At 31.3% G+C, this 129,290-nt stretch overlaps 11 protein-coding genes, 1 long non-coding RNA gene and 1 pseudogene across 17 annotated transcripts; 11 read left to right on the top strand and 2 right to left on the bottom strand.

Annotated features, from left to right (window-relative positions):
* The first annotated feature begins 13,091 nt into the window (after positions 1–13,091).
* LOC114382190 (zinc-finger homeodomain protein 6-like) lies at positions 13,092–15,216 on the top strand. The gene has a single exon (XM_028341450.1). It carries the CDS (start codon positions 13,976–13,978, stop codon positions 14,975–14,977), a length of 1,002 nt encoding a protein of 333 aa, XP_028197251.1. The 5' UTR covers positions 13,092–13,975; the 3' UTR covers positions 14,978–15,216.
* An 8,979-nt stretch (positions 15,217–24,195) lies between these two features.
* LOC114382184 lies at positions 24,196–26,818 on the bottom strand. Its single transcript, XR_003660205.1, has 2 exons — positions 26,329–26,818; positions 24,196–24,459 (listed from the first exon to the last, which is right to left on the bottom strand). It is a non-coding gene; the product is annotated as an uncharacterized LOC114382184 (long non-coding RNA).
* A 20,994-nt stretch (positions 26,819–47,812) lies between these two features.
* Positions 47,813–53,486, top strand: LOC114382172 (U-box domain-containing protein 5-like). Its single transcript, XM_028341409.1, has 8 exons — positions 47,813–48,051; positions 48,222–48,476; positions 48,547–48,640; positions 49,253–49,327; positions 49,804–49,980; positions 50,315–50,422; positions 50,668–51,842; positions 52,241–53,486. The coding sequence occupies exons 4-8, from the start codon at positions 49,271–49,273 to the stop codon at positions 53,004–53,006; spliced, it is 2,283 nt and encodes a 760-aa protein (XP_028197210.1). The 5' UTR covers positions 47,813–48,051; positions 48,222–48,476; positions 48,547–48,640; positions 49,253–49,270; the 3' UTR covers positions 53,007–53,486.
* A 676-nt stretch (positions 53,487–54,162) lies between these two features.
* On the top strand, positions 54,163–57,042 carry LOC114382176 (anaphase-promoting complex subunit 10-like). Of its 2 annotated transcripts, XM_028341427.1 has the most exons (7): positions 54,163–54,326; positions 54,616–54,860; positions 55,128–55,188; positions 55,261–55,353; positions 55,436–55,506; positions 56,371–56,475; positions 56,563–57,042. In XM_028341427.1, the coding sequence occupies exons 2-7, from the start codon at positions 54,682–54,684 to the stop codon at positions 56,630–56,632; spliced, it is 579 nt and encodes a 192-aa protein (XP_028197228.1). In that variant the 5' UTR covers positions 54,163–54,326; positions 54,616–54,681; the 3' UTR covers positions 56,633–57,042. The 2 variants fall into 2 exon arrangements, with proteins under 2 accessions (XP_028197228.1, XP_028197221.1); XM_028341420.1 differs by lacking the exons at positions 56,371–56,475; positions 56,563–57,042 and adding an exon at positions 55,804–56,319 and having other exon boundaries at positions 54,179–54,326.
* Positions 57,043–58,081: 1,039 nt separating this feature from the next.
* On the bottom strand, positions 58,082–61,527 carry LOC114382164 (tubby-like F-box protein 2). The gene is made up of 5 exons (XM_028341399.1): positions 61,383–61,527; positions 59,949–60,339; positions 59,758–59,845; positions 59,136–59,265; positions 58,082–59,041 (listed from the first exon to the last, which is right to left on the bottom strand). The coding sequence occupies exons 2-5, from the start codon at positions 60,300–60,302 to the stop codon at positions 58,369–58,371; spliced, it is 1,245 nt and encodes a 414-aa protein (XP_028197200.1). The 5' UTR covers positions 60,303–60,339; positions 61,383–61,527; the 3' UTR covers positions 58,082–58,368.
* A 299-nt stretch (positions 61,528–61,826) lies between these two features.
* On the top strand, positions 61,827–64,420 carry LOC114382154 (annotated as a pseudogene).
* Positions 64,421–74,585: 10,165 nt separating this feature from the next.
* LOC114382144 (auxilin-like protein 1) lies at positions 74,586–81,064 on the top strand. The gene is made up of 8 exons (XM_028341382.1): positions 74,586–75,209; positions 75,849–79,233; positions 79,315–79,390; positions 79,497–79,591; positions 79,681–79,746; positions 79,837–79,926; positions 80,168–80,344; positions 80,722–81,064. Exons 1-8 carry the CDS (start codon positions 74,815–74,817, stop codon positions 80,755–80,757), a joined length of 4,320 nt encoding a protein of 1,439 aa, XP_028197183.1. The 5' UTR covers positions 74,586–74,814; the 3' UTR covers positions 80,758–81,064.
* Positions 81,065–83,327: 2,263 nt separating this feature from the next.
* Positions 83,328–83,975, top strand: LOC114382132. The gene has a single exon (XM_028341372.1). It carries the CDS (start codon positions 83,330–83,332, stop codon positions 83,804–83,806), a length of 477 nt encoding a protein of 158 aa, XP_028197173.1. The 5' UTR covers positions 83,328–83,329; the 3' UTR covers positions 83,807–83,975.
* A 4,023-nt stretch (positions 83,976–87,998) lies between these two features.
* LOC114382122 lies at positions 87,999–88,769 on the top strand. Its single transcript, XM_028341362.1, has one exon. It carries the CDS (start codon positions 88,141–88,143, stop codon positions 88,495–88,497), a length of 357 nt encoding a protein of 118 aa, XP_028197163.1. The 5' UTR covers positions 87,999–88,140; the 3' UTR covers positions 88,498–88,769.
* Positions 88,770–92,977: 4,208 nt separating this feature from the next.
* LOC114382107 lies at positions 92,978–97,165 on the top strand. 2 transcript variants are annotated; one of them, XM_028341348.1, is made up of 4 exons: positions 92,978–93,109; positions 93,698–94,408; positions 94,766–95,194; positions 96,555–97,165. In XM_028341348.1, exons 2-4 carry the CDS (start codon positions 93,700–93,702, stop codon positions 96,731–96,733), a joined length of 1,317 nt encoding a protein of 438 aa, XP_028197149.1. In that variant the 5' UTR covers positions 92,978–93,109; positions 93,698–93,699; the 3' UTR covers positions 96,734–97,165. The 2 variants fall into 2 exon arrangements, with proteins under 2 accessions (XP_028197149.1, XP_028197155.1); XM_028341354.1 differs by lacking the exon at positions 92,978–93,109 and adding an exon at positions 93,392–93,488.
* Positions 97,166–98,208: 1,043 nt separating this feature from the next.
* On the top strand, positions 98,209–101,764 carry LOC114382097 (1-(5-phosphoribosyl)-5-[(5-phosphoribosylamino)methylideneamino] imidazole-4-carboxamide isomerase, chloroplastic-like). Its single transcript, XM_028341337.1, has 6 exons — positions 98,209–98,730; positions 98,852–98,937; positions 99,297–99,398; positions 99,855–99,988; positions 101,025–101,073; positions 101,360–101,764. Exons 1-6 carry the CDS (start codon positions 98,376–98,378, stop codon positions 101,534–101,536), a joined length of 903 nt encoding a protein of 300 aa, XP_028197138.1. The 5' UTR covers positions 98,209–98,375; the 3' UTR covers positions 101,537–101,764.
* A 3,032-nt stretch (positions 101,765–104,796) lies between these two features.
* Positions 104,797–111,795, top strand: LOC114382073 (GTPase ERA-like, chloroplastic). 4 transcript variants are annotated; one of them, XM_028341321.1, is made up of 10 exons: positions 104,797–106,887; positions 107,139–107,284; positions 107,656–107,796; positions 107,876–107,989; positions 108,098–108,223; positions 109,310–109,408; positions 109,531–109,632; positions 110,020–110,100; positions 110,246–110,383; positions 111,410–111,795. In XM_028341321.1, the coding sequence occupies exons 1-9, from the start codon at positions 106,518–106,520 to the stop codon at positions 110,330–110,332; spliced, it is 1,266 nt and encodes a 421-aa protein (XP_028197122.1). In that variant the 5' UTR covers positions 104,797–106,517; the 3' UTR covers positions 110,333–110,383; positions 111,410–111,795. The 4 variants fall into 4 exon arrangements, with proteins under 4 accessions (XP_028197122.1, XP_028197108.1, XP_028197116.1 ...); XM_028341307.1 differs by having other exon boundaries at positions 111,405–111,795; XM_028341315.1 differs by having other exon boundaries at positions 111,393–111,795.
* Positions 111,796–122,116: 10,321 nt separating this feature from the next.
* Positions 122,117–123,233, top strand: LOC114382062. Its single transcript, XM_028341299.1, has 2 exons — positions 122,117–122,237; positions 122,336–123,233. The coding sequence occupies exons 1-2, from the start codon at positions 122,204–122,206 to the stop codon at positions 123,001–123,003; spliced, it is 702 nt and encodes a 233-aa protein (XP_028197100.1). The 5' UTR covers positions 122,117–122,203; the 3' UTR covers positions 123,004–123,233.
* The last annotated feature ends 6,057 nt before the right edge of the window (positions 123,234–129,290 follow it).

The following is a 129,290-nucleotide window of genomic DNA, read 5'->3' as shown; positions in this document are numbered from 1 at the left end:
TAATCCATTTACATCCACATGCGTAAAACAGCAAGACCTACACCAAAGACGGAAACAACTGCTTATGACATTGTAGTTGGATGCTTCCAGCTTAATTTGCTCTTACAGAATGGATATCCGGGATATGAATAGCAAAGAGGTTCAGAATGCAAATTTCCATGGGATGAAATAACAACTTTTAAATGTCACGTAAGGCTTGTTTAGTAAGCTTATCTACCAGTAGAAGAAAATAAGAAATAAAAAATAAAATGAATTTCTCCATAAATTAAAGTTTGATTATACATAAGTTAATTTGTAGAAGTTGTCTCGTATAATTTTTCTATGAGCTTATGGAAAAGGTCTTTTTTTTATTTCTTATTTTCTTTTCTTAGGAAGAAGTGTTTTTGGATAAGCTTACCCAAACAATTTCATAATTGCTTACTCTATCAAGTTTGCTTATCTTGTTAGATTCATCCGTGTTAGACAATTCCTCCTTTATTAACAACCTGCATCACATAAAAATCGTAACAGAACAATCCAATATAGCTATTAGTTGATCAAGACCAATTGTTAAAACTGATAAAGTATATATCTCAACTTACTACCGATCTTCTCCATAATCATTTCTAAGCTTGCGAGACTCACGTTGTATATCATTCCTAAGCTTCTCAGACTCAAATTGTATATCATTCATAAGCTTTTCAGTCTTATGTTCTATATCATTCCTAAGCTTCTCAGTCTCATGTTGTAAGAAAGAAAAATGGTGTTCGTAAATTCCAAGTTTTCAGCATATTACAGAATCAGACAAACAAAACCAACCTCGTCAATATCAATAAAACAAATTGAGGTAAATAAAATATAAAGGATAAAGAAAAAGTGAAATTAAGACCAAGACCAAAAAAAACTAAGCAGTTCCTAATGTAAAATTGATATCCTCTCGGCGTAAATGTCTCAACATAGTAGCAACAGAAACAATCATACATACTACGTATGTATTTGCCACCACATGAATTACTACCCAACCATTTGAATCACTCTCCTAACTCCTAAGCAAATGTTTAAACAGGTATGCAAAAGGCATTCTCCACATATCTATTATGTATTAACAAAGAATCGTTGATTTAAGGTGCAAGTGTTGGACCTTTCCATTTGGGAAAAAAACTAGTGGCCATAAGGTTTTCTGTTTTCACTTGTAATCACAAAAATCTCACGTTTCAATTTGAGAACAATGTTTTCTTTGTTTCCTATACAAATATTTCAAAAACAATAAATAAAATTAAAATAAGGAAGCACTTTGTAATTAAAAGTGAAAACAGAAAATGAAGAAAATATTTTGGCAAACCATTCAATTTCTAAATAAATCTTATGTTACCCCATTATTACATGAGATAAAAAAAAACCTTGAGGAGGATTGCAATTATTTTTCCAAGACATTTTACCATTGTTGTCAAATTCAAATTCTTGAATTAACTCGTAAACTTTATGAGTTTATGATTCTAAGTAAAGAAAATGAGTTAATTTACCATCAAACTTTCTAGAATAAACTCATGAAAACTTGCATAAACTTGAGCCAAAAAGCAAGTGGATGAGTTCAAAATCAAATACAATTTTTGCCCAATAGTTACACTGTTCTATGCTACTTATGCATTGTTTTTGAAGCCAACATAAATGTAACAATTTACAAGGGCTCAAATGATTTCAAGAAATTGGCTCTTTTTTATAAATATTTTCACTTTAGAAACTTATGTTTTCATGAATTTATGTATAATGTGACTATTAAGTAGTTTTATCTTATGTAGTAGTACTAATTTACTGGCACATATTATTGTGGTTCAGTACTTTGCTTATTGCAGAGTTGAAGTGGTGAATGTGTTAAGAGTATTATGTTATGCATATATGCTATTAATAGGGTTTTTTAATATTAATTTTGATTCATAATAAGTAAACTCTTATGAGTTTACTACTGGAGTCTACAAAAGCTCCACCAATTTAGGTAGTGTCTTAAGTTTGACAACCTTGCATCCTACCATTTCTAGAAACACATGAATAATTTCATGACAACATAGAGCCATTTAATTTAAAGATCTTGAAATTTATCCTTACCATATGCAGTTTGAAAAACAAATGTCTAAACATCAGATATGACCATTTTAATTAACCATACATAATTAGTATATTGAATTTTTTTCTGCCTCTAAATTAAAATTTGTGATTGCTTTCTTCCTTTGCCTTTTCCACACTATCTGTTTTTACAAAAATCATACGTTAGCAAGCTTTCCCAGAGGTTTGAACATGTCATTAACTACCTTATGCAGCACAAAGTTAACAACTAAAATGAATATAACAATTAAGAAATGTGACGATAAAAGTTGAAGAGTTATCAGATCATGAGCTTCTACCAAGTCTCAAAATTGAATTGTTTCAAGAAATCCAACATTGAATAATTTAGTATAGTCACACTAATTTCAAAAGGGACTATGGATGATAGAGACAACTGAGAAGATCTAGAAGAGAAGCATTGAGTGGAAAGAAGGAGAAGTAAAGAAAAGAAAGAGATGGGGAAAACAGTGAAGAAACAATGTGATCAACTTCAATTTTGTATTTGATTTTGTCATAATCACAATCAATTTATTAACGTTTAATTAAAAAGAATATTTTATTGTGTTTTTGTTAATTTTTATTTTAAGATAACACATGCTTAACAATCAATTGTAAATATTCTATTAGGATAGCAAAATAATCATAAATTTCAAGTTAATTTGCATAATCTGTTGAGATATGAAAATAATGATTATTTAGTTGTTGACTTATTCCTGCTTAGTAAATACTTAATAATCAATTTTATATTGATTTTTCCGTAATCATGGTCAATTTGTTCATGTTTAATTAAGAATGTTCGTTATAAGGTTACAGAAAGTCGACATCTTTGTGTGACCTTATTTTAAAATTTAAAATAATCATTCAATTATTTAAATATATTTAATTTTATAATTTGAAAAACACTTGAATTAAAGATCATTTTAAATATATTCAAATAATTATATTATTATTTTAAATGCTTTAGATAATATGAGTCACCAATATGAATATTTTAAATATGAATGATTTTGTAACTTTTCAATCAAATGAATAACTAAAATAAATTATTTAAAAAAGATAAATAGTCAGATTAAAAAGAAATCAAATTCATCATTTATCCTTGTAATCAGCCCTTTGATCACCTCTATCTCTACATTTTATGTTTAATGTCTCTATAAAATTAAAACTCAGATCATGCAAGATTTTAAAATTTCAAATTTTGATTTGAATTATGATATCATTAACTTTAATATATAATACTTTAATTGATATCATTAATTTATTTATTCGATTATTAACATGTAATCAATTAATATTTATTTAATTTATTCAATGTTGGTGCTAATAGTAATAGTAAACATATTATTTTGATTGAATTTTTAATAATTATTTTAATTGTTATTGAATCAAATCATGGTAACATACAACTATTTACTATTCAGCATCTTAGAAATAATGAGTTTCATTACATTGATTAGCATATAATGATTGATTGCTATATATATCAATTCATTAAATATTAATATACACGTAATTAATTAATGAATCATTATATAATATTTTTGTCATTATTATATTTGATTTATTATATAATCCAATTCAATATAATGATATCTTACTATGAATACGAAAAAATTAATTGTATTTATTATTTATTATTTAGAATCAATCAAAATTAAAACATGTGGTTATCACATGTCATCTTCCCTTTTAAAAATTATTTCAATTAATTATGAAATTATCGGGAAACAATCAAATTGTTTGAAACAATCAAGATTGAATCACAACATAATTTTAAATCAATCATATCCATATTTTCAAGTATATATATTTTATACAACTACAAATCAAACACAAAGTTAGAAATTTTATAAAAAACATTAACAGGTTCTTAACAATCATTTTTAAATATTTTGTTCAGATATGGGAATAATCATAATCTTCAAATTAATTTTAAATTTATAAAAATAAGACTTCGGTTGCTTTTCTAAAAAGTTAGACGTAAGTTTAAGAACTTTAATAGAAATATATACAAACACTAAACAAACAGACTCTTCATCCTCTAATTAAAAGCAAATACTATTATTAATCCATGTATACTCTCTAAATTAATTTTAATAATTTTAGTTGCAAATGACATTTTTTAAAATATTTTTGTTTAAAACATTTACATTAATCCTAATATTTTAGGAGACTTTATACCAATTTTAAAATATAAAAAACTACTCTTTTTAATATAAAAAGGCTCAACATTAATCCTAATATTTACCTTAAAATCATACTTTATTCCTTATTCCTTACATGCAACTCAATATTAATTTTACCTGTTTTTCCAATTATCGATTTTTCTTGTTGCGACCATTTCAATTTATGGCATGTCCATTTCCTTCTTTTGCTTACTTTTCCTGTTTGTGGCTTTTTTGGGGGGTATGTCTTTTTGAGGTGTGCTAGAGGGATGGATCCATCAGGATTTATGGGACTTGAACACCCAATTTCTGCTTTGACAAAGCCACGCTGGGCTATTGAACTACAATCCTAAGAAAAGTTAGTTATAAAAAATAATTTGGTTCTGTTTCAGATTCTACAGAAACATAATCTATGGGGGGATTTGAATTTTACTACATGTGGTTTTCTTTATTTAAATTCTGTTTCTATTTTTACTTTTGTCCATAGAAGAAAATTTGATGAAGGAGATCAAACGAAGAAAAAAATTAACTATCGATTGGAGGTTTTTTAAGTTGCAAATAATAAATTGAATTATTCAAGTTCGGATTGGTTGATATGAAACTTGCGATATTTTCGTTTATAATTATTGAACATTTTAGTTTTTTTCAAGCAACGGAAAAAACATTTTTTTCCCTTACCTTTCTGTTTTGCATTTTCGTTCCCCAGAAAATGACTCTTCTTCACTGAATAAAAAAGTCAGTGGTAACATAAGCAATGGATTCCCTCATTCCTGTCTCACATTTGGAAAACAACATCACAAAACATTGTCTTTGATTCCAGTGGAATGAGAGAGAATGAAGAACATGTAGTAAATAAAAGAAGGAGAATGAGACATAGTATGAGAATAAAATATGACCATTCGTGGGAAACATTATGGTTCATATTTCGATCAACCTGGTACAAGAGGTAACATGTTAACAGGCAATGCATTTTTTAATTACATTTGGTTCATATTTCGATCAAGCTAGTTAGTGTAAATGAGACTAAAATATGTTTGTTGTTAGAATTAAAAACATTATGTCTTGAAAATAATAATTAGATAAAAAGGAAACAAATCTCAATTAAGTAACTAATATGACCATTCGTGACCAACAATTATATCGCAACTAACTTTAAATCCAAATAAGTGCATTAGTCACCAGGTAATTATCCCGAGCAAGGAAACCCATTTGGAGCCAAATCTCTCTAGCGTGTGAACAATCAAGCAAATAGTGAAGAGTATCCTCGAAGTGATGTGAGACACGAAGCTATGCCAGATAAATGGCGATGCATTCTCAATGCATTGTTAGGAAGAGCATCTCTACAAATGAAACCTTGATGGTCCTCTTCCAACCACAACCATATTTTAAATCGAGTTCCGTCAATTCGAATTGTTCATAAATATTTGTGACTAATTTGATATAATGTAACTAGATTTAAAATGTAAACAAAAAAAAAATAGAGTTTGAAAGGAATGAAAATTGACAAAAATAAAATTAAACACCCAATATAAGAAAATTTACAAAGGATAATTTCTAAAAATACTCTTACTCAAGAATGGTAAATTAAATTTGCAGTATTATTGTAAAAAAAATAATATTTGGAAAGAATAAAAAATTAATACAAAATAAAATTAATACTCATGTAAAAGATTAAGAAAAGTTACGTCATTGAATGAGAATGAGAATAATTTCTAAAAATATTATTTTTCAAATGACAATTAAAATTTATAGTATTGACTATTGAATGATGATGAGCCACCACCTGAGTTTAGAACTTGGGATGAAATTGTTCATGAAAGTTGAGTGCTGACCCTGTGATTTATGAAGTTCGTTAGTATTAGAAAAAAAGAGAGAGAGAGAGAGAGAGAAAAGAGTAAGGGTTTGTTCGCCCACAATTGCCACAAATGATTCAAAGAGTAATCGTTGCTCCAGAAATTTGAGATTTTTGCCAAGTTTTTGGTCCAGTAGATTTTTGTTTATTTAGCATATAGCTTCTGCAAATAGACACCATGCTATGATAAGCAAAAAGTAAATTATAAATTGAAAAATCAAGGATCTCAAAATATGAATAAAAATAACTTTATCCAAATTGTACAGTGATCAAGAACAATTCCAACTGAACAAGCATATCACAAAATATTTTGAATTCAGTTAATATTTCATTCACAGATTCTCTTGAACTCGTAGATAGCAAATGATACATGAGTGGTCTTTTCTAGGCAAAGCAAAACAGCAAAATTGAAAGGCTTAATATCAAAGTAATTAATAAAATATTAAAGCTTAATCACTATGTAAAATGCGGTGCTGCCATGCAACTTTCTTAAGCGGTGCAGCTATAGATGAATTAGGCGGTGAAGAAATGTTTGATCGGTGCAATTAGATGGTGAACTTAGCATTGAAGTAAATGGTGCAGTGAAACAACAAAACATGTTATGTAATTAAAATATAGTCGTCTTTCAATCTGTTAATGGCTAAGCAAATTATGATGACGGCGTAAAATTTTCAATCTGAATTAAATTTTACTGACAACATACCACCCCGATCACAGCATCATATATAAAAGGATCCCATCACTATTGTTCGACACATAACAAACAACCTTCCCCCTCCCTGTATGAGTTTAATTTATTTCCATATAATACCAAAACACATAACTGATTCATGCTCCCTGCTGTCTAGTTTCCTTCCAGCGCCATTATGACAATAGCTTCGAGCATTTCGGGGGCGGGGAATAGAATAAGCAAAAAAAACTGAGAGATCTTGAAGATGAACAAAAAATTCACGCACTAAATAACCAAAAATCATAAGAAATTCCTATCACAAGTGAATAAATGAGAAATCAAAAACAAATTGAACAAGGTCCAATTCAAGCAAGCGTATGAACCTAAGAATAGTCTTTCGGAAAGTAGGTTCTGGAAAGATGGGATGTATAAATAGTTTCCGGGATGAGAGTATTTTGGGAAAACAATTTTGAAAGGGGAGTGTATTAGCAAGAAAAGGAAGTGAAAATAACAATTGCATAATATTTTTCCAAGCCCTCTTGGGTTGGCTCTGTACCTGAATTACATGGGCCTTTAGGCTTTTGGTGGACATTTACTTGGGTGTTGCTTGGTGCACCCAGATTTATTGCTGGTGCATCCAGCATTTTTTTTAAAATACCAAAATTACCCCTGCACTTTTTTCACATTTGTGATGGATGTGTGTGAGGGTGGTCCGTAAATCGTATGAATCAAGTTGATCCTTAAGGTTGATACGGATTAACTTGATCCGTAAGTCTTTTATAGAACAATATGGATCAACTTGATCCATAAAAGTCTTACGGATCAAGTTGATCTATAAGGCTTCTACGGATCAAGTTGATCCATAAAAAGCTTACGGACCAAGTTGATCCATAAGGCTTTTATGGATCAACTTAAATGACTTACGAATCAAGGATATTTTTATCATTTCACCTTAAGTGCTGGGTGCACCTAGCAACACCATATTTAATTTCTGCTTTTTTTAACCTGCTTCGTGTACTTCTCCATTTTTTAAATATCTCTAAATTATCGTTTTCAAATATTTTTTCTTTATTTTTCATTTCACACAACCAAACATTCTTTTAATGATCTACCGAAGTTTATTTAGTAAGCTAAGTCCCGTAAGTGACACATTTTTAAATACCGTTTGGCAACTATTTTTCTTCTCGGAATTATTCTTATAGTAAATAAAATGGATTTTAGAAGAAAAAACATTTTAATTTTTATAAAATTAATTTTAAATACGAAACTTATACATTATACCTATATTTTGTTTAATTTGATTTATTTCCTATTTTTTGTCTCTCGACCTTATTATGACTTTATTTAAGCCTTAATTTTATTAAAATCTAGACTATGAAAGGGGTGATTTTACAGGGAGATTCGGGAAGAGTGATAGCTGACAGTGTTGACTGATGGATTGGATGTGTTGCATTGCACCAACTAAACTCGTAGTGAGAATCCACGCTCACGCTGCGTCAAGATTCAACAGTGCAAATTCCACCCATTCATCTACTTTGCATTGCATTACGTAACCCGCGTGCGATACGTGATGTGACCCTACATATTAGATTTCCTTTTTTTTTTTTAATTATATTATTAATATGAAAAATTTATAGTTAACTATTAGTTTCTTGACCAAAAAATCTCACTTATCCTCTTTAATTTTTAATGACACTTTTCTTTTTTAATTTCCAAATCAATCATTTCCACCAATAACTTATTAATCTTCTCCTTTTGTCTAATTCATTATCTAATAAAATTTAGTTTTTTATATAACTAAGTTTTAAGAAGTCTTATAACATGTTTAATTTACAATGAAAAATGTGACATGTTTCAATGTAAGCTTAACAAATAAGCATAAAAGTAACTGCTTCTTTGACAATTTCTTTTTTCTTGTCAAATGTAATTTTGTAACCAATTTCCAAATATGTTCTTAGTTGCCCAACTTTTAATTATTTGTTTAGTGATAATTGTTTTAACTTTATTTATTTTATATCACATCCTTAAAAGGTATCAAACGCCCGTCGGGTTAGGTTAGAATTCCTTATTGGATTCGGTGACAAAGGAAACGCCCTGAGTCTCTGTGGGGCACCCAAAAGAGCCAAAACAAAAGTCGTCATTCCAAATAACTTGTACCGTGGTACGTATTACGAGGAAAAGTAAAGTTTTGCACTTCTTAAATATACATTTTAAAAAAATTAAAAAATGAAATAATAAGCGAAGTTTTTAGTATAAAAAAAATAGTAAGCAAATGACTTTAATTTTCATGTATTTTGTACGAGAGTTAATCAATAAAAATAATATTTCACATTTAAATTTTCATTATAACAGAATAAATTTATCATGATAATATTTAATTGAATGATAAAAAAATATATTTAAATTAAATTTCAATAATAAATATATATAATTAAATAAAATGCACCCCGCGCGCGCACTCTGCATGTATAATATGTTCATGTATTACATACTTTATAAAAATGATATGTGAATCTGGAAAAAAATAATAGTACTGTACTATTATGACCAAAAAAACATATATGTTCGTAGGCCATAGCAAGAAGATTTCCAGTATGAAAAAGGAGAGATAACCAGAATTTTTTCGTTTTGTTTTGTTTTATCAATATAACTATTTGGAGACATTAAGTAATACAATTAATTCTCCAATGATCATTTTATCTTTATGAGAATATCAGACAAAGGAAGCTCAAAGATAGTCACAACAAACATATTCGAAGCCTTTCTATACATACTAGAGATGCCAAACACAAGATATGGGAATTGTTGAAGCTTTAACGTTACTTTTTGATTTCATTCTTGTAATCAAACCTGTGTGAATTGTGAAAAATCTCTTGAGTGTAAATGTTGTTCTTAATAATTGTACATTTATATCTGACCATGAAGATTGTGAGAGCTTTACCCTTATTTTTCTTATCCCTGTTAGTTGCAGAGAAATTGGAGGGAGGGAAAGAATGATATTTTTTTTTGGTTGTTTAGTAGGAGGGAGAAAGAAAGAAGATGACTTTAAAAAAAATGATAGGACTCATTGTATTATTATTATTTTTTTACCTATTTTTACTGGTCTCTCTCCTTATTCCTTTAGTATTTCTTTTGAACAAAACACATTTAATTTACACTTTATTTCTCACATATATCTATTCATGCCTTTTTATTTTCATTCATACTATTTTTCTTCTTTTTATCAATCAAGGCAATTATTAATTTTAGTTTAAACCTAAAGAGGTTTTGTAGCAAATAATACTTGGAATTATTTATTTAGAACAAGGGAAATACTAGTTGAATTGAGTCTAAAGAGAATAATTTAAATAATACTTATAACATTGATAAATTATAATAAAACTTAAGTGGTTTATCAATAATTTAACTTAATTTGGGTGAGATGAACTAATATAAAAATTTGTGTAATTTTATTATATAACTCTTATCTTGTTTCTATCTAACCTTATGTTTCAAATATCCTTTTAAAGTTATTTTTTACAAAAGGTTTAGATAAGAATTTTTAAATCACAATTTGTCATAATGCTTTTACATCATTTTAAGAACAAGCAATATAAGGTCTTTTAAAAAGATTTGCAAAAATTGATTGAAACAAAATTCAACCTTAATTTCTTCATGTGTATTGGTTGCAATTCTTAAGAAGAAACAACTATTCATATGTTAAGGGACTGGATGTCCTAGGATTGCAAATATTTGAAAGTCTCTCAAGGTTGAAACTGAGTTTTTTTTTTTTTTGAAAAATCCCTCAAGGAATGGATTATTTCTAATATTACTAAGAATGACCAGCATAACATTTTGAATTGGCCTTAATTTTTTGCTACTTTATTGTATGAAATATGGACTACGAGGAATGTGCTACATTTGGAGATAATAATTTTTGTTTCTGATATAGTGTCTCCTAAAAGGCAGCATGCAACTAATATAATTATATGGTCGAGCAAGGACTAATTCTCAGTATTTTCGGAATGCAAAGCCTGAGTATTCAATCATTTATACCAAATGGAAGGGACCTCCTTCGGAATGGGTCAAGTATAACATAGATGGTTCAGTGTACTCTAATGACAAGACAACCACTTGTGCAGAAGTTTTTAGGGACAATCATATTCATATGGCATTTGGCTTTATGGATTTCACAATAATCTTGGCCAAACTCTGGTTCTCATTTGGGGAATTTATATTGCTCTACAAACAACTTGGAATATGGATGTTAAATGAGTGACTCCCTCATTGCTATTCAATTGTTTATGAATGGATGCCCTGTAACTCATCAACTAATGGAAGGATAGACCTTGGAATATCATGCACTCCCACACTTTTTGAGAGGAAAATTCGTAGATGAAATAGTCAAACATCCTTACTTTGAAGAGCCCACAAAAGATTAATTAATGTGAATCTATTTTTGAGTTCTTGGAAGACTTGAAAATGATAAATGTCATTTGTTTCCGTAGAAAGTGCAATACTCTTCCTCTATCCTTACTCTAAAAATTATAGTACGAAGAAAAAATGCGATCTAATAAAATTAGATGGACAGATAATATTGAAACATATATAAAAGACATTTAAGTGCATGTAACTCAAAGTTGTTGGTATAACCACAAAAGGAACCAAGAGGTTTGATTTTCAATTTAGGCATGAAATCTCAAATAGAGATACTATTTTATTTTAAAATAAGCCAATTCAATAAGTAAGAAAGATTAGTGGGCGTTAAATAAAAAATATATATCAATCATTTTCCACTTAATTAATTTATAGGAAGAGAAAGTCAAAAGCTGCGGTTTCTATAAGGCGTTTCTCATTGTATAGTGGAGTTTAACGTGGCACCCCCAGCCGAATCCCAGAAAACATAACCAAAACAGCACAAGCACAAAGTTGAAGCGTGAAAGAGAAATGTAAACCAAATAACATCAATTGTTTGGTAACGTGAAAGAAGGAAGGTGGTAAAGTAAGTCAATTGTCCAACAAAAGAATGGGTAGCAGATATTACTGCAGCATCGATCAGGCGCACAAAGTTAGTCACGAACACAACACAAAACAGCCTCGAGTAGAGAGAGAGAGAGGGTGAAGAGATTCTGGCACACTCTGGCAACAAGACAAAAACTGTGCAATGGCCCAGCAAGCTCTTCATTCACTTTGCCACTTTACTTAGCCCTCACCACACCTGATGAAAAAGAAAACAATGGATGCTATTCTACTTCCCTCTGATAGTCAGATATGTTTTATTTTTCGGGTTAATTGTACTTTTATTTTCTCAATTTTTATAATTTTAATTGTAACAACTAGGTTTTTTACTATCGCAATGTGTCATTTAGTCGCAGGTTCTAATTATGTCAATTAGTTCTCACATGTGTCACAGTTATTTCATATATATTAACAAGAAGAATAATGTTAGTTTATTAAAATAAAGCACTAAATTATATAATTATTGAAAGTTGGAAGATTCAATTGATGCAATTTAAGCTGAGGAATAAAATTACAATAGAAGACTCAATTAACACAATTATAATATAAAAGATTAATAATTTTAATACTTAAAGGATTAGAAGTGCATTTAGTCTTTATTTTTTTAAGAATGTTATAGGATTAAAAAACAATATATAATTTAATTTTATGTAAAATTAAACATTTTAAATATTTTTACCTTTCTTCTATAAAATCGGTTTACTCAGTGATATCAAAAGTTCAAATTATAAATAATTTGATGTTATTTTAATTATTCTTTAGTTTTATTATTTTAAAATTATTTTACTAATAACGGTTGATATAAGTAATTGATAATAATTTATGATTTTTAATTAAGTAATTTATGGTTTGAATCTTGATTGATTTTTAATATAAAATAAATCGTGTTAACAAGAAAATATTTTTCTTATATACTCATGCAGAACTCCAATAAAAATTAATCACCACTTCTCATGAAATTATTTCATATCAATATTATTTTTAGCAAAACAAAAGATCTGAAAAAAAAATTATCAAAAAATTTACAATATTCGGATAGGCTGCTCGTTGGTCATTTGTGTTCAAGATATTTGTAAGAATAACTTTTTCATCTATTACCTTTAATTTGCATGAATGAAACAGCTTAATTCTAATGCAAAAATTTTGGTTACACGAAAATTCCTGGCAAGTGAGCCATTTCTCTAATTCTCTCTAGCATTTTCCCTTTTGCGCTATGGTGGTTTAGAGCACAAATTCATCTCATTTGAAGGGGTTTATTTGGCTTAACTAGGGTTTTGAAATTAAGAGTGGCTGAGAAAAGGCAATAATTAGGAACTGGACCAGCGTGCCGGGTGTGCGAGAGATTGAGAACCAACATGACCTCTTGTCGGTTGTTCTGCAAGACAAAACTTGCAGTGTAGTCATCACTCTCCGTGAGTGCAAAACAACCCTACACTGTTCCTTTTTTATGCGGCTTGATGCATTGCTAGGAAACAAAACTCTTCATTCTATTTCTTTGCCCTCATAAATTAACATTCAGAATTCCCACTTGTCTCTCTCTTATTCTATGTCCAAACTTGTTACTAGTCTTTAATTTCCAGGTCTCCCTCTCTCAATCTCCTTGAAGGTTTTGCCGTGCAATTAGGCTTCATGCTCTTCAAATCTTAGTGTCTAATTTAGCTGCCAGGGTGTGTCTTAATTGAAGCTCCCTAGGGACCCAGTTGATAGGCACATCTCAAATTTTTCTTCAATTTCCAATAGTTTTGCTGTTTTTGTCCTCTATCTCTCTCCCTCTCTTAAGATTTTTCTTTTTCATACAAATTGTACAACTATAAATTGTTTCCACTTTTCCAGTGCTACTAGTGCTACAATATACGTACATTTTATTCTCCTCCGATAATAATAGTATTATTAGTATTGACTATAGTGAAATTTAATTGGTAGGTTTAGCACCCAGAACGTCAATGTCAAGATAAGCACAGGAAAAAGAACAGTTGTTGGTGTGCAAGTAACCCTTTGATTAAGCCTGTTCTTCAATTAGAGGGGATGAATTAGGGTTGAACACGTTACAGGACGATCCACAATCACAAATTAAAGAAAATCCATTAGTGAGATGATGATTGTTTAAGGAAAAAATTATCAGATTAAAAAAAAAAAAGGAATTAGCTAGGGGAATGAGATTAAGTTTTAGATCTTGGCCTTCTTTATATTAAAAGTTGATAATCAGATTTGATGGACATGAGAGAGCAAGATAAGGTTATAGAGATGCCTAGCACTTTGGGTTATAATAACTCCTCTTCTGGTTCCAAGCTATCATCACCAATAGGTGAAAGAAGTAGTGACCAATTACCTCCTCATCAATCTCACACATTAGTTTTCACTGATCCACCCCAAACTTCTTCACATCATCATAATCTCTATCCCCCTTCACTCCCACCAAACCCTCTTCAACTTCCACAACCTCATCACAGACCCAGAAGAGATCCAGATCCAAGTTCTATTATTTCTCCTCCTATCATAAGCACCACCCCAACAACAGCACCACCACAACCACACACAACAACATTATTCAGATACCGAGAATGTCTGAAGAATCATGCTGCAAGCATGGGAGGTCATGTCACAGATGGGTGTGGAGAGTTCATGCCAAATGGAGAAGAGGGCACCCCAGAATCCTTAAAGTGTGCAGCTTGTGAGTGCCACCGCAATTTCCACAGAAAAGAACCTCATCAAGGAGTACTAGTAGAGTCACAACTACAACATGTTCTTCTCAACAAAAACAATAGGAACATAAACACTATTATTCATTCTCCAGACTCTCATCACCACCTTCAGTTTCCTACACCACACTCTCATCTTCATGGTGGGCCGCCTGTTGTTCAGCCCGTGATGTTGGGCTTTGGGGGATCAGGCCCAGCTGAGTCCTCAAGCGAAGATCTCAACATGTTTCAGACCAATGATCATGGAGGAGGAGGGAACAACTTGTTATTATCATCAGTGCAGCAGCAGCCACCACTACTCTCATCATCATCTTCAAAGAAGAGGTTCAGGACCAAGTTCACACAGCAACAGAAAGATAGGATGATGGAGTTTGCTGAGAAACTTGGGTGGAAGATCCAGAAACAAGATGAACAGGAACTGCATCAGTTTTGCTCCCAGGTTGGTGTAAGAAGACAGGTTTTCAAGGTTTGGATGCACAACAGCAAGCAAGCCTTGAAGAAGAAGCAAATGTAATGTAAGCCTAGATTAATCAATTAATTAATTCCATCTCTTTAATTTAGATTGTTGATTTTTTCTTTTATATTTTTCTGTTCAATAAAAATACTCCAGCCAGGCTTTAAACTCTTAGAGATGTGAATATTATACAGATAAGGAAATAGGTAGCTAGCTAGATACATTAGTTGAAAGCTGCTATTATGTATTCTCATCTGTATGTTATTAATCAAATTAAACCATTCAATTTAAATTTGCAATATAATCTTCTATGATGTGTCCTTTGATTTATAATAAACACAGGCATATCAAAGAAAAATATCACCAATTATTATTTCAATTCTCACCCTCTAATTGCTTTTTGGTAGACGAAAATTTTCTCTGAAAGAAATTAATTAAGACTTAAGTCTAAAACATAAGAATTTAAAAAGTGAACTAATAGATGATATATAGAAAATTAAAACCTTTGTTGTAGTGATGATCTTGGATATATATGTATTAGGTTATAAGCAATAACTTAAGATGGCTAGCTAGCTAGGTCATGCATTATCCTGGGAAGTACTACTTTGTTGATGTTTTGATAATAATAATCAAGGGGGTGCCTTGCCTCGGTTCGTGAATCCATTCACTTTTCTTGCAAAATCAAATAGTTGAAGGCTTTGGAGAAAATAGGATCCCACCACCACATCCACCCAACCACACAAATTTGTCAAATTTGTCCTGTAATAGGACACCGACAGATGAATTAGGAGACAGTACCCGCTCTTTTCTCAAAATGCCTTTCTAGGTATTCAATGTGTGTATGGTCTACCAGAATAAAATCATGACATAACCAAAGTGAAAAGAAAAAAGAAAAAAGAAAAGGAAAAAGGAGCTGCAGGGAGAGAGGAAGAGCTGAAGAGGGAAGGACAGAGATTTCAGGCTTTTTAGATATATATGTATAAACTATGTATTTCGATAAGTGCAATACGATTTTTCTACAGGTCATGATATGCACTATGACACCATGCATGCGTTATTATTTGGTTCTTAAAATATGTCACACTTAACGTCGAGTGGTCATGAAATACTGAGTTATGTGTCTATGATGATAAGTATTTATTATTCGATAAGTTATTTTTTATTTGACATTCTTTATTTTATTATTATATTGTTATGAACACTGAGTTATGTGTCTAAGATGATTCTAGTAACATGTCCTTTATATTTTTGCATTCATCTATATTTATTAAGTTTTTTTTTTAAAATTTCAAGTAGTTTTAGAAATTATTTTAATTAATTTTCTTTAAAAACAAAACAAATACCAAATTACACATTTCAATATTTTCCCAATTACAAAATGAAATCATTTTTGTTCATTGTGTATGTTAACTTTTCTACATAGCAGAAACTTATTTCTGTTGGGATTCTTAGACAAAGACACATTAGAAAAAAAGTTTCGGTAGAATAAAAAGGGATGTGAATTTATAATATACAACGCAAACATGTTTTTATTGTGTACGTCTACCCTATTACTTAGCAAAAACAAGTTTCTGTAGTGTCTTTCTCTGAAAATTGCAATGGAAACAAGTTTTTATTGTGAAAGACATTTTCGTCAAATAAATATCAATGCCATGGAGGGTTTATGTAGCAATGAGGGGTGCCAATAGCAATCCCTTCATGGACTCAAGAACCACAACAATCCACGTACGTGTCCTTCTCATAAAATATACAACATAATGAAGACATTCACCAAGCTTAATATGGATTTGACAATATTTGATCTAATATTTGAGCAACATAAATCAGCTCAAGAAGTTAAAAAAAAAACAGCCTAAGAGGATTGGCAAACTATTAAGAGAAAAAAGATTGCACCTGATATTGTAAAAAGTTTTACACAGTTATCCGATCACAATCCATCATGTATGATAAGTTTATTGACTTTTAAAACTGTTTTACACTATTACTATACAAACATTAAACTCAACTATTAATCAGGTCTTACTTGCAACACAACCAAAAAATTAAGTAAATGTAAAGTAGGAAAGATAAAACTCAGTCTTGTTTCACCAATAAATTAATTATGTCTACAAGAAAAAGAAAAAAAAGATTAGGCGTACATCATATGAATAGCCCATAGAATCAGCACAAATTGCTATAAATTACGCCCAAACAAAACAAAGAAGAAATTATGAAAATTGAGGAATGAATTCTCATACGACATACAACAGCAAAAAAAAAAGCTCATCACTTTGTGAGAATCAAAATACAAATTCACTCCTCTTGTATGTATTATTTCTCTCATTTTGTTTAACAAAAAGCCCATTCATAAACTAACAATACTAACGCTGATAAAAAAAAAATCACAAACTAAAATCAAATAATTACAAGAAGATATAACTTAGGTTACATGATTAAGAGAAAAGGAAGAAGGAGAAAAGATTGTTGGTTCGATTCTCTTTGTCAACAAAGTTAATATTTATCAATAAAAAATCAAATAATTACCAATTAACCAAAACACTTGCAGCACAAGGTCTATCCGGGACAAGCAAGGAATGAGCAATGGCTTTTACTAAGAAGGGACAAGTGTTGGTTTTGAACCTGCTTGATGGGTAGGCAATGCCGGGGCTTTCATTAAGTATAACAATTAACAATTAGAGTGTTGGCTCATGAGCTATATGCTCATAGACATAGTAGCTAGGTTATTGGAGTGAGAACAATCAGAGTTTTGGTGCTGAGCTTGGTCGAAATTTTACAGCAACAATGGTTGTACAACATTTGAGCAATGGAGGCTGGTAATAGGGTTAATTATTCAAATTCAGACCGTCTTATAGTTGTTATCTTTTGAACCACAATTAAAGGCTCAATTTTAGAACGCAGTTTAAGTTTTGTTTGGATAAAATTCTTCATAAAAACTATTAAAGAAAAAAAATTCCCTAAGCTGTTAAAACTAACTTGTATATAAGTTATAATTAATTTTCGTAGAAACTATATATTATGAAATGATTTTAGAATAATTTTAACTTAGGATACAAATTTATGTTTTTTCTTATAAATATTTATGGAGAAGTTTTTTTTTTATAAAAAAAATCTAACTACATATATACAAAATTAACATTTAACATCAGTTTTGAATCAATGATAAAACAACAATCATATTTAAAAGTAGATCATTTTTAATATCAGTTATAAAAATTAATATTGAAATTTATTATACAACATTAATTTTCTCCAAAATCAATATGATATAATAGCAAATAGCAACAAAAAAACAAAAATGACATCAATTCTAAAAAAATAATATTATAATGCATAATTTAATATTAATTCTGTCAAAATCAATATTATATAATACTTACAACATCAATTTTGATCAAAATCGATGCTAATTTGGTGCATTACAACATCACTTTAGATATAATTGATATTCTTTTTATATTTTTTTAATATTTTATTTATTTGTTAAATGAACCAATTTTGACATTATAATATTTTGTTTATTGTTGTGGTTATACGGTGATCACTTATATTTTACTAATTTTATATTTTTTATGAACTTTTTTTTTATCAACAATTAACAATATATTGAATGCATCACAGGTGCTAGAAAGAAATTAACAAATACAAATAACCAAGGTGGCTATACAATCCGAAACATAACCCATGACAAATTGCTATATCCTAGCTCACGAACCTTGGTCTATAAAAAAATATTTAGCATAACAAAAGATACACTTCCTAACACTACAAATATTTAAATAAATCATCCCTCAATTTAGATATTGAACAATGGAATCATGTTTGAATATTCATTAAAAAAAAAAAAGTCATCTTTGAATATTTGATCAACTTTAGTGTTACGGTGAATTCAATTTTTTCAAGGCTCATACACACAGACACACTCACACCAAGATAGCTTCTGCTACAAACTAAAAAAACTAAAACCTAAATTGACTTGTAGTAGACTCCAGTTATCAAACTTTTTTCAGTTCCTTACAAGTATCTAAATAGTTACAATATTCAATTGATTAGATACTCCAAGTATATTCAATTGCAAAACTCCACTCTTCTTTTATACTCTATGTTTTACTTTGTCAGTCGAATTTTGATTTTGGCTTTGACATAGTATCATTGCATAAATTCAATGCATTCATAGGAACTAGATTTATATTTGCAATAGAAGCACATTTGCATTGACTACATTCATGCAGCAAACAAACACATTTTCACGTCACAAAAATTAAAAAACCTGAAATAGCAGGATAAATGGCAAAAGATAGAACATGGAATGGCAGCACCAGCGACGAGGCGAGGGATTCATGTTTCTACTTCCTTCACCCACAAAGACTTTCATACCAGATGGGCACAACAACGCCAGACACGACAGCAACGAGACCCACAAACACGTTCACACATGAATCAAAGCTAGCTGAGGTGGCAGTGGCCAAGCTCGCGTTTAACAGAGGGCCAAACAGGAGAATAGGGGTTCGTTGAAGAAATTAAGCCAGGGTTTCAAACTGAGCTCGAGAACGTGTAGGGTGCACCATAGTTATTATTATTAAACTGATGTTAAAATTGTACAAAATGATTCTGCAAACAATTTAATATCGATTACAAGAAAAATTGATGTTAAATTAACGATGTGTATATTTTGTAGTAGTGTTAGATTCTAAATTTTTGTTTTAGATACAATTTTAATAGCAGTTATTTATAAAAGGAATTACAATTAAAGGAATGATCCGTTAGTAATGGTTCTAATTTTAACTACTATTAAAATGTATTCGTTCATTTAATAAGTAATAGCAATTTAGAAAATAATCACTTTTATTTTAATTAAAGACTAAATATAGAGTAGTACTGTTAAAGTGTTATGATGGAGAAAATCAAATGAAGAACAAGCTAAAAAGGGAGTAGATGAAAGATAAATAAGACGTGGAAGAGAAAATGTGAATGTAAAAAAAAAAAAAAGGTTTTATTAGGCTTCACGTAGCCCGAGTCAAAAGAACCTCAGCAACTGGGGAATTCAGCCACAGTCGTGGGAACAAAAGAAAAAAAGAAAACAGACTCGTTAAACCGTTACTGATATAACGGTCAAAACATTGCTAAAACATATCCAATTAGCAACATATTAGGAGTCCCTTAATAATCCATTGAACTTGGAGTCCTCTCTTACTTAGTCTTGGTCTCCCGATTTGAACCCCAAGCCACTATCATCACAACAACAAAATTGTAAGCTAATGAGTGAAAAAAGATATATTACTCAAGGTTTGGCCTTATATGAACAAGAAAACTAGAAATGTAACAATTAATAATATTTATACTAACCATAACATGTGTTATTATGATATATCATATTATCATAGTAATCATAAAAAAAAATATTATCAGCATAGATAATTACTAAATTTGCATTCCTCATACTAATAATTTAATTTCCATTAAAAAGAAAATATTAGTTAAACGACAAATCATTAGTAAATATTTCCACTGGTCTTTTTTTTTATAAAAAAAAATAATTTTAGTATAACATAAACTAAAATTTATTTCTTATCCGGCAATAATATTTTATTTTAATTATTCTAGATACTATAGCATGTGTGAGAAAGAGAAAGAGGATTACTGGGAAATTTTGCCATAAGCCCATGAAGCAAAAGACCCAGACTTCTGCGCGGCAGCATCAATGGTCGGTGCGGGGGCATCGACGGTCGGTGCTGCGGCATCAATGACGGAGTTAACCGTTGGTGCGGCAGCGTCAACGGCGGTGTCCTTGGCCTGCCCTGCTTTGGTTTTGGCGTCATCAATGAAATCATGGCCCCAGGAAGTGCCCACGCACACGGCAAGGCACACCACCAACACAACAAACATCACATTCTGGGTCTTCATCTTTTTATTCTGAATTGAAATGATATCTTCTTTTATTTATTGGTGAGAGAATACGTACTCTTTTATTCTTTTTTTTTTCTTTTATGTTAAACTAATTTGCTTAGGGGTGTATTTATAGTGAGAAATAGGGTTGCATGTTGTGCAAGTAATGTTGCGGGGCACGCGCAAAAGCAACCAATGTTGATGGATTTAAACGGTTTTTTTTTAGCAACTCAGTCCTTAGCCACGAAAATAACCCAAAGAAAATGTCTCACATATAGGGAGAAATTTTTACGGAATGTGAGTTGCTATCGGTACGCATAAATATTTGGTGCTTATGAATTTCAGAAAAATGTTTAATCCTTTGTAAATATAATAATAATATCTTTATTAAGATTATGAGTCGGAGGTGGAAGGAATATATGAGAAAGATTTGGAGATAAAAATAAAAGGAAACAGAAGATGCAAAACAATATAAAAAAAGTTGAAAATGTAAACAGTACGTGAATAAAAGAGTGTGAAAAAAGCTTAAATATATTTTTAATCTAATAAATTTGAGTCATTTTTAGTTTTAATCCTCTAATTAAAATTTTCTTAGGAGGTTTGAACACCAATAATAAATAGTAACTATTTTTTCATAAAAAATAAAGTAAATATTTTTAAAAAAATAAATTTATTTTTATATAATTTTTTTATGACTTAAATATATTTTGAATCCTTAAATTTGGGCCATTTTTTTTGCTTAGTCCCTCAAATTCATAGTATGTTATTTTTAGTCCCTCAACTTCATTTTAAAGGACTAAAATTTTCTCTTTTTAGTCCCTCAAGTTCACAAAATTTTCTCTTTTGATATAAGAAGTCTTTTTCAAAGTTTGTTTTATGCTAGCAAAGCTACATGAAGATTTTTTTTTTATCACTGTGTCTTTGTAAAAATGTTTTCTTATTACGTACAACTTTATTATTTTGTCATTCTATGTTGACGAGATGCTTGTTATTGAGAAAACTATTCACAAGATTGATAGGTTGAAGATACGGTTAGGTAAATCATTTATCATGAAAGACATAAGAGTTACTAGATTGATTCTTGGTAAATGACATTGAACGAGTGTTATAGTGATTCAAGATGAACTATAATATGGTGGTTAACATATCTTAAACTACTTATTTCAAGCAAAATGCTAAAGAGAATTACTTAAAAAAAGTTGAAAAGTTAGATATGAAAAACGTTCCTTATGCATTTGCAATCATGAGTAGTTTTTTTTTTTTTTTTTTTAATGAGCAAAGTTAGAAATTTTATATATAAGTGGAAAAAGGTACAAGTGGTACCTGAAAGTTACAATATTAAACATCCACCACCTAACATAGCCGTACAAGGCAAATGGTTATTGCATATTTATGGATACAATGCACATATCTCGGCCAACACAAAGACTAAGTTGTCCGCCATTAATAGTTTCACCAAAGAGACTACTATATTTACCAACGAGCTAGACTTCCAAAAGGCACACACACACACTTGATCCCAAAAGGAGATGCTCGTACGACTACTATATTATACAGCTTTGCTTCACTTCCATACTTGTCAAACAACTGTTGCTAAAATTAACCTTTAGATTGATAATAGTTAATTATGAGTATATTATGAGGTTAAATTATATAAGAATTTGTAATTTTTGTCTCTTAAGTTTTGCAAAGAATATTAAAAGTGATGAATTTATAATATTTAGTGAGTAAAATAAAGTCTACGAAAGTGAGCTTATTAAGGAAAGCAAGTTAATTGAAAAAAGTAGGATTAATTGACGAAAGCAGGATTAATTAAGGAAAAAATAATAATTAATAAAAATATAATAATTAAGGAAAGTAAAAGTGGACTTAATGCAAGAAGCCCGTTAATCTGCAAGAGAGAAGAAGAAAAAGACACACAGAAATTCCAAGAAAATATAATTTCTTATAGAAGACAAATGTTAAAAGAAGGAGAAAGAAACATTGGGAGTTATTCCTTCCCTTCATTTCCTTTCTTATCTTTTTTTCCTTTACTAAATATTTCCCTCTTGCAATTGTAAAACATTCATGACAATGAAAGACTAAACTCCCTTTGTTGGGAACTTAGCAGCCAACTACTCTTGATGTAATTTATCTTCTTATCTATTTAATAATTTTACTTTTGCATTATCCTTTCTTGTGTTTAATATTATTGATTGTGACTTGATCACTCATTTGCATGATAAGTTTTAGGGGTAGCATTGGAAAACGTTATTTTCTAATAAAACTGGGAAATTGTATCTAAATAAAGTCATCACTAGGAATAGATTGATATTTGTTTAGCCTGTTATACATCTTTATTCTTAACGTGATTGATTATTTTAGCTCTGCAAAGGAATTTGGGAGAAAAAATAGATAAATTAGACTCTTTCATGTAGGGGACCAAAGTTAGAATATACTAGTAGATGCAGATGTAAATTGGAATAATTATAAATAGAGAAAAATCATTAACATTACATCAAAGAGTAATTCTGGTAGGCTAAATTTCCAACATTTTCATCTTCTGAATTTCATTCTACAATAATATTGTATTTTCTCATTATTTCTATCTTTAATTAATTAATTTAAATTCTTGTTTAATTTTTTCTCTTTTTAATTTAATTTTCTGTCAATTTAAATTATTATTTTTCTACAACCTTCACAAATCCTTTTCTTAATGAAATATTCATCTACTAAGTACAAACAAAATCATTGTAGATACGATACTCGAACTTTCATTTTAATTTTACTACTTGGAACACATTGATGCACTTGCCAATTTATCAACATGGTTCTACCTCAAACTCAAAGTAGCTTAACAAAGCCTTAATACAAACCACATTACAAGGGGACGGGTCCACAAAAAAGAGGGTATCATTTGCAACCTGCTTAAGAGATACGTCAACATCTTTTGACCCAATTGTATAACCTGTCAAGCTCCCCACTCCAATTCCCTTCTCATCATCCCACTTAGGCCCTCCTCAACAAAAAAAAATGAAAGGTGTTATTGGAATCACCTATCTAAGACCTCTAGTAGTAATAGACTTCTTTAAAATAATATGATTCATTAAAATAATTTTTTCAATCAACGAACATGATTTATGTTGTTAATAGTCTAATAAATGTATCCATTTTATGAGAAATGAGTGGATATCTTATTAATAGATTTTATAATAAATTAAGGATATAAAAGAAAATAATCCATTAATAGTACTATGATAGTATGATTCTTATGATTAGAAAAAAAATACTCCCGTATATTTTTTTATATAAATTACTGGAGATAGTATTTTTTTTTTCATGACCCCTTTCACTCGTACTAACTCATGTTGGCATTTATATAAAGTTGTTATAATCACTTATTAATATATAAAAAATTAGACTAATTATAAGTAATTCTTCATTACTTGACAATGATTAACTTGCTTTAAGTACAATATTAATTTGACAACATCATGGATAAACAAAACTTAGTATAAAAATAAAGGAGGAAAACAGGGTAGAAGACTGCTGCAATAATGGTAGGGGTGCAGTTAGATTGTTTTACTGATTTCAGCTAGAAATACACTATTCGCTATTTATTGTTGATAATGCTAACGGATGTTCATACAGTACTTGGTAGCCACTGGATCTTCAAGAACCTGCAAAGTGTGCAAAAGAGAAATATTATTAATCAACAGAAATTGTTATATATACAAACAACATGTTCAAATGGAGGCAAAATTTTCAAATATTGTAGAAGAACAAAAGGTCTAAGCTTGAAAAACAAAGTGAAGAAAGATTTATCTGCATTAATTGGGTACATAGAACAAGCCACAAGATACTCATTTGAGATCTCAGACAGAAAACCAGAACTTTCTATGTCAAATCACATGGCTCTTGTTGTTCTTCATTATGGCTTGTCTTTTTTTGTTGCCCTTTGGTTCAAAGCACATGGCAGTGGTTTGAACTAGCAAGCGTAGGACCATTACTAATAAGTTATCAAGCAATGGACCGGATAGGATTATTAGAACTTTCGACGAGCTCAGAGAATCAAATTCTCATTATTAAGTGCAAAAGACAAGGCATTATTAAATGTATAGACAAAGTACTCGAGGGTGTACAAGATAATTTGGCCATTATGGTAGATGAAAACAAATGGACCACATAAAAACTAGCATTTTCAGGGTTTCTATTTAAAAAATTCCCATCTTGTTCAATGGACCCCGCGGCATGTAGTAATACGTAGCACGGCCAAAGTATCATCAGGTGTAATTTTCTTTTTAATTTAGTATTTTGGGGTAAATTTTAAATTAATATTCCTATGGGAATAAGTTGTAGTAGATGTTAAATATAAAATTATCAAACTATTATGATTTTTATTTTACTTTTTACGTTGAAATCGTAAAATATTTTATGATTTTTTTAAATATGACTTTAAAGTTATAAAATTTTTTTTTTACGATTTTAAAGTCATAAAACATAATTTTTTTTAAAAAAAATAATCATTGAATTCATAAATAAATTTACGAATTCAATTATTTTTATAAAATGTAAATAATTTTTTAATTTAATTATTTAATAAATAAATATATGTTTTATTTTTTAGTTTTATTTAATATTTTTATATTTTTTACTAATGTTGATTATTTTTATAAAATTAAAAAAAATAATATAATAGACTTAAATTTAAATAAAAATATTAAAATTTATTTTATTTAACAAAAATATCAAAATATTATATTTAAAAATTAATATTATTTGATAAATTATAAATTAGTATTAATAATAAAGTATTTTAATATTTTTATCAAACAAAGTACATTTTAATATTTTTATTTAAATTTAAGCTTTTTTTAATTTATAAAAATAATAATCCTTAACATTAGTAAAAAAATATATAAAAAAATATAAAAAATATTAAATAAAACTAAAAAATAAAATACACATTTAATTATTAAATAATTAAATTAAAAAATTATTTATAATTTTTTAAAAAAATACATTTAAAATAAATTAAAATTATAAATTCATTTACAAGTTCAATAAAAATTTATACTTTAAGACATTAAAGTCGAAAAAATAACTCTTACGATTTTAAAGTCATATTTAAAAAAATGAAATCGTAAAATATTTTATGATTTTAATATTAAAAAAAGTAGTAGGTATTACAAATTTTTATTCAAAAATCATAATATCCATTACCACTTACATCTATCTATTGAATATTAATTTAAAATTTACTCCAAATGATAAATTAAAAAAAAAAATACACCCCCTTATGATACTTGGGCCTACCAAGCACCCGACAATCATATATAGTGCAAATACTAATTGGATTGTATCATAATAAACTTCAATCAGAGAATAGATGGTCACATCACATGACATGTTATTATGTTATTAAAAGAATGTTATATTATAGAGCTTTCTATACAACGTTAAAGCTAAACTATGTATAGGGTGCTCAGAGATTTTATTTTTTTTAAGACAAATGATTCCAGAAACTACAAGAGTTGTTCTTTACTTACCAATGGCTTAGTTAGTTGTTGCTGGTGTTGGTTTTGTAACGAGGAAATGGAACTTGGCCATGTTCAATGCGTTTGACATCTTCTTTGAGGATCTCATAGTGCCTTTTAACATCCTCAACTGATCTTCCCACCACATTGGCCACATTCTGCCATCTGTCAGGGGTTTCCCTGTCATATAAAGCCAGGGCTTGTTCAAACAATTTGTTCTGCCGTGGAGTCCAAGATGATGCCATTTGTTGATAATTTCTTCTTCTTTTTTGTTTTCTGTACTAAGTCACTAAGAAATGGGATAGTGAGGGATGGCAGAAGGGTAAGTAAGAAACAATAAGAATGAATATTATAAGTCAAGAGAAGGCATGGGAAAGAGGTGACCAACGTAGCTCCTTATAAGTAGGAGAAAAAGGTGGTGGTGTGGGGTTTGAACCTGGTGGACGAATATATCTTCCAAGAGGACACTGAAGATAACGTGACCCGTCCCCTTAAGAGCCACAAGTGAAGAGGGACAATGGACAAACAAGTGGAGGAGGAGAATCAGGATTAAAAGACAAGCTAGCTAGCTTTTCAACGTTTTAACCAAAGATGCCTCTTACTACCATTTGGTTCATATCTTTGGCAAGTGGAGTTTTAATTCCTTTCCATTTATGATTTACCACTTGGTGAATTACTTTCCAAGAATTTAATTTACCCTGCCGCAATCAAACCAGGAAGTACAAACGCCTGAAAAATATCATGATATATGTCGTATGCATTGGTCTCATATAAATTCATTTTCTTTATTAACCATGGTATCTTCTACTATCTTACAACCTCACATTTGCTACATCCTTAAGGGCGGAGACTATTTATTAATTAACCGCCTTAATCTTGATTTTTAAGTAATATGAAAATATTTTGGTGTCCCAAAACAATTATCAAAGGATATAGGCTAAGAGACAAGAGGACCTATCAATCCTCATGTGTCACTAAGACTCTCCTTCTAGTATCAAAGTTTTAACCTCAAAGTCTGATATTCACTTGTGTTTGGTGATATATATATATATATATATATATATATATATATATATATATATATATATATATCTATTCATTTTCTTCCTATTCCTATAATTGTCTCAATTTTAAGCTTTAGTTCTTATATGAGACAGATGCATAAAAAATACGTTTTTGTTCACGTAATTACATAATTTTAAAAAGAAAAACTTCTAACGGTATGCAACCCCAATGAAATATTGATTTGGTTTGTTTAAGTTTATTTTTTACAGAAAAATAATAAAATAAATAGTTACTATATTATAATTTATTTTAATACATCCTATACTATCAAATTAATTCAATCTTATAAAATTAACTTATAAGATAAAAATACTTTTATTTATATATTTTATCTTAATTATATATTTTCACCTATATATTTTATCTTCATTATATCAGTAGTAAATATAGAATTTCTCATAACATGTGTAAAAAAGTTTAGCACTAATTATGCATATAAATAAAATTCAAAATAATATAAATACACTTTATCTTTAGTAAGCCTCACAGTGGACCAGTTATTACTCTTTTTCGATTAAAATACTACAAAGCATTGTTTGTACTGCATTTGTGTTTGTGTACTGAAAAGTAAAACGACTGAGCTCGGTTATGCACTAATGCTAACTATGCTAATCAATTTCAAACTCTTTGCTTCAACTAGAATTAGAAGCGAATAAATACATCTTTGAGTGGATGTGTATCATTGGGCCACTTTACATCTTTGAAGATTATGGGACCAATAATTGAATTCGTCGTGTTCTGGTTCTTTTTATAAATTAACTTTCAAGGACCTTATTTACGAGTATATAGTATATACGTCGCCTTTGATTCTTCAACTATCATATTTTCCAACTAATTAAATATTTATTTTTCTTATTCTGCGATAAATAAATATGCATGCATCTAATGGATGGTTAAAACTTAGCTGATTATTTTTATAGTTTGTTTCCGCCAATCAGGGGCAACTCCTTTTATAGATGAAGTAGCATTGGCTATTGCCAAAGGAAAATAACAAAAATATTTATTACCTTACATATAAGTTTTCTTGATAAGTTTACGTATTTTTATCAAATATGTCTCTTTTGCTTAGAGTATCTCCTATAATCCGAATAAAAAAATGCATATGAATAAAAAAAAAATCTCCTACAAGATAAAAGATTTTACACAATCATTTAATCACAACTTATCATATATAATAAATTTGTTAATTTTTAAAATAATTATCTAAAAGTAATTTAAATAATGATTTATGATTGAATGATATTGTAAAACTATTTTTCACATAGTTTGTAACTTTCTACATTTTTATTGCATTTTGCTCTTAAAAAATGGCTTCATTTGGTCCTTTGTACTGATAAAACAAAACAATAGTAAATTGCACTTTTTTTTTCTAATTTCGTCAATTTTTACTCGACACCTTTCTTCTTTTATTTTTTACTTCTATACTAATTTCTTAATTATTTGTAAAATATTAGACTAACACATCTTGTACATTACACTAGTTGTCACTGTTAATTGTTTGGAAATATTACACCATGTATCTCTATATATAAGGAGAGTTGTTATTATTTTATAAACCTTACAAAATGTGCAATCTCAATAAATCTTAAGGAGAATTAATGTAATTTATTTAAAAATAATAATATACCGATAAAAACAAGTTGCCCCTTTGTAAAAACGAGAAGGCTAACTTCCCCTGTCCACCATGAATAAGTGTGAAGTAAAATAATGAAAGACGAATCAAAATCATTGAAATATAATACCCAATTGGATCCGTAGCTATTATTCGAGAGAGTGATTTTGTTTTATGAACGAACATGGCAATTGGATTTTGAAAGGATATTTCGGTTCATTTGGTTGATAGGACGGACGCTAGAAAGCTCCTACCCAGCAACTTGACTGCAGGGACCTGTCCTTTCGTGATCTCAGTGGGCCTTCTTTCATGCATTCGCATAGCTGCCAACTCATTTTCACCTCCTCAGTAAGAAGTTAGGTTATGTTTGGTTTTTTTTTTTCTGGAGTTTCAAATTCACTTTGGAGAACAAACTTATTTTGGTGACATATTTAGTTACTCTTAAAAGTATATTTGTATATGAAAATTTTGTGTTTGAAAACTCAATTTTGTAAAAGTAAGAGTTGAATTGTTTTTACAAATTGGATTTGTAAATTTAAGTTTGACACAAATTACTTTAGTTTATAAATTTTAATCTAAACATGTACTTAATTGATCTTTTAAATTACCAAGTTTATTTGTAGAAAAAAGAAAATGTTGCACACAATCTGATCACAGAAAAAAAAAATGGCTTTTGCTAAAATTGAGCTTGACTTATCTTCATTGGGGATGCTCAAGAAAACTAATTTTAAAGAAATAACTATAACTGTAACTAGTTATACAACTTTCCCTCTAAATTCATCCAAAAAAAATCCCTAAATTTGTAGTATCTCCAAAACATTAGAGAAAACTGATCAAAAACAAGGCATAATTCACTCAAAACATCACAAAATCAAATTCAAGCTGAAAAGGGGGAACCCATCCAGAGTTGACACTGAGGAACAAGGTTGTTGAAGACAAACGCAGTTCCTTTAATTTCAAAAGTTTTATAAAATTTAATTCCTTTATTGATCCTCTAACAAGTTAGATGAAAGGTCTAATGTCACTAAATCAGAGAGAGTTCCAAGAGTTACATGCATATCACCAGTCAGAGAATTAGTTCCAAGAAGCAGAAAAATCAGAAGAAACCTTCATTATATGGTCTTCAATGTTGGATCAAGATATTCTACTCTAAAAACAAATGAAAAAGGAAGGGAAAACAAAAACAGAAATAAGCAGAATGCATGAACCACAAATGGAGTTAAGTAATAAGTCAGAGACTAAAGTGTAACATCCCAATTTTTTTTAAATAAATTTAAAAAGCTTGTTAGTAATAAATAAATAAATAAATAAATATAGAGCAAATAATAGGCTGAGTACCCTAGGTATAAATAGTTATGTTAAGTCAGCTGTCTCCTTTTGGCCTCATTTTCGTTTTTCCCCTCCTCCCCTCAAAACCCTTTCTTTTTCCCGCAGCCCACCAAACCAGTCTCAGAAAAACGACGATCTCGAACCCGTTCACCGTTGGATCGTCGTGAAATTTGAGTATCATGTTCGCAACACAATTCCGAGCATTCTCACCGTTGGGAATTTCGATATCATGTCTGAACTGAGAGAAAAACCCTTCGCATTGTAGCCTTTTTCTTTCCCGCAAAAACCCAGAGCTGTCTTGGTAAAACTACGATCCCGGTTTCGTTAACCGTTGGATTAATGTGAAATTTGGATATGTTGTTCGAAATTCAATTCCTCACGCTTCCACCGTTGGGATTTGCGAGATAATATTCGTGGAGGGACAAAAAGGAATCGTATAAAGACAGTACAAGTGGAGGTTTCAATCTCTTCTTCGTCTCTCTGACGTTTGGGAATTCTATCGGAGCAGTCGGATGAATAATTGAAAGAATTTCCGGGAACCGCTAGAGATGTTGCTATCGCTGGCTGAAGACACGTGAGCCCGCTTAGAGGTAAGGGATGAGTTATTCACAGTTGGGGATTAGTGAGAACATGTGTAGGGATCCTTAGAGGATTAAATTGGGATTTTATTTTTGGATGTTTGTTAAATTGCAATTTTTCCTTTATGATTATAAATAAAATATTGATGTCCTGATGAAAATTGCTTGATAAATTGTGCTCTTGATATTTGTATATTTGGACCTATGATTTGGATATAATTGTGTAATATTATTTGAGGGGTTTTAGTCCTCATGTTGTGATAGTCTTTTATATAAATTGTTATATTGAGGATATGAAATGATAATTCAAATTGTGAGTATGTGATGAATTGTAGAATAACATGTTGCTTTGAGATTATAATATTGTTATTGAGATTGAGTATAAGTGTAAAGTTGAACATGTGTTAATTTGTGAGATACGTGTAAACATGTGATGGTGGATTGTGACACTATGAGATGTGAAATTGTGAATGACTTCTAGTTGTGGATAAGTGTGTAGTTAACACTTGATGTGAAATTACTTGTGTTGTAAGTTATGAATTGTACAATACCCGACCAGCGTTATCTTGAGAAAAGCGTTGATGCGCAGTGTTAAAGAGAAAATGTAGGTTTCCTATTTAGGAACCAGTGTTAAATCGTAGCGCAATTGTGTTGAACGTGTTTAAAACACGAGTGTAAGGTCGTGGGTATTGTATAATTCATGAGCAGTGTCTGCATGTAAAAAAAATTATTTTAGGGGTTGGACCTGAATCAGGAGGGAGAGGCCCTGACGGACTCTTCGGAGTGTAGGCCTTGGGGGTCACCGGGTTTGAGTGCTCCTTTAAGCCTATGCTGATCTCATATGGTTGGAGCATTCTCGCAAAACATCGTGACCCTGACTGGTCTCCCTATGATCTTACTTAGTGAGAGTGACCTGACAAACCCATTGTGTGGTGTGTCTTGTTATGTACTCCTAAGCGCCCCAGGGTGGTTTTTCACTGACATGGTACCACATTGCATATAGAATTGAGTCTTAGCATAACTATTGCATATGCTTGTTAATTGATGTGTTATTATATCTTGATCGAAGTGTGGGATTCTTGTGTAATGTGATTGATAATTGAAAAGTGAATTTTGAATGACGAAGTGGTGAAGTTACGTGAGCTATGTTTAAGCAAGTGGTATCTCATTTATATAATATGTATATTTAATTGTCTTGTTTCTCTATTAGCTAGGAATGTGATAACTCACTCCCTGTGTGTTGTTGTGTTTGGATCCTGTGATGATCTTGAACTTGTGTTCGGGGGAGCAGATGAATAGGTGGATGACTATGAAGAACCTCATGCTAGAGGACAAGGGAACACCACGCTCTGATAGGATGTGACATTAGGATATAGGTTTTATATTAATTGTATGAGACTTATATCACTTTCTTTGAGTCGAGATGACTTTATTATTTATTTGGACAAGTTTGAATATGATGTAGAAGAAAGTGAATGTGAGCCTTTTACCCATTTGAAAAGCTTGTATTTAAAAATGTTTTAAAAATACTTTTAATTAATATTTAAATTTTTATTCCTTTATTAATATATATGTGAGGGGTAGAGGGTGTCACATAAAGTATAGGTTAGAATCATAACCTTATAAAGCTTAGTTGACTTCAAATCAAGAGAACTAAAGTAATCTAATTAAACATTCCCATACTACCCAAGCAGGGAACAGATACAATCAATGCTAGTTATTTCTAGTTTCTACATAAGTAACAGTAGAATTCATCGTTAGCAGGTGAGTGGCTAAACTAAACAAAATTTATGATAAACTTTTACATAAGTAACTTGTGAGTATAATTTTTACATAATTAATTATTCATAGTTCATAATTAATACATACTTTCTATGAGCGGTTAATGTTTAAAAAATTATACTTTCAATTATTAAAAAATTATCTTTAATATAAAATTTGAAATTATTAATTATTATAAAACTAAAAAACTTAATATATGTACAAATCTTTATATAGAAAATTGTAATTGAAAGAAAATAAGAAATATCAAACGGGTGTAATACTGTAATCTCTCTGCCTACAGGTGTGTATGTTATTATTTTTTCTTTGATTAAATATATGATTTAATTGTTATATGTGTTGTGAATTCTCAATTTAATCCCTATACAAATGTTATCGATTTAGTCCATGTTGTCATGCATTCATCATTAACTCTCTAACGTATTCTTAACTTGTTCTCTATGCATGAGATCAATTTAATAAATTTTTACATATAAGAATCAAATTGAGATTTAACGACGATAGTACACGGACTAAATGATATGCTTCACCTTACTCTTCTTGGTTTCATACAGAAATTTGTTGAATACTTGAATGGAATATTCAACTGTTCTGTTGCTAAAGTTACGCCTACGTAGCATGTACGTGCCACCTTTATTAAAACCTTTGCATAGCAGAGATGCTTGATACAAAGTGTATCAATTAGAAAATCTTCGATTTCAATTTCAACTCTTTGCTTTTTTAAACTTTTTCACCATTTGTTCCCCTCTAGGACGAACTTTACCTGTTGCCATGACTCACATTTCTTCGACACGGTGCTCCACTTTTCCCCGCCATCGCTTCCAAATTCCCTTCGCTCTCAAAACAATATTACCATTTGTCCTACACTTCCTCAGAATCCAGAATCATGCAGGTAAACCACTCAATTCCCGCACCATTTTTATTTATTTATTTTAAGGAAAATTAATTATGATAATCCAGGATTAGCATTCAACGTAATCTTCACTTCATTTGTTGGCATCAATTCTTGTTCTGTTTCGCAATTTGCATGGATGTCATTACGAGAATCCTGTGTCCAGACAAGACCGACACAAAAATATAACAACTAAAGTTGAAGTTTTACACCTATAAAAAAAATTATTTGTTATTAGTTTTTTTTTTATCTGTGAGGTATATTTGTTATTAGTTTTAATTAAGCAAAAATACCTCCTATGTTGTTAATAAAAGGACTAATATATAACTTCCATTTAAAATAAATAGAATTATCGTAGAAGCATAGATAATCGTACCATAAGCACAACGATTATCCATTAGATTTATTAGGGTCTATTTGGATACAAGTTAAGCTTCTTGTTGGAAATATAAAGTTTTATTTTCCTGTCGAAAAGCTCTAAAAAAATTCCTCTAACGTTGTATCCAAATACACCTTCAACGCACTCTGGAGTTGAAACTAGTTTTCTTTTGTTTTGGACTTTTGGTAGCCGTGCAACAAGAGGAGTATTTGATTGTATTACCAGATAGACAAATAACTAGTTCTTTATTAATAATTAGTACTGGTTTATAAACACGGTTAATTTGTAAATACATCTACATAATACATTTTTTTTTACTATAGCAATCACATGGTTGCTTACAGATATACTTTTTACTGTTCACTTCTGATGGTACTTTCTTTTGATTATTTATTGTGGATTCAAGTTTGTTGGATTCTGGATCAATGACCTGCCAATGATAGAAAAAGGGAAATTAGGTCAGTGAAATTGTGTTGTTGCATATATCTCACAAAGGTTTTAATGTTAAGAATTTGATTAGAATATGGAGGAAGAGTGTTGAAGACAGCTTCAGTTATAATAGAAAATAGATGGTCTAAACCAAAATGTAATGAGGTGAACAACTACTAAAAGGATAATGAGGAAAGCACGGACTGAATAAGCTTCAGTTAGATAGAATACAGACTGAGTAGATTATAAAATGGTTAATGATGATCGCCCGTCATATTTTTGTCCTTACTAAAAAGCACTTCGATAGGTTGAGAGAAGAAGATGTTTATAAACTATTATTGGTCTCGCCTCCTAAGTGAAGTGAGATTATGTTGCTACCGGAACAATGGGGATTATGGAATATGCTTTTAGCAAAAAATGAACTGTTGAAACCAAAATGATTTTGGAATATCTGCATGCAGACTATTTAGTCAGATATCAAGAATTGGAACTGTTCAACACGATGCCTTAATTACTGTTAGAATTGCTTGTTCTGTAGGGGAATGCCACTTGACCACGCTCAATGCGTCTGATATCTTCTTTGAGGATCTCATAGTGCCTTTTAACCTCCTCTACCGATTTTCCCACCTCGTTGGCAACATTCTGCCACCTATCTGGGGTTTCTCTATCATATTTAGCCAGGGCTCTTTCAAACAGTTTGTTTTGCCTTGGGGTCCAAGATGATGCCATTTGAAATGTATGAAGGTGAAGTTTCAACTTAAGAGGAGTCTTAAGCAATGGTACTATTAAGAGGGCTAAGTAGGAGAGTGGAATAAAGACTTCAGAAAAGTGTGGAAGTGGCTTAGTGAGTGTCACAAACTGGAAAGAAGAGAGAAGAAATGATTGCTTCTGTCAAGCTATGGTATGGGAAACCAATAACCAAGCTAGTCCCTGATAAGTAGGGAGGAAAAGTATTGGAGACGTTACAATTAGGCCTGTTGGATGAGTATATTTTTCAAAAGGACGGAGATAAAGTACTTGTTCCGCGTCCCCTTGGAACCACTTTATGAATCGGAATAGTGGACAACAAGTGGAAGAGGGAAATCAAGATCAAAGGACATGTCTTTTACTCTTATTCTTTGAACCAAAGATACTCCTTTATTTTGTCATTGGCAAGTTGGACTTCTCTTTATAGATTCTAGTCAGTGGCTTACAGTGTCAAAGTTCAACATGCAATTACCAGACATGCTTTTAATTCGGTTATGTTTTGTTTTCTAAGAGTGGAATTATGGATGCTGTTGTCTATGTCTCATTTAAAAGTAACAACTAACAAAATAGATAGCAAGCCTTGCAGCTCTATGGCTAGTTCTTTGGTGGAAATGGTGATCTTTTGAAGGATTTCACAGTGACAGTAAAGCATCAAGCATGTTTGGAGCCAACTCTCCTCAAGTCTTGAGATATTACATGAATGCTCATATATGGATTTATTTCATCTTTAAAATGCTAAAGTGTGGACAGCACACATGCCAAACTATACCATCTGCGGAAAAGTGATGATACATGAATAGCAAAACACATGAACAATAGCTGTTTTGCACCAAAGTCCAACTTTGAGTTCATGCCATTTTATCCTTATTCCTTAGTATTGGTTTTGGACATAATTTATTGAAAACATCCAAGATTAAGTACCTTGATGCGTGCTTGTTGTCAATGACATGCTCCTAGTTGAAGAATAAAAAGGTGAATAAATAAACCTTTAAAAACTTGCATTTTGGGATAGATGTGTTGGAATCGAAGGCTTTTTCTTAATTAAGAGTAAAACAGAGTATGAGTACAAGTTTCATGAAAAATGGTTTGGCATTGTTTTCTAGGTGAAAAATGAGGTTCAGAGGTTGCATTGTTTTGGTATCTAGCAAGAGATGGAGAGGCTGATGCAAATATTACACATAGAATTCAAGTAGGTAGATGAAGTTGAGTAAACTGTTCTAGCATAATTTGTGATCAGAAAGTACTTATCAAACCTGAAGGAAAATTCTACCAAACAACTTCAAAGACAATTAATAATACTCAATAGAAGTGTCAAGAGAAGCAAAGCAAATAAATTAGTATAGGGATAGAGAAGATAATAATGCTAATTTAGATGCATGGACATACAAGAAAGGATAATCGTAGGAATGAATATATCTTGGTGAAAATTTGAGTAGCAACTAATGAAGAGAGGATTACAAAAATTTGTCTGCAGTGATTTGGTCATATGGTGATGTTACAAGAATGTCGATGGAGATTCTAATAAGAAATGTGAATCAAATGAAAGGTAGTCTGGTTAAAAGATAGATCAAAACCTAAGAAAATATTTTGATTGTTGAGAGATTGATTGTGTCAATGATCCATGCCACTAAACCCTATCTATTGAAATTCTTTATGGATTTCGTTGTTCCTATTTCTAAAATGTATATTGCCCTATTGGATGATCTGAAGAATAGTTCCAATTGATGGGACTACTTACTAATTGTTTGGCATGGAATTTCATTGTATACTAATTCTGAACCATAACTCTTCTTTCATGGCATACCCTGTATTTAATATTTTAAATTGATAAAAGTATCAAGTATTTTTTCCTTTTGAAACTCATCTTTCGTTTTCAATCTTTATATTGTGTATTTCATGTTGAGGAACCATCCTATGTAGTTCTCACAGTGCATCTTGGGAATACATGATTGATCTGCCTTTCTTGGATTGACACTTGTTTGATAGAGATAAATTGAAACATGGGTCAGCTGGAGTTTATCTTTCTTTATAGTTCATCAAAAAGATCAAATAAGGATTCCTGCAATAACCAAAAGAATGAAAACTATATTAGAAATTTTTTTGATAGCATTTGAAAACTTGATCAGCATGGCTATAGATACTTTTAATCTGCACTGAAGTTCAAAAGTATTTGTTTGCATTCATCTATTATGCCTGTTTTATCAGTTTAGGGCTTAAATCATTTTGAAGATTCTGGCAGAAGGATGATATCATATAAGGACTATTATTCTTTGAGGTCAATACAAATTAAAAGCATGTATATTGATGTCTGGTTTGAGGAATAAAAAACACTGTGATTACACACTATGCATTCTTTAATGTCATTCTGACAATTAGTCTAATTTTGGAATCTAGCTTTTTCAAATAATCTCTTTATTTGTGTGTAAGGAATAGAAATCTGCTACATGAAACAGAGCATGTTGTACACAAATTTTTCTATGTATCTGAATCTGATTAGTCATTATTCTCCTATATTCATTTTCTTTTTTAACTTGTACAATGCCAATTTTAATAAATCCCATTTGAACCTCCAAACATACAAAAATTGGCAATTTCAAATGGAAAGCAGCAATGAGTGGGTTATTTTTTTGATGGGTTAGAAACACATCCTAATTCACTGGATCAAAGACTAATCTCATTTGCATTATATGATTCTCGCTAATTCAAATTTTTTTTACACGGATAAAATTATAAGTTCTCTCGTTAAATAGATTGTTTCTTCGTGTAAGCATGAACACAATAGACCTCACCATTGTGTCAATCCTATAAATTTGATGAGTTGGTATTTATTTATTAACATATTTAATGGTAATTATGTACCATTTTTAGTCATTATTCTTTTCACTGAAGTGAACCAACCCTTAATATTGCAGGGTCGTGGCATTAATATATTTATCGTATTGGGGCATATATGTATGGGGATATTCCTTGGATGATACACGAGTATATATCATTACATATTTTGCTTTGATTCTTCCACTAGATACTTCTTTAACCGAAAGATGATCTGACTTTTCTTCAAAAAGTAATTAATTATTGGACAGCAAAGTTGATGTTGGCCATATTATGATGATAGATACTAGAAGCAGTTGGGTTCATGCAACTTGGTTGCGTTATTTTGCATAAGGAATAATGTTCTGTCCCTAGGAATTTATATTGTGTTTGGTCCTTTTGGATCAAGTAACAAATCTGGTTGAGGGAGAAAGAGACGCTTGATTGCATGTTTGTTATGGAGTAATTGACTAATTGTTAAATAATATTGATTATAAAAATAAATATAATGTTATTTTAAATTATATTCATAGATGTTAATTATTTGAGCTTATGATTGATTAGACTCTCATTTGGTGTCTAAATGACTATGCTCTCATTACACAATTTATTATTATAATGTTGTAAGAAACTCTAACTACCAAAAAGAAAGGAGTCTTTTTCTTATATTGTTGACTAGAGATCTGATCATGTTACAAGGGATTCAGGCTCCTTTTAAGTTCGAGGAAGCATTAGAATTATGGTTCTTGAAATGAGAAGTATACTCTTTATTATTATATTTACGTGTGCTCGTGTTTGATACAAAATTTAGTATTAATAAAGATTTAATGTGAAAATAATTTAAAATTTAAATTTTATTTTTTTAATTTATTATATTTTTATAATACCATATATTATCCTTTAAAATATAATATATAAAATTGAATTCTATTTTTACATAAATTAAAATATGTATATTTATATAACTTTTATTTTTATTTCATATATTATATTTATATTTTAAAATAATATCTGTGATTTAGTAATAATATTTTTTTATATATATTAATATATTCATGTTATTTTTTTTAATATAGATAAAAAAATAATGTCACTAAATCACATACATAAATATTTTAAAAAATAAAAAATACTATCATTTTATTTAATTACGTATCTTTATTATATAATTTAATTCTTTAAAAAATCACATACATATCTCATTAAATAAATTTAAATAAAAATAAAAATATTATTATAATAAATAACAAAAATATCTTAATATAAGTAAAAAAATAATATCATTAAATCATATATATAAATACTTTTAAAAATAATAAAATACTGTCATTTTATGAAATTATAATTTATATAAAAAAAATATACATTAAAGATAAATTATATTATATCTTTACTGTATAAAATAAGTTTTGAATAATGTGATAAAAAAATACATAAGATTATAAAAATATAATATAAAATAAAAATAAAACTTATATAAATATACATATTCTAATGCGAAAATAGAATTTAATCTTATAATTGTATTTTAAAAGATAATAAAACTTAAATTTTGAATTATTTTTTCACAAACCTATATTAATATTATATTTTGTATTAAATATTCAAATGAATACTTAGATAGTGATAAATGAGTGTATTTCTCACTCCAAATATCATGGTTCTAGTTGATATATGTTGTGGCTAATATGGATTAAAATGATGTTGAATTTTTTATTTTTTATTTTTAATATTGTGTTTGTAATGTATATTTATAATTAATGAGAAAATTTTGAAAGCATCAACTCTTTTTTTTGTGTCCAATCTTTTTTTTTTCCTTCAACGGCACCAAAGCCCCTAAAAAAGATTACAAAATAATCATGCAGAGGGGTAGAAACCCCTAAACTATCTTCGATTGAATATTATTCTTATTTGAAAGGTTTCAAAACCTTGTCTTTTCTATGCTTTGAAAAATTATTTGGGGATTTTTTCCTTATTAAATATTTAATAATGTACCACAAAGTCATAGTAAAATTATTTGAACTTTTTTTAGAGCGATATTAAGCAATTACATATGCGAGTTGCTTAAAAATAAGCATTTACTTTATTGACGTAGAATTTTTTATCATTATATCATCTACTTCATTGCTTAACAAAAATTATCATTAAAATATTAGACGTAACGTTTCTTACCTGGATCGATGTTTATATAAGCATCTATTCTTTGTATTAAAGTGAATTTTTTATAAAGTTTTTTTTAATTTATGTAGTATTATAAGACTCGCAAATTTAAAAATAAGTAAAATAATCATGCATTATAGATATTGTTAAATCAAATAATAATGAGAAAAATGATTATACACTAATAGTGTAAAAAGTTATACACACTCATTCAATCACAACCTATGTATGATAAGTTTGTTGACTTTTAAAATAATTACCTTAAGAGTGTGTTTGGATGAGGTAATTTAAAATTTTTAAAAATTTAAAATTCTGAGAATTTCAAATGCTTCAATTTAAATTCCTTTATTTTTAAAATTCTGTGTTTGGATACAACCTCTCTCTTCAACAATTACAGAATTATCACCAAATCATGAGAACGCCGCTGCGGCTGCCACCCCTGACGACCGCAGAAACATCGGACTCGCTACGCTCGACTCTGACAACGAAAAAAAACCCTCCTCTGGAAGAACAGTGGCTTCATCCCTCTATAATACCTAAACGAAAACACCCTCAGCTACCCCAATGATCCGAATGGCGAAGGCCATTTGCTCCAGAAACTACTACTCCCTCTCCGGTACCGCCATGACGATGCCGTCGCCGATTCCATCACCAACCTCTTCGATGCCAGACTCCGTCCAAATCCAAATGAGTAAGACCTCTTGAGCAGAAAATCCCTAAAACAATCCTCTGAGTTAACGTTCGCCTGAGAGCATGTTGTAGGAGAGGTCGTTGCCGGCGAACTCGTTGCCGAAGAGGGCGAGGTACTGGATGTGCTGCCAAGTGCCGTACTCGAGAGGGATCTGGCCGAAGAAGAAGTTGTCGCCGAGGTAAAGGTGGCAGAGGAGGGGCATGGCAGCGACGGGGAGAGGAATTTTTAAATTTACTCCCTTTAAGATAGAATTTAAAATTCTATTTTTTCAACTAACTAAAATCCCTTTTAAAATTCTAAATTTTTGAATTTCTTTTACTAAAATATCCAAACATTTATTTTTAATAAAAAAAGAATTTAATTCCTTATAAAAAATATATTACCTAGTTAAATTATCTTATCCAAACATATTTTAAAGTAATTCAAACATAATTTGTAATATTAAATGAAAGTGTAAAACTATTTTATATTATTAGTACATAGGCATTAAACTCAATAATAATTACGAGTTTCTTTTTTATTTTTATTCTAATTTTCTCAAATAAACTTTTTCATTATTTTTTAGGTCGGAGGATGCACGTGACCGCAAAACAAAATCATCTTCTTGATAAGTTTATAAAACATGCAATTAGTCTAATTGTCCCAAAATATTGTTCTTTTTTTTAACCAAAAAATATTGTTCTCTTCTTTTTTATGCTTCAAGGTCTATTTGATTATATTTTTACTTGTTGGTTTTTAAAATAATTTCACATAACTCATCAATCACTTTCTCATTTTTAAGTTTTGAAAATTGTTTCTAAAACTAAAAAATAGAAACTATTAAGAGATGTTTTTTTCTCTTTTTCTTCTGTTTTCATCTTGCCCAAACCTCTCTCTCAATTCTACATTGTTCTTTGGCACTATCTTAAATTCTTAATATCCCATTTAGTTACACACCCTTAGTTATCAAGCAGATCCCACCACTTTTTTTTATGTGATGGAGATTATTCATTATCATTGTTTCCCACTCACAAGTGATGAAATGGAAAAGGGAAGATTCGGCGAGAGGGTCGTGGGGAGAATTTCCAACATGTGGTCCATTTTGATGCCAATAATATTGTCATGGTGTCTTTGCTTTTCACACACTCCCAATAAAACAATGTAGAATGCATGCACACGCTTTCCTTATTTTATTATCATAATAAGAGTGATACGATCGATCGTTGCTCATATTCCACGAATTCCGTAAGAACGAAAGGACATCCACGTTGACTCCCTGTATAGGCAATCTATGAAAGATTATGGTTCTTTTGATCTCTGTAAAAAAAACTTTCATCTTTTGCGTCATTAACGTTTAATTATTCCTCTTTTTAGCACCAAACACACAGAATATTAAGAAAAAAAATTGACAAGAAAATTCATTGGTGCTTCGTGCCTCCTGGTCCACACGGGCGCTAGAACATAGCATAAGATCCTTGGGATGAATCTTTGTGCACAAGATTGGCTAAAGTAAATGTTCCACTGAAACTGGATATGCTTGGAAGATTTATAAATTTACTACTTGCTGTAAGAGATATTACTACAGGCTTTACAATAAATCAGTATGTCTAAAAAAAAATGACGCTGACCTGACCAGATAATATCTATACTAATAATAAAAGAAATACTTTTATTTTATGTTTACATTTTATTGTATAATTTTATCCTTAAATTATTTTTTAAATTTTTAATTTTTTCTTTTAACCTACGTTAACTTCTCTTCACTTTTAACCTACGTTGTTAACTTCTCAGAACTTTGAGGGGATGAAGTTGGTCAAGGAGAAAGAATGATATCCATTAATTATTCAATCTGATTCATAAGTTATTGTGAAGTCTCTCACTGGTTCTGGAGCCAGTTGTGTTATTCGTCTTAGATTGGTTCGAGGAATTCATTCTTTAATGCAACGAGGTAATGTTATAATTGTTCATACTTAAGTAGAGAAGGCAATAGATGTGTTGATGCTTAGCTAATTTTATTTGTGATATAGAGTTGGAGTTCATGAGTTTTGAACATCCAGCATTTGTAGGTCATTTGTTAAATTCTAATATAATGGAGATCATCACCCTCAGGATTTATTTATTTGTAATATTCTTTTGGGCTTTCTAGCCCATATAATACCAAAAAAAAATTAACACCCTTACTAAATAATCGAAAATTTTAAACACCCTTATTTCAATGCAGTTTTAAACTGAGAGACTAATTAATTATATAATAATTCAAAATTTTGAGGGGTTATTAATTTGCTATAAAAGTTAGTAGAGGATCAAAATCACAAATATTGAAATTTAAGAGTTTAATAATAATGTAAAATAATTTTATATTATTATTCAATCACCGATTATTTGTTTGTAGAATTTTAATAATTATTATAAAAATTAATAAATTTATCAATACATGATAATTTGTCAATGAGGGTATAAAAATATCTTATAATATACATGCTTTTTACTCAAATTTTAGTGTATTTATAAACTGATATTTTAAGAGAAAATTAGTATACCTACATTTCTCAGCTCAATAGATAAACTAACTTCAAGAAGCTTTCACCAAACTCAATTCTGAGTCTTTAAACCCGTGAAAGCATGATCAAACGAGAAATCAAACAACATGTCGAAATACATTCATCCCTTCCAAACCTTACGTTTGAGTGCACCACCTAAAACCAAACACAGGAAAATTAAAAAGGTCAGCAATTCTCAAATTCCCTCAGCCAGGTTAAAAATTAATATTCCCCTGCCCCGAGTTTCAACCTTACGTTGCCCATTTGAAATGCATGCTTAGACATTTGGATTCAAAGATCATGCAAAATTCAAGCAGTAATTGATGTGTCCTTTTACCTTGGCCACGTCTTTTGCTCATACATATTAGTAACAATCAATTATCAAAGTCCAATATGATAGTAACAGTCAAACTACTGGCTATATATGAAGGTTTCATGATTTTTCATGTTATTGCAAAGTTTGATATTTTCTCAATCTCTATCACATCGTAAATCCGGCAACCAACGTCGTTTTCATTACGTAAATCATTAATTTTTTATGTACATTTTAATTAAGGATGAAATAATCGTACTAAAATTAATATGTAAACAAAATTGAAAAATTCTCACTGGATGGTTAAAAATTATCAAATCCAACATGTTACATGTACGTTGACAGTTAAGTGTAATAAACAATTATAAAAATATATTTATTATAGTTATAGAATTTTTTTTGTCAATTTTTATTTCTGCATCAATGTTTTAAAAGTATATGAAACGATTTTCTTAAGTTACTTTAGAAAATGTAAATTGAATTAACGATATTGAAAAATTATATATTTACTTGCAATTTTTCTGGTATTTATTTAATTTTAACAGAAACTCGGGTGTTCTTAGTAATTCTCAGTTGGTTTACTTTGAGTTCCTAAAAGGCAATTAATTAGCCTATAATAAATTTTAACGGGTCTTACTTCTTATTTTATTTTTAATAAATAATAGAACGGATTAAAAAAAAGAGTGTTAAGAGAAGTATTATTTCCTTCTATCACATTATAATTTTCATCCTAGACAAAAAAAATAATAAGTAAATAAAAAAGAATAATAATTTTATAAAATTATTCTTTCATAGTTAATTCATTTTTTATTTTTGTAACTCATATTATTAATATGATAAGGACTTTAAGTGAAAAAAATAATTAATCTTATATTAAAAAATAAAAATGACAATTATTTTGAAGAAAAAAATCTCTTTCGACGATCATTAATATGGAACAGAAACAGCACCAACAATCCTGAGTGAGTCACCTTAACAAAAAAGAAAATTACAAATACAAACAAATTCCTTTATATTGTGTGAACAGAATCTTTGTCAATACATTGGTTTCAACACAATTGAAGACTTTAAGTTGAAAGAGCATTCTACCCTTACGGGCGTATACCCCACCTTTGGAGAAACAAAGAAGGAACGCGCAAACTTCTAGCATGCTACGTTAACAAGTAGTGTTCACTGATTGTGTCGTGTTCAGTAAAACAAGGCTAAAGATTTTGATCTTGATAAAATATTTAAAGTATGCTTTTCGTTCATGTAAAAAAAAAATTGTATATTTTTAATCCTCATCATTTTATAATGTGTGATTTTTTTATTAGGAGTAAGGCTTGAACAAGTCCAACCTTTTTTACACGAATAAAAAGCATACTTTAAATATTTTATAGAGATCAAAACCATATTTTGATCGTAAAATAATTTGAAATAAAAAAACAAAGATCTCATGAGAGAAAAAAACAAAAAAAGTTAAATTAAAATGACGTCTTGCTCAGCAAGTACTAATTTTGAAATGGTTGCAAGATATTCATATTGAATGAAGAAATATTTAAATAGATTAATGATTTATATTTGGACATTTCATTTTCTTATAACTTATTTTTCATCCTAATTTTTTTTCTATTTTTTTTTATCTTTTATCTCATCATATATATCTATCAATTTCTCTTTTCACTTTTTTTTCCCTCCATTACTGTAAAAGGAGGAGAGTAATGGAGGAAAAAGAAAAAAAAATGAACAGAAAAATTGATAGATGCATGTGATGAGATGAAAGATAAAAAAAAAAAGAAAGAAAATTAGGATGGAAATAAGTTAGGCTTAGCTAGCCAAGCACTCATTAAACTCTTCTTGTATATATGTAAAAAAATTCATCTAGTTGATTTAACAGCACAATGTGGAATAATATCTATCCACTAATGCTAGCTAGGCCTAAACATGCTCAAATTTGTTCCTTATAAGATGTGAACGGCCCCAAAAGGTAATGCAAACACTCATTAAACTCTTCTTGTATATATGTAAAAAAAATAAAAATCTGTTGATTTAAAATATAAATTAATTTAAAATAATCTTATCTTATTAATAAAATTATTTTTAAAATATTTTTCTTTATAATGATTCTTTTTATTTTTATATTAAATTTTATAAAAAAATTAAATAAGATTGAAACTAACTTTTTTTAATTAAGGTTAAATTGATTCGGATGTCCCATATACTTTTATCAAATTTTCAATTAAGTTTCTAAACTTTATTTTTTAATCGGGTATCTGAACTCTCATTTTTTATTTTTTAAGTGAGTCCTCCCATCTAATTGATCTAATTGATGTTTGAAAAAATTAACCTCTAAACAATAATTAGAGGTTGAACTAATGCTTCTGAAGTGACACATATTTATATATTGATGAGAGTTTTCTTGGAGAGTTAATAATAGCGTGTAGGTTTGCAAAGGTTGAAATTCTACAAAGTATGTATCATCGATTAGAAGTATATGACGAAAATATTATTTGTTCTTTAACACAATAGCCAGTAATTAATTGTACTATGATTTTCTCAAACACATCCGCAAAATAGCCGAGTGATTTTATTGTCGTATCTATTTGCCTCAGTGCATGTCCGAGAATGACTGCTTTCAACTTCAAATTTAATTACAAATATGTGTATTGTAAACAACTCGACTAGAGATTCTTTGAAATCAGAAAAAAAGTTAAATTCATAAAAAAAAACTAGAGATTCTTTGCACTTTTAATTATGATTATGATTTGTTATATAATTAAGAGTTATTAATTCCAATAATAATTATTTTATTTAATATATTTTTAATCAACCGACAATATATAATTATTTTTTCATATTAAATTTTTCAGTAAAATTTGCTTTTTTTTTATACCATGCAATTTTCTATTTTTGACTTTGCAATTATCCTATTTATTTATTTGACTGATACTATTACTCTATTTCTTCTGTTTTTTTTATAGGAATATTCATGGATTGATTTTAGTTAAATTCAAGATCAAATTTGATTGGTTTGTTTTGATTTGTTTTTCACATTTTTTTTAACCCAACTCAACCCATCTATGAAAGGTTTGATTCGATTTGGGTTAATAAGTTACCCATTTAAGTATGATTTTTTTTTACTTAGAATTACATTTTATATCATGATTCATATAAATATCTAATGTAATTAGCACTATTATTAAATGTCTAAAAATAGTAAAATTGATTCATTTAATACAATTAACATAATATTCTAAAATAAATTAATACAAATTAAAATAAAATATTATTCAACAAGATTTACTATAATAGTTAGAATCATAATTATTTCCTAGAAACTAATTTCTTGCAATAAGCTTTTGCAATCAAATTTGTTATTTGCTGCAATTATATTTGTTGAAACAAATGAAAAAAATATGATTCATTAATATTATAAACATGGTAGAAAAAATAAATATGAAAATAAGATAAAATAAATATGAAAATGAGGTAAAATAAATACTAATGTACTTCAAAGTAATACGTTAATAAGAAGTTTTAACACTTAGAGTTTCAATATCAATCATATTTAAAGCAAAAACAAACAACTCTATAAAATTTAATTGATTTTGACCGATTTAATTCGATTTTGATTCAAATACTTAAATGATTCGACCCAAACTGTTTTGATTGATTTCCATCAATTTGGATTCGTGGATGATCGTAAACACCTCTATTCTTTTATAAATAAAAAAAACTTATTTTACATTTCTTAAGAAAATTAATTTGTTTCATTATCAATTAAAAAATAATTATTTTTAAAAAATATTATTTATTGAAATTTGATATTAAACATAATTTTTTTATTAAATGAATGATATTTAAAAATAATCTCATTAAATAAAATAAAATAAAAAATAAATTTTACTAATAATTATGAAAAAAATTGAGTTGTTTTTGCTTATGAAAAAAATGGAGGAGTATTCTTGGCAATTGCAATTGCAATGATTACTCCATATATTTGGCCACTTGATAATAATACTGCCCAGTGTCGACTTGGGAACAATAGAGGTTCCTAGTTCCTACTACGTCACAGCCACCACCCTGGGACCCACAGACACCACATGTGTGTCCATGACAGCCCTCACAGGTAGGTGAGCCAATAACGATGACTGTTCTTTGCTCTTTTTTGAGGGCACTATAGTGTCTTCATCAGCTGGTCAAACTGCAACTGCCACTGGGATTGCCACGCTGTTTCGCTACCCTTTCCTCGACTTAGTCCTTTCCTTTCTCTATTCTCACCACAAACTACCATTTTCATTTCATTTCATTTCGTCGCTAGTAATTTTCTCCATAATAATTTGTCTTCCCTCTCCTCTCAGTCTTCATTTGATACAGTGGTTGCTGATTCTATTTTCAGTGCCATGCTTCGCTTTCACCCAAGATAGAATCTTTTTTCTTTTTCCTTTGGTGGGTTATCCTGATTGAATGCTCTCTCTCTCTCATTAATCACAATCAATTCCGCGTTATCATAATCAATTCTGCTTTATTAGCCCTATATTTATCTTCTCTTCTTTTTCCTTTTTTTTTTTTAAATTTTCTTTTTTTTCTCTCTCTCTCTTCCTGTGAACTTTTTGTAGGGTGGAACGTTTATGACTTATGAGGAAAGAAGGACATCGTCAACTGGGGGTTTGGAGATAATAAGAAAATATGATAATAATGAACTCAGACACGTGCTGCTACACTTTACTTTTAATAAAGTTTCTTAGGAACCGTGGGGTTTTGTTTTTGTTCATCATGCTTCTCATTGGTAGAGCTGCACGAAAGCGTTGTGAACCCTCTGAATTTAGCTTCACACGATCAAGTTAGTAGAAAGTGGTGATTTCACTGTTTCAGTAAGTGCTCATTTGACGCCTCGTGGATTTACTGCTACAAAGATTTTATTTAATTATTGATGGTGGGTAGTGGCATATTTGGAGAGTGTGATCATGATGATGGTTTGGAATTAATCAACTTGGTTCTGTCGGAAGGTTTCTTCTTATCGTCTTCGTTAAACTAGGTAATTAACTCTCTTCCCTTTTGTTTGCTATTGTGTTATCCAGTTGTTACTTTTAACCACCCTCTAATTCTATTTTAGGTTCAAATCGTTTCCGGTATACTATACTCTCAATTGTCATCTGTTTTCTCTCCTTTTCATGTGGCAAATTGGCTTCATTTTTTTTTTTTTTTTTTAAAGTTTAGTTTCAGTGTAAATTAACTGAAAGATATGAAAATCAAGATTTATGTTTAAGTTCATTTGTACCATTTGGAAAACTTATTGATTTGCAGTAGTATTGTTTAGGTAATGATGTTCACTTTATTGGCTGGAATTACTACGCCAACGTATATCAACCTTCTGTTTCCCTTCTTATGCTTACTTTCATATTGGTGTTTTTTACTGTGTTTTGAGATGAATACTACCCGGGACACTTTTTTTGTGGTAACTTCTTTGTTTTTTTGGCATATAGCTTTGAATTTTGCTGCCCAAAGTTATTACTCTACGTGTTGAAAATCATGAATTAATAGAAGTTAGATGTTTCACATGCAGTGAGTTTTTGTTTAAGTTCTATGCATGAATTTGCGCATGGAGTGAATTAACTTGCTTAATGCTCTTTCCCTTTATAATTTGTAGCTAAGGATACTCCCCTGAATGGGAACTGATGGCGGTGAACAGATAGAGACATTACCAAATCCTCGCTCCTTTAAGGTACAGAAAATAGTTTTAGTGAGGATTTGTTTGACATTTTACATTCAATTCCTATTGTAATTTTGAGAGAGAAAAAAATAGAAGCCTTTTTTTACTGGGTCAATCTTTAAGTTGTTCTTTTCAAATTAACTGCCTTTGTTCTTTTTTTTTTCTCCTTTTATTTGTTTGACCTAGAAAAAAAAAGCAACTGACTTGTAGCTTGGCTTTTACGTTTAGGATATGTGGGTGCTTTTTCAACGGAAAATGTTCCGTGGACACCCTGATAAAAGTCTATACTCTGATAGAGAAAGAAATAGCAAAGAGAGAAATGATAAATGTAATAGGTGATATGATACCACAGGAAGAAAACTGAAAGAAATGAGGGATATTATTGAGTATTTGCACTATTGGGGTGTAAAAAATATTACCCTTTTTAACAACTACTTTGTATATTGGATGGAACTAAGCATTTTATTGATGGTAATTCTTGTTTGAAGGTACATCGTACAATGTGCACAGAACTCAGGAAATTAGTTGATAGGATATTGCGGATTATTCCACAGATAGAAGCAGCACGCCCTTGTGGAATGCAGGCTCTGTGTTTGCTGAACAAGGCAATTGATAAAGCCAGACAACTGCTGCTATACTGCTCCGAAACTAGTAAACTTTACCTGGTGTGTAGTTTTTTTATTATTTCAGCTAGATAAAGCTATATAGCGTTTTATAATCTGCATAAATAATATCTTAAACAACTAAGGAATGGGGACACCATTTCTTCTTTGGGAAAGTTCAAAATTTTTCAAACAAATTATCTTATGTTGTACTATCATATCAGAGACTTAAGCAAAGTTTTGGAGAAATAAGTTTATGATGCGTAAAAAAATATTGAGCAACTGACGTTACATATAATATCATCATTGATGATCAAAAAAATAAAAATAATATCATCATTGATTATATTTGTAGCATGCTGCATGCTAATTCAGCTGGTTCTAATATCACTTTCAGGCAATAACAGGGGATTCCATACTCTCAAAATTCCAGAAGGCAAGAAAATCGTTAGCCAAAAGCTTAGTCCAGATTCTGAATATGGTTCCAGTTATGTTGGCTGCAGAGGTTAGTCAAGTTAACACCGCTATCCATTTTTATGTGTCTTGTATACCGCTTTAGGTTATTTTATTCACTATATTGGCTCTGGGAGTTATAAGGTTGGCTTGGTGATTAAGAGAGAAGGAGGGGAGAGAAAAGTTAACAACTAACATTGACCTTTAAAATAAACTATATTGTCTCTGTTTGTTGCATCATATATTTATTTGGAACTTCATTTAATGCCTTTGTTGGCATTGCAATGTCTCTTGCAGATTTCTCGACTAATTGGTGATCTTGAGTGTGTGACATTTGTCTTCGACTCTGCTGAAGAAGCAGCTGGGAAGGTTGTGAAACGATTGCTCCAGCAAGATCCTTCAACGTCAGATAAAGATTTAATGGAGGAATCTGAAATAAAAGATTTTCAGTTTGTAGCAGCAAGACTTGGTATTACATCCCCAACGGCCATCCTAATAGAGAAACGATCTATTAAGAAGTTGCTAGAAAAACTCAAACGAAATGACCAGACAAAAGAGATTGTCTTGAAAAATCTTTTGTTTCTCCTGATAAAGCACCGGAAATCAATCACAGGAGAACAAATGGAGGTCTATTCTCAAATTGAAGTACCAATTACAACTGAGAACTCAGGTCATGAGTCTCAAGAAAACCTTCATGTCAAGTCAGACCCATACTTGAGCCATGGTCAGTATAGAACTCATGCCGGTGATTTGAGCAGACTTACACCTCCTAAGGAATATACATGTCCAATATCTTTAAGGTTGATGTATGACCCTGTTGTCATTGCTTCAGGAAAAACATATGAAAGGATGTGGATACAAAAGTGGTTTGATGAGGGTAATACTATATGCCCCAAAACTAAAAAGAAACTGGTTCATATGGCATTGACTCCAAACATTGCCTTAAAGGACTTAATATTAAAGTGGTGTGAAACTAATGGAGTCTCCATTCCTGACCCGAGTAGGCTAGTGCAAGATTGTCACTCATGGGAAGCTTCCTCCAACTCCATTAGGAGTTTTGGAAGTTCTTTGTATGATTTGAACTTCCCAACGGATTTTAGTAACATGTCTCTTGGATCATTAGATACCAATTATAATTCAGATTCCTCCCACACTAAGGCCAATCATAGCTTAAATTTGATGTTGAACAAGAGCAGTGACAATTCACACAGGCATCAATCTCGTGCACGGATACATGATGCTGATTGGATGCATTTGTCTAAACTCCATGAGCGTCAATGGGAATCTCAATGCCAAGTCATTGAAAATATAAAAATGGATTTCAAATGCAATTGCCAAGCTTTTTGCTGTGTGTCATCTGAGAATTTCATTGACCCACTCACGAGATTTCTGAGCACTGCGTGTGAGCGGCATGATGTAAAAGCTCTGAGAGCAGGAACTAAGTTGCTATTGGAATTTATGAAGTGTTGCAGGTATAATTTATTTTGCCCATGCAATTTGGTTCTTGGTCAATTGCTAGTTACTTAGTATGGCTTACATTTGTTTGATTTGAATTCTTTCTGTGAGTCGTTACAGAATTGATCAACAACAACTATCCTTTGAATTTTGAAAAGCAAGATTCACTCACTTGGTTTAGAGTAACAACGAAAGCTTGTTAAGCTTTTCTTCAATTTTAAAACTCTTTCCAAGGAAGATACATTGACATTATAGTTTCTTCCAATTTTGAATTATATACTTGGAACACATTTGATGGATTTGCTTCCTAAAAGCAGGGGGCAGGGGAGTTTCTTTTCTGATCTAAAAATGTTGCCGTGCTTTATCTATGCTCCTGTTTTTTATATATTGGATTGACTTTGTGGTTTTCATGCAGAAATGGTATGACCAATTTAAGTGAAGATACGTGCATTATGTTGGAAAGTCTTCTTGATACAGAAGTGATTGGTGAAGCTCTCACCATAATGGAAGAACTGACAGGGAATTGGTATGAAAAAACTAACATTGCAGCTTCCAGTGTACTCTCTTCTGTTTCAAAGATCCTTGATTCAGGTAATGAAGAGTTCCGACGAAAAGCTATTAAAATAATGAATAATTTTTCATCCAATGGTCAAATTTGTCCCTACATGGTGTCTCTCGGGTGCATCCCAAAATTACTGCCATTTTTTGAAGACAGAACCCTTTTGAGAGACAGTATACATATTTTGAAAAACCTTTGTGATACTGAAGAGGGTAGGGTTACTGTTGTTGAAACAAAAGGATGCATATCTTCTGTTGTTGAAATACTTGAGACTGGCAGTGATGAGGAAAAAGAATCTGCGCTGGTTATTCTTCTCTCCTTATGCTCTCAACGTGTGGAATACTGTCAGTTGGTTATGTATGAGGGGATTATTCCTTCTCTTGTCAACATCTCCAACAAAGGAAGTGATATGGCAAAGGCTTATGCATTAGAACTACTCCGTCTTTTGAAGGGTGATAGCGAGTTTGAGTATGAAGATTGTTGTGAGCCAAATCTCAACGGCTCTCAAGAACCTAACAACAATCACTATCAAGAAAAGAAATCGTCAAAGAAACCGTCAATTTTGAAGAAACTGTCACTCTTCTCAAAATCCATTTCAGTTGCACCAAAAACCAAGAGATGAAACTGAATTCCCATGCATTTTGACCTTTTGTATATATCCTCCAGAACCTTTTTATGTGCTTGATAAGAGACATTTTGGATTGCTGGATGACAGATAGGATTTTTATATAGGGTCTTTTAATCTTTGTAGTGGGTATGGTCTACTACATAATTTTGCAAAGTAACTGCTGACTGTATGAAGTATAGTTCTGCTTTATGGTGTATAGTTATTATTTTGACATGCCAAGCCGGGGATGAAGATGGTAGAGAAGTTCTCCTTTTTTTCTTTTCCTCTCAAGATGTCAACGGGACGTTTGATGCCTGTGGCTTGGTGGTCTCGGATTATAGTTATAGGAACAGCCTTAGTTGGTAAGGCATTGAGCTGCCTTTCTATTTGTTATTGTATATGCTGAACAGAGTTTAGGGGAGATATTTTGAATGGTTTATAATTATATTGTTCTCATACCACTCACTGTCTATATTATTTTATTTTATGTTCAAAGAAACAATAAGCATTCACATAATATTCGCAACTATTTCTTTTTCTTTGAAAAGAATAGCAACCATGTTAGAAGATTAATCTCTCTAATGTGTACGAGTAATATAACTAACGTGCTATGCGAGTCCCATATTTAAGTGCAGTATCTATCTGTGAATGTGAATGCGTGTTTTAATATCAAACTAGGTTGTCTGTCCCTTTAGAATGTATAGTTTTTTGTATATAGTTAGGCAGATAACCAAGATAGATTGAACTGCTCTTGTTATGGTTGGCAAATACTGAAGTCTGACATTGAATAGTTACATATGTGAATATGTTAATTATAGATGAATGTGTCACTTATTTAAAGTATAATATTCTACTTTAACGTGTGAGCCTGATATAAGTGGAACATTATAAAGACAAAACTGACACGCAAAGCGGAAGAGAAGAGAAGTCACTCAAATTTCAATATTTCACTCAACAATTATAATTGATACATTGAATATGGTACATTGATTGCCTTTTATAGGTAAATATGTCCAATATAATGATATAATATTAACACAAGCCAAATATGTTAATTCTTTTTTGTTCATTTTATTAGATTATTTTTTAATTTTTAAATATGTTAATTCTTTTTTGTCATATATTCCTCTTATAATTAAGAACGGAAGAAGTAATATATTGTCCTTATATTTGTGTTTGCAAAAATTTCTGTCCCCATATCCATATTTATGAGAGTAAAAGAGTGAGCTTGAATGCTTGATATCTGTTATGAACTGCTGGGTTTGGGCTCATGTAAGCTTAAGGGCTCTACTATTGGTACTTAAAAAAAGAAAACTCCCATCTTTTTACAAAAAGGTATGTTTTTAGTCTTTTGGTGAAATTTGATTCTCTTAACTTTAATCTTGAAACTTATCCTTGAATTTTACAAAAAATTATAACACAAATTATTTTTTCAAAATCGTATCATAATTAATTCACTTAAAAAACCATTTCAATCCATTTTATTTATCCAAACAAAATTTAAAAACAAAAAAATAAAATTTAAAACCAGGCCTATTTTTGTTTTAATTTCAATCCTTTTTTCTTTTTTGTTCTTAAATTCATTTTCGGTTCTTCCCCATTTGCATTTCTTCCGTGGAACCAGTAGTCAAAACTTGAAATCAAATCAGGAGCGGGGGAAAAAGAAAAGAGAGAGAAGTAGGGTTCGAAAATGGCAGCAGAATCATCAGAGGGCGAAGAAGAAACCAAGTTAAGCGGAGGGAGCTTATTGCTGACCGTTGACGACGACTTAACGGAAATGGGAAAGAAAGCCGCTTGGAGCGTCAGTTCCTGCAAACCCGGTAACGGCGTTTCCTCTCTCCGTGACGACAATCTCGAAACCTATTGGCAGTAACTCCCTCCCTCACTCTTACTGCGTGTTTGGATGATGGCTGATAGAATTGATTTTGAAGTGAAATTCAGGATAAACTTTTTCATCTAATGCTGAAACTATTTAAAATTGTTTTGATTTAGAATCAATTATGAAGTCTTATCCGACGTGAAACAATGTAAAAAATTATCTAAAATCAATTATAGACTTGGAATCAACGCACGCACTTATTTCTTCACCTTTGCTCGCGCATTCTCATTTCTCAGTCACTCTTTTCGTGCTTACAGATCCGACGGAGGGCAACCCCATTTGGTCAACATTCAGTTTCAAAAGAAAGTTAGACTTCAGGTACGTTGTAAATAAATAAAATAAAGTTAGAGTTTTTAAATGTTAATTTTTGTTTTTTTGGGGTTGTGGCAGTTGATTGTGCTGTACGTGGATTTCAAGCTTGATGAGAGTTACACGCCGAGCAAAGTTTCCATCCGTGCCGGTGATGGTTTTCACAACTTGAAGGTAAATTTTTTTTTTATTGGTTTGGGTTTGATTGGGTTGGTTATGGTTAATTATTTGGTGATGACTTTGGGAACATTTTTAGGAGATTAAGACCGTGGAACTCGTGAAGCCAACTGGGTGGGTTTATCTATCCTTATCTGGAGTTGATCCTAGGTAAGTACAGTGTTCTTTCTGTTTTGCAATCTGAGAATTTGTTTGTTGACTGTTCTGCCATCGTGTGATTTTGGTCTCTTTTGCTTAATTGTGCTCTGTCTGTAGCTGATTGTGGATTGTGTTTGTTTTTAATGGGGGAAACTACAGTAACAATAGTTTATTGTAGGGAATGTGAAGAAACAAATCCTGCTACTTTATGAATTTCCGTTTCATGATGTTAGTATAGTTTCAAACTTTCTATACGGTTTCAAAAAGTTTTATGTTGAGGACTTAATACAATCCTCCTCTTTTAGTCAGGCTTGAGATCACAGAGTTAAGGTGTATTGGAATGATGAAATCGGACCTTCTCCCTGCTTTTGATCATATTGTGTTTGGGGCATTATCAGTGTTGTTAAATATCTTTTTTGACAACCTCCATAAGCTATTGAGGCCGAGGGAGGCCCACCATGGCAGCACCATAAGGCACAATGGCATGTTTATATGGCAGAGTTTCAGCCTTCCACCATGTTCTGCCATCCACCATTAATAACACTGGGCAATATACTGTGGCTACTGCCTAGTGATCTTCTAAATCCGTGGCTGAATTCTTGCCTTTGCAGAATTCTTATTGATTTTTCTTTGAATTCCATACTGTCATACTACTTGAAGATGTGTTTGTTGGTATACATGTATGTAGTAAACAGTTCTTTTCATTTATTGAACCACTGTATTGTCTTTGATTGTTACTCTGAAAATGAAAATGCAATGAAGCATCAGTGGTTGTAAGTTGTAACCGAGATAATGGAATGTAACTTAAAGATTGTTTCTCCTTCATATCAGTACACTAGTTAATAGAATCTTGTAATTGCCTTTTACCGATCTCAGGGATACCTTTGTGAACACTTTCATGTTGCAAATTGCTGTGTTGTCAAACCATCTCAATGGAAGGGATACTCACGTGCGGCAGATCAAAGTTTACGGGCCTCGACCGTGCGTCTCCTTTTACTTTTGAAACAATTTCTTAGATACAGTTATAAATGTATTAATTAATGTTTTTTATGTAAACCCCTACTGCAGGAACCCTATCCCACATCAGCCATTCCAATTTACTTCAAGGGAGTTTATCACCTACTCTTCTATAAGATGAGAGTTTATGGAAGGAATTGATGAAGCCACCTAGTGTTAAATCAAAGGATGCTGCCCACTAAGTGATTATATCATCTGGAAGGTCTGAAACCAAATCACTGCAGACCGAAATGTCAAAAATACATTTCACTTCAATATTCTTCTTGAAAATTGTCATCAGTAAATGTGACCATCAGTGATTCAGTACCCTTTGTGTCTGGCTAGTATTTATAATTTGTTTAGATTCAGGGTCTGACTTCCTTGAAGAGTTCTATAATTATTAATTAACAAAATGATATGTGCATTGTGTGAATTTCTATTTCCTCTTTCTTATCATCATAGTTTCTATGAAATTGGCACTAACGCCATGGTATTGGTTTATCTAGTTCTACTGCTGAAGAATATAATCTACAGACGTGTTTTTCTTTTTCATTCAAGGATTCTGGTGTGGTTAATTAGTTGGTTAGTTAAAAGATCTCATTTAACCAAATGAATATTTCATATCAATGTGTCTCTCTTCCTGACCTTTTCTGCTGTTTTGATTATTTTGCCTTTATCTCCATTTTTGTTTTATGATTTTTTTTTACAAACCAATTAAAATCATTTTCAAGTTTCATGCATAACGTACACCTTTTGTAGGTAATGAAAGAAAAGTGTGTTTAGGCACAAAATAGAAAATGTTGACTTAGGTTTGGGGTTTATATTTTATTTATAATGACCTTTTCTTTATATGTTACTTGAAAGTATTGCTATACATTTTAATTGAGACGTTTTATAAATCATAAAATAGGAGAATATTTTCTTCTCTTAAACTTTATTTAGTACACAGACAACTTTGATGAGGTATTATAGTCAATGAATATTATAGGTAAGATTCGTGAAAAAATGGTATTATGGTCTAAGATTCACATACAATATTGCAAAACTCGCAATGGACTAGTGAACTGATCAAGTAACCATTTCGGTCCATAAATTGAATCAAATATGCTTTCTAACTAGCGCAAAACTAGTGTGACGCGATATTTTTCTTAAAAAATTGGTAAATTGAAGGATTTGTAGTAAACAGAAAAAGAAAAAGAAAAATTAGCAGTAGCCTAATAAAGACGTGCTAACATGAGTCTGAAATTGAAGCAACTTAAATATATATATGTGAGAAATAATTAAATTATACCAGTATAATTAATAACTATTACATAATTCTATAACTTTCAACTTGATAACGTACTGTTGGATTAAAAAAAAATTCACATAAATTACATATACAAAATTTTATATTAGTCTAAAATAATTTATTATCTTTTTCGTTTAAATTAAAATCATTTATAACCAGTTTAATCGGTGTTGAACTAGTGACCTATCAATCTAATACTTCAACCAACGCTTATCCTGCCATGAGTCATGGATCCTTTTGGGCTGAGTTTCAGACCCTTATTGCCAGATCTCCGCAATTGGACTTGGATTTGGATTCGGATTCAGAACAAAACTCATTCCATTCGTTCTTGCAGTAACAGTATTTAAGCAAATCAAAGTATTCGTGAGGAACACCGGAGACATACATATCATAGAATTCACTAAACTTCATTTAATTTAATTTTACAGGACCACAAAACAAAAGACAGAATAAATTCCAGAATCAACAACCAATTTATAAGGGGGGGATTCCAACGGCAGCACAGCTATGATTTCAGCTGTATGCCACCAGGATTGGCAATCAACAACTCAGCAGATGACGATTACAATGTAGTAATGCAACACCTCTCATTCACAGGCAGGTTTAGTGTCAAAGCTGCTCAAGCAGATGGCGAAGGCTTGGAAAGTAGAGAGTGGATAACAGTAATCCATGGTAAATATGTCTTTTCCAATCTTTCCAAACTGCAAGATTACCTTTTCTTGCTCCTCGGCAGAAATATTATGAGATGGATCAACAGCAGCTACAAGTTGAAAGTTCTTAACAGAAGCCACTGAAACGCGACCCTTGAAGTTTAGACACCAGCACTGTAGCTGCTCATGCCATCTGGGAGCCTTGTTTTTCAGTGCTAATTGCTCGGTTGAGCCTTGGCTCAATACTGGTGGCTCTGATAAGCTTGCAGAGTTTAAATCTGTGACTTGAGCTTTTTCTTTCAGTGCTGGTGATGGAGAAAAAGGTTCATCAAATATTTGAGGGAAAGATGTTGGAGTTGGGGCGTTGCCTCCTTCCTGAATAGCTGAGACAGGTATAGAGTTCATGACACAATGCATTCTTCTTGGCCCTCTAGTGCAAAGGACATTCAGCTCGTAGGAAACAGTGCTGACAAGATAGCTACATGCTGGAACTCTTGGTGACACCTGCTTAGAATGAAATCTCCTACTAGATTGACAATTTGATTGAATTGCAGAATCATGTGGAGCTTGACTGTCATATACGGTGAACTTGGTACCCAAAAAGTTAGACCTGCCAAAAGGGCAACATTAAGTTGTGGATAAGATGATGTAAGGCAATTTGAAAATTGATATGAATGTAAGGTTTCTATAGACCAAAAACTTGCCTTAGTTTACCAACATATTTGTTGCTGGCTCGAGAAAAATCATCAGCAGCCAAGGATATGACAAAACCGGTGCCTGTTGCCCTTCTTATCCTTTTGGCAGCTAATAACAACTTATTACTGTCATTCTCTGCTGTACAATTAAAACCAAATCAAAACAAGCTTCTCAAATATCATATCTAGAACTAATTCTATCAAACTTCAGGGATTGACAAACAGATCACTAAAGGAGGAAAACAAAGCAAAATTAGGCTTTGACAGATTTCGAAGGTGCAAGATCAGTTCTTTCTTGTTTAAACACCTTTTAAATTATATATATAAATAAGATTTTATGTGAAGCAAAGTGCATTCTTCTACACAATATATGAACTTAAAAATGATATGGATACTGAGTAGTACATTTGAAAATGGAAATGTGATGATGAAATCCAAAGAAAAAAAATGATGATGCTGACACCTACAATGAAAATGACAAAAAATATAAAAAACTTAAAGTTCAACAATCATAGTCATTCACTAATAATGCCAAGCTTTCAAGAGCAATTTAAAGATGAGAAATTTTATATCGCTTTATTTTTGGTTAAAAAAAAGGAATGGAATGTTTCAGCAATGATTTATAACTTACATGGAACCAGACCAAAGTACAATAGATATGTAGAAGTTTCTTTGTTCCTCCTGATAAAGCACTGTATTGGAGAATCACGCGGACCCGGCTATTCATACATATACAGAAAACAAACACAAGAAACATTAAAAGTTAAAACCACAATGGAAAAGGAGAACATTAGACCAGAAAAAGAGTTAAGAGTTTATTACCTGCTTCAATGAAATGGGAAATGTGATCCTTCCACATTGTTCAGGAGTCTTGACAATCTCTCTTGTAATGGACCTCCATGATTTACATACTGAAGCACAAAAGACAACAACAGCACGGGCAGGCCAAGATGTCTCACTCTCTTCGACCCTCTGGATTATGTCCAAAAGCAATTCTGATGGTAGATTTGCCCATTGTCCCTGTTGAATAGGTTCAAATGGAGTTGCAAGAACATCTGGAGCTACATGTGACTTTGTCCGACTGAGCCGATGCTTGCTTTCTGCACCCCGCTTTGATGTGCTTCCTATTCCATCTCTCATCTCCTTGAGTTCACGGACTATGCTTCTCAATGACATATTCCCACAGCTTAACAATCTTCCTCACAACATAAAACTGCTCCAATCCAAACAAAATTAAAATACTTCACATTCTATTCTGATTGTGAGGATACATACTTTAATATATTCTTCTATAGTTTAGTAGTTTACTCATACTAACAAGACAAAGCCAAAGACTGATAAAAACAATGACATGTTTGGATATACTTGGCATTCATATAAGTGCTTTTTAAACTCAAAAAAAGTTCTTTTTAATTTATTAGAATCAATCTTACATTATCAATAAGTACTTAATAAAGATCATGTTTACATAAACTTCTCCATAAATACTTATAAAAGAAAAAGTAAGAACCTAAAATAAATTGAGCTTCTCTTAGCTAAAATCAACTTATGCACTTAACTATTCTCTCATCTAACTTTCTCCAAAAGCTAAGGTACATAAGTTGATTTTAGCTTATGGGTGAAGTTCAATGCATTTTAGCTCTCTGATTTTCTTTGCCTATAAGTGCTTATAGACAAATTTATCCAAATAAGACCTAAGTTGTTTAGGCAAATAAACAATCTTCTAGTTCCCCATCATAACAGATATACACCGCATGTAGACACGGCTCTATGTTCAATGCTTACAGCTTCAACAAGACAACAACTAGAAACAAACCAACCCCAAAATTAACTAATATTGGGTTATAATCACAATAATTTAATAATATCATCAAGATTTATGCTTTACTACTGACAAGGTAATACATACAAAACAAAAATGTTGCGCTAAAATGTCAAAAATAAAACTCATCAACTATAACAGTCCTGACAAAATGTGTTAACATTTTGTCATATTTTGCCATCAAACATGCTTAAGAAAGGAAGAATCTATTTTTATCCACCTACCAAAAAATAATAATAAATGAAACAAAATAAAAAAAAAAAACGAAGCGAGAACATCGATCTAAGAAGAAAAACATGAAAATTCAGAACTTTTGGAGAATACGGATCCAGAAACAGCAAAATGCGAGAAACACGAGCGCGAGCAATAAGAAGAAGCTTAGACACTGTGTTCTCTGGTTTTGTGGCGAAAGTGAAAGGAAAGAGGAGTGGTACCCATTTCTTGCTCCTACGCCGCTACAATCGCCGGCCACCGCTACCGCCACCGCGGCTCCAAAATAAGGTCGTGGAATCGTGTGGTTTGAATCAGATCCACATTATCTTTCCACCATCTTTTCTATTTTTAATTATTTTTTCTTGGAAAAAGTGAAGTATGATTTGTGGGATGAAATCTAGTGCGGGGATCTGTACTGTTCATACACTGTTACCTTCGTACACGTGGCCGTCTTTCTGATCTGCTTCTTCCCATAGAATAATATTAGGACCAATATCATTTTAGGTAAATACTCATTTTAATTACTGTCTCACACTTTTAAGATTAAAATAAATATTTATATAAAATATTATCTTCATCCTAGTTTATAAGATATTATTGACTAATTCATGTATATTAAAAATTTATTAATTTAGGTATTACTATTAAATTCATTTGTATTATTTTGCCATCAAACATGGTTTTGGGGCCTCTGCATTCCACTGGAGGTTTGTTTTCTCTTTGCCCCATTTTTTTCTTAAAAATAAATCACCTATTTTGTCCCTGATTATTATCCAATCTCCTAAATAGTCCTAAACTAATAAAGCTACTCAAGTAATCTCCAAAGTATTAAATGTTGATGTATTTTAGTAAATTTGACCTCTCAATTTGAAGAGTATTTTAATATTTGGGGACTACTTAGCACAATTTCTTAGAGGAGTACTTGCAACACACCATTTAACACACTCTTGATCTTTGTTAGTGGCTGCAATTGTCTGTCCGATAAGATCATTTTTTATTTGTAGATATAGTTATATATATCTTTATTTATATCTCCAGGTACAACATTCCCGAATTGGCTAAGAAACACAAGGTATATGCCTTAGACTTGCTTGGATTTGGGTGGAGTGACAAAGCACTTATTAATTATGATGCCATGGTGTGGAGGGATCAAGTGGTGGACTTCGTGAAGGAAATAGTAAAAGAACCAGCAGTTTTAGTTGGAAATAGGTGAGAACTATAATACTGAATTTACATCAGGGTGTTAGGCTGAGATGCCAGATTCTCCTTCATTTCACATTTTTTTTTTCCTAATTCTGAAAACCTACTACTCTAATACACTAGTTGGATTTCCACTGGAGGCATGCTCTGGTAATTATGTTATTTTCCCTCAGCAACAGAGATTTCATAAACAAAAAAAAACATTCGGAAAATTATCTTAAACAAATTAAGTCTCAAGTATTATGTTGTTGAATTTGGTTGTTGAAATGTTTATCTTTTCCTTACTTCTGAGTTGTCAAATGAATTGATGAGTCGACAGCTGCAGGACCACCATCTTATTTGTAGTAAATAGCAAATTTGTTTTTCTATGAAATTGAAAATTTTCCATTATGTGCAATAAAAAACAAAAAATATGATGTTTACCTCAATCATGATAATTTTTCAGCCTTGGAGGATTTACGGCTTTGGTTGCAGCAACTGGGTTGCCTGATCTTGCCAATGGTGTTGCTCTACTAAATTCTGCTGGGCAATTTGGTGATGGGAAAAGGGAGACTAAAACTTCTGAAGAAACAGCTCTACAAAAGTTTGTCCTAAAACCTTTGAAGGAAGTTTTCCAGCGTGTGGTTCTTGGATTTTTATTCTGGCAGGCAAAGCAACCAGCTCGGATTCTGTCAGTTCTAAAAAGTGTATGTTACTTGCTATCTTCTCATTAAAAGTATATTTGTATTACCCAAATGGCTGGATTTTTAATCTTAAGAATAAGAATCATATCCATGGAGGCTTTTGTCTTTGGTGGGACTGCTTTTTATTTTGTTTTCTTATTCTTACTAGTTGTTGATTTGCCAATCAAGCGCATTCATATTAATTTTGTGGCATTGTATATTAATGTTTTAGTGCTTAATTTGTCAATACAGGTGTATATAAATTCTTCCAATGTGGATGACTATCTCGTGGAATCTATAACAAGGCCAGCTCAAGATCCAAATGCCGGAGAAGTTTACTACAGGTACATGATCATATCCATTCTAATCAGCCTTAAAGTGTGTTAAGAACATTGGGAGAATTACAACACAAAAATGTGAGTGTGTGTTTGGAAACCAGTTTTCCCAACGTGAATGCACATTTGAGCCAATGGCTTTTAAGTCTCATTCCTTACAATTGGATTCCAGAATCCCACCATGCTCTACATTCCTTGCAATTGTATCCCATGCTCTACAGCCCCTGCGCCCACGCATGAAGCTGAGAGACATAATAAAATGCTATATTACTAATTGATAAGAACCTTGGGAGAATTGTACTACAAAAACTAACCATTGTAGTTAGAAAGCTCAAGACCTTATAAATCCCACATCAGAATCCCATACTTCAACATTAGTTCTTAATATTAATAATATGCTATAAAATTCTATTTTGGCTTTCGTCGTGATAGATATGGTTAAAGAAACTTGGTTTCTCAGGCTTTAGCAATGTACATAAGCAGAGGGGATGCTTATGCTCTAAACCAACAAATCAGCCATTTTAGTTGCCTGAGTGGTGTTTTAATCATCAGTTTCTTCTCCTAATTATTCCTGTTTATTTGTTTTCACTACTTCACCCAATGTTGTCAACAGGTTAATGACACGCTTCATGATGAATCAGAGAAAATACACTCTAGATGCTGTCTTAAGTGAACTCTCTTCCCGTTGTTGCTGCTCTGGGGTGACCTTGATCCGTGGGTTAGTCCAGCCAAAGCGAATCGAATCAAAGAGTTCTATCCAAAAACAACTCTTGTGAACTTGCAGGCTGGGCATTGTCCACATGATGAGACACCAGAGCTTGTGAACAAGGCTTTATTGGATTGGTTGACCACCCTCACTTCCGAAGTGACTCTCCAAACAGTTTGAAGACGTATGATTTTGTAAAGCCAGACAAAGACAAGTTCTTGATTAAGTTTTGAGTTTCAGATAGTTAATAGTAGTTATCGGTATATGTTGCGGACAAAGAATTGGGTAAACTGTAAAGGATACTCGGGATAGAGAGAAATCACGGCAAGAATACTTTATGATCATTGTTCTACTTCTGCATACCTGTACATTTTTCTAAGATCATGTATGCATTCATTATATTTATTATTAATAAATGTAATCATAATATATTATATTAAATATATAACTTTATATATATATATATTTCATGATTCTTTCCAATATATATGAAAATTTAAATTGACACATGAATACAAATTTTGAGAATGACAAAAATTAGAGAATATAAATGAATGAATCATTAAGTGAAGAGTAATATAAATAAGATATATGTGTATTTTTAATTTTTTACTCAATAGAAATTTTTGTCAAAATATATACCTAAAATTAATTATTTTATTATTTCGTAATAAAAGTAAGATTATTTTTTCCCTTTATATTCTCAAGATTAAAAAATCTATCCATAAAACAAAGGCACCTAAAAACTCAGGACTAATCCAAACACATTTTATTTTAAAAATTACATTTAAAAAATAAAAACTCACAATTAGTCCAATTTTTATTTTATTTTAGAAGAGATACCTTCTTACGTCTGATTCTTTTGGTTACAGAAAATTGTGAAAAAAAATGATAACAAAATAGAAAACTGTAAAAGGTTCCATTGCCGGGAATCGAACCTGGGACGACAAAGGATTAGATGTAAATTTAAGGAAATATAATTTTATTCTTCCTATTAATTAACTTTATGAGCACTTGGCACTTTTTTTCTTTCTTAAAAACTGGGTTGTTTGTTCATTCGGAGACTCAGAAAGTGCTATGCCACTCTCGGACCACCATGGTTGACCAAGGGATTTCATTATTCACAGCATTTATAATTTAATTTTAAATGGACCCAATATTCAATCATTTTTATTTTTTTTTTGCTTCATGCTATAATGTTGCGCAAAACAAAGGAGCTAGCTAGTCAAGTCATCATCGTATGTCTCCGTTAATAATTTCTTTCGTGCTCCCCAACAGTGTTCTAGATGTTTATGCTTTACCTAAAACAAGAAGAAGAAAAAAAAGGTTTTGCACGTATTACATTATTTGAAAGGTGTAAAACAGAACTTGTAGTCATAGTTCACAACTTCACATAGTTTATAAGCATCAACCCGAGTCCAGGATCTGCAATAAAGTTACCAGCCAAACTTGTATTATTTATATGTCATTTCTGACAGACAATTTCTTTAAAAATAATGTCATATCTTATAGACAATTCTTTTTTTAGAAAAACAGCTTAACCAAAGAGAATAATCTAGAATTTACAAATATTATAAATATCGATTTTCATAATTAATTATAATTCACTCTAGACTTAACCTTTTGTTAATTTAAATATACATAGTAAGGTAATTGACGTTAAGAAGGCCTGAAAGTCCTCATAATTTGATCAATAACTTGTATAAGTTGGGCAGCAATATAAAAACAAACGACATAATTGATTATTAGAAGATTTTCTTTATATGTATAAGATTATGACTAAGATTTTTGTGTACGTATAACGTTTTCTTATATGGATAGGAGTGGTGGTAGTATGATTAATACTCACATTATTAAACAAAAAGAAATTGAGTAGTATGAAACAAAGAAATTGAGTAGTAGTAAGTGGCAGCATGATGAGTCTGCGAATACGAGCTTTGGTATACGTGACTCAATATTAAAGTAGAGGACACAAGGACCCACTAATCCCCTCCTTTTTCTTTGGATTTTTGGTTATATGGTATCAACCATCAAGTGGACCCTATTATCTTCTATGATTTCTTGAATTCAAATCTTCTTAAACAAACAGTGAAAAAAATCATTTGACTTAAATGACAGAATAATCATTAATTTCATATGATATAATTGATAAATAATTTTATATCTTAGATATATAATTATTTATAAGTTTAATTTTTTATGATTATGATGAAAAAATATATTAAAATATATTAATCTCTCAAATAAATTTTAATATTTTGAAAGATTAAGTTTTAGTTTTCGACTGAAGATAATAAGAGATACTCTCGTTCATCCAAAATGTCGGAACAACCACAAGGACGGAAAGCTCACTGGAATGTGATTGGTCACCAGTGAAAAAACATTGAAACCGTTTTGGTTAGATTTGAATCTTACTTTTCTTTAGTTCTCTTTTCTTTTCTTACATAAGCTTAACATCTTTGAATCTGTTTTAGTTACTAGAAAGAAGAACCCTTTGAATCTTAGGAACATGAAATTATTAAAGAATTCGTTTTAATTTTTAAAGCACAGAACTAAGAATAAGTGCAGAAAGTTGCTTATATAATATTTAAGAAGATAAAAGTATTTTATGGTTATTAAATTATATATTTATTTAAAAACTCAAATAAATTTGATAAAACAAAAACATGTACAATTTTGCATATAATAATTTATATAAAATATTGCATATGAAATTGTGGAAGTGGGTAGCTTATTATATGGTGGTTGATTGTTGATGCCTCGTGCCTTGACAGGTTATTGGGAGGCAAACACGAAAGTGACGATAAGATTTAAAGAAGACACCTCAATGTTATTTGGCTGATCAATCCACGAAAAAAATTATACATACTATAAACTTAATATTAAATTGTATTCAGAATTTGAGATTCCCAAGACCAGGTTCATTCTTTTTAGTGTACTTGTGCTCCATCATTGTCTCTTCCAAGCTCCAAGCATAGTATTTTTTTTTGTAGTGTGCATTTTTATATTGATGAGTATCAGTATTATTTTATTATTTTTTCGATTTTCTTATTTTATAAAATAGTTTAGTAATTTTAGTCAATGACATTCCTAATTTACGTAAAATAATTTCTAAGGACACATAAAAAACTACAAAAGTCCTTAAAATTATATTATTAAACTTAAACATGATAAAGCTTTATAAACTTTTTTTTTACATTAAAGAACTTTATGAACTTTAGTTAATAATGAGAGACACAATGTTAATAATCTCGATCGTTAGCCTAATTCCATAACGTTTAAACATATGATTGTATTCTCAAACTCAAGATTCATGTATGACAAAAACCACTAATTGCGTTTAGTGCTTGCCATATCTTGGAAAGATATCTATTAATTAATATAGGGTAAGAAACATATATAGTATAACACAAGTAATGGTATTATACCTACTTATATGTTGAAGAATTCTTCAGCAACCGGCAATGTTTGACTGTTTCATGATAATTTAATTAATTGAAAAACATGCACCCACATATATATAAAAATAAATAATGTGCCTATATATATGTGTTAGGCAGCAGGGAAAAAGTGCATGATGTTTCATCTCAGATTATTAAAATCCCCGGAGCAAGAAAACATGCCATGCTGAAATCTTTCATTAAATATTAGTATATTGCAACCGAAGAAACGCGTTCTTTTCCTTTTGAATTCATGCACTAAAATCATGATGGATGTTTTGTAACCAAATTTGAAATTTGGATAAGCATACTACCAAATATAAAATTCAGATAGGCAATATAAAGATGTGTGAACAGCTAGAATGATTAATGCCATGGATTATATTTTACTTTTAGCAAGTAAAATTATCTCTGATCTCTATTAGCTATTTAGTATTTACCTCACTCATTGCAAGTCCCTAGTTCAAATCAACATTGATCTGAAAGCAACCATTAATTCAGCTAGTGGGGTCCCTAATTCTCGTCCACTCAGCAATGGCTACAGCTTTTAACATCTATTGGAGACAGTTAGCCTTCAAATTTAATGCTGTAAATCACTATCACTATCAGAACCTTCTCAAGGTGATATTGATATACCTACCCCAATATGGATATGATGCATGTCAATTCCATTATTTACGATGTATTTTGTTAGAAAGATTGCCAAACCTCATCATCCACCAGCTTCCATCGATATATTGCCAGCTCAAGCTGCGTGCACCCTCTACCATTTCATTTCTCACATTTAATATGTTCATTGTCTTATCTTAAATTATATATCCAACTGAAAAATAAAAGGTTCCTTAGAAAATTGCTTTCATTTTCGTCCTTCGCTCTTAATTTTAATTAGTGATAAAATTAACGAATCTTTTTTTTATGTTAGAGATTGACTAATCATATGATTAGAATAACATATATAATTAGAGGGTAACGTGCATAGAAGTAGACTTACCTAATAGGAAAAAATAATTAAAAAATTAAAATTCATCCAAACAATATATATATATATATATATATATTAATTTTATATAAAATATTTATAATTGCGTGTTCTTTAAAATGATTCAAAAGCATGTTAATAGAAAATATATTTATAAAAGATAAATTAAACATTTTTTAAAGGGTTAATATTACTAATATCATCTCACATCTCATCAAGGTTTATTTTCAGATATTTGGTTTGCTTTTTCAAGTTTTACACAAAGACATATTTGAACCCATGCACTCAAGGATGCAAAAAACAATGATAATAAGAAAAGAGAATATTTATTACTATATCTGAATGTTTAAGCTATCAGAGTCTTGTATTGACAAAGATTATTGAATAAATTTAAATTTTGAAATCATTTGTAAAAAAATATAAAAAAAGGTTAATTATGTAATTTGATTGCAAATGCAACCATTTATAGTATTTAAAACAGAAATAACGGATTATATACAAAGAAACTTTATTAAAAAATAGAAATAAATTATATTTAAATATTTTATCCAAAAAATGTATTTATCTTCACAATAAAATAATAAAAAAGAAAAATAAAATATTTGTTAAAAAAAGAAGAATTATTTTCACGCTGATCGAATAGTATAAAACCGGAATATAATACTTTATAAGAAAACACTCAAGTTTTTTTTTTATATTTTTACAATCAATTTCCCAAAAAAGAAAAAAAAAATCTATTATTGAAATAGCACACATATTAAAATAATTTTAAATAATTTTTTTCCCCAACAATACATGCATGTAAATCATGTCTCTAAAAACTACAACACTTAATTCATGTGTTAGCTTTTAAAATCGAGATAGACTAATACTCAAATTACAAGATAGTTTCAAAAACCTATCTTAATAGGTATTGTTAGATTTATCCGTTGTATTATTTATTATCATGTCATCATTAAATCACATGTATATGTTTTATGTAAATTTCACTCTCAAGATATCAAGAAAAAATAATATGTTCAAAATAATGTATAAATAAAAAATAATCCTTATTAATGAATCAAATTTTGGAACTGAGTTAGAAGTGATCAAAGTTATTATATCAAACACATGAATTAAAGAATGTAAAATTATTTTTACTTCACAAATGATCTTGAGTTTGAATCTTGATGTGCAATTGCACTAAATAACTGGAAGAAATTTTTTTATCCTATATTATAATTTTATTCAACTTAAAGAGAATTTTCTTCTGTTAATAATACTTATCTAAAAAAAAATTAAAAAAACTGACCCAAAGGGCGAGATATAAGATTATAATATTCAAAAATCAAAAGTCGTTTTCATTTTTGTATCCCTAGCTGTTTTATTTTGTTTTTGTTTTTTTTTGCTGAGTGGTATCCCTGTTTTGTGCTTACGCGATTAATTGAGTATACGAAACATATTTGTGGTGTGTCATTTTTTTCAAGATAATATATCTGTACCACTAATTATGTAGTTGAATTCTAATGTATTATGGGAATAATCATAATGATTTTCTTTTTTTATGAAGTAATAAACATAATCTTTGTTCTACGATCATGGCGCATGCGCGCGTGTGCGTATTAGATGTACATAGATCATTTTATATAATTTTTTAAACTTGTTACTCAAGTTTTCATTGAATATACTTTTATAGCCTTTTTAGGATACTTCTTCTCAGGCATATTTTCCTGTTTTCTATTGGTTGGGCGTGACTTCGGGAAGATATATTATTAAGGCCAAACATTTTTTTCTTTTCTAAAATTTTATTTTAAAAATGCCATTTCGGATAATGATTGGCAGAAAATGTGAGTTTATCATGATATCTGATGTACTGGCTCTATTCTATGGATCAAAACTGTTTCAATAAGATTATGAATTAAAACTTTATTCCATATATATGATCATAGTGTCATCTCAACAACTACTTTTGCCGACGTAGCATTCATTCTATAGCTGCTGAAAACAAGATGAATCGAATATTGGATAGTGATAGTAATTCTTTTGTTGTATGCTGATGTGACTGTGATTCTTTAGTGGAAAGTGATAGTAATTCAATAAAATAATTACTCAATAACAGAATGGATTACAACTGTGAATCTGTAATAGCGAAACAGGTAGAGTAGAAAACTAAATTTTCATTTTGGTGTGCTACATGTATTTATACGGGAATGTGTATATCACTGTGTGAACTTTTATTAAAGAAATTAATTCTGTATAATTTATCTAGTAAACTCTACTTTTTTTCTCAAAGGAAAAAGATGAAAATATTATTAATAACACTCATTTTGAGCACAAGAGGTGCCAAAACCAAGCCAGAAAACACTAGTAAACTCTACTTACTTAGAAGAAAAAAAAGTTATTATGAACATGTGTATATTTACATACTTTCAACTTCACCATAGAGGTAGTTGTAGGCGTAATACCGCTAGAATGGGGGTTGGGGGTGGGGTGTGTCATGTGTGTGTGGAAAGACATAGGTCCAGTTTATAATTTTGCATATGACTAATTTATGGTTTTGGTTCATCGTGGGACTGCACTTTGGTGTATTAGTGATGTATATTAATGTAAATATACAACATTTTGGTGCATATTAATTTGCATTTAGTGTATATTGGTGCTGCACATGTTCTGCATTTGGGACTACTACATAGTAGTGTTACATTTTGGTGCACATTGGTGTTGTTTTACATTTGGGTGCAATTTGGGACTCCATTTGCTGGTCCTAACCTACATATGTACTGCGTATTAGTGTGCCTATATAGCATTTTTTTTACTACTATGTGATGCATTTGGGTGCATTTCTGGATTAAACTTTTGTGCATATTATTTGTGCCAACATATGTGTGGATCACATTTTGGGAATTAATTAATTTGGTGTTGCACATGTAAAACATAAGACTCCGGAAAAGTTGATTTTTCTAACATTAACCAAACGTCAAGAGTTTCGTATTAATGAAAGTTCTTTGAAGGAGTGATTTTTTTTGGAATGTATATCTCACAAAGAAAGCAAACTGGAATCTCAATTCATTTTTTAAGGCTGTAAACATCATATACCTAATGTGTTAACCTTTGCTTTACTTTGAGGGTATCTAAATCAAATGAAATTAAACTTACAATACACCTAAAAGCTCACTGATGTATAAATTATTTCGTATACAACTCCAATGGACAATGATCTCTGAGTCAACATTTGAATTTTGAACCATGTAGTGCCATAGTGCGTAGTAGATAAATAAAATAAACCCCATGGTGCATAGAACACAGCGATATAGCAACCTCAAACAACTCTCACGACAATTTACCAGGAACATGGGATATAAATTATTGTTTTATACTTATATATGGTTGATGTAAAATTTTTGATAGCCATCAATCAATAATAAATAACTATTATTATGATTTTTAAAATGATTATTATAAAAATTAATAAATTTATTATACTATATGATAATATAAAATTATTTTATATTGTTTATGTATAAAACTTTTTTCTTACTTTATTGTGAAAAATATTAAAGATAACTAAAGTGTGTCAGAAAAGTTAGTCCTGAATGTGTTTATTTTCAAAATATATGATTTTTTAATTTAAAATTCAAATAATAATCGTATTATCCATTCCCAAAATTTTAGGAAATTCAGTTCGTAGCAATTAAAAAAATATATTAAAGACGAGTAGCATTGTACTGAGGATCTTTCAACTGAGTATAGTTTAGATTAGACACAAGAAATCTGACTCCTACAGTCCTACGTTGGATCAGTGCGTCACCTTTGTCTCTATGCTTCAAAATAAAATGGCAAGGTCTCTCGGTTTTGTTTTGTAGCAAAAACAAAAGGTCCCCTAGATTCCCACCAAAATAATACAACAAACACCACAGCACTTGTCTGTAGAAAATTGAAATAATCTGGTACTAATATTCATTTATTCGATTTTATGAACTATACAAAATTCAACGTGAAAAATCTGATCAAAAATTTATTCTGCCAAGGATTTTAGGGTTGTTTGTTTGAGTTTTAATTTGTTATGAAATTTATATTTATTTATACATTAAATTTAAGAGCTCATTCTTCATCTTCATAATAAAACTTTATCATACTCTTCTCCTAAAGTCAAGTGTCTTCTTATGTTTTGATACGTGTCATAAATTTTTACACTAAATCAAATCAAATTAATAGTATTGGTTTCTTTCTTAGAGATTTTAACTTTACGTAATTCCATTAATAAATATTTAATTTTCTTTAATCAAAATTAAATATGAAAGAATGGTGATTTGTAAATCCTAAATATACATTTTTATTAATTAGAAAAACTTGAGAATTTAAAAATTTAAAAGTTTTAAATATCTATATATTTGACCTAAATCTCTCTCTCTCTCTCTCTCTCTCTCTCTCTCTATATATATATATATATATATATATATATATATATATATATATATATTTATATCTATCATCGTTAAAATAATTATTGATCAATAAAATTAATTTTATTTAATATTCTTAATTTATTTTTTTAGATTTTTATAATCATATCCATGCGTTGCTTGAAATACTTACTGGTTAAAAATATGCCGAAGAATTTCATGGTGATAACATAATTAACATAAACCTTTTCCAATTTTTTTAACATACGATGAAAATATTGTATTCAAACTTCAATCAAAACACTTTCTTAAATAGTCGATATCCAGGTGTGCAAAGAGTTTTATTAAAATCATTTTTATTATATACTGATTATACATCGTTTTAAACAAAAGTGACTGAAATAAGGTCTAAAGTAAACCAAAAACAAAAAATTAAAAAAAATCACTGTATTCTTCTTTTAAATTAATATATATTTATCTGCGATGTTAGAAGATCTTTTATGCGTTAAAGTAGCGAAGCATGTCTCCATCTTACTAACGTTAACCTTAACAACTCTTCATCTTTCCCGCGTTGTTAACGCAAACCACTTACATTTCCGTATTTTAATTATTCCAATCAGTTACTTTATTTTAATTTTGGGACCAAAGAAAACGAAAAAATATCCCTGCGGATGCACCATCGCATAACTTTTTTTTTTTGTTTAAAATTAATTAATAACTGTAATTTTTTTAATGCTGTAATTGTAATTTTAGTCTCGGTCCTCTATCTTTTTTTTTTTCATTTGATTTCGCACATTTTCCCCCTCAAATTAACTCCTTTTTATTTATATTATTTTCTTTTTAGAAAGTCTCTTACTATTTTTTTATAATTAAGTCTCTTACTATTTTAATTATAACATTGTGGTCCAATATTTAATAAAACTACTAATACGACACTATTGTGTCTACCTAAATATTTTGCTGCCATATCAGCATATCTAATCTAATATTAGAGGTAAAGCTAATGAACAATCAAAATAAAGTTTAATTCTCTGATGACTAGTGGATTGGAAAAAAATAATTAACTTTTATTTATAGTCATTATACAAAAAAAATTCATCATTAATCATTTGTGATTAAATAACATATACTAATAATATAAAGTTATAAACTATAAAGTACATGCATTATTTTAGTCTTAGAAAAGTATTGACAATATACTGTGTAACACACGTTTTATTGTTGATTAAAATTTACTACTATTATAAATTATAAAATTGAGTGAATTTATTAAATAAAAAGTAAAATTTATAATTTTTTGTATTTTTTTTTATCAAATTTCAATTCTTAATAAAGTGTGTTAAAGAGAATACTATATTTTTAACAAGTTAATGGTTTAGCTAAAACTGAAACAAAATATTAAATTTGAATCTTGTAACTAAAAAAAGTGAGTGAAGGAAAAATAAACATATCTAACTTATTAGTTGAGATTATTTATTGAAAATGCAATAAATAATTCATATTAATAACTAATAATATGGTTAAAAACCATCAAATGCATAAATTAACTAATATAAGATTATTTTAACTTAAGAGATATTTCGGATTGGAGTCCTTGAATATACATGTGCTATACAGAAAAAAGAAATATGGCTAAAAAAAGTGGAGTGTTATCATTTCTAAGTTCGATTATGCTGGTTGAAATAATGGAGACCAAATTTATTACCAAAAAAAGAAAGGCTGGTTTGGTCATTTCGCGTCATTACCTTTTCCCATTTTCAATTTCATCACTCATTTTTTCTCGTTTCGTCGTCCTCCTCCTCTGACGCCGAACAGAGTCTGCACTCACACAGAGCCAGAACGCGCAAGAGAGAGAAACCAAAAAAACAAACGAAGCAAAAAAAAAAAGAAGCGAGCGAATAGAGACAAAGCGTAAGAACAACAACACAACAACCCTAACGTTACTTCTCATGGAAAGCGTGGCGCATTCTCGGCAACCTCCAGACAAGAAAATCACCGCCGGCACCGGCGGTTTCCCAGCCGAAACTCTATACGACCACGTCTACGGCGGAGCGGCGAAGTTCACCGCCGGCGGCCACCACCACTCCCTCTCGCCGTGCTTCGAGGACTACGGCGAGATTTTCGCCAGCTTCCACGAGCCGCGCGCCTCCGCCATTCCGGTGCTGGATCTTCCGGCGCTCGACGCCGCCGGCGAGGTCTTCTTCGACTTCCGAAACGCCGCGCGCGACTACTCCGAAATCTTCCGTGGCTTCGACGGCCTCGACTTTTGGCTCTCCTATGAAGACTTGTTTCGCCACGGTGTCTCCGAAGAAGAAGATGATGATGATGAAGAAGAAGAAGACTGGTATGAATGAATGCGATCGTGCTCTTAATGTTTACACTTTACCGTCTGGTTCTGAATGTTTGATTAAATGCATGATCCGTTAGTGTATCGAACTTGTTTTTATTTTTGAGTTTTTTAAGTTTTTGCAGTTTAGTGTTAGTGTGTGATTTTAGTTTCGCCGTTGAAGCGAAGATTTTTTTAGAAGTAACGGGAACTATGGTTCTGCTTCTGGTTATTTCATAAGAACTAGAGTTATTGTTCAATTCAAATATTCGATGGTTTATTTCTCTGATAAAATTCCTTTTTCTTTTTACAGAAAAATTTGAAGATGCTGCGTTTTTTTTTTTTTTTAAGTTTTAATCTTACTCCCCTCCCCTGACTAAAACAGGGATGGTAAATGGTAATTATGGTTTCGTCGATTAAACGGTGAATTCTTTGGATTTTCAGATATATTTGGTATATGGACTTTTTTTTGTATATGCCAAATGCTTTTTGTCTGCTTTTCAATATTTTTGTGCGTGCTTGTAGAAGTTCTTCGTTGCGTGATTTTGTTTTCTTTATACCTATTATTTGATCTTTGGTTTCTATATATATTTAAATTTACTGAGATTGGAATTCGATTATTGCAATGATGTAATTGTGTTCTTTCATAATCTGTAGGTCACCGGTGGAAACTCACTCATTTTCTGGAGACTTGGAGCTTTTTGGAAATAATCAAGGTATGTCAAATGGAGATCATTTGCGGCCTTTTGATGGAAGTACGGAGTTCAACATTTCGTATCATAAGGTTGATGGTACAAGCAATGAAGATATATCGAAGGGGAAAAGTCATATAAGTCAGCTGCGTGCTGATCTTGAATTCACTCATGTATTTGATGAAACCACACACTTTCATAGGACTGATCCTTCCTTACAGGTCGTTGATGATGTTGACCTTGACATGGAATATAATGCAAGGCAGACAAAGAGAAACCATCTGAGAAAAATGGATTCCCAACCGGGTAGTTTTAATTCTGGTGAACTGGTTCTTGGTGGTGATCTAGATCGGCATGACGGATGCAACAGAAATGGTTCTCATTCCAGTGAGACATTCGTAACTGTGTCTGACATCTGCCTCAGAACTCTAGCCTCTCAAGTGCCACCCCCTTCTCGGCCACCACCTGCATTGGATGCAATACAGGAGCTCACTAGTAGATTTCATTCAAACAATGAGTGGGTTGATTCTGAAGAGACTCTAGGTGACACTTCGCCACCCTTCCTTGATGTGGAGGTTGATATGAATTCATCTGCTGCTGCTGTCAAAGAAGTCATGCACAGACCGGAAGCAAAACCTAGGAGTGCCAAAGAATTAAAGGAGAGGAAGAAAGGGGTTTTCCAAAGCAATGTACATTCAAGTTATGATGTAAAAAATAATGAAGCAAAGGTGAGTGTGAATATAACTAGATTTAATAGTTTGAATGACGAGGGAATGCAGGCGACTTGTGATCAGAGAATTGGCAAAAATAAAGTTTCTGCCACAGATGAAAGGCAGAAAACTAGGAAGGCTGCCCCTGAAACTCTTGAATCGTTAGAAGAGGAAAGACTTCTACAAATGTTTGAGGAAAAGCACATCAAGGAATCCAGGTCATCTCAAGAATCAGATAGAAGTACTGGAGTTGGGACATGGAAAGAAGCAACTGAATTTTTTGAATTGGTGGGAACAGAAGAATCTGGAAAGTTAATTCAGCCCATAAATCATAGTAGTACAAAGAGTTTGGTACAAGATACCAGAATACATGAGCATGGCAAGAAAGAAAGAGAAGCATTTAACATTGAGGAAAGCAAGAAGAAATCTAAAGCAGGAAATGGGGCTTATGAACAGGGAAAAATCATTAAGAAATCTAAATCATCTAATGAGGAATGCAGGCAGAGAGAAAATGTGAAGAATGAGGAAATGGTGGATATCTTTGAGCTTGAAATGAGTGAGAAGGCAAGAATTGTTCGCTCGCATGGAAAAACTGACAAGAAAGTACCTAAAGTTGACCAATCAGGAAGCTTAAAAGACATGCCCGAGACACAATGCAGGGAGCTTAAACGAGTGGAGGGTGAGAAACCAAAAAAGGTTGATAGACAACTGCTAAATGAAGTTCAGCAGAGCACAAAACATATTGAAAATGAGAAAAAACTCAAAGAGGATGAACAGCAACAACTGAGTTTGAGAAAGCTCAAGCAGTCTAAGATGAAAGAAAATGGAAAAATTCAAAGAGAAGCTTTTGCTCTTGGAGTTGCAGAGGTTGAGCAAAGGGTGAAAGGTTCTGTGATGCTGGAAAAATTTGAAAGATCAAATGAGACCTTTAATCTGGATAGTCCTGAGGAAAATATGACTGGCAAAAGAGAAAATATAGTCATCCTTGAACAAGATAAACAGTTTCAGAACAAGAAGGAACTGAAAGAGACATGTGAAAATGAAGAAATTGAGAAAAGTCTTAAAGGTTCTTTTAAATTGGAAGAAAATGATGAAGGCTTAAAGCATGCTCCTGAGCAGGTACAGTATGAAAAGGGAGTTCAACAAGACTTTGAACTGGAAATGAATGAGAAAATAACTAGAGTGCCTTTCCAGCAGGGGGAAAATGAGGCATATGAAAGAGATCAAGGTAAAGAAAAACTTGGTGAGAATTATGATGGGTATAGAAAAGGAAATAGACTAAAAGATGTGATTGATAGCAAAGGGGTTCAGAAAGTTCTGAAACAAGCTCCAGAGCTAGAAATGTATAGTGGAAATGAGGCTCAGAGGAAGAAAGAAATAGAGAGCCCATCAAACCAAGCATTTGACAGGGAAGTAATTGTGGCTATATCATATGAGGATAGTCACTCCAAGCAATCTGAGAGGATGCTCAAAGATGCTGATAAGAATGAAAAAGATAAGGGATTGGACAAACCTTTGGAACAAATGGAAGGTGGAGAAGGGATAAACATGAGTTTTTCAAAAGAAACCAATGAGGCATGGAAAACAGAGAGTGATGAAAATCTTCTGGCAGCTCAGTCATCCTCCATTCATGAAGAAAATATTCGAAAACCAGAGGTATGTCAAGACCCTATTTCTGACCAGGAAATTGAAAAGACAGGAAGTGACTGCATAGTTGGTGGAAAGAAATTGGAAGAGGTGTGTGTGGAAAATCTAAAGGATAAAGGGAAAAAAGGAGCTTCAGAAATGTCCCAAGGAGAAGCAGAGCATTCAGGAAAGGCGGCTTCCACTGCAACAAATGTTGATGGTGATGAGCATAGTATTAGTTGTGAAATGACAAGGACTGAGAAAACTAAGACAGCCCCTCAAATGGAATTTGATCCTCAAAGTAGAGAGAGGAAAATTGTAACAAATGGCGATTACAGAAGGAACACAATAGCTGCTGAACCTGCTACAGTGCAAGACCCGGTAAATATCCAGAAACCTTCTCAAAGGTCTCATGTATCACATTCCACCAGAAGCAAAGAGAAAATTCTTGATGAAACTTCTGCCTCAGTTGACAAAGATGGTGAGAGGATAAGAAGAGAAAGAGAGTTGGAAAAAGACCGTCTCAGAAAGATAGAAGAGGAGATGGAGAGAGAAAGGGAAAGACAGAAAGACAGAATGGCTGTTGACAGAGCAATGCTGGAGGCTGAGAGGGAAAGGGAAAGAGAAAAAGATAGGATAGCAGTTGATAAAGCAACTTTGGAGGCTCGTGATAGAACATTTGCGGATGCTCGTGAGAGAGCAGAAAGGGCTGCATTTGAGAGAGCAACTGCAGAAGCTCGACAAAGAGCACTGGCTGAGGCCAGAGAAAGACTTGAAAAGGCATGTGCTGAGGCCAGGGACAAAACATATGCTGATAAGGCAGCTGCAGAAGCCAGATTGAAAGCAGAGCGAACTGCTGTAGAAAGAGCAACTGCTGAGGCTCGAGAGCGTGCAATGGAAAAAGTAAAGGTTGATAGAGCTGCATTCGAGTCCAGAGAACGATTAGAGAGATCTGTCTCTGACAAATTTAGTGTTTCTTTCAGAAATGGTGGAACACAGGGCTCTTCATCCTCAGTAAGTATACACAGATCCACTTAAATATGCAAGTGATCAATTGCATAATTGCCTACTGAATTTATAATAATTGCATGGCAGGATATGCTGGATCCACGTTGTCAGAACTCTACCTCCTTCACTCATTCCAGATATCCATATTCCTCAGTTTATGGTGGTATGTGATGTGTGAAACCCCTGCAGTACTTCAATATAAAATTTCAATCAACATTTTACTGCTTCGACTTGATATAATCCTAACCAGGCATTATCCTCTACTGTAGCTTCCTCTTTTTCTGAAAGATCAGAACGAGAAGGCGAATCAGCTCAGAGGTGTAGAGCTAGACTGGAGAGGTATCGCCGAACAGCTGAGCGTGCAGTAAGTTCTTCAACCTTGTTATGTTAATCATGCATAAATTGTACATATAAAATAAATGAGATTGACCATGAGTTTTGTGTGAATGTAAGGCAAAAGCTTTGGAAGAAAAGAACATGCGTGACCTTGTAGCTCAGAAAGAGCAAGCTGAGAGAAATGTGAGCTTATATCCAAACAGTTGCTCTTTTTAGCTTCTGAATTGTTGTTTCCACATTTTGTTGATTACTCCAGTCTGTTACTCTTTGCAGAGATTAGCAGAAACTCTGGATACTGAAGTCCGCAGGTGGTCAAGTGGAAAAGAAGGAAACCTGCGTGCATTACTTTCAACCTTGCAATATGTAGGTTTTCGTATTCTGAAATAACACATGTCACTCCTTTCTTCTCTTAGCTGTAATTTCTTTTTACTCAACACCGTAAGGGTGACATTTGAAGGTCCACTAAACAAGTCTCAAACAGATGAGACTAAATTGGTGGCTTAACTTCCTTATATCATCCTTTTTCCCCCTATTAGGAACATATGCTTATCCTCATAACAAAACTCTATTTGCTGTTCCTTATCTAATTTTTTCATTTTGTCAGATTCTTGGGCCTGATAGTGGGTGGCAGCCAATCCCACTCACGGACGTCATTACTTCTGCTGCTGTAAAGAAGGCTTATAGGAAGGCCACCCTTTGTGTCCATCCTGACAAGTTACAGCAACGCGGAGCGAGTATTCAAAACAAATACATATGTGAGAAGGTCTTTGATCTCCTAAAGGTATGTCATGCATGCCATCTTTCAGTTGATTTATTTTGAACCATCTGCAAAGGAGGATTTGTCAGAGCAAACCATAATAATGTTGCATAACTTAAAATCTATCAAGTCACATGCACATCACTTACACGTTAGCACATGAAAGTATGCACATAACCCTTTGTGTCCACCCTTTGTGTCCATCCTGACAAACTTCCTACCCCAAGCTTGAATGTCAATAAATGTTCACTCTTCTGTTCTTTGTTTCTTACTTGGCAAGTTGATCTATCCAAGTTCGATAGAGCATCTTAGTCCTTGGACTTTATTAATTGATTATTATGATCGACCTCTCATTTTGGCTTTCTTTGTTTTCCTTTCTTTGCCTCCTTTTCAATATCCAGGAAGCTTGGACCAAATTCAACTCAGAAGAGCGATAGCACACACTGTTCTGTTTTTGAACATGTCCTTTGCAAGAGAGCAGCTCCCTTCCCTAGCAATGTGGGATCCTGCTTATACCTCGTTATTTTTATCATTTTACGCGTTCTGTAGTATTATTATTCCCTAACTATTTGTATGTAAGTATTCATCCTACCTATAGCAAAAATTAAAAAGTAAATACATACAAACAAAAGCATATAGGGGCTTGCATTTATATGGCCAACAAACTCTTGGAATTCGTGTTATAAATCTTGATCATAATTTATTTTAAGAATATAAAACACTATGGAATGCTTATGGATTTCAGCTAAGTTTAGTAAGATATGATTTCACCCTTGATCATTCTTTAGATTCGTGTTATAACTAGTAAGATATGATTTCCCTACAACAGCTCACTAAGCTTTGGTTTGACATTGATGAGTAATTATTTTAATACTTTAATAATATACTAGTGGGATACACATCTGATTAAATTATAATTTTTTGTGAGTATTTAGTATTATTTATATTTAATATTTTTTAAAATAATATAAATAAATAAAATTATTACGTTTTTAAAATGTTTAGTATTATATTAAATAAAATTACATTAAAATTGAATCAAAATAATTATATTTTTAATTGAGCATATATTATCTTATTAACCCTATTGAAAACAATCATAATTTGTTGTGTCTCAAGATAACAATATTGATATAATACATATACAAGATGTATAAATTAAAAAAATATATGAATTTATAATTATTCAAATTAAAATTTATCAAACCTTTGCATTGCACATATATTCTTCTTATCTCACGTGTTTATTTAAATATAAGATAATTTAAATACATAAAAATATTTTTTAAAAATGTTATTAATTTATAATGTATTACAAAAATTCATTCTGAAAAGAGTTTTTAAGTATTATGAGATTTTTTTTAAACTAAGCACATTAGTTATCAATTTTTTTATGAGTTTATCATTATAAAATAAAATATATTAAATATTATAGTTTATTAAATTAAATTATCAAATATTTTCTTATAAACTATATATTTTATATTTATTAATATTTAAATAAGATAAAAACAAAAAAATATAAAATCATTAAAGATATTAATAGAAATGTTAAAGGGTGAAAGACTTGTTCTTGTACAGGATATATATGGTTTATATGAATTGAAGTCGTGCACTGTGTTGTTTAAAGAATGAGAGGGGAGAGGAGAGGAGAGATTGTACGTAGTCAATGGGAGGAGAATAATTTTTAACTGAGGTGGTGTTATGAGTGCAGGTGTTTCTGGAGTTCGAGGCCCAGAATTCCTCCAAAGAAAGGGATAAGATAAGGAAAAGAAACTTTGATTTCTGCTTGCAAATTCATTACATGGGTTGACAATTTATAAGCTTCATTTGCTAATTACTCGTTCCTTTTTTTTGCAGGTTCTAGAGAAAGCTAGCAATAACAGAATTGCAACAATTATCCTAACAAAAAAAGCATATTCCCAACAGGATCATCCAAGGGCCCAATCCTGCAATGCCAACTCAGCAATCCTGCTCCTATTCTGTTAGCGCTCGCCTCCTCATGGTTTGATTTGTCTGATGGATGATTCATAACAGGTGGGAAGACTTACTCATGAGAAGAAAATAGGAAACAAAATGGAAAACAATCAGTTTTTTTAAAAAAATAATAATACTTTTCAGTATATATACTAGTCTAATTTCTGTAGCACACAAGCTCCACTACTATTAAAAAGACCTTTAACATCAATTAAAAAAGGCTTTTAACATCGTTCAAAACAAAGTCTGCTTTGGACACAGGACGTATAACAGCAGCTGGAGTTGTAAAAGGTTCAATTTTGTTAAATGCATTGCTTGTTCGTTGAGCAGTTGTGCCACTTTGCCTCCTCAAATGAGACCACCGTTTCCGTAATCTCATAACAAGGATAAATTTATTTTTGACTGATTCGATCTTGAAACGTTCATCATAAATATTTTATAGGCAAAAATAAAAAACAATTACGAAATCATACAATCTACATTAACAAGTATTAGTTGTTTAGATTAATTTACACAAAGTGGCGGTTAGAAAGTAAGACCAATTCATTTAACATTTTTATAGTACTATTTGCCTCATTCAAACTAATTACATTGTCTACTCATGAATTATTAAATTGTTTAAAGGCATAATTTTTTTTGCAGGCATTACAAATTTAAAAGGTGGATATACTATTAGGTGTGATGGCCGAGGGACAATTTGACCAAGAAAATCAAGATTGGCATACAAAAAAAATGTCTTTTTCAAATATTAGCGGAAAGAGAGAGAACTTTTTATGCACCTTCGTGGAAGTGGAAATATAGTACTTCACAACTTGATTGATAATTGGATATAAATTTTATAATTGTGGGGACGGCAGAACAGAAATAGTCAACAAAATTTGCAAAAACTGAATGGTTCCAAATCACACGGGTGAAGTAGCCATTCAAAACATGATACATTATTAAATAATTAAAAAAACACATGAAGGACTAAACTATACTTGCCAACCAAACTTGACCCCGTAGATGCATGTATATAAAGCCCTCCACACTATGTTGTGCTATACTCCAAGTTATCTCATCTACGATCTCCACAACCCTTTTGCTCTCACCTCTTTAATCACACTGAATCATACATCAATCAAAATCTTTTCCTTCACACAACAAGATCCAAGCATGTTTAGATCCATGACTACTCGGAGAGGGTATGAAAGATTAGGCAAAGAATCTGCCACCACTGCACTTTTGCATGAGGGGTTCAAGAGGAGCACAAGTTTGCCTTCTTGGGGATCCAATTCTTCAAGAAAAATGGCTCTTGGTTCCACCTATGGAGAAATCAATCTAAAGAGAAACCCCACAAAGAAGGGTAATAATAGTGACAAGAAGAGTCACCCACTTCTCAGCTTCTTGGCTCTTCGTAGGAAAAAGAAAACAACAGCAAGGCCTGAATTTGCAAGGTATCTTGAGTACCTCAAGGAAGGAGGCATGTGGGATTTGAATTCCAATAAACCTGTGATGTATTACAAATGATCATAGCAAGTTTGCTTCGGGTTTGAATGCAAAATTAATTTGTTGGCATATTAATACGTTAAGAGTTTATATAGTACTACTACTATTTGATTCTTAATTATGTCCAATTACTTTGACAAGATGTAGAGTATGGTTACTTTTGCTATTAATTAATCATTCATTTGAATAATTTGCAAACATCAAAAGTTCATCTGCCCTTTTTCGATAGGTTTTAGTAATATAATTAAAGAAGTTAATAAACAGACTTTTTTTCCCCACTGAATTGGTAGTTCATTATGATTTTGTTTTTAATAACAGCTTCTTTTTATTCTATTTTGGATAAATCAAAATTCATAAATATTTTGGACAAATTACAACACATAGCTGATGTCGTAAGGTACAACTGATTATAACTAGTGATTATATTGGCATACACTAAAATAATCCATGTATTTGAAATGTGCGTGTTTAACTATTTTGAGGAATAAAGGATATTTTGCAATTGATGGATTCAATTATGTTATGCTTGTCTGCTTCATTAGATCCTATTTTAGTTGGATCAATTGTTTAGAGGCAAATTTATTTTTAAATTTGAAGGAATTTGATGACGCGCAAACTTATAAAATAATAATAATATATACATGGAAACCCAATATACCCATTGACACCAAATAAGAAAGAGATAAAAAAAAAGAAAAAATATATATAATTATTATAAGTTTTGGAGATCTCACATTAATTATTTTTCTTTTTTTGGATTTTTATGTCTTCTATTTTCTGAAAAAACACAACTCTTGTCGAACTCCTTTTCTCTTTTCTTTCTCACTTTTTTTCTTTTTATTTTTTTTTTACCTACAAATAGTTTTTTTATAATAAATATTATTTTATTTAAGTTTTATTACTGTTTTATCTATTTTAATTATAAAAAATTATATTCTATATTTTATATTAGTATATATAATCATAAAAACATTTTTGCGTAAAGATTATTAAAATAAATTTAAATTATTTCATAAATAAATATTGTGTTGATTAATATTTATTATAAATAATTTTAAATTCTTTATCAATACTATCATAAATTAAATTGGTTCTATTTTTATGTAGAGACTATAAATATTATTCACAATAGACAATCATGCTTTCTTTTTTTGCTGGAAAATAGCCAATCATGCTTAACATCATTAAAAATGAGAAATTTTTATCTTTTATTACAAGTATCATCTATGGGAAACAATCTTGTTAAAGATTATAGACGAAAAAATTCTTTCTTTGATTATTTAAAACCATTGCATTCTAAAAATTCAATAATATTTTAATTATTACTTTGAAATCTTATAAAAAATCATTTTTTACATATAAATTGTATAAAATAATTTTAAATAATTCTCAAATAAATATTTTGTTGAATAATATTCTTATTATGAGGTTAAAATTTTAATAATAAAAAATAATTTAAATCTAATTAGTTATATATTCATTAGAAAACAATTAACTTTATGTTTAATAATTTCATATACAAAAATTTTACTAATTATTATTTATATAATAATTTTAATATATTAAATATATTCTTATTACAAATTAATTACTCAACAATGTCATAAATTAAATTATTTTTTTATAACAGAGAGTAAAGATTATAAGTATTATTCATGAGAGACAATTTTACTTGATACTTTTATGAGCGAGAAAACTCTTTTTGCAAATATTTAATGCGGTTTCATATAAAAAAACTCAACAATTTTTATTTTTAATTTGAAATCCTATAAAATTAATTGTAATTATAAATTTTATAAAATAATTTCATAAATAAATATCTTTTTGAATAATATTCATATTATGAGGTTGAGTTTTCTATGCTAAAAATTTATTTAAATTTAATTAGTTAATACTTTATTAAAAAAATATTTTTACTCTTTTTAATAACTGCATATAAGAAATTTTTTATCACTATTTACTGTTAAATTATTTTTACTACAATATATAATAAATTTAAACATATTAAAAGTATTTTATGAAATATATTTATTATAATATAATTTTAAATTAGTTACTTAATAATATCATGAATTAAATCAATTTTATATTTTTATGAAAGATACCATAAAAATGTTTTATTAAAGACAATCTTGTTTCACACCAATATAACTTAAATATCAGAAGATAATGTATAATATATTAGATCATGTATACATTATCAATTAAATTAACATGAAATAAATATTATAATCAACATTAAATCCTGCTCGACACAGAATACAAACTGAAAAAAATATAATACAAACTTCAGTACATGTCGAAGAACCAAATATTTGTGCTTTAGCCATACTTGTTAAAAAAAAACAAATAAAAATGAAGAACCAATTATATCCTCTGAAGTACTTTATAAGATGTATACCATCACAATAATTTCATGAATGGAGTTAAATTAATCTATATGTCTTTTCGTGGTAATAGGCAGTAGTGGATACATACTTCACAACTTGATAATTGAATATAAATTTTCTAATTGTGGGGACGACATAAATAGTCAACATAAGTTGCACAATTGAAGCTTTAATTTCAAATCACACGTGTATATAGTAACCATTCAAAACATGATAGTATATTATATTATTGAATAAAAAAACAAGAAGGACCAAACTACTAGCTATCCAAACTTGACCTAAACAAAGATGCATATATTATCACATGGTGACGATGATATTGGGAAGCATCATTATCAAATGTAGTAAGTATTTTTTTTAAACTAAAATCCTAATTCACAAATACTTTTTTCTTAGTTTTAAAAATGAAATTAAAATTATTTTAAAATTGAGTTAAAAATTATTTTAACTAAACATGCTTTGTTTAGAAAATTGCATTTGAAATAAAAAGGTCAAAACTCACAATCACTCAAAATGAGTCATTAATTTTCACAATTTAGTTTTATAATATTTTAATATTTTTGGATGTTATAAGATTAATTACATTTCCAAATTTAGGTTTTGAAACAAATACCATTTTTTTTGTGTGTAAAAAAGTTTATAGGAGGGGAATGTTTGTCCCCCTTTCAAGGTCATGAAAGACCATCAATCTCAACGAGAATTTATAGAGGAATATATATATCACTTTTCAATAGGATGAATTGAGAACCGAACTAAAGTCATGAGTGAGTTCAGATGACTTAGACCAAATGTGAATTTCTAATGGTGAACAATTAACATTTAAGTAAATTTCAAAAATTAGTTTTCAGAATGGGATAAATAGTTCCAAAAACTAATTATATGCAATTAAGTTAGTTTGTATAGTTAATTTAAATGTTATACAATTAATTTTTTTGTTAAATAACTTGATAAATAAAATAAGAGACTCAGAAAATTAATTAGTCAAATAAAAATAAGAGTGACATAGTAATATAATATATAAGTCAAATACAAATAATTCAAATATTAATGGAAATTAAAAATGGTTATATGTGAAACTCGCCTCAATGTCAGTCTACTAGATGTCAAATGTGTCTGACATAGTGTTTCAAGCTCCAATCCACTTGCAAATGGAATTTGACATAATTAAGGACTTAGTGTTTGACATAGTGTTTGCAATTAATCCTTAGATCAAGCCTCGAAAATCTTCTCAAACCATTCCTACAAAAGGAATTTGACATAATTAAGGACTTGCAAATGCGATTATCATTAAATACATAATTAGAAAAATACATTTGACAAGCATGAAAAGTCACCCGAACTATACTCTGCTTTTGACGAGAAGGGAGCTAAATTGGGATTCTTGGTGGAACCAATCAATGTAGCCACCCAAGCATTTTGTTGGATCAACCCCTCACACTCCTCTTGTGACATTGTAAAATGTGATTGTGGTAGTGAAGAAACTTGTGATCACAAGTCCTCAACTTTAGGCACATGTCTAATTCGCGTGCAATGCTCGAGCCTCGAGGAGTAAATATCCTGCATATAAGTTGATGAGTAGATTTATAATTTTCATGTACTTTCGTGGAAGTGGATATATACTTCACAACAATTGATAATTGGATATAAAATCTTATAATTGTGGGGACCAAAGAAATAGTCAACATAAGTTGCAAAACTGATGTTTTCAAATCACACGTCTATATAGTAACCATTCAAAACATGATAGTATATTATTGAATAAAAAAGCATGAAGGACCAAACTACTAGCTAACCAAACTTGACCTAAACAAAGATGCATATATAAAGCTCTCCACCATGCGTGCTACTCCAAGTTAGCTCTCATCTACAATCCCCACCAACCCCTTTGCTCTCACTTCTTTACTTACACTGTACTGAGTACATCAATCAAAATCTTGTCTTTCACAACAAGATTCAAGTTCAACTATGTTTAGATCCATGACTACTCGGAGAGGGTATGAAAGATTAGGTAAAGAATCTGCCACCACTGCACTTTTGCATGAGGGGTTCAAGAGGAGCACAAGTTTGCCTTCTTGGGGATCCAATTCTTCAAGAAAAATGGCTCTTGGTTCCACCTATGGGGAGATCAATCTAAAGAGAAACCCCACAAAGAAGGGTAATAATAATAGTGACAAGAAGAGTCACCCACTTCTAAGCTTTTTGGCTCTTCGTAGGAAAAAGAAAACAACAGCTAGGCCTGAATTTGCAAGGTATCTTGAGTATCTCAAGGAAGGAGGCATGTGGGATTTTAATTCCAATAAACCCGTCATGTATTACGAATGATACCTAGCTTGCTATTTTGAATGCAGAATATGTTAGGATTTCGTGTAAGAATTTATATAATATTTGAATATTCTCATGTCAAATTACTCTGAGAAGATGTAGAGTATACGGTTACTTTTGGTATTAATCATTCATTTGAATATTAATTGCAAACAATAAAACATCGATCAAAAGTTCATCAACCTGTTTTCACTAGCTAGGTTATTGTGATATAAAGACGTTCTGTTCTCAATGGTGGATTGGAGATGTTAATCGGACAATTTTTTTTTGTACTGAGTTGTAGTTGATAATGATTTTGTTTTTAATAACGGTTTCTTTTTATTCTATTTTGGATAAATTATAAAATAGCTCATAGCTGATGTGGTAAGGAGCAAGTGATAATATTTTGGCATACACTGAAAAAAATTGTTTTTTAAATGTTACTATTATATATGTGGATGTTTGATTATTTTTTATTGTATGTAAATTGCTTTTATGATGCTACTCGGTTGATCAAACTGGACATGAAAGTTTCTCTAATTTTTATGATTCTGCACCATTATCTTGTTTTTGGCCACTTGAGTCTGGAATTTGATCCACCTAGAACTGCAACTCCAATATAAAATGAGATTAAAGATCCTAATAATGATAAATAACAACAACTACTACTACCTGATGGGCCGAATGAGTTTAATTTCTTAAACTCAAGATGCATGGCTATGGGCTCTTACAATTGCTTATCTAAAAAATATAAACATCATTTATTATTAATTTACCAGTCATACACAAATGATGAATGCGTATTGTCTAGTAGAATTGGTCCCTCAAGTTTTGTATTCATGTATCACACTAGTTGTTGTGGGACTTGTGTTGTTTTCCATTTGTTTCATGATTCAACAGTAGTTTCTATTTGAAAAGAGAGGTCATGGATATTGAATCTAGTAACGTGGATGAAGAACAAAATAACGAAGGGGGAGGACATTAATGAGGTAACTGGTAAGAGGAACGAAGTAGAAGAGAAAGGTTCATGATAAACATTATTTTACCGTAATATGTAAGAGATTGTTTGGTTGAGAGGAGGGAAAAGGAGAAAAAGAAGATAATAGAAAAAATAAATAAATAAAAAATAGGAGTGAAATATAAGTGATTTGGTTGGAAAAAAATAAATGAAAATAGAATAAATTTTTTTGAATTAAAGTTAATTGGGAGATCAAAAGAAATATTGGAGTTGAATAAATAACTATTTTAATCTTTTTAAAATAGGATATTTATACCACATACTACTATAAGCCATTTTAACTATTATTGGTTGTTGTTTTTTTTTTTGTTACTTCCAAACATAAAATTAAAAATTATGCTTTTTTTCCTAAAAAACCAAAAATTAAATCAAACCAAATTTTTTGGATTTAATTGAATGATTTTTGTTCAAAAACAACTGATTCGATTTAATTTGCGGTTTATGTTTTTAAAATTGGTCTAACCGAATCAACCGTAATACTTATATTACTTTAATGTTATGTATTTTATTACATGTGTGTATAACCTGAGTTTCATTATATCTTGTAATATTATGTATAACAAATTTATATAATGCATAAGTTGTTTTTATAGTACTTTTGTGTATAAAATATACTTTATATTATTATCGGATAATAATAATTTATCATATATAATAAATTTATTTATTTTATAATAATGACATGATTTGTGTACGAATGATATTTTTACGGTTAAAATACTACTTTTTTTATTCATGACAAAGACAAAAAAGTTTCACTGATAAATTAAAATTAAGATATAAACTTTATTAATATAATGAATATAATTGATAGCATAGATCTCAAAGCTAAGAAAGAAAATCGAGCGAGCAATTGTTCATTTTATTCTTGATACATAAGTAAGTAATTAAAATCTGAAATGTAAGCTGTAAAAAAAAAGTGAATAATATTTTTCACCCAAAAGAACTCTAATAATTAATTGATTAATTATGTAATTGCAATGCATTTTGTTTTTTTTTGTTTGGAGAAATTGAATACTTGGTAAACCAAAGATAATTAATCATATAATTTTTTATCAGTAAAATTAGAGAACATAAGGTAAATTTACTATTTGTCTTAACATTTACAAGTTTTTGCAAAAAAAAAAAAAAAGAATCGTGAATCCAACACAAAACAACACGCAATATGTGTCTATGAGCTCGTCGAATTTGTGATCAACATTAGGTGGTGTTTAAGTGGTGTTGTGTGTTGAGTTCAAACATAAGGTAATTCCAATATTATATAAGTAGGGAAAGGTATATTTCATTCCCTCACACCAAAAGCATCCTTAATCAAGTGGGTACCTAATTCATGAACTCATGTCATTAAACCGTTAGTTAGTGGTAGTTGAATATATAACGTTACTACATAATAAACATTTTTTTAAGGAACTACATAATAAACATTATTAAATAAGGAAAAGAATTTGAAAAGGAAAAGTCAACTTTGTGAATGACCAAATTTTGCACGGCTAATGTTCAAATTGTGCTTTATTGACCTTATTAACAATGATATTCAATTTGCAATTGAGGACATGTGATTGCAACGTGTTGTTGACTGGTTGGTGGTGCAATTGAATAAGGAAGACTTGTCTTAAAGAAAGAAGAAGAGCCAGTAACAGTGTGACACTGTGCCACCTTCTCACGACTCTTCTTTATCATTGTTCTCTCTTTTAGAAGGCACCTTAATTTTAACTCAAAATAGTTTTATTTCGCCTTCTCAAAGAGCCAAACAACCATTCAAACGCAAGTAGCTACCACCAGATATTCATACTCATTATTAAAACTCAATAATATGCTTCTCCAAAATTTGCCAAAAATATTACATTATTTCCACCTGACGCACGCAATGAGAATGGGCCGGGCCCATCACGAGAGATGCGTGCTCGTGGCACCACCACTGCCACCACAGAAAAAGAAAAAGAAGAATCTCCTCAAAATAAATATATGATGTATGCATACATGCTGTAACAAAATAATAATATCTTATGTAAACATTTTTTACATTTTTACTTAAGAAAAAGAAAAACACTTTTATATTTTCATCTAATTATAAATTATCATATGATAAGTATGTTATTTTTTTACATAACTATCTTTCTTTTTTTTTGCTGAATACATAACTACCTTAAAAACATATTCATAATTTTTTTTCAAAAGTTATATTAAAATTATTTTTCATCATCATCCAACGTGCAACTAATTAAATACACAATAAAAATGTTATCTTTAAAAAAACATTAATGCATACTCCCTCCAGAGTTAAATATAAGAAAAAAAAATAATCTACTCAAATTAAAAAAAGTTGATTAACAACATTTAATTACATTAATCTTAATTTAAAAGTATTTTTAAGAAAATTTAAAAGTAAGTCATTGTCTTAAATTACTCTTCGTTCAAATTTGATACCACGAATGAGTTATTGAAATTTAAAATAAGGAGTAAGAGTCAAGATAATTTTTTTTTTTGCTTATATTGAGAACTGGAGAAGGGAGTATTTATTTAAAAAATATTAACACATAGCTATTAAAGTCATGAACCCATTAAACTATTCTTTTTATGTAGATAATTATCTTAAAATAATGAATGGATACCTTTTTTTATGGAATGATTGCATACCTAGTCATAAATAAATATATTTTTTAAAAGAAATAAATGAATAAACATAACCAATAATAGAAATAGATCTCCGAGGAGGTTGCCACAAAAAATTCCCTAAAAAAAATTATAAGAGGAAGTTTGTTTCATAAATAATTTGTTTAGTTTGGAAAATAAAGTATATGAGAGTGTTATTTTTGAGTATTTAATAAAAATGTATTAGGTTATCAACAAAATTAAATGAAAATATTTTTTATATTTTCAAGAATAAATGCGACATATGTTTAGTTAAACTATTTTTTTCTTAAAATATATATTATAATTATTAAAATTTTCTTATTACGTTATATAATACAAACAAATTTATTGTAATACCAATAAATAATAAATAAATTATACTCAAAATATTTTATATATATATATATATATATATATATGACGTGTCATCACAAAATTCTTCTCATTACTCCTTTATTTATTAGATTATGACTCAAAATATAAATATATCTAATGAGATTAAAGGTAAATAAAAATTGATACGTTAATGATAATTTAAAAAATGATAAAGTAAAGAACACAAATAAAAGGATAGTTAAAGAGAGGGTGTAATAGTGAATAAAAAAGAATAAATATATATTTTTACTCAAAAAGATTTTTTTCTCATGAAAATAAATATCTTTTATTGTTTTGCACGAGACTAAAAAATCTATCTATGAAACAAAAGTATAAAAAAAAATGAAAGAGTGAAAAAGGGGTTAGTTAGGGCAAGGTATGGAAAGTTGTGGGGCGTGTTGAAGGTGGAAATTGATTCCACATGTGTGGGAAGAGTGCGCAAAGAGACAAAATTATAAAAAAAAAAAAAAAATACATAAAAAAATTATGCAGCTTCTTCGCACGCCTCCCATTTCACCCTGACGCGGCCTCCTTCTCCTTTTTCTTTCTCACAACTTAGAGTCATTTTCACTTCCTCCTCTTTCTTCTTCTTCTTCCCTGCGCAAGGTTTGTTTCTTCTTATTATTTTAACCTTTTTCTGATTTTTATCGCAATTTTTCATTTCTGATTGCTGATTTCGTGGAAAAATAAAATCTCATGCCAATTTCGATTTTGCTTTCTTAGAGAGTTCGGCTAAAATAGCGATTTGGGTTTGGAATTGAATTCCGTTTTAGGTTTCGGCTATATTTCGGATTCATGGATTCCTTTTGAGCTTTTTTTTTTTCTGTATAATTATTATGATGCTAAGAATTTTTGGTTTCGTTTCATTTCTTCTTTTCTTCTGCAATGAAACAGAAGATTATGATTTGGTGTTAGGTTAGAATTGTGCAAAGATTCTTCTGTTTTCGATGTATTCAAAGGAGGAGAGAATAGGTCATTATATAAGGTTAGGGATTTTGCGTTTGTTTGATCTTCTATGTTACCTGATTTTGCTTTTCTATGTACATGGTTCTACCGATTTTTAATTTCTATCGATTAGATTATATGCAGCATAATTGACATTTGCGTTCAATTAGCCTAGGAACGGTCTTAATACATGATTGGTTAGTTATTCAAATTTTAACGTATGTATGATTTTGATATGAATTTATACAGCTATGCCGACCTTTACTGCAATAGCATTTGATAGATTGATAGAGCCTGGAGCTTCGAAACCTGCCTATAAATCTGCTCCGGTGCCAATGCCTGTCCCAAAGAAGCTCGAGAGGCGAAGTAGTGAACCGAAGACTGTAAGAAAGAAGCCCCCCCCTCGTCCTCAATTAAAGCCAGCACTCTATGCCACTCCTGAGGTGACGCCGCTTCTGGATGCGCCCTCTTCTTTCCCTCCCTCTCCGTACATCATCAATCACAAACGGCGTGGCCCACGCCTGCTGAAGAGTTTTTCTGAGGCCAATGTGCAGTCCAAGCAGGAGAATCTTGACAATGAAATTCCTAATGGTATGAGCAATGATGCTGTGGCTGCCAGTTCAGATGGTGATCTTCAAGTGAATTCCACGAACACTGAACCTGTTAAGGAGGAGCAGGTGAATGGCATACATGATACCAACCTTAGTAGCAGTGGCAACAATGGTGGTGACCTTGGGGAGGGACATAGGGAAAGTGAAAGTAGTGGCATTCTTAATGGATCATCACACTTGGATAAAGTAGTGGCATTCAATTTGGAAAGAGAGGGTGAGAGTGAAGACTTTTTTGATCCCCATGATTCAATGAGTTTAAAAAGTTGCACGGATGCTGAGGATAATACTGGTGCAGATCAAGCAGGGAAATTCAGCGCTGCTGGTGGGGAATTTTTTGATGCCTGGGAAGGTAAATTGAGCTAGTTTAAGTGCCAATTATTTCTTTGAAGTTGAGTGTATGCATGTAGACAAATACAACCCTAGGGATGTGCTCTTCAATAGAGTTTGAAATTGGGTGTAATGTGTAGGATCATTTTTCTTTTCCTTTTTTATTTTAAATTTTGATTTCCATTTTTCTCTGCCTTTTCTTCATGTCATTGTGTGTGGGCGTTGCCGCAGTGATAAAAGGGATATCCTGCTTTGTCAATTGGTTTATCAGTTTTAGTGCTTATTTGGATACTGATCAGATGTGAGGAGGAGAGGAACAGTAGATGTCTTGGAAATATTTCATGATATAAGATTATCTTGGCTCTTTTTTTTCCTGTAGAGCTCTCTTCTGATGGTGGGACTCAAAATTCACATCGTGATATTGAAGCTGAGTTGCGTGAAATAAGGTTGAGTTTATTGATGGAGATAGAGAAGCGGAAGCAAGTTGAAGAATCCCTTAACAGCATGCAAAGCCAGTGGGAGAGACTTAGGCAACGGTTATCTCTTATAGGAATTGCTTTGCCTTCAGATCTTACTGCTGAGGGTGGGCAGCTGAGTTCTGATCCTATGGAAGATGTATGTCAGCAACTTTACATTGCTAGGTTCATATCAAACACTATTGGGAGAGGAATTGCCAGGGCAGAAGCGGAGATTGAGATGGAAGCTCAATTAGAGTCAAAGAACTTTGAGATTGCTCGACTATTAGAACGTCTTCACTGTTATGAGACCATGAATAGGGAGATGTCTCAGAGGAACCAGGAAGCTGTAGGTAAGATTTATGTCGTATTTTTGTCTGCAATTGTATTGATATCACATTTATCCTTCTTCTACCTTTAACTGAATATATCTATTTTGGCTTTAATGTTTGATAAATGTACTGTTTGCTATGAGTTAGAATTGTTTTGATTTGTCATTTTATTTTACCTCAAAAACACATCTACCACTTGCCATTTAAAATGACTAAAGAATATTTGTTAAGAGATAGTTGAATAAACACTGTATTGGCACAGTATCTGCTTTATGGTCATTGACTGTGAATATGCTACTGCAGTTTTATTGATGGAGTAAGCCGTATGTTTGATAATGTAAATAAGAAGTACAATACTAGGCTGTTTGGTGGCTTAATAATGTCTATTATGGGCTATGTACACACAAAACCTCCAAAAAGAGAGAATTACTGGAAGAAAAGGAAAGAATGTAAAAACCATTTATTATTATTGTGAAGTGAAGATCAATTAAATAGTTATGATGACATAGTATGAGCTCATATCTTATGCTTGTATGCAGTGTCATTGCAATAATAGGTAAAATGACAGCTGTATATCTTTAAGGATTTCTACTTGGAGTGCATTTGGGTAAACAACATAATTATGCACTTAAGTGGTTATCACATGAGGGTTACTTGTAAGCTTTACTGTGAAGCAACTAAAATAAGTTAATAAGAACATGTTTTGATAAGCTTCTGATTTATAGCTTGTTGAAAGAAATTAAAAAGAACTTATAGGAAGGTTATGAGCCAGTTTCATAAGCTCAAATAAACCTTGTAGGATTTTATTTTACCAAACCTGCCCTAATGCTACAAATGATTTATGGCATGTATTAGGTATGCACTAAAAAAATATTGTGCTTGGATTCTTCATATAAGTGCTTTATACTTCTAAATTTTCTTTTAAGCCTTGATTTCTGTTTTTTTTTTCCTAAGCATTTTGTTTCCGTATTTCTATACCATTTGCGATATTAGGTGCATAAACTTACGCATATCTAGGAGTGAACGTTATTTACTTGTTAGATTCATAAACTTACACATATCTAGGAGTGAACGTTATTTACTTGTTAGATTGGGCTTTTACCAATCATGCCTACTTATGTTAAGTTATAACTGATCATGATTCGAAACTATTTTTTATTTAGCGGTCAATTCTCCCACGATGGTAGAATTTTATTAATGGGTATGTAATACAATGAGTTTTTATCTAATGCTTGCACAAGTACACAATCATAGTGTCTTATTGACATGCACTGGGGAAAGACATGCTTTACCTTGTTTCCATCCTAAATATAAGCCCTAGTTTGTTTGGCTTGCTTCATCTGTTTTCTGTTTCATTTATATTATTTGTTGTCTTGTTTAGAGATGGCACGGCGTGAGAGACAAAGAAGGAGTAGGAGGCAGAGATGGATTTGGGGATCTATTACTACTGCCATTGCAGTTGGTACTGCAGCAATAGCATGGTCCTATCTCCCTGTGGGTAGAGGATCAACATCTGCAGTTCATGATCAGGTTCCTGAACATGATGATGCAGCCAACTAATATACCGTCAATACTAACTTCATTGCCGAGTTATGGTAGAGGAGGAGAATAAAAGTTATATGTGCCACTATGTGGCTAACATGTTACATATCTCTTACTTGATCATTACAATTTTCCGGCATCCTGAGTATGTGCATAATTTTCTCTAACGTGCCTTTCATTGGAAGTCTAGCTAGTAGATTAGTGAAAGGGTTCAGTCTTGAGTTGATTGATGAAATAATAATACACCATAATTTCCTATGGATTCTGGGTGCAAAGTAATTGCTTCACCTGATGCATTTCGCAGATCATATTTGTAATAGATTCTTTATGCTTGCTTCTCCAAGCATTTTAACACCACTGAATATATTTGATACTTAGTGTTGCTGAATCGTAATAAAGGAAATCTGGTCAAGCCATGATGCGTGCATGACCTATTAGAATTCTTTCCAACTTGGTGTTTCTGTGCCTTGTTTCAGTTGGTTGTGTTCCATGGCAAGGGTGGATGAGGGTTTATTTTTCGTTAACGCCTTCAAATAAATGTTGCTGATTGTAATATTTCTATAACCTATTGGCTTTCCTACTTGCATTCTCTTGGATTTCACAGATCCCGTCACCTTACAGATGGGAAATTGAGAAATTTTTTATAATGTGTTAATCTAAAATTATATGTTGGATATATTTTTTGCTTGCGAGAAATGCTGCGCTCCTCTCATTTTGGTAGGATAAAAATAAGTGTGCCTATTGTTAATCTAAAGTTAAAATCATGAAATATTTTAATTTAAATAAATGGTAGTTATATTTTTACTTGTAAGGGATACTATTTTCTAAAACAATTTTTAAACATGCTCTCAATTACTTTGTGAAGTTTTTTTTTTTTTAATGCAAAGCTTGTACGAACATACAAAATTTCATTGGTTTCACTCGTATTTAATATGTCTGATTCAAAATTTTGTAGTTTTTAATAAATTAATAATAAAAATGTGTCAAAAAGTTTTAGCACTTCTCCTAGCACTTTACCTAAAATAATAACTACCAAACGAATGCATACAATTCAATAAATTATTGATTTTAAAGATTATTATGTTAAATGTAAGTAAACAAAATCGATTTATTATATAATTTTTTAATATGAAAATTAATTTAGTTTAAATTTAAAGATAATAGTAATAATAGCAATAACATTTTGAAGTCAATTTTAGAGCTAATTAATAATAAGGCTTAAAAAATTTCCACATGAAAAAACAAGGCTTTAATTTTTTGTTTACGTAAATTCACAGCTTTTCAATTTTGAATCTTGTAGTTTTTTTTTTTAGTTTTAGTGCTAGTAAGTTTGTTGTTTTTTAATTTTGGTATTTGTAAGTTTTATTTATTTATTTGTAGTTCATCTAAATTTCTATATTTTTTTTCTTGAACAAAGACGCGTCTGAGAGACCACAATAGGTCCAAAGTGAAAAAGGATTTGTCAACCATTGATAAGATAAATTTGTTTTTAAATTAAACGGCTGGATATATTTTACTCTTTCCAGATTTAGCCTTCTTGTCCCCTTCAGCTACGAAATTGGAGCAGAGGAGTGGCGGAGGACGAAGTCGACGGCGACAATGGTTAACGAAACGGTGCGGTGGTGTGCTTTGTTGTAGTCGTCTCCGATCATCATCGAGAATGCGCAATCTGGCTGCACCTCATTCCTTGGGGGTTTTCATCTTTCGCCCCAATAAGCCTCCTTTTCTCACTCTCCCCTCACTCTCTCGAAGATCTCTCCCTTCCATCCAGTGCGGTGCAGTTCAATTCCGCCCCTGCATCGATATCCACAAAGGGAAAGTGAAGCAAATTGTAGGGTCCACCCTTCAAGACTTGAAAGGCTCCGATCCCGTCACCAATTTTGAGTCTGATAAGTCAGCTGCTGAATACGCCACGCTTTACAAGCAAGATGGACTCACTGGTGGTCACGTCATCATGCTTGGTGCGGATCCTTTGAGCAAAGCTGCTGCCCTTCAAGCATTGCACGCTTATCCCGGTATCTATGTCTATGCCTATACATATAGCATTCCCTGTGTCTTTTATTGTTCATGATATCATTAAAACTTCTAGGTTTTTCCCCTGCTCAACTTAATTTGGAGGACTCGTATAAAATTTAGGCGGTCTGCAAGTCGGAGGGGGAATAAATTCTGACAATTGTTTGAGTTACATTGAGGAAGGAGCAAGCCATGTCATTGTCACTTCTGTAAGTCATATCTTTGAGTTGTTCAATGTTTTCATTCCATTGTCTTTCATCCAATATTCATCGAGAAAATGTATATGGATAGGGCTTCTTACTTAAATGCACTCTCATTATCGATTATCCGCATTCTATATAGCACCTGGTCTGCAATCATGAAGAGCAGTTTCCCTTTCATTTTGATTCATATCTAGACTTTGAAAATAAAAACACAGAAAGGATCTATAATATGTCTGCAGCGGTGGCAAGAAAAAGCTCGTTAATTTTCCATGGGGGTCTCCAATATTGAAGAACATGTGATGATTTGACCTTTGTTAATGGAAAAATATTTTAGACGTTTATATTTATTGATTCTGTCTTTGCAGTATGTATTCAATAATGGACAAATGGATATTGGAAGGCTAAAAGATCTTGTTCAAATTGTTGGAAAAGAGAGACTTGTGTTGGATCTCAGTTGCAGAAAAAAGGTACTTACCTTTATATTTGATGGTAAATTTATTCAAGAAAAATGGAATTTTGGTAATTATTGGCTAAAAGTGTTCAAATACTCTAGAGCAAATTACACTTAACCCCCCTGTATTTAGGACTTATTACACTCTCACCCTCTCCGTTAAAATCCATTACTTTCGCACCCCCTAAGTCTCACTGTTAATTGACGGTGTTATTTTTTTAGTGAAAGGTCTAAAAAACCCAATGTGTCACAACAAAGGAGGGGAGGTGTGTGTAATTTGCTAAATGCTCTAGACTAGAGCAGTTCCATGTAAGCTGAGGAAAGTGTTTGTAATGAGGAAATAATTTAATGCACATGTGAATGTTCAATGGTCAGGAAAATTTCATGATGTTACCTACACATCATAACATTTCTATGCTTTTTATCCATTAGTTGGATTATTTATTAAGCACTCTTGGTTTTCATTGCTCAGGATGGTAAATATGCAATTGTCACTGATAGATGGCAGAAGTTCAGTGATGTGTTTGTTGATCCTGATGTAATGGAATTTCTTGCCAACTTTGCTGATGAGTTTCTGGTTCATGGTGTTGATGTTGAAGGGAAGAAGTAAGCAATTTTTTTTATGTTCTATGATAACTGCATATAAAGACAAAAATTCTAGTTGTAGAATTAGATAGGAGGGTGAGAGATCCATAATTTTTAGAATAGTTAGTAATGTATCCTGGAAGAAGTAGAAAAGTATTCTGTATGTAACTTGTTCTACCTATTTCTTGGTTTTGTCATTGTTACCAGAAGACATTAAAAATCTTTACATTGTATTCTTGCATAAGTCTCAATCTCTGTGTACATCCTAGACTGCACTGGAGTGAGTGGGCTAATCAAGTACTACTTTTTAATAGTATTTTTTGGATTGTTGAAATATTTGAGCTCAAACTTTGATTCTGTATGAATGCCATCAAAGTAGTTTAATTGTTGATTGATGAAGCTTTCTTCCCTTTGTGGTTTTGCGCTTAAAGAGATTGTTTCGTAATCAAAAGTACACTACAACCTACAAGTTAGATATGAAAAGATCAAGTTAGTATAATGTTTTTGGATTGGTATTTGTTAGATGTATATGGGGGAGAATTTAGAAAGACAGAGAACCTAGAGAATGAAAATGCTTTATTATTAAAGGGAATGTAGTGCATAGGTTCAGCATAACATCCATAGTGTCTTGATAGACTTAATGGAGACTATTTCCTTGGCTAATGTTAATTGAGTGCAACTCCTTGTGCACTAATACCCTGAACAATAAATGCATTTTATCTTGTGATGCATGAATATACTATTTGTCTATTTCCTCAATGCACTAACTGTTATTATTTCCAACAGTATTGTATATGCTCGTTATCATTGTTGTCCTTTTAAATCAACAGTTGATTAAACAAAAACTATATGTTGTACTACAATCAAAGTGATGTGTGAAATATGTTTTAAATTATCTTTTCTGGTAGTTATTTCAAAATATTAATTAAAGAATATAACTAGGGATCTACGGTTGTGTTCAAGATGAACAGAATTTGTTTCACAGATTGAAAAAAAATCACAACTCCATATGCATGCATTGAAAATACATCTGATGATAAATGAAATCTCCTTGTAGGTTGGGAATTGATGAAGAGCTTGTGGCTTTGCTTGGCAAATATTCAACGGTTGGTAGCCCTTGATTTTATTTCCATCCATTTCAACAAAATTTTCAAATTGCTCAAATATCATAAGTAAATGATTGTTTGTGGGTGGTTGACCTTTTTAAATAATGTGTATGTGCATTTCTGTTGAGGAGTGGTAAATGTGAGAAAATATTTTTTCGCTGTTTGAAAGACTGGCTCTGAAATGCCAACAGTTAAAAACTTATGTCTTACATCAGATTTCCATTTGTGCTTCTATCTGGAAACCATTTGAAGTGTGCATATTATTTGATGCCATTTTGATTATCAGATTCCTGTTACTTATGCTGGTGGTGTGACTGAAATGGCTGATCTAGAGAGGATAAGAACGGCTGGAATGGAGAGTGTGAATGTTACTATGGGCAGTGCCTTGGATATTTTTGGGGGAAACCTGGCTTACGAAGATGTTGTAGCTTGGCATGCCCAGCAAAATGCCTTTGTAGTTTAATTAGTATGTTTTCTTTAGTTGGGGGGACTGGTAAGCAAAGATTTGTTTTTAGTGTTTCTCTAGGTATGTAACCATGTATCAAGTGATTTTTCTATCATTTTTTTCTTATAATTCTAGCATTTACCCTCATCGTTAACTTTTGTGATTCTGACAAGATTATTATCTACCACTAGTAACCCAAAAGCAACCCTTTTAATGGTCTTATTTTAAAAGCAATCGTCTTGTTTACTTCTATGTATTTATTTTGCAACTCCGATCTTTGGTGAACAAGAGCACTATAAAACTCCTACACAAGTTCATGTTTTTTAATGTCTAAATCAGTTAAAGCATGCATCTTCTAAATCAGTTGTAAAGTTATATTTGTTTATCAAGATAGCTTTTATTCCTTTTTATTTTAAATTATATATATATATATATACATATATATATGAAATAGTAAAAATAATTAGGTTTAAATATGTTTTTTATTTTCTAATATATATTCGTTTTTGGCGTTTGATTCTTAATAAATTTTTCCAGCAGTTAACCAGTCATTGGCATGCAATGTGTGTTGTCACAAGTACTTGTTAGCTGAGTGGGATTACATGTTAATTTTTTTTTTAATCTTTAAAAAGTAGAAACAATGTCGTTTTTTATTCTTGTTTTTGTTTGTTTCTCTCTTTCTCTCTCCACTGCCTCCATCACCTGTCGTGTTGGGTCCACCGCCTCTTCCATCATCGCCATCTCTGCCAGTAGCGATGTTGACTCCTTCCGCTTCAACACCACGAATCGTAGTAGCTTTGCTACGTCCATCTTCCTCCACAGGGATTTAAGCATGGTAGAGAAGTCAGGGTCCAGCAGAGGCGTGGCGCGAAGGAGCTCTATGAGCGCAGTTTTCGATTTCGGTTTGAGAATATAGTCTTATCACTCTCCAATGGCACCAAATGCACCGATCTCTTCACCACCCACTTCTCCTCCCTCCAACACCCTGTCGCCGAGAAATCTCAATCTCTCATTCCCTCTCCAAAGAAACCCTTAAATCCCTCCACTGTCGTGAGACATCCATCCCGAAGCACGAGTCCTCCGTCGTCGCCTGCATCGAGGAGTCGAGGGAGGCCATGCTCACATTGCAACTCACAGCCACCATCTCCATCCTTCTTCAGATCTGGTTCACCATCACCATCTCGAAACGACGTCGTTTTTTATTCCTTTTTTTTCACGCACATGAACGAGGGCATGATGGTGGTGTTTGTGCACCGTCTTCACCTCGTGGTGGTGTGCTAGCATCACAATCTGTGGTTTGTTGTTCGATGGTGGCAGTGGTGCATGGAGAGCTTGCAGAAAAGAGGAAGAAGGAGCTTGACAAAAAGATGTCGTTTTTAATTTAAAAAATTTCAAAAAAAAAACTTTTTTCTACATGTAATCCCACTCAGCCAATGAGTACATGTGGTAGCATCGCATGTCAACGTGTTTGATTAACTGTCACATAAAACAAGTAATAGATCTCGATTAATGGGAGGTACCTTGGATAAGACGGGAGATACCAAAAAATGAGTATAGCAGAGACAAAAACATATTTAAGTTAATTAATTATATTTATGTTTATAATTAGAGGAAAAAATATTTTTCAAATAATTAATATGTAATTTTTCAAAAGAACAAATAAAATAATTGTATAATTCAACATTAAATGAGACACTAATAGATTTTCAGAGGAACAAAATTGTAATAGTGAACTGTGGAACAACCTTTATCAATTCTTAACCTATACCGAGAAAAAAAGATGAGTATTAACTTTGTGTTGCATAAGATAAGGTAGTCAATGACATGTTCAAACCTCGATTTCTCTAAAAATAGATAGTGTGGAAAAGGCAAAGGAAGAAAACAATCACAAATTTTAATTTAGAGGCAGAAAAAAATGCAATATACTAATTATCTATGGTTAATTAAAATGGTTGTATCTGATGTTTAGATGTTTGTTTTTCAAACTGCATATGGTTAGGATAAATTTGAAGATCTTTAAATTAATTGGGCTCTATGTTGTCATAAAATTATTCATGTGTTTCTAGCAATGGTAGGATGCAAGGTTGTCAAACTTAAGACACTAAGTAAATTGGTGGAGCTTTTGTAGACTCCACTAATAAACTCATAAAAGTTGACTTACTAGTTACTATGAATCAAAATTAATATTAAAAAAAATCTATTAATGGCATATAGGCATAACATAATACTCTTAACACATTCAGCACGTGGGATTTTTGTGATTACAAATGGAAAGGTCCAACACTATACGTAATAGATATGTGGAGAACACCTTTTGCATAACATTTGTGTAGTAATTCATGTGGTAGCAAATACTTACAAATACTTACGTGTATGATTGTTTCTGTTTCAGGGAGAAAAGATGCCTAGTGAGTTAAGGTATATACTTTATCAGTCTTAGCAATGGACTAGAAGTTCGTCTTGATCAACTACTACACGTGTCCACGAAACTGTTCTTATAATTGGAATACAATCCATTACATCAATATGCGCAAAACAGCAAGATCAACCGCTCACATAGAAATAAGTATTCCTATGCAGTATTTTGTGATGTCACAAAATATTGCATAGGAACACTTGTTTCCATTTCTGCGGTTGTTTTGCCTTGATGTAATAAATTGTATTCCAATTATAAAGGATAGTTGCATTGAAGATCTATCTTGTTAGCACAAATCATTTTTGAAATCGTATCATTTATGAAATCGTATGGTTCGTACTACAAACATTCTATTTAGCTGCATTGAAGTTTTCTACTTGGATTGACTAGTTCCCGATTTTATGTTTTTTCTCACTCTTTTTACTCTTGTTCTCATGAGTATTTGTAATCTTAGAATCAATATTTTTTAATATATTTAATAATTTTAATAACTTATGGGTAAAAAATGTCAATAACTTTGAAGAAGTAAAAATTATTTTTTTATATATTATCATTATATAGACCTTTAAACCAAATAGGACATTTATGATTTTGAACTCATCATTATAATTATCTTAATCATCTAATCATTAGATTAATTTTTAATTATAGCATGGATGTTAGAATATATATTAGAAAATTTAGTGTTATGTTATAACATACTTGACTCATTAGCTTAATTGGTTATAACGTTATGTTAATAAGTTAAAAATCACGGATTTGAGTTTTGCTTGGACTGATATTTTTAAATTAATTGGTAACAAATATTTTTCAAAAAGAAATTAAAAAATGTAAGACACTATTGGAAGAACAACCCTCTTCCCTAAGATCTTCTCGGAAGCGTGAAGAGTAAAATTGAAGAAAAAAAAAAAAGAGAAATGCTAGATGCATCTTAGAACACTCCAAACCTGCCTGAAGACTGCTTGAAGACCAAGCTGGCCTGGCAGCCAACATGTCCAACTCAGGGAAAGAGTTAGATAAATAGAAATGGACGAAATCCCCTGCTGTAACAAAAAGATTTTTGTAACCATAATAGTTCCTCCTGTATCAGCACTTGCTCCTATTCCCGCCACAACTCTTGTTATCTGTAAACGAGATCATCAGAAAAGGAGGAGCCCAAGCACGCTTCGAATCTCTGAATTTGCTTAAGGAGACCCTATTTCGGAAGATATTGCCAAACACCTCCCGGTTCCAATTTTGGAGATCATCGGAGAAAGAGAGAATCCCCTGATCCCAATTCGAGCCACGACCCTAAGAGCTTCGCAGAAAACGATTGAAGTCCTCGTGAGTCAGCCAAGAAGCAAGGAAATGAAAGGGGAAGACCTTTCCCTATCCTGAAGAATCAACAAGAGCCTGTGGTCCGATTTACATAGAGGCTTCTGGAACAGCAAATGCCATTCAAGGTTCATAAGCATCCTATTCAACCTTTCAGAAAGCCCAACTCGAGTACAAGTATATGCATATCCAGATAACCCAACATCAATCAGATTACGATCATCCACTCAAACAAGTCTTGGTAAGCTAAAGAAACCGCCATTGCCGGCGAGGTCTCAAGTATCATCTCAAACTTTTTCTCTGCCTACGCCATATGGTCATTAAGATAATGGCCCATTTGCTGCAATCTTGGTCGTGGTTCAATGTGTCAATGAGGAGAAAAATTACTTGTTGGATACCCTCTGCTTGATGCACTTGTTGCTAAATTTTTTGCCATATACCTAAGGTCAGACACACTGAGACCGCATGGTCAAATCTGAAGAAAATATGTCTAGGGTTTTCAAGATGGTTGTGGCAGAAAGGGCAAGTTGTTGAAGGGCATTGAACTCCTTCTGAACGAAGCCCAACTCTGGAAGGAAGACAAATCTGGTTGAATCCTCCAAATAAGATGCATGACTTTGGGAGGTATTTTTAGAGCCCATAATTTCTTCCCGTTTCCTTGAACACGCTTTATTCCTATTGAACTATTGAAGAAGAGAGGTTCTAAGAGTAACGAACCTAGTAGGCACCACACCATTCAAAGCAAATTTCCAGATTTGAGCATCATCATCATCATTGGTGTTGAAAAGAAGAATGTTCTGAATTTGATGAATGTCTTTATTGTTTAGAATTTGTTGCATTATATCCATGCATCAGACCTTGTTTTCATGATCAATAAGAGAATGAACCTTCTTTTGTTCAAAACCAAGGGGTGTTGGAGAAGAAATGAATTGATTGCTGCTTGATGTTTAGTCATGGTTGGTTCCAAATGTTGATTTTGTGGATCAACTTATAATCAAATTGTTCCAAAATTACCGATTCACTAATTTCACGAGTGATTATCAATTGTTCCAATTGGATCAAAACATTGGTCCTATTTTTTAAATTATGCTTTTGGGCAAGACAAATATAATAGTTAGTTGAATATTTTTAAAATTTTGCATATTTACGGGTGACAAGTCGACTCCTGATGCCAACACAAGGATTTCATTGATAATTAACAATAATGATTTATTATCCTATAACTTGGATAAAAAAAAGGAGCAGCGCAGCGTAGTAACGGCATTGGCAATGGAGAAGCTCGCTTCTTCAACTGCAACTGTTATTCTTGTTCCCACTCAACACTCTCTCTTCTTCTTCCCCGTTCCCGCCTTCTCCACCTTCCACCGGAACCGCACCGAACCGCTCTCACCGCTCTGTTGCAAAAGCAGACACCGTCGCCTAGAAGCGTTCTCCAACAAACAGGACCAGTTCTGGGTCAGCGAAGAGGAATTGGAGCTTGAATTGGAAGAAGGAGAAGATTCGTATTTGGACGGTGATGATCACGGAGACGACTCATCGTTCTTATCTCTCAGTGACAAGCCCGACAGGAACATGGCCCTGCTCGATCATTACGAGGGCGAGGAGCTCGACTTTGAATTCGGTCCCGACCACCGAAGCGGTTCGTCTTTCGCCTTAGGGTTTGTTTGTTTGAGGAATGCTAGCCACACCCTCTCTGAGATTGTCTTTCTAACACTCTATTTGTAATTAGCCGAAATTTATTGAAAATCTATCAATTTTGGTGGTCCTACTTCTAAATTAGGAGATAGAATCATTAGATGAGGAGTGTAGCTAGCACTCCTCTTGTCGTTTTTAGTCGTTAATATGAATGCTTAGAGTTGGGTTATGCTTTAACATTTTCTTGAAACGCAGGGTATGTAACGTTACTTGGGAAGCCAAACGTTGGGAAGAGTACACTGGCAAACCAAATGCTTGGCCAAAAGTTGTCAATAGTTACAGATAAACCTCAAACAACAAGGCATCGGATTCTGTGTATATGTTCTGGCGACGATTATCAGGTTTTAATCCTATTTTTAGCTAGTCCTTTGGTTTGTTTTTCCTACTAAACGCCTGAATGTGTTTATTTGGATTCACGTTGGATTATTCAAAATCATGTTGAAAGACCAATTAACGAGATTTTAGGTTAATGGTAACATAACATGTTGGTCTCTGCTTTTGGCTCCAAAATTGATTTCGAGTTAAAAACAACTTTAAAAACTTTTTCAGTTGAATAATATTTTTAATACTGATTTGGGGTTAAAACAATTTTAAGTACTTTTTCAGTTGAATAAAATTTTAATACTGAATTTTACTAAATTAATGGATGTACAATAGAATTTATATTTATATTTTTTATTTTTTATTTTTCTGACTTTTGAATCTCTTGCAGATGATACTTTATGACACACCTGGTGTACTACAGAAGGAAATGCATAAGTTAGACTCAATGATGATGAAAAATGTTCGCAGTGCGGCAGTTAATGCTGACTGTGTATTGGTTCTTGTTGATGCTCGTAAAGCTCCTGAAAAAGTATGGAGCTACATCTTCCTTTACAAAATTGTTTGTTTTATTTTCTTTCCTGTTTTTCCAAATCGCTTCCTATCTCTAGATTGATGGACTGTTGGAAGAAGGCATAGGAGACCTCAAAGATAAACCTCCCACTCTACTGATTCTAAACAAGAAGGACCTTGTTAAACCTGGTGAACTTGCAAAGAAACTTGAGGTTGGAACAGAGTAATTAGTATTTATATTAGCATGTATTAGTTAATTCACTGGTTTTGGCATGATTTTTCCTGTGTTTTATGTCCCAATTATTTCAAATTCCTTGCAGTGGTATGAGAAATTAACTGATGTTGATGAGGTTATACCAGTAAGTGCCAAATATGGTCAGGGGGTTGAAGATGTAAAGGACTGGATACTGTCAAAGCTTCCCAATGGACCAGCTTATTATCCAAAGGCATGTTAAAACTAAGTCAGAATTTTGTTGGCCTTGCCCTCATTCAAACTTCTATTTTTGCTGCCACTATTTCATTTCGTAGCTAGAGATAAAAACAAGAGCCAATTAGACCACAAAAGATCCATTTCTTCTGGTATTCCACGCCTGACTATGAAAAGAGTAATGTATTTGATTATAGAGTTTTCATTTAAACTGAAGTGAAAACTGGCTAGTAGTTACCATGTTTAAGCTCACTGAAGTGAACCAGGGTGTATATCAATGTCCATGACTGTCAAATATGCATGCTTACTTGATTCATAACAATACCTATTGATTTTTCCCTCTGTATAATGACAATAAATCTAACAAACAAGCAAACAAGCCTTTTCCCACTATGTGGGATTGGCTACATAGATCCTTTGACATCATAATGTTCTGTGGTGAATCATTTTAACTTTGCTTGTATAAAGACATTATACAATTATAGATCCTACTTCTTGAGAAGTCACGGCATCATTTTGTAGCTTAGCATATGCGTCCTGATTCATATATTTTTTTGACCTAAATCCTGCAATTCCATTGTAATTAGCTTGTCAATATACCATACCACTCCTAGGCAGAGTGGCATGCACTTCTAGACTGGTAGTGTGATAATAGTATGGAGAAGGCTTGTTAGTGGTTGCTGGCAACCACTGTGTAGCTAATTATACCTGCATTATGACCATAATGGTCCCTGTACTGTAAGAACTGGAAAAAGAAAGCATTTCAGATGATATATATCATATAATGTTGTGTGGATCAGCTATACCCCAAATGGCATGACAAATGTGTGATGATATGCACCATTGCAGAAACCATGCCATCAATATTGTTCCAGTATCGCAAATAGTGTGTGGTTGTGTGCTATTGCGTATTGCTCTATATATAGATTTCACTACGTGTGTGGGTATAGCATAGTGCAGATCCCCTCTGCTATCACCATAGCAGGCTATTAGCAACTTTGGATACAATAAGAACTTTAATATACCCCTTGTTATTTCTGCTGCATATTTGTTTCTTTCATGTGCTATGCTTGCCCTAATGCTAATGTTGTTCCTTAATTTGCAGGATATTGTCAGTGAGCATCCAGAAAGATTTTTTGTAGCTGAAATTGTTAGAGAAAAGATTTTTATGCAGTATCGAAATGAAATTCCATATGCATGTCAGGTAATCATGAAGTTCATTTTTTATTTGTGATATGGCCCACCTTCCCCTCCCAAATTGAAGGAATAACTGATCTCTTTTTGTCAAAATATTTGGAAATATTTTCTTATGTCCAATTCTTTCAGGTAAATGTTGTAAACTATAAAGCTCGGCCAAATGCAAAAGAATACATACAAGTAGAGATTTTGGTTGAGAAAAACTCACAGAAGATTATCCTTATTGGAAGAGTATGTCACTTGTACCCGAATTCAGTGGATCATTTGGGAATATGTGGAATTTATTTTGTACAGCACATAGAGCTGTGGCAATACTGCCAATGTTATTACGGTTTTTCTGCCTTGTATTTACTCTCTTTAACACTGCATTTGAGTATTTGACAACATTGTTACAAAAAAAGAATTTTTATGTCTTGCTGTTAACCCTGGACATGCCTTGCAATCAAGTAATCTCAATTTCCTTATATTTTGTTCATCTTTAATCTTAGAAATTGTCTTTATTTGATAAAAAATCAAAACACTGCTAAAAGATGACCCTGCCCCCTTTAATGAGCACTTATCTGGTGCATCTTAAAGACTGAACAGTACCAACATTTATGTTGTGCTCAACTATTTCAGGAAGGAAAGGCTTTGAAACTGCTTGCAACAGCTGCCCGCCTTGACGTTGAAGACTTCTTACAGAAGAAAGTTTATCTTGAGGTGCCAATTTACATAGTTCTTTTATTCTGTATCTGTGCTACTCATTTTGAATCTGGACATGCATATTTTGCTGATGTGGCATGCATTTTAACTTCTAGACTGGAATATTTACTCTATTCTGGTGTTTGAACTCTGAACTGAACAGATTGAAGTGAAGGTTAGAGCAAATTGGCGACAAGATGAAGGGCTTCTTAATCACTATGGTTATGGGGGTCAGATACGTGTTATATAATGAGAAGATGCCAAACAAAAAACAAATATTATCAGACATCTAGTATAATATGTAAGTTAAGATCCCTTGCCACCTTTGCCATCAAAACTTAAACTGTATACTATTTTCTCTGACACTAACCCTATTCCGTTCCTTGTAGGCATGCCAATTTGTAATGTGAATTAAAAAATATGCTGAATGGAAAAATTAAGATATGGAAGCAATTTTCACATTAGCTTCTACTTCCTTTCCCATCATATTTAATTACATTAATTTTTGTTTTCCGGTTTAACTGTAGGAATGAAATAATGTTTACTTATACCTGAATTTCTTACCATCTATTTTAATCGTAATGCTTTTAAGGAAAAGCAATTGTTAGGGTTGGTCTACTTATTTATTTGGAAAATAGAGACTCTAGTTGTTCAAGTATAAACAGAGTGTATGTAAACTGCGTTACTCAGTTGAAATTGTATGATAGACTATAGTTGATTGGGAATATCAGATGTGCAATAGTATTCATACCATTAAGATCTTATTTAAACAAAGAAAAATGAAGTTGCCGCTGTTGATGTACTTAATTGTGTATAAAATCAGGGACTGTGTCCTTTCTGCAAATAAATAAAAAACTTGTGTTAGAAGTATTACACAGAGCAATTCAAACACAAACATACCCTTATTTTATAAATGGTAAAATAAATAAATAAAGATGAAAAATAAATAATGAGGTTGAAAAAAGATTGTTCACTTTGGTTATAACTTAAATTGATGCATATATTTTTTATATTTGCCTCGTACATTTTTATTGTATTATTAACTATAAATTAAATTTTACTCTAAACTTTTTATATTGCTTAGTCTTTCATGTAACCCATTTACTACAAGCTATTCAATTAGTAAAACAACAAAATTATGTTAATTAAAGTGGACAATGCATTAATAATTTTCGTTTGTTTAGATATTGTCAGTTGAAGTGTTCTGATTATGAGATTAGTTGAGAGACGACATAATAAGCAAATCAAATGAATAAATAAGAAACATAATAATATATGATTCATAAGCAATTTTGCTGAGCTTTCTTTAGATATTTGTGCAGGACAGCATCAGGGTTAACATGACTGGACGATGCTGCTGAGTTGGATACTACACTATGCGCAACTGCTGCTGCAGAGCATGGGTCCTTTCCTAGAGCTCTGAGTTATGCTGCTTCTGGATTCGATACTAAACAGAGATTGCATAACAAGGAAGTAGCAGAGAAGCGGAAAAATCAACCATCTGAATCCCCCTTTTCTAATCCAATTGTTTTCATTACCTATGTTGGTCCTTTTTCCATGATGTATGTAATTTTCCATTAAATTATTTTAAGGTTTTCTTTTACATTGTTTTTGGTTGGGGGCCGGGGGGAAACAAATCTTATTTGAACTTTATATTGAAGAAATTAAGTTTTGATCCTACCATAAGATTGTTAGTTAATGATTTGCGAGGTATCTGGAAGAGCTTTCAAAAATCTTATTAGGAGTTTAATTTTATCTCCATGTTTGACTAATTTACAAAAATACTTGTCATATGAACTTTTCTTAACATATTTTTGCAATTTTCGTTGTAAAGTTTATTAAAATAAGCAAATGTTAACTAGTGCTATTATGACAATAGTTAAGGAAGTAAAAAGAGATTTTTTTTAGTAAGATGCCTAAAAATATACTTTCTTATGACTTTTAAATGTATTTTTATTTGATTTTCAATAAAAAAAAATTAATTACTTAAGCATTAAAATAATATGTAAACTGATGGTAAGTTGTTATTAAATAAAATACTTAATTGCCTTAAAAATACTTAATTAAATTATATTAAAACGTTAAAGCATGACGTTTGTCTAGTTTATAACTTAAAAGTTAACCCTTAAGTGAATAAAGAATATTCCATTCATTCCATTATAATTTTCATTTTAGGTTGTTTTACAAAAACTAAGAAAAATCAATAATAAATAAAAGAAAATAATAATTTTACAAAATTAACATTATAATTAATAATTTATTTTTTATTTTTCTAGCCCATATCATTAATATCACAAGTGATATAAGTAGAAAAAATAATTAATGTTATATTAAAAAATTAAAATGATAATTATTTTGAGACAATTTTTTCTTCTTACACAACAATTATAAAAGAATGGAGGGAGTATCATTATTTTATTTGGGGATTTTTCACGGTATCATTTATTAACAAAAAATATTTCACATAGCAAATCAGTAATAAACATTTTTTATTAACAAAATATAATTTACATAGCAAATCAACACACAATAAATATATTACATTAACTTAAACAAAAGAAAAATAATTTGAATTTTATTTACTAGTATCAACATCTATGACAATTTTTTTTTAAAAAAAAACATATTTTTTTCTAATTATTTTACTATAACTTTAAAGTTGTTTTACCTTTATGATGTAACATGAAGAGTTCACCTTCGAATTTTGGAGACCCCACAATTAGAAATTCTAGAATCCTTCACGAAATCTTAGAGTGCGTGTGAACTTAAGGTTACAAAAAGGAGTTCACTCACATTTAAGGAATATTATTAAGCCAAAGTTTGAGGCACAAATATTAGAGGTTAAACTGTTCCACCATGGTCTATCCCACTATTCTTGGTCGGCCTACTTGGTCGGACGATCCATAGCCCACCAAGCACTGAACCTTTTAGGTGTCAGTACTTAAGCATTTATGTATGAGTCGACTTGGGTGGAACGATCTCTATCGGCTGGTCCACAACCCATTAAGCCTTTAGCGTGAGTGTTTAATCATATATGTATGAGTCGGTCTTATTGGGATGATCATAACCAATTATTGAGCCTTTAGACATGAGTGTTTAAGCGTGTGCATGTATGAGTCGACTTGAGTGGAACAATCTTGATGTCATATAGAAAGTGTTGTTTATATCACTCACAAGAAAATAGTTACTTTTCGTATAAAGAATCAGTTTTTTAAAAAAAGAAGAAGTCATTGTTAATTTTTTAAAAGTTTGTTTAAACTTTTTAAGAAAACATAAAATATATATAAAAATTATATTTATTTTGATTAACTTTCTTTAAAATATTACAACTGTAATTACCTTTTACAATAAAAAATGCTTTTTATGATCACAATTTTCTTTACATTAAATTTTTCCCACAACATAAATTATTTTTTGCTACAATTTTAAAAATAACTTTTTTCCTAAAAAATGTAAACAAACACTCGAATTCTTAATTATTCAGGTGTAGGGCTTAACTACTCAAAGCATTAATTATACTTAAAAGAAAACTGGGCTCTCTAATTTTCTAAGTAGGCTTTAACTTTTATCAGTCCTATAGCCTAGCCCATCTCTTCCTCTAACTTTAACCAAACTCAAATAGGAATATCTAGGGAACGAGCCAGCGCATGATACGTCAAGTTCTCAAACTCTTTGAACTTTGAGGCTCAGTTACACATATAAATAAGAGTTGTCAAGTGCTACACACACACACATATATATATTCACGGGCTTCAAAACTTGTACCCATGGGCTATGGCAACATAAACATAACCCATAGGTTTTCTTGAAAGTTTCTCGTAGTGTGGCTGTGAAACCAAGAAACATGTTTGGTATGTCCGTGTAATAAGCCGAGAGAGAATCATGCTCCATAAGGAACAACAAGATAAGTTTAAGAACAAAAGCAGCAAATAGAATATGCCTAGCTTCAAAATATAAGATCACGATTTTGAGTGACAAATGGTCAATGTCATCCTTTTTCAGAGCCCATTTGGACCGCACGATTATTCCAATTGAGAACAAAAGGAAAATGAAATATCATAAACCAAAAGAAAAAGGAAATTGAAATATCTAGTGTAGTGAGAGGTGTACTTGAGATAAATGTTTTTAACTCCATAAAGTATCTTCTAACAACATTTACAAATATTCCCCTTTCCCCCATTCGCACTTTCCAGGCAAGAAAGTCGCATCTATTTCTTAAAAGAAGCTTCTGCTTTCAAGACAAAATCCCTTTTCAAGATCGTTGTCTAAAGTTTCACGTAATTTTTCTTCTGTTTTTTCTTTGGCTAATGTGAGAACCACGAAACAATTTAATTAATATATGCGTTGCCTAAGATTCCGGTTAATTTCCACCATCAATGAAGCTGCCGTTTCACCTTTGATCTTCCTCTTATCGTATCAATTCTTTGTAAGTAATAGTCAATATTAAAGCTCTCGTAACTTTTTGTTTATTAATATACATACGTACATGCATGATCTTTAAGAGAAAAGTGTGTACTTAATGGATGAAGGACAGATATTGTGGGGGCAACTGGAGCCCCATTTCAATCATATATTTTGAAATTACGGACTATAACTAATGAAAGGAATATGTTTAATTCGTTATAATATAACTCTTTTAAAAGTGAAAAAAATGTGTTAAGTATTTACTATTCATCATTTAAAGGGTACGAATCAAAGGCTTAATTATCGATTATACATATGATTTTTAGTAACAAATGGATTTAAATACTGACTATCTTAATTATTAATTATACATCTCATTTTCAGTAACAAATGAGTTAGAATTCTGACTATCAAGTGTATGGATCAATCATTCATAATAATTTTATTCAATTTGAATAACATTACTTCCAATAAAAATATTCGTAAAGACAAAAAAAATAATTAAAATACTAAAAGTTATCAACTCAAGATGGTTGAACTCAAGATCATTTGACTAAGGTTTCAATTCTTAATTATTTTGGCTATAGAACCTCATATTCTTCGTGGTTATAAAAAAACAAGGGTTATATTTTTCCATTTTATTAGGTAATGATTTTTTTTATAAAAAATAACACAATTTTCATTAATTAAGTTTATTATTTCATACACAATCAATAATTGAATGTGAGTTTATGATTTTAAACAAATTTTAATTAAGTCATCTATTCATTTGAGTAAGAATAAGCTGATCCATCTCGTTCACCAAAAAGTTGATCAATATCTCTTGATATACTAGTTTTCATCCGGTTAAAATTTATTTAATCAACAATTGGATATATAAGGTGAGTTTGATGATTAAAGAAGAAAAAAAGTTATGGATCAGATCCCTTCTACTAACAAATTAACATTTTAACAATTAATATTTTTCAATAAAAAAATAATTTTATTAAGTGACCTAGTTATACGTCCTGCCAAGATATTATTATTGGCTTAGCTTGTGCATGAATTAAGACTAAACCTCCTCACATGGTTAATTCGGGTAGTACGTCTTGGAATGTTTTTAAGATTGAGCTCGAATTTTTTGTATATCAAAATGATTAGAAAAATTAGTCTCATCGTATTATAGACATTCTTAATTCTTAACTCAATATTATATTTTCTACAAATTAAGGATACCATATACCTGTGGTTCTAGATCATAAAGACTAACCCTTACTCCAACAAATCTTATCCCAACCCCTTCCCAGCAAAAAGAGAAAAAGAATCCACCATGTTATCGGCTTGTGCATTTAAAGAATAACTCTCATATTCCAAATGTTCACAACCAATAACTTATCAAGATAAGAACGACATCTCCTTCATTATAACCAATAACCCAACTCCTTACAATCACACTTTTTTTCACCTTATACCCTTGTTGTCAATTCAATAATAAGTAACCAAATTGTATACATACATACATACAGTGACATCAAATTTGGAAACGAAAGCAGTTGTAAAGTCATTAATTTCTTATCGCAAATGCTAAATGAACTTGGGATCATAAAGATACATTTTTCTTCTTTTTTTCATTAAACAAAATAAAATAAAAATGATCATTGCTAGCTAGCATCTCTAACTAATTAATTTGCAAGTTGGTTGGCATGCACCTGTGTCCATTTGACACAATCTTTGGCCTGAAGCTGAGTAATGTACGGTATAAACAATTATGCATACAAGACGCTGATAGAATGGCTAATTGACGATTGTAAATACACTCACAACATCATATACAGGACGATCCATGCATGCATATGCACCCAAATTAACCCGGTGAAATAGTGACACGGTTATTAGCACGCCAAGCCCTATCGAAGTGCAGTAGTGCAAATTGGCATTTTCAGAGCACATGCTGGGCGTGTTCTGCATTGTTATTGTTTTTACAATAGGACTCTTGAGACTCATAGTCACATCAGTCTTCTAACTCCAAGCAGAACAATGCATGCAACATTGAAACCACCAGCTAGACATAGCTGAAAACTACCGGGTCTAGTACTACTATATGTTAGTCTTTTTGACCAATTTAAACAACTTTTATGAAACTACTTATGGTCTTTATTCCGCTAGTACGTGGGATATGTCCTTTTTGTCAAGCATACAAAGAATTTATATTTTTTTTTGTTATATTCTTTTATGTCAATCACACTGTTGTCCTGCGAATAAACTATTTTAACCTTAAAACAATGTCTTGATAAATTCAACGAGCAGTCCAATTTTAAAAATATTGAGATTTTCGATAGAGAATCAATTATTTTGTTTTTGTAAAGATTGAATAATTGTTATGAAAATTTATATTGCTTAATTGAGTTTTAATTACATGTTTTATGCTTCAATTTCACTCTTCTATGCTTAAATAATAGAATAAAGTAAAGTATAAAACTTAAACATATATGGTATATTTAGTATAGCATACGATAATATCTACATAAATAAATATATTATCCTATGTTATACTAAATATTATTTATTAAATGAATTTTTAATGTTTACAATATAATTACTCATAAAAATTATACTTAAAAAAATAAAAATAAAACATTGGACTGGACGGAGATGATTTAAAGTTTAATCTAACTCTTCTTTAAAATACGTGCATCAAGCTTACTTTTTAAAATTTGAAACCGTCAAAATTAAGTTTAGATGGGCCAAATTAATAGGATGAGACAAGTGATGCATTTCCTACTAGAAGTAATGCTTATTAGCCTCATCTTTTCCTGTTCTTTCCTTCTCCATTCATTTGAAAGAAACATAGATAGCCTAAATGTCATGTCTATACGTAAAGTTTAATCGAGATAGTTACTTTTTATTTCCGTTTCTTTTTAATTGTTGAATTTTTAAAGATTTTTATTTTTATTTATTTATCATTTTTCAAAATTTGAAATAATATTAATTATTATTTTTATAATTAAGTTATGCATATGCATTTATTGTAAAGTAAAAATTTAAAAAAAAAAGTAAATAAAAACACCATAACTATTTTATGAGGATTAAAAAAGACATGTAAAAACCAACCGGGGGATCGAGTATCTTTTGTATTCGGGCAAAATGTTTACCATTTACTTGTGTTTGAAAACAAGATCATGATTCATGACGTGATAGACCACGTCCAAGTGCTAAAAAATGCAGAAGCAACATCTATTAGCTTCAAAGTAAACGTGGAAAATCACGTCATGAAATTGCAACCAAACATGCTATTAAACTATAATGCATTTTGGGGCATCTTAGGAATTCTTATGGGTTTCCGTTTGATTATATACAGCCTCAAATTATGGCAAAAGAGGAAAAGGAATTATTAGGGGGCCATAAATGGCCCTTGCAAACATGCAACTTCAAAGCATACTTGTAAAACCATGGGGTGTAGCTGCCTTCGCCCTTAGGAAATTAATAAATCTTACAAATCATAGTCCTCATTAATGTTAACCTAAATTTGTCGTGAGAAGTGTCGAGGATGCTGACGAAAGTTCCAAATTTTTATGGAGTGCTCAACAAAACTATTTAGGGGTGCCGTGGTCAAAGTCATAGTCCCAGAATTCAGCTTCATACATTGATTGCATCCAATTAAAATATGTGCATTCAAATTTTTTTAAATTTTGAAACATCTTGTCAATCGATCTGAAGCGACTTGATAGCTAGCTTCTTCACAGGTGAAGACTGGAGAAAGACTAGTAGATACACAAAAGCTACGGTGTAGTTTCTCAGGTGACATCTCCAATTCAATACAGATTACAAAAATTAATTATGATTTAGAACGAAACAGTAGCCTAAAATAACCTAGTACTATATCATAAGAGACATGTTTTAATCAATAGTAGCAGTTCAATTGATACAATTTTAGTGCAAATAACCATTTCAAAAAACTTCTATGCATGAAATTAAATTCAAAACTTTTATGCATATGTTAAAGAAATTTCATTTAGTTCATTAAATAGAGTGTGTGAATTATGATAAATTTTTGAATATTATATTTGATTTTTACAAATGAAAAAACAAATTAAGCATGAATGCAGTAAGTGAATGTTAGGTGTGATCAATTCTAGGCAAATACGTGATTTTCTTATAGATAGCGGATAATTAGTGCTCCACAGAGAACTTATTTTATATTTTGTAAATGAAAGCTTCATGTGACAAGGATTGTGATGTTCTGAATCTGAGTACTACAGTAGAAAGTGATATAAGAAAAGGCATACCAATTGCACACTGCATGATCACAAGGAAAAAGGACTGAAAATAAATATTGGGACTCAACGAAACAATAAACTTACGATTTTAGAGAGAGGCAACAGACACTGTCAGTCTCTGGCAATTGCAGCCCCAACACTAAGATAAAAATAATAATCAGTAAATAAATAAATAACTTTCAATAGTATTATTACATCTGGAATTGGCCCCTCTTTTGTGCTTCACTTGAGCGCCACGTGATGCATGTAACACACGAAAAGGTTACTTTTTGCAACTTGCAAGGAGCAAGTGCAATCGTGTACGGTCCTCACTACGCAAACAGACACACACCATCATTTTTTTTTCACTGCACCTAATTAAATTTTGGTCCCTCACTTTCAAATCCATACAATTATTTCTATGTGCCCAAGTCTCGTGTGCTAGTGGAAATTTAAATTATACTCTAGCTGTTACTATCATTATTATAATTGATGATCGATAAAACTAAGAAAAATTGACTAAGAAGAGTAAAATTAAGAAAAAAATTATCAAATAAAAATACGCAACATTTATGTTATGTCCATTATCTCATGAACATGATGGACAAGTTAATTTGGCCATCATAACTAGCTATAGACAATTTGTTTTTTATTTATTTATCAGAAAACAAACCAAAATTCAATTGAAGGGATAGAAGAAGTACCCAACCCATGAAGAAAACAAAGTCATAACAGAGGACCCACAAAAGCCATAATTAGTTATACACATATACACATGTCCTAAACTAAATCAAATTTACGGACCTTACAACTATAAAAACAGTCAAATATATTATATGCGAGTAACTTATGTAATGTTTCTGCTAATGATAATTGTTCAAATGATGTTCAATTACGTCGATCCTTCCTTCATTAATGTCAGACAAGTCTAGCACTCTTGACTAAGACTTGAAGCTTATCTTCCCGTTAAAATGGGGTTCATGTCAAGAGCGGACACAGGATCGATCATGAAATCCGAAATCTCTCGAGAGTTTCAGATCATGGTAGGATTTCTATATAGCATGCGTGAATCTAAGTTCGTTGTTTGAATATTCAAGTCAAGGTTTTAAAATTGGAATTTCGGCAAAAACATCAACATTTTTTTATTCACCGCAATCAGGTAGCAGCTGCATTTATGGCAATATTGTAAAGAATATATGTGGTTTAGATAAAAAAATAAAAATTACGGTGGTACTAACCCATAATGTCATACGAATCGTAATGAAATCTTGATTGCAATCATAATATTGTTATCTCATAATTGCAATTTAAAACCTTAGGTCAAGTTAATAAGAAAATAAGTAAATTTTGATTATTGAATATGATCTGAATTAAAAGTTATGCAAGAATTACTGTACTTCTTAAAACTTAAATAAAATTTGATATATATTCTTTAATTTGACCTATACATGCAAAATTAATGATTATTCTTATTCTTCTTATCCGCATACTAATTAACTATATAGCAAACTGTGAATGAATGAATTGTGATTTGGGGCATAGATTCGCCTAACTGGAACCAAGTGGAAAGGAAGGGTCGATGCTTAGTTACAATAAGTTTAGTGGTAGAGATGGAGCTGTGACATAGAAAGCTCAAAACCATTGAAATTTGAAGCGTGGAATGTTTCAAGTTGGGCACTGCACAGCCACGTGATATGAAGAAGGACGTTCACTTGACTTGGTAAAAAACATTGTTTAGAAGAAAATAGTAAAAACAAATAAACAAAGTTAGTTTTTTTTTTTTTTTTGGAAGTGAATAAAGTTAGTTCTGACTTCTGAAAGATATCAATCATGTCAAATTGTCAATAGGCACTGAAAAATAAAAATTACTACCGCATAACGTCATTAAAAAAAAATTAATTTAATCAACGGAATATATATTTTAATGAGGTCTTCTGATAATTTTCATTTTTTAAACACTAATTAAGGATGCTATTGGTAATGGTAACATAGAAATAGAATGTTTCCTCTTACAATAAAGTACAAGAACAGAATGCACAAGCTGTAACACCTTGCAGATTGCACTGTCACTAGTACATCGCCTCACGTGAAATGCCACATCTTATCTCAACACCTTTCACGAAGACTGATTCTCATTAGTAACAGTCATTACCTCTCATTCAAAATCCCCGCTTTGTTTTCTCCCAACTAACTGGTGAAGAATGAAATATATTCCACACCAAAAAAATGAAAATGAAAAACAATCTTTGAAGTTTGAACCATAAATCGACTCTAAATATATTCTTTGACCTTAAGTACTAGTTTTATCTCCACTTATCTCCCACCATTTGGGGACGAAGGAATCATTAACTAATATGGTTGCAAATAAGTGTTTTTATTTATTTATTGAAAAGTAAATTAATCAAGAATTATTTCTTATTTATGTCTCATCTCTTTTGCATCAATGATTACTCTCTATTTTTGTCAGCCGCATAATTAATTATGCTAAAGTGCATAATTGCTTTGAATACCAAATATGAGCATGTATACATCGAAGCATAAGGATAATCAGGAAGGGATCTACATAGGTAACCAGGGATGAATCTACATAAACATACACAGACAATATATAGCTCCACCAAGAAGATGAGCAGCAACGCAAGAGAAGAAGATGAAGTCCACGACCAAGCTAAAGACACGAGTAGCACAAGGAGAGGAGGGGGAAACTTTGGTAATTAAAGTAGTTACACAGTGTGTATTTTCACTTCCTCTTCACACTTCAAAGGAGATGATGTGTGGCGTGGACTCTACTATTTTTTTCAAATTAAAAGGTAAATATGATTTTATTCTTTCAAATATTGAGCGTATGTTTAATTTACGGTTAAAGTTGTTGTAACATGTATTTCAATGTAAATTTAATAGATAAAAGCAAAAACATGAATCCTAATCCTTTGATAGAATGACTTTTATCTCAAATGTCATTTTGTATTTGAGATAAAGTTGTTGTAACATGTATTTCAATGTCATTTTATTCTTCCAAATATACACTGACTCATTAATTTTAGTCCTGAAAATACATTTACTGTTTGAAATTTTCAAAATTTCTCCGGTAAGTTCTTTATTTAACTTTTTTTTTTTGTTTTACCTTCACCTGTTGTAAATTATGTGGCTGTTGAGACTCAAATCATTATAATCGATGCACCTATTAATGTTTATTCCCACAATCAGGTTAAAAAAAAAGAGAGAGTATATATGAGCTTAATTGTATAAAATGGGCTATAAAAATGAGATGTAACTTGTTTTTGGCCTATTAATTATTTTACGAAAAATATTTTCAAGTTAAAAGAAAGGAAACAATAAAAATAAAAAGACATTGATGCGTTAGGATGACAGATAAATGTATGTATGAAGGTGGCAGGTGTGTGGCGGAGTCTATATAAGAGCCAACATTTGTGTTCAAAGGAGCTTCACTTACGCCAAATCTGAGACAGAAGAAAGGAACCATGCTCTCTCTGTTTCATCTTTCTTCCAACATAAGTACATAACATAACCCTTTCTTTTGTTTTCTTTTCCATTCACACCACTTAGTTAGTGTCTCTTTCTGTATCTAACAATGGACGAGTTTCTCTTGAAAGCTGAGAAGGCCAACGCCATTCCAAGACACAACAACAACAATATTTTGGCCTTCGTTTCCAAAGCCCTTCGCATTCTCGAACTCTGCCTCGCCCTCCTCCTCCTCTCGTGGATCCTCACGCGCCTCCCCTTCGCGCTCGCGCTCTCCGCCGAGTTCCTCCGCCGCCTCTTCGCCTTCGCCGCCAGCCCCCTCTTCGTCTTCGCCGTCTCCAACGCCATCATCGCCGCCCTCCTCGCTCAGTCCCGCCGCCTCTCGTCCCCCCACTCCGCCGACGCACTCTACCGCGAGTTCCTCCAAACGCGCACCGCCGTCTCCGAACCTCACGCGCCGCCGTCACCGACACCGCCGGAGCCCGTGTTCCACGACAAGCAGATCATCGCCGATATGGTGCAGGACACGCCTTCCGCCGACGCCGCGGCTGCCGCGAAGTACCGCCGGAGTCAGTCGGAGAAGATAAAGGTAGACGCTGCCGGAAAGCCGCCGCGCCGAAAACAGCTCCTGCGGTCGGAGACCGAGAAGCGGAGCGACAGCTCGCCGGAAATTTTGTACCCGCAGGATGAGCTCAGCAATGAGGAGTTTCAACGCGCCATAGAAGCTTTCATCGCGAAGCAATTGAGGTTTCTGCGAGAAGAGGAGTCTTCCGCCATTGTTGTTCAGAATCCCTCCTAGATTTTAAAACCCAGGAAAAAAAATAAAAAATGCGCTCAATAATCAAAATCCATTCCAAAAAAAAATTAAGAGAGATAGTATAATACATGGGCACTACTTGTTTCTTTCTTTCTACTCCAATTAACTGTAGTACGTGTACAGTGTTGATATATATATTTTGATATTTTCCGCACAATCATATGTTTATCTTTTAATAATTAATAATTACCCGTGTGTAATTGTTAATTTGATATGAATATTATGTTTTGCCGAGAATAAGGTGAGGAAGATACGTGATAATAGAAGGAACCATGGAACTGGAGAATATGTTCGGAGGTGTATTTGATGGTAATAATGAGGGATTTGATCGAGAATTGGAATGAATGCTGATCTTATTCTACAGTTTAATGTTAAGGAGTAGGAGTAGTTGGGAAGAGGGAAACGGAACTTTATGGAACTAAACGTTTGCTTGTTTGAATGTGGTAAAAGCAAGGGAATGGAATTCTATTCCCAATAAAACGTGAATGGCTGATGATGCTTAATTAGTTCAATGTAGCATCCAGAAAAAAAAAAAAAAAAAAAAAGAAGAAGAAAGCATACCAGCTACACGGTTGGATAGGAAAATATTTTCCAACTGTCTAGTGTATTTAAATCTATTTATTTTAATGTGTATATGTAGGCTTTCGAGTTTGAATTATGTTTCATTAAGTGATTTATTATGGGTATGATCAAAATTTAATTTAGACCTAGTTTATGTCTAAATTCAGTTGGGACAGTTTGATTGGTGCTACATCTTGTAGAGCATTTCAATGTTCTACTTGAAAGAGTGGAGAGGCAAACCACGAAACTTACTTGGGTCCAATTATATTTCCACCTAGGACGAGCCACCAATAATTCCCTCGTTATTCGCATTCCATGCAATAGATAACCGGAAAAAATATCACCAAGTTGGTGAGCGATGTTATATATATATATATATACAGTTATACACGCACAGTTTATATATAGTTATACGCGCATGCAGAAAGTAAATCATCAACTTAACTTCTCAAATATTTTTTATACAAGTCCTTTAATTAAATTATATAAATTAAACTCTCAAGTATTGAATATCAGTTAATTTATTCTCTTAAGTTGGTATATTTTACTAAACTATTGGGGACTAGTTTGATCCTTAAAATTGTAAGTCGTTATTCATTTTAGTCTTTCTTTAGTGAGGTCTATTATTTTTAATATAAGTGTTAACATCCTATGGTGATAATTCCTAACATAATATATTGATTGATGACGTGACCCTAGATGAATTTATAACAGCTTACATGTCCAATCAACTTAATTATATATTTATGTATATTTTTATGATATTTTTTTAGGTAAAAAAAAAAAGATAAAATTGAGAGAAATAAAAAACGTTTCCTATTAAATGAAGTATTTTTACATAGTTGTGAATTATATCGACATTTTTCAACTAAATCAACATAAGAATTTTTTAGAAAAAAAATGTGCATCGATCTTTTTATCTGCATTATGACTTTTAGCTACATAGCTTTTTTCTTACTGAAATTTCTTCTTATTACAAATTCTTGTAAAATAATTGCACTTTTTTTTTCTTATTTATGATGTGCAATTCTTTGTGAATGATCTAATTTTTTTAAAATAAATTAACATAAAAAATTTCAGAAAAATTATGCATCATTTAGCTGTATTTCTGTTATTTACGTAATGTTTTCTTATTGAATTTCTTCTTCTTATGAAAATTCTTGTAAAATATAAAAAATAGCAAATTTACGCATATTTATGATGGGGGATTTTATGATGTTTTATTAATTTTTCTAAAAAATATGTCACGCTTCATATTATTTAATGAATCACATGGTTACATTACATGTTGTTCCTGTAAATCAACAAGTAAAAACGAAATATTGGTTACATTTGTTTTCTTTTAATAAATTCGCATTTTCCACAATTGAGAAACAGAAATTCGTCAACATTCAATTCAATCTTATTATTGCCTTGCATTATGCTATCTGATCGTAGCTAACTATACCACTTGATTTAGCCTTGTTCCTATGAAGTTATTGCAATCACTTTCGTTATACTATAGAATTGATTTGATTATGTCTTGTCAATCACACAAAGTTACCACATTGCATTTCCCACCCCGCCTCTCTTCGGCAAAAGGTTTCTCCAGTGGATAATTAACCCCAATCATTGTGAAATTATGCGTTGATCATTATATAAACTATAAGTGTCTATTACTTCCATAGTACCCTCTTTTATGTTATATAATCTCTTTAGGAAATGACACTTTTACTTTCTGTCAAGAGATTATAATCTTGATAAATCTTGAAACCTTTCCGTTTTTCCAAAATGCCCTTTTTTCTCTTCATCTTTTTTGCCCCTTATTGGGATGGTCATGATTACTTCCACAAAAAATCACTATTGGAGTGGTTCAGTGGTTGGGTTAGTTTTCTTGGTTGGATTTATATAATTTCCAACTTCTGGAGCACCTTTTACTTTCATTAAATTCATGGCAGAAATAGCCAAAGTTAAAAATAAAAAGGAAGTGATCACGAGAATGGACATGCTCCGACACCACCACAACCTCCATTAGTCTTCGTGCCTAACTAACACCTTATCACCTATTTAGTTGTCATGAATTAATTTCCTTTAGGGAACTTTTCACTTTACTCTTTACATAAGTGAAAAGAAGTATTAATTTTTTGTATTTGATATTATTTATCTTTTGTTGGACTGTTATGCTATGTCTCATTTTTTTATTAAGTTAAAAGATTAATTATTTGAGATTTGAAGATTCATTTAAGGACTGATATCTCTAAACATATAGATTAAAAATTGAATATTTGATCATAAATTTAAGAGAAAAAATTATTTATCAATCATGTCATACTACATTAATAGTTTATCTCAAAATACTTTTTACTTTAGATAATTAAGAAAATATTAACCTATCTAATAATATTTTCACTTATTAGTATTTCACTTAAATACTTTAATGGGTTTACAATTACTTTTTAAATTTTTTCAATGAGTATTTTTGTCAAACAAAGTCATTTTATCATTGTAACTTATATAATTAATATTTTATATGAAATATAAATTTCTTTAAAAATAAATTATATAAGACGGAAAGAGTAAGATGCATGGAGTTTTATTTGGTGTCTGTTTTAATGATTTGTTTAGTGGTGGGTACCAATAGACTTTTACTTTATTGAAGGCAAAGACAAAAGAATTAATCATTAAACAAACCTAGCAGCTGCTCTTATCTATTGGTTGGAGAATGATAGAGAAAGGCCTTTTTTAGAATTGGAATCCTCTCAATCATTCAGTAAAGTTCAAAAAAACCTTCCATAGTAATTCAAAAGAAAGCAAAATTGGAAGGTGTTTAACTTTGAGAGGAATAATTGAGTGCCGATGTTGGGTGTTACTAGTTACTACCTTTTTTTCCCTCTCATTCTTCCATCAAAACTGGCTCTAATATTATACCTATTAAAAGGGACCCACTTGCTTGAAAAGCTCTATATTCCCAAACCCACTTCTCTTATTAAACCACATAAAAACAGGACCAAGTCATGATTATGTTCAAGGTTCAGACAAAAGTTAGCTCAAATTTATATTATTTGTCGACAGGCATAGTCTAATTAATCCAATTTCATAAGTTAAACGGTACGAAAATTCTCATCTTTATTAGTGAAAATAAGGTTCCTGAGTCATCAACAACAAAGACTGCAATATTACACTAATGGAATTGGATCCAGAGAAAGGGATTAGTCTCCCACAATATGATGAATCAATGTTTGAATTTTTATTCAAAGAGGTGTTCATATTTAATATCTAAGTGTCTCGAATAAATATTACCCAATACCCAAAATTACAAGCATATTATATATATTTCTCAAGTTAGTACCTCTTAGAGCCACACTTACCAATCATAGGAAGAGAAATCGTGCATGTCAGAGTGCCAGGTACATCTTTTCCCAGAGCCACCAAGAACAAGGAAAGGAAGGGTATAAGACAAAGGAAACGCTGGCTTATCTTCCAGCAGTGAAACAGATCATCCAGTTATGGAAAGCTTTGGAACATGATTGTATATGTATAATGTATCAGGCACATTTTGAGTCCCTATGTGTTATTTTAGTTTGAGGGAACATGATAGGATTACTGTGTCTACAGGTGAAGCAACCCAAATGGAAAATAATATAGTAATAATAATAAATAAACAAAAATTGTAAAACAAAACAACACAAAGACAAAAAAAAAAAAAAAAAAAAAATCAATTACACTCTGCAGAAATGGAAAAACTGTCATTTGTAACGCACACCGAGTCCAACAGGAAATTATGCTGGACTAAGTAACTAACAAGGGGGTTGATAGGTGTTACATATATGGTGGTCTAATTAATTTTCAAATATAGGTTTGTTACTTGGTTGGAATGATCTCCATGATAATCATTACACTTTAGGACTATTGGGTATTAACTATTAATATTAACAGATTTTGTGACACAAATTCTTGCATACAAATTAAATAATCCATGTCCTCCTCTCCTGTTTAGATCGATGCTATCTTGTGATAAATGGCTTTCTAGTTTCAATCAGCAAAACTGGATGGAGAAGTTTCTAGGATTAGTTGTGAGTTATGATGTATGATATGTTTAAATTAAAGTTTGAAAAAGTTTATTTTGCAAAAGAAATTTTTAAATTGAATTTTAAGACAAAATTGAGACAAAACTCAATTTATAATTGGTTTTAAATGATAATGAGAACACACTTCTTTAAATACTTTTTCTTTAATTGGTTAAAATTTATTAAAAAATATAAAATTAAGAGAAAAAATTATTAAATATGATGCACGATTCATTAAATTTATATATCATTTTCAATAAATTTCAATCAATAAAAGAAAGTGTGTTTGAGAAAATGTATTAGAGTGCATTTGTACCATTTCTCATGATGGCCAAACATTTTATTTTATCAATTTTGTTTTCTGAATATAAATTGAGGACTTCCCATTCCCAACTAAAAATCAAATGGAAAATGATCCTCGGACATCCTCAGCCCCCAAGTGTCAAGTGATACCTAGTGAGAGAGGGAAAAGAGAAAATAATATAATTGTTATAGATGACATGATGCCGTAAGAAGAGATTGATAGAGAACAATAATAAGTGTCAGTGTTAATTAGATGTTTGAAAATGTTGGATGTCCAAATATCATTGTTAAAACTTAATATAGATGCACGTAGTCATTGCATACTCTGAAACAACAATATATATGGACTTACTCATTGCATGGTCTGAATCAACTATTGGAAATCTATTAACTATAATTCCAAGTTAATTGAAGCTTCTTATGACGAAAGGGAAACAAGGTCAGTTCTCAATGGAAACATGTGTTAGAAATATGCTTACATTTTCCCTTTCACTTTGTCCTACAAATGTGGCAATGGTTTTGAATATGATTTGCAACACCAAACCCCCCAAAATGTGATATTCCATGGTACGTTTTTTTTGGGGGAGGGCGGGGGGGGTCCTGCTAGAATATGAACTTTCAAATATCCCTTAAAAATTACTTTATTGTGAAGAAAAAAATACACTATTATTGAAACAGAAACATGTCCTAACTTTATGTTGTTGATGGATACATAAAAAAGCAATAGTAATGACTGAATGTTTCAATTGGTTGTCATGTCTATATTTTCCTTTATGAAGTACCCTATTCATCTTTTGGTATTTGAAATAGTAGAGTAATAATAGCACAAAATTGTCCATCTGAAATAGCACAATTTTAAGAGGGAAGAGTCTTTGGTGGTTCACCTCTTTGCTATATCAAACCAAGAAAATCAAGCAATAATTCACCATCCCACCACCAACTAGACTTCTGTAGTTCATAAAGAGAAGCTAAATATAGTTACTAGCCTAGCCTTCATGATAAGCTGGTTTCTCTATTCGATATCCTTTTTGTCTTTAATGCGAGTCTCATGCTCTAAGATGGGGCCTTCAACGATGCATAAGACTTTTGTTATTACTTTGTATTCAAGGGCTGACACTAAAGGTAGGGTAAAGGTATCACCTATAATGAAGGGATGTTGGTCCTGCGGTGGCATGCTGGCAATTTCCTTTTCTTTACTATGTTGTAATTTGCCAGTATCATCAACCGCATAAATATTTTACTTGTAGATAGAAATTTGAATTGAATTGTGCCTAAGGTGCCAGTCATTTTCGTAGAGCAGATTCACCCATTAGAAGTAGTGTTTTACCTAATTTTTGAACGTGCCTTCAATTCAGTTGA

Source organism: Glycine soja, chromosome 2 (assembly GCF_004193775.1).
Source record: "Glycine soja cultivar W05 chromosome 2, ASM419377v2, whole genome shotgun sequence".
NCBI classification, from domain to species: domain Eukaryota; kingdom Viridiplantae; phylum Streptophyta; class Magnoliopsida; order Fabales; family Fabaceae; genus Glycine; species Glycine soja.
Note: the sequence above shows the minus strand (reverse complement) of the source record. Positions and strands in the feature narration are given on the sequence as shown.

Bases quoted from the DNA above. Each gene is read 5' to 3' on its own strand.
- LOC114382144 (XM_028341382.1), top strand. From the start codon at position 74,815: ATGGAAAGCGTGGCGCATTCTCGGCAACCTCCAGACAAGAAAATCACC. The intron at 79,234-79,314 runs GTAAGTATACAC...ATTGCATGGCAG, and splicing joins CACAGGGCTCTTCATCCTCA to GATATGCTGGATCCACGTTG. The intron at 79,747-79,836 runs GTGAGCTTATAT...TACTCTTTGCAG, and splicing joins AAGAGCAAGCTGAGAGAAAT to AGATTAGCAGAAACTCTGGA.
- LOC114382190 (XM_028341450.1), top strand. From the start codon at position 13,976: ATGGACATGAGAGAGCAAGATAAGGTTATAGAGATGCCTAGCACTTTG.
- LOC114382122 (XM_028341362.1), top strand. From the start codon at position 88,141: ATGTTTAGATCCATGACTACTCGGAGAGGGTATGAAAGATTAGGTAAA.
- LOC114382176 (XM_028341420.1), top strand. From the start codon at position 54,682: ATGGCAGCAGAATCATCAGAGGGCGAAGAAGAAACCAAGTTAAGCGGA. The intron at 55,189-55,260 runs GTACGTTGTAAA...GGGTTGTGGCAG, and splicing joins AAAAGAAAGTTAGACTTCAG to TTGATTGTGCTGTACGTGGA. The intron at 55,507-55,803 runs GTAAGTACAGTG...TCTTTTAGTCAG, and splicing joins TTATCTGGAGTTGATCCTAG to GCTTGAGATCACAGAGTTAA.
- LOC114382132 (XM_028341372.1), top strand. From the start codon at position 83,330: ATGTTGTGCTATACTCCAAGTTATCTCATCTACGATCTCCACAACCCT.
- LOC114382164 (XM_028341399.1), bottom strand. From the start codon at position 60,302: ATGTCATTGAGAAGCATAGTCCGTGAACTCAAGGAGATGAGAGATGGA. The intron at 59,846-59,948 runs GTAATAAACTCT...ATGTATGAATAG, and splicing joins TTCCCATTTCATTGAAGCAG to CCGGGTCCGCGTGATTCTCC. The intron at 59,042-59,135 runs GCAAGTTTTTGG...CCCTTTTGGCAG, and splicing joins AAATATGTTGGTAAACTAAG to GTCTAACTTTTTGGGTACCA.
- LOC114382107 (XM_028341348.1), top strand. From the start codon at position 93,700: ATGCCGACCTTTACTGCAATAGCATTTGATAGATTGATAGAGCCTGGA. The intron at 94,409-94,765 runs GTAAATTGAGCT...TTTTTCCTGTAG, and splicing joins ATTTTTTGATGCCTGGGAAG to AGCTCTCTTCTGATGGTGGG. The intron at 95,195-96,554 runs GTAAGATTTATG...TGTCTTGTTTAG, and splicing joins GAGGAACCAGGAAGCTGTAG to AGATGGCACGGCGTGAGAGA.
- LOC114382073 (XM_028341321.1), top strand. From the start codon at position 106,518: ATGGAGAAGCTCGCTTCTTCAACTGCAACTGTTATTCTTGTTCCCACT. The intron at 107,797-107,875 runs GTATGGAGCTAC...TCCTATCTCTAG, and splicing joins CTCGTAAAGCTCCTGAAAAA to ATTGATGGACTGTTGGAAGA. The intron at 109,409-109,530 runs GTAATCATGAAG...CAATTCTTTCAG, and splicing joins AAATTCCATATGCATGTCAG to GTAAATGTTGTAAACTATAA.
- LOC114382062 (XM_028341299.1), top strand. From the start codon at position 122,204: ATGCTCTCTCTGTTTCATCTTTCTTCCAACATAA. The intron at 122,238-122,335 runs GTACATAACATA...TTCTCTTGAAAG, and splicing joins TCATCTTTCTTCCAACATAA to CTGAGAAGGCCAACGCCATT.
- LOC114382172 (XM_028341409.1), top strand. From the start codon at position 49,271: ATGGGAACTGATGGCGGTGAACAGATAGAGACATTACCAAATCCTCGC. The intron at 49,981-50,314 runs GTGTGTAGTTTT...TATCACTTTCAG, and splicing joins AAACTAGTAAACTTTACCTG to GCAATAACAGGGGATTCCAT. The intron at 51,843-52,240 runs GTATAATTTATT...GTTTTCATGCAG, and splicing joins GAATTTATGAAGTGTTGCAG to AAATGGTATGACCAATTTAA.
- LOC114382097 (XM_028341337.1), top strand. From the start codon at position 98,376: ATGCGCAATCTGGCTGCACCTCATTCCTTGGGGGTTTTCATCTTTCGC. The intron at 98,731-98,851 runs GTATCTATGTCT...TATAAAATTTAG, and splicing joins AGCATTGCACGCTTATCCCG to GCGGTCTGCAAGTCGGAGGG. The intron at 98,938-99,296 runs GTAAGTCATATC...CTGTCTTTGCAG, and splicing joins GCCATGTCATTGTCACTTCT to TATGTATTCAATAATGGACA.